The sequence below is a fragment of the Lutra lutra genome, chromosome 7 (assembly GCF_902655055.1).
Source record: "Lutra lutra chromosome 7, mLutLut1.2, whole genome shotgun sequence".
Classification (NCBI taxonomy): domain Eukaryota; kingdom Metazoa; phylum Chordata; class Mammalia; order Carnivora; family Mustelidae; genus Lutra; species Lutra lutra.
Genome location: NC_062284.1, coordinates 120,603,286 through 120,747,464, shown reverse-complemented (window position 1 = coordinate 120,747,464; position 144,179 = coordinate 120,603,286). Strand labels below are relative to the sequence as shown.

Genomic DNA, 144,179 nt, shown 5'->3' with positions numbered 1-144,179 from the left:
GGAAAGGAATAAATGAAACAAGACGGGATCAGGAGGGAGACAAACCATAAGAGACTCTTAATCTCACAAAACAAACTGAGGGTTGCCAGGGGGAGGGGGTTGGGAGAGGGTGGTGGGGATATGGACATTGGGGAAGGTATGTGCTATGGTGAGTGCTATGAAGTGTGTAAACCTGGTGATTCACAGACCTGTAACCCTGGGGCTAATAATACATTATATGTTAATTTAAAAAAAAATTTTTTTAAAGAAGATGTGGTATGTATATATACAATGGAGTACTATGCAGCCATCAAAAAAGCTTGCCATTTGCAATGATGTGGATGAAACTAGAGAGTATTATGCTTAGCGAAATAACTCAATCAAAGAAAGGCAATTATCATATTATCTCTCTGACACGAGGAATTTGAGAGGCATGGCAGGAGGTCATGTGGGAAAGAGAAGGGGAAAAAAATCAAACAGGATGGTACCGGGAAGGGAGACAAACCATAAGAGACTCTTAATCTCGGGAAACAAAATGAGGGTTGCTGGGGGTGTGGGAGGGTAGGGATAGGGTGACTGGGTTATGGACACTGGGGAGGGTATGTGCTATGGTGAGTGCTGTGAATTGTGTAAGACTGAGGATTCACAGACCTGTACCCCCAAAGCAAATAATACATTATATATTAATAAAATTTTAAAAAAGAAAAGTATCATATGAGACATCCTTATACAAGGAAATTATTTGTCTAAAATTATAATTTACCTGGGGGGCCTGGATGACTCAGTCAATTAAATGTTTGCCTTTGGCTCAGGTCATGATCCCAGGGTTCTGGGATGGAGCCCCACATCTGGCTCCCTACTCAGCAGAGAGTCTGCATCTCCCTCTCCCTCCACCCCTCCCCCTGCTTGTGCTCTCCCTCACTCTCAAATACATAAATAAAGTCCTTTTTTAAAATAAAATAAAATAAAAATTTTAAAAAAAGAAATGGGTGGAAGACATGAACAGATACTTCTCCAAAGAAGACATACAGGAGGCCAACAGATACATGAAAAAATCCTCAACATCACTTATCATCAGGGAAATGCAAATCAAAACCACAATGAAATACTACCTGACACTTTTCAGAAGGACAAACATGAACAACACAGGAAACAACAGGTGTTGGCAGGGATGCGGAGAAAGGGGAACCCTCTCCCACTGTTGGTTGGAATGCAAATTTGTGTACCCACTCTGGAAAACAGTATGGATGTTCCTCAAAAAGTTAAAAATAGAATTACCCTATGACCCAGAAATTGCACTACTAGGTATTTATACAAAAATAGTGATTCAAATGGGCACATGCACCTCAATGTTCATAACAGTAATGTCCACAGTAGCCAAACTATGAAAAGAGCCCAGATGTCAATCAACAGATAAATGTATAAAGAAAATGTGGTATGTATATACAATGGAATATTACTTGGCCATCAAAGAGAATGAAATCCTGCCATTTGCAATGACATGGATGGTGCTAGAATGCATTATGCTAAACAAAATAAGTCAGTCACAGAAGGACAAATACCATAAGATTTCACTCATATGTGGAATTTAAGAAACAAACCAGATGTTGGGGGGTGGGAGGTTGGGGGCACCAGGTGGTGGGTATTGTAGAGGGCACGGATTGCATGGAGCACTGGGTGTGATGCAAAAATAATGAATACTGTTATGCTGAAAAAAATAAAAAAACTTAAAAAAAAAAAAAAAGAAAAAGAAACAAACCAGATGAACATAGGGGAAGGGAAGGAAAAATAAAATAAGTTAAAGACAGAGAGAGAGGCAAACCATAAGAGACTCTAAACTACAGGGAACAAACAGCGTTGCTGGAGGGGAGGTGGGTGGGTGGAGGGGTCAATTGGCAATTAAGGAGGGCACTTGATTTAATGAGCACTGGCTATTATATGCAACTGATGAATCACTAAATTCTACCCCTGAAACTAATACTACACTGTATGTAGTAGTATTTAAATTAAATACTTTAAATTTAAATTAAAATTCAAGTATAACTTGAATTTAAATAAAGTCTTAAAAGAAAAATAAATACATAAATAATAAAAATTTTAAAAATAAAAATAAAGCAATAACAAAGAGATAGTCAAGGAATTGGGAACTTGTTTTTGTTTCATTTTTTTTTAATTTAAATTCAATTAGCCAACATATAGTGCATCATCAGTTTCAGATGTAGTGTTCAATAATCCATAAGTTATGTATAACACCCAGTGCTCATCACATTATGCTGAGCAAGATAAGTCAATCAGAGAAAGACAAGTGTCATATGTTTTCACTCATAGGTGGTTTATAAGAAACAGCAAAGAGGATCATAGCAGAAGGGAGGGACAATTGGGTGATGGAAATTTGGAATTTCTGTGGAAAGTTTTGGATGGCTATTGGAAGTATGAACAGGAGAATGACATAACTAGGTATTATGTTTGAGGAAATTCTCTTCAGGTGCAGCATGGAAGATGGCTCTGAGAACACGACCTGATTGGAAGTAGGGAGGGATCCAGACAAAAATAAGTAACTAGGACCAAGACAGTCACTCTCTCTAGGAATAGAGAGAGTGGGATGCATTTGAGAGGCATTTTAAGTGATGATATGTTGGTTGGCTATGGGATGGGCCAGCAAAAGCATCTATGACTTAGACTTCTGGTTGGGTGAATGCATTTCGGGGCCTTTCATGGAGATGGAAACCAAAGAAACCAATGGGAACCACCATGTCACCCGCTAAGGACACCTTCAGATCCCATGTCTCATGTTTCATGTAAGTGGTAACTAAAGCCTTGAGTACAGATGAAGTTACCAGGGAAAGCATATGGAGTAAGAGGAGCAATGGACCCAAAAGCACTCTGAGAAACATTTAGGGTCTCAGCACTCTTGAAAGAGACCCAGAAGGAATAATCACAGATACATGAGGAAAACCAAGATTTCATAAGAGAAGAGAAGTCCAAGTGTAAAGCAAATGATACATTCAGGGCCTATTCTCAAGAGAAGTCACAAAAATCAAGGAAAGAATGTGTCCATTGGATTCCCAGTTGTGGGAGTCTTGCTGAACTTGGAGAGAAGAGTTTTAGCAGAATGTCAGGGGTAGACATGGAAAGGGTATGAACTGAGGAGTGAATGTAAGGTGAGGAAATGTAAATGATTATTGAGGTTCCTATTTCCTGAGGCTTGGCTGGGCATGTAAGGAGACAAGGTCTCATTGGCTGAGAGTTACCTGACTTAAAAGAATGCTAAGCCTCTCAAATAGGTAAAACTGAATAGCAATCTGTTGGAAGGAAGAAGGAAAAAAGGAAAGAAGGAAGGGAGAGAGGGAGTTGAGGAAGAGAGGGAAGGAGTGGGGAAGGGAGGAAGGGAGGAAGGAAGGAAGGAGGGGAGGAAGGAATTTTACCAAGATGTAATTCCTGGTAGAATTTTGTTTCTGTAGATACATTTGAATCTTTCAAACTAACAGAAAATTTAAAGTAGAAAACTTATCTCATTATTCTTCTAATCTTAGTTTTCAAATTATGTGAAAGTCATCCTGTTCCAATGTACTCAAATATTTTCAACATGGGTGCCTACAAACCTTTACTACTTAAGCTTCATTCAGATCTTCTAACCCTTGCTTTGGTTTTTGTGTTTCCAACAGAGCATCTATAAAGCACCCACAAAGTAGGAGGCAGAATTCAAGCCAGAGAAAGGACGGTGCCCCTTCTCTGTCTCTCATCACTCCAATCAAGAAATAACTTCTAAGCCTATTTAATGAATTTCTCTAAAGCCCACCCCTCCTGATCCCTGAGTTGTCAGGCTGTGGTATAAATTGTCCTGCCTGACAACTCAATCACAGATTCCTTTGACAGGTAAATGCAGAGGCTCCATTCTTTACTTAAAGTTCTCTCCATCCAGAGCAATTTAAATTCAATAAATGGCCACTCCTTAAAGTTCAGAGAATAGTTTTTGTTGTGTCATGTTGTGATTTCCGCTGGTTTGTGTGTTATGGGAGTGCTAGAACAGAGTTCACCCACAGGATTGTGTCTGAGTAATTTTTTTTCATGAATACGATAGGGGTTTGGGGTAGAAATTTTAACGGGAAAAGCAGAAAAATACAGTATTAACAACCCCATTTAGAGTCATGATTGATTTCACTGATTTGGATTTTCTGCCCTTTTCTGGAAAGAAAAAATTATAAATATCATTGAAAACGTTTATCACCTGAGATGCATCATTTGGAAAAGAAAACAGGAGAACATATTTTTAAACCATAAATTTCTACCATGTTCACCCCTCACATAAATAAGCAGCCCCAGCCTTTGCAAGAAATATTAAAGTTCATTTAAATTGCAAATCTGACCTTATTAAAATAGCTTTCTCAAAGAGCCATAAACAAATAGACTGCGTTAGTAATACTGCCAAACAACGGAATACATCCTCATCCAGTTCTGTAATTAAAGTGGAAAAATAGAATTTTCACAGTTCTGAATGACTCAGAGATGGAAGAAGAAACATGTGATGACAATCTTGAGGTGGGGAGAAGGCATCTATCTGGAGGGTCCCTTCAAAAACATCTCTGCACAATTGTTCTGAAAGTCAATATAAGCTCTTATGAGCAGCTTGGAAACATTATTATATTGTCGCTAAACTAATGTGCTTTTGAATACTTTTCTCCACAGCTACCACATTCCCTTTTAACGCTGGAGGCACAACTATTAAGATTTACTATGTTTGGGGTAAGAATAAAAATGAACAATTAAGAATGAGCTTGTAACTGCAAAAGGCAAGGAAGAGCCAATAAATTTCAGAATTAAAAGCCAAACAGGCTGGGCTGGTTACCAGGTTTATGGAAAATCCATACCTGAAGGTATATTTAAATTAGTGGATTGTCAGCAAGCAAATGGTTTCCTTTTACTTAGAAAAATAATCCAAGGTGATAGGCCACACAAATCAGATGGAGTTGAAGAACTTGACTTGGTTCTAGCTGGGTTTAGCAACTGTGAATTTATGGTTAAGGAAGGGCGTCCGTGAGGTCCAAAGCAAAGTAATGAGAGTAATGAGTTTTAAAGAATTAAAAAAAAATAAAATGAAGGTTCAGGACAGATCACAAACAGAGCTCTTCATTGACTTAAAATGAGATGGTCACCCAAAATACACTAGCTTCTTAAATTTTGTTAATTTTTAATTTTGTTTATTTTTTGTTAAAATTAATTAATTGTTAATTTATTAACAAATTAATTGTTAGTTTTCTTTACTTTTTTGTTAATTTTGTTCTATCTAGATGTGGGGTTTTTTAAAGATTTATTTATTTGACAGACAGAGATCACAAGTAGGCAGAGAGGCAGGCAGAAAGAGGGGAGGAAGCAGGCTCCCCGCTGAGCAGAGAACCTGATGTGGGGCTTGATCCCAGGACCCTGGAATCATGACCTGAGCCAAAGGCAGAGGCTTTAACCCACTGAGCCACCCTGGATTCCCTAGATGTGTTTTTTTTTTTAATTTATTCATTGATTCACTCAACAAATGTTTCTGGAATACCTACTCTGCACTAGACACAGAACTCAGTGCTGAGGATGTAATATGAACAAAATAAACACAATTCCTGACATAGCTAAGTTTACGACTTAATTTCATATAATCTGTTTAAGAAGGTGGGATAAGTTTCACCTCATTTTATAAATATTTCTAACAAAAATAATTCAAATAAGCTTTGATGCCTAAGTGGTTTGCTTTTTGTTTTGCCTTTAAGAGGTGATGAGTGTGTGAGTGTACGAATGTGTGTGTGCATGTGTGTGTGTGTGAGAGAGAGAGAGAGACAGAGAGAGAGAGAGAGAATTTCACTTGTGGATATTCTCTAAGATTTTAATAATTTCAAGCGCCTTTCACTGAGAGCACTGTGTACCTCAGACAAGCTGACATACATCCCTTCATCTCATTTGTGCATGAGCCCTTGGTAAATAGACCTGTCCCCTAAAACTTGCCACTCACCAGCTTCCTATGTTGTCCCAGAATAAAGAGAAAACTAACTTGTGTATGAAGCCAAAATAGCAGCATCAGGCTCAAACTTTACAGCATGGCATCCTGAGTGGTCTCAGCCTCTCCGAGCCTCAATTTCCTTTTGTGAAGTGAGGAAATAATTTCGACTTCCTCTTCCTGTTCAGAAGATAATGTGAGATCACACAGAATAAAGGCAGTGTGAGTGCTGGTGTCCAGATGCAATAGCTGTGTCTACCACTTCTACAAACTACTACAGTTACAGTTGGGGCTCTGTGATAACAGAGAGATTCTCAAGAGAAAAACAGACAAGTGTTTTGACATGTGTTTTGCACATGTAACACATGAGAAGACTCAGAGATAAGTAACTCAAAGAAGTGGCTTAGAACTCAGGCTTGTATAGCAGTTCCAACAAAAGAACAATACATTTATAGAGAAATGAGGAAAATGATTTGAGACTTCCGAAGTTAGTAAACTATGGGAAGGTAAGTAGAATGGAAACTGATGGTAGTTAAAAGCTAGTGACATAGATGCCTCTGGTGCCATATCCAGGCTGATATGGAGCTAAAATTGTCTCTTATGATTACCTTTTGTCCTCCTTGGAAAAGAAAGAAGAAGAGACACCCTTGAAATGTTGTGTCCTGCTTTCAGGTGAATAGGGGGGAGGTGGGGAGCTTTCCTTGTAGCTGCTTCTTCTCAACTGCCTTCAGCTCAAAATGATCCTATGCCAAAGTGACATATTTTGGGGTGACATGTTCTATGTCCTCTAAGGACAATGGCTCTCTGCAGGCCAACCAACTGTTTGTACTTGGCTGCTAAAAGTATCCTCAAATTAGACTGAGGTTGCAACCGGGCCACTGGCAGAATGAATACTAAGCGTATGTGTCTGACACTGACACACCCAAAGATAAATCAACACTGAAATTCCCCAGGATTTTCAGAGCATCTGCCTCCACTCGCATGGAGTTGAGGTTTTATTCTTTGAACCCACTTTGTTTAATCATTAAATGCTAATTGAACCCCTTCCTTGAATCGTGGTAGGGACTTAGATTTCACAGGTGCCACGGGGACCCACTGAAGAGTTAATATGCACTCATACGTACCCAGCACAGTATGCATTCAATTATTTTTGTTCCCATATAATAAAAGATCTGAATACAACAGTCTGCTAAAACAGAAATGGAAAAAAATAAAAGAGAGAGAAAGAAAGAAAGAGAGGCAAACCACCAGACTAATGGAGTTACTGAACTTAAGCATTTCATTTTGTTCTATATAAGCAATTCAGAGTTAGGAACGTGTTTTAGTTCTTGTCATTTTTTTCTCTCTGTAACACCAGGAGAGAAAGTTTCAAATGACTAATGACTAAAATGGCCCCAGATTTCTCATTCAGAAAGGACCATTTTCTATGTTTGAAATGTAATGAGAAAAATATCCATCAATGCTAAGCGCTTGAGTGTGGCTATTCCCAACTAATAAATCACAAACCTTGGTCAATCTGTTGATCCCAAAGCCTGACCCGAGAGATTGCCATGCTCCTCCTTTTTTCTGCTCTGAACCCACTTCTCCAGAATCCCATGCCTCACATGGGATTGCCACTGTCGGGGAGGTAGGAATGTGAGCAGCCTCCATGCCCCATGCCCTCTGCCCCCCTCCATATGTGATTCATGTTGCTGCTATGACATCAAGTTACTACCAAATTATAACCACTATCCTGATTCCGCTGTCATTTATATCACTTACAACACCATCCTCTCAACCCAAACCAGTGATGTCAAGACTCAAAGACATGGAAAGGTCATTCACTATTAGAGAAGGTCGGGGAAGCCACTGGAACAGAATCCCAAGTGATCTGGGTATTAGCATTCAAGTTAAGAGCCATTGTCTCCACCTCCACTGTGGCCTGCCCAAAGGCTGTGGAAGAGTACAGTGGGGTGGGAAAGAGTGTGGGGAGGAAAACAAACCCCCCTTGGGCATCAGTAACCCCAGAGAAATAGCCCATTGTCTCCACTCAGCCAGTGCATGTGCCCTTCCTCCTATGAATTCCAGCTCAGGAAATAAAATCAAGAGACTGGAACTCAGAGACAACAAGAGGCAAAATTGATTAAAGCTTCGATTTTCCATGTAATACAGCTTGAAGATAGCAAGCTGTATGACTCCTTGAGGGGATAACAAAGAATGTGATGCATTTCTCTGAAGGCTTAGGAAAAGGATCCCCCAGCATTGTATGTGGTTTTATTTCCTGGAAATCAGAAGAAAGCACTCTTCCCCTCCACACTGGTACTTTTCTATGACTTAAGCAACACCCTAGAAATCCCCACCAGGCGATAGCTACAGGTCTGGCCTGAAAGTCAGCTGAGTCAGCAGGTATTTATCACCTACTCTATACATCACCAAGTGTCTCGCAAGGTTGAATTTACAGAATAAACTCAAACATTCTTCTCCCCAGAGGAGTTCAGTCAGGATGGAGAAGCAGTATCTCTGTACACAAAATGAGAGACCAAAAGAGATGAGCACAGAATCTGGTACAATGTATACATACGATAGAAATAAAGATGGCCGGGACAAAAGGAAGGCAATAGGAAAGGCAACATGAGATGGAAAGTTCTGGACAAGTTTAGAAGAATGCATAGTTCTGCTGGTGGTGTTCCAGGCACCTTTTGGGGGCTTGCAAACTCCATACCGTAGAGTCGTGTCCTACCCACCATCAAGTGGAACTAGATTCAGATTTCCAGATTCCAGAAGCCTGCTATCTGCGTTTCTGGAAGCTGTCCAAGACCACAAAACTCCTACCTACTCAAAAATCTCAGGGTGAGCAGAAATGGGTACACCCCAGCTAATGGAGAATGTGCATACTGGCACGACTTAACGGGGATTGGCGGGGGCGGGAGGGAATCATTTGGCAGGAAGTTTTCAAAGCTTCACAAATATGCCTTCTTTGGCTCCAATAATTCTATGTGGAAAAATTTATGCTAAGGGAAAAAAAGGCTGTGCATAAAGATTTTTTAACTGTGTCCATTTTTATACATATCATAAAAAGTTTGAAGCGACCTAAACAACCAAGAACAGCAAATCAGTTAAGGAAATTATACTACATTAGTATGATAAGGTACTGTTCAGCTATTAAAACTGAACCAGATAAGTATGCATTGGCAAGAAAAGATGTTCAGGACATGCAAAGCATACTACAAAATTGTATGTATGAGGGCACCTGGGTGGCTCAGTGGGTTAAGCCGCTGCCTTCGGCTCAGGTCATGATCTCAGGGTCCTGGGATCGAGCCCCGTGTCGGGCTCTCTGCTCAGCAGGGAGCCTGCTTCCTCCTCTCTCTCTGCCTGCCTCTCTGCCTACTTGTGATCTCTCTCTCTGTCAAATAAATAAATAAATAAATAAAAAATAAATTAAAAATTGTATGTATGATATGACTCTGATTTTGTAAAGAAAATAAAGTGCATATAACATACACACAAACACACACACACACACACACACACACACCAGCTTATTATGCATCCTTGTGTGTATGTCTATAATTACAGACAAAATACCAGGATGATTATCTCTGGATGGTGGGATTCAGGGGTGCATTTTATTCCCTTTTCAATTATCTGCATTTCATAGTTTTTATATGACACACATGAATGGCTTTGGATATTGGGGAAAAAAGCTTACCTTTTTTATTTTTAAAAAATGTTAAAAAGCAAACTCTCAGGGGAAATTAATCCATGAAACAAGATGAAGAGCCACAATGTTGGTCCGCCAGAGAGTCTATGGGGGCCACGGGTTGATGTATGACTGTAATTCAACTCCAGGCAAAAGTGTGGCAGGAAAAAGAAATGCATGCTGATTCTCAGCCAGTCGGCTTGGCCATTTTATCCAAGACACCCCCAAGGTGGGCAGGAAAATAAAAGCCCAACAGACTGGAGGGACTTCAAGTGATTCCATGTGACTCAGATAAAGATGAGAAGGGACACATGCAGCGGGTTCCTGTCAGGCATGAAGGCATCAAGGTAAAGCTTTTGTTCCTTGGCCTTTGCAAGCTCAAACTATACCACTTCATCTCTGCATGAACAAATAGGGAGATGATCATGGGGAGGCTCCCTGGAACCCAGCCCAAGCCTTCTCAGCAGGATGAGGCATGTGACACTGTTACCAACTTAATAACACAATTACACAATTACACATTACACAACACTGTTACACAACTTAATAACAGTTTTTAGGCAAATGACAGAAAGCTCACTGAAGCCACATTACCCACTGCATAGGGAAAAAAATAAATAAGGCAGAGTTTATTAACTGGCAGAGAAAATGATTATAGGGTAAATAAAAGTGACTCCAGGAAACAGAGATAAGGACATATTAAGGAAGAAAGAAAGACGTTCAGCCAAAGAGGGTCTGTGGAATGAGGTAGGGAAGGGACAGGCCACTCCAAGGAAGCAGGGAAGCCAGGCTGGCTCAAAACACAAAGAGAGAATTCATTCGTGGTTTTCTTAACACAATGGTGGGCAAGATGGGAAACAACATGGGACTCCCTCATGCACACATTGTCCTGAAATGCAGAAGTCAGGGTCCTGGAGTGGCACAGAAAGGGCACATGAAGGGATGGACGCCTTTTTGAGGGTGGAAGAGAGCACGAAGCAGACTGCTCAGAGAAACCCAAGAGCTTCTCCGAGCAATTTCTCACATACCTCCTGCTGTGCAACCAGGGAAGCTAACCCACAGCCCCCTGGAGAAATAAACCCCACAGAGCTCATCTGTCTGTCTGTGACTGTGGGAGCCGGGTAGTGGCTTCTTACGTCGACACTCACCCATCCCTTCTCCAGTTCTGGAAGAGATTCCCTGGAGACGGGCTGTGTCTAGAAGTCAACCAGAGACACTGGCTCCACTCTGCTAAGTGCTTACTGCTTTGGACATGTGGTTGTGCCAACTTGTGCTCCACATGACACATCCCCATGCAAAGCCCTTTACCTGAGATTTTGTCGGTGAAAGACGTAATGATCATACCCAAGCTGCCTTTCCCACAACATCTATCTCCTTCACTTGGGAGACAGCTTACACTCTATACTTTTACTGTTGTACGAGTTATGAAAAATTCCCCCAATAACCTCACAAACAGGTCTTTCACAACGCTGAGCCTTCAGAGTGATGCTCCCTGTGTAAACTGCTAGTTTTCACCTTGCTAACTTGCAGACTAAACTCCAGGGGCATCCCCTCTCAGGAGGCTTCCTTGCCAGCCCCTCCTTACTTCCGATAAGCCCCCATGGTGACCCGCCATCACATCCTTCCACGACCGGACTGATAGTTCTCTGAAGATGTGGCCCGAGTCTTTTTCCATGTTCATTTCCGGTCACCAAGCCCTGAGGATGGCATTTTGATGAGGCTCAAAAATGCTTGCTAAGTGAGTGAGAAATCGAGCATGCAAATGGCTTCCTCTCCAAGCCATCCCTCCCTCCTGTTGTTCATGTTTTGGGAAGAAGAACACGGATTCAGGAAGAGAATAGCTAAGATACATTCTTGCACGGGCAGTCTTCTACCCTTCCCAAGTTGCCAGCTAGAGTTCATGTCAACATCCTTGCTGTCTACTCGTGCATTCAGTATATGGATGAAGGGCTTATCAGGGACAAGACCCATCCTTTGCAGGGTGCAGCCTACTTGCCTTGCCCTCTTGAAGTCTTTACTTCTAAATTCACAGCTCATAGTACTCATAAAAGTATAAGTATTGGCTCCTATTTATTTAATTTCCACTACTCTCTTCACGTCAAGCCCCCTTGGCTGCCCCTAGGGCTGGCCTTACCAGCCATCATGATAATTTTGGCCTCCTGGTTTCCAGTGGATAAGCTCTGCTCCCTCACCTTTATTATGCTGGGGTTCCTTCCTAAATGAAGCTTCTACATAAATTATGTTCCCCGACCCTTGTGGCATTAGCATTCCCTACTCCAGATGAGAAATGAAGGTACGTAAGGGTTACAAAACTCACCACAAGACACGTGGTCTGTGGACATCTGAGATGGGATCAGAACCTGTGTCTTCCTGGAATGCCAGCATGCTACTCCCACTCTGTGGACCCTCCCTCTCTTCACCCTTAGCTCTCTTAACTCTTTTTGTGTATATATGTGGTTTCTTTAAAGAATTTTTTTTTTAACTAGAAAACCAGTACAAGTAGCTGTCACAAAACACGATAGTTGGTAAAAGTCAGGCCCATGGCCTAGATAATAATGGTTCTGTATCTTGAAGTTGGAGAAATCATTTTGAGCAAGAGATGGAACAGTTCTCTCTATAAACTCGTTTATGAACTCAGCACTTAGAGCTACACTGTCAGGAGGAGAGAGATGGGTCACAAATTGCTTCAGAAGGAAACCGATCAATGTAGGGTCCCTGGCAAAGGTGTTTTGATTTGTTGCCTCTTGACAAAAAAAGAAATGTCCCAATGAGGAGTTGTTCCCAGATATTAAGAGACCTCCTTTGGCAAAACCCACATAACTAAAGAGCAGACAGAACCCCTTTGAGCAAGCTGCTATCACACAAATACGTCAGAGGACAATGTGGCGTTTAGTCACCTCCTGGGGTGACCATAGCCCTGTCAGCTTACAATTACATTTCACTCTGCTGCTTTATATTAATTAGAGGAGCAAGTGAGGTGACCTACCTGTTACTAAAGCAAGATTCCAACCAAAGGCACGTTCAGCCATGTGCATAAACAAGGCCCTGCCCATAAATCCTATTGGGTTTGGCTCCTCCCAGATTGGCTCCTCCCCTATTGGATTTGGCTCCTCCCATCTAAAATGGGATTAGATATGCAAGATACTTACTGGAGAAAGTGCCAGGAAGGGAAAACGGAAAAGGACCAAGTAGAACTGGAAGAGCCATTAGACCAGAGTGCAGGTCTGACCTGTCTGGTCAGGGAAGAAGGCAGGTGTGGTTGAGCTGTCCTCATCTGTCATGCAGTCTGGCCAAAGTTCCTGCAGGCTGTCCTAGAGTCCTGAAGCCAAGGTGGCCCATCAGAGGAGTCTTACTTCTTGCAGAAATGGGACTGCATCCGTGTGGTCACAGCGTTTAGCCATCGGCTGGAACAGCTCAGGGAAAGCCCATGGACATGACCACTGAGGGATCCCATGGAGCCTGTGGGCCCCTGTGAGCCAGACTTTGTCCAGGACATTATTCCGTACCTGCCCCCTTAGGCCTTCACTCTAACAGAGAGCTATGATGAGGCTTTTGGTCTCTCAGTCGCAGGGTCAACTCAGATCCGATGTCTAAGTGTCCTCAAAATGTCCCCGTTCCCCAGTGTGCAGTCTGCTCTCAGTGAAGAAAGCTCTTATCACAGGAAATATTGAAGAGCCTCAGGCTGAATGTCAGTCAGTTACTGGGGAAAAAAAAAAGAATCTGTCTCTCATTTTCTTTTTACAAGGCCACCAATCATTTCTGATTAGGATTCCACCCTTTCCCTCATTTAACGATGATTACCTCCTAAGAGTCCTAACTTCAAATACAGTCACACTGGGAGCTAGGACTTCAATAGATGAGTTTAGAGGGAATACAATTCAGTCCAAAGCAGGCCGCCTTGTGCCACTGACTATCGGTGCCCCAGAATCCAGTCAGAATGAGATCCTGTTTGCTACCAGGTCATAAGTGACACAGTCCCAGAACCCCATCTTACCACCTGTTTCCTGGGACATTGCTGGCATCACCTACATCAGTTTGGGTTTTCCAACAAGTGGAAGACAAGACCAGATTAGATATGCAAGAGATTTATTGGGGGGAATTCCTGTGAGGATAACAGGTGGTCCAGAGGAGGTGGGGAAAGCAATGTGCACGTGGGCCTGTGAGGGAGAGAGGGAAGGAGGGGGTTTCAGATGAAGATCTCAGACTGCAATGCAGTTCTAGAAAGTTTCAGCCAAGCTGAAGGGCAGTTCTCGAATGATAAGCTAAAGCAGCTTTCTGCTGAGGAATCATTGCTGGAGCAGCCCATGGAAAATGAAGCTTGGCATGAGGTCAGGGAAGAATGCAGAGCTAAAGTCATCAGTCAGTGACCTCCTCCCCAGCAGGGACTCTGAGTAGTATATGGGCATGGTGACCAAACCTACCTACTCCAGAGGTTTACTAGAAAACATACAAAGTATCTGGAGTCTACCAGGAAACCAGGAGACGATCAACTGAAAACAAAATGTACTTTGCCTTTTGTTAGAGGAATTGCTGAAAACTTCTATCCCCTTGTGGCAGACAGAATTCTATGACCCCCGTGGTCCTTGTCCTGTGGATTTCGTGAGATCCTTCCTATGACTCTATGACATTAAATGGCAAAAAGAATTCTTACAGCGGAGCCTTGGTGTCTCATTTGGTTAAGCGTCTGCCTTCAGCTCAGGTCGTGATCCTAGGGTCCTGGTTCGAGCCCCACATCGGGCTCCTTGCTCAGCAGGGAGTCTGCTTCTCCCTCTGCCTCTCCCCCTGCTTGTGTGTGCTCTCTCTGTGTGTCAAATAAATAAAATCTTTAAAAAAAATAGAATTCTTGCAGATGTAATTAAGATACTAACGAGTTGCCTTTGGTTAATCAAAAAGTAGATGATCTGAGTGGGCCTAACTTAAGCATTAACTGGTGGTAGCCAGAGAGTTTTCTCAGCTGGCATCCGGGGGAGTGATTCACAGAGTGAAGGGGATTCAACTTGAGGGGTCTCACGGCCAGCTGGGAGAGGTAGGAGGGCATGTGAGTTCCAACAAGGAACCACAAGTGACCCTCATGACAAGGCTACCCCGCTGGTTGCCAGCAAAGGGACCCTCGGTGCCGCATCTGAAGGACCAGAATTCTACCAGTGACCTCAAAGCCTGAGGGAAGGAGACCCAGGAGCCAGGCTTTCCCACCGAGAGAGCTTCCTGGAAGGCAAGAGTAGCCGAAGACCTGTGGACAGTGGTCCCATGGGCTTTGTTTTATTGTTCATGTTATTTGTGCTACTTCGCTTGTTACTACCATGTCTCCAGCCCTCCAGAGGAGGTCAGAAGGGAGAGAAGGAGGAGCCGAGAGCTACAGAGGAAAGCACACAGGACAAAAAGAGACATGGTCACACTTCAGCAAAGGGGGCTGTCGAAGCAAACCACTTACAAGCTTGAGGAAGAGAGTTAGGAAACCCAGCATCCTAAATGGACTCCTCAGAGACCCCTGAGCAATGATGCACAAGAGAGGTCTTGAAGGGGTCACACAGGCATAAGGAAGCCCGGTCTCATTACTTGCCTGCACACCTATTCTGAAAACCCTCAGCTCCAGTGTCCTCGTTTGCAAACCTATCAGAGGAGGGGAGGCATCCATTTCTTCTCACACCGCCCTCTAGCTCAGCAGCACGGCAGAGACCCACGTGGCTATCCTGCTTTCCAGTCCTACCTGCTCACCTCCTAAACCCAGCACTTTACCTAGGATCTGCCCATCGGTAGGCACTCAATAAATATTAGCAGAATTAATAAATAAACACTGTGACAATTAAATTGGATGTGTGAAAGTCAATGTAAATTTAGATGTATGTTGAAGTCTCTAGCCCCAGACCCAGTGCATTCAAAAGGCTCAATACATGTTAGTTCATTTTACCCTTCTCTTTCATCTACCAAAGAAGCCAGATCAAATTGCCCCCCTCCTTGCTAGCCGTTGCAATTTCACAAGCTTGTCATGCTAAGCACCAAAATGCCACCTGCTGAAGTTTCATAAACCCCAGGGAAAAGAATAGAGTCAAAAGCAGTTTCCTTGATAAATTACCCTGGGTGTTTCTTTCACAAGCTGTTTGCACATGACATAATCATGCATAGAAACAGACTCGAATTCTCCACTACCATTCTCAGATACAATGACTTATTTTCTAGAGAAAATTGAAGGGGGAAAATGTGTCTTCCTTTTCTGCAATTCCTCCTGGAAAGCAGACATTCTCCTTTCTGGGTTGTTGTTTCATATTTTTAATGAAAAAGATTTTGAACACAATGATCAAAAAGCTGTAACTCACATGTCTAGTCTGAGAAGTGGAGCTGAAAGAATGAGTGTAGCCCCTGAAAGAGATTCCAGAATCACTCCCATCCTTTATGTGAATTCTCAGAACCTATAGGTCATGACAAACTTCTTCAAACTCCCCCTTTCCTGTCCCTTCCACTTCCTTCTCCAATTGCAGTTGCTCCCACACCTGCATAGCTGAGACTGGGGATACCTGGGCTTTTCTTGTTTTAAAGGCCACAAGTGGAGGCCTGTCTTCCCACTGACCAGCTGTGAGATTTTGGCAAAGCTAAGTAACTTCTCCAAGCCTCAGATGCCTCATCTGCAAAATGGGCATGCCATGCCTATCTCATGAACCATTGTAATGAATGGTTGTATTAATGAGATATGCATGTAACACATGTGTTACCTTGCACTCACTAACTAGGGGTTTATGGCTTTGCAAATTATATTAATGATGTAATTAGAAGCAGTCTCCGGTCATCTAATAAGAAGCAATCATCGATTGAGAGTTTACTATATTCTAAGCACTGTTGGAAGGGTTCTCCCCATGTTTTCCTGTTATCCTTGCAATTGTTATGAAAGAAGTTTTCTAATCCCCATTTTTCCCAGGAGGAAAGTTGCCCAAGTTTACGCCACTGGTGTCTGGCAGAGTTGGGATTTGAACCAGGCTGTCTGGTTCTGGAACTCGGCCTCTCAACCACTAGCCCGGACTGCTCCCCTTTGAAATACCACTGTGGCTTTATAGTCCTGAGAACTGAGCAGAGATGCTAACGACCAACCGGGGAAGAATGTTCTTTTTTTTTTTTTTAATCTTTATTTATTTTTTTAATTTCTTTTCAGTGTTCCCAAATTCATTGTTTATGCACCACACCCAGTACTCCATGCAATATGTACCCTCCACAATACCCACCACCAACCTTCTCACCCAACCTTCCACCCTCCTCCCCTCCAAAACCCTCAGTTAATTCCTCCGAGTCCACAGTCTCTCATGGTTCGTCTCCCCCTCCATTTCCCCCAACTCCCTTCTCCTCTCCATCTTCCCATGTCCTCCGTGTTATTCCTTGTGCTCCACAAATAAGCAAAACCATATGATAATTGACTCTCTCTGCTTGACTTATTTCACTCAGCATAATCTCCTCCAGTCCCGTCCATGTTGCTACAAAAGTTGGGTATTCATCCTTTCTGATGGAGGCATAATACTCCATAGTGCATATGGACCACATCTTCCTTATCCATTCGTCCGTTGAAGGGCATCTTGGTTCTTTCCACAGTTTGGTGACCGTGGCCATTGCTGCTATGAACATTGGGGTACAGATGGCCCTTCTTTTCACTACATCTGTATCTTTGGGGTAAATACCCAGTAGTGCAATTGTAAGGTCATAGGGTAGCTCTATTTTTAATTTCTTGAAGGAATCTCCTCACTATTTTCCATTCTAACAGTAAGAATGGATTCTCTTTACTATTTATTTTTAGATATCATTTGTATTTTAAATTTTTGTTAGCTGTTTGTAATGAATCTTTCAATGAACTAATCAGGAATCTTGAAGCCTTTAGAAGCTTCTTTGTATCAATTAAATTAGGTCACCCATTCAGTTTAATTTGGGAACCCTTACTTTCTTTTCTTTTTAATCATGTTATGTTCGTCATCACACAGTACATCATTATTTTTTGAGGTGGTGTTCCATGATTCATTGGAATCATGCAATCCATGCAGATTCTCTTTTTTAAAATCTTTACAGTCTTTTGCTCTGGATTTCCAGGAAGGCTAACTCTTCTCCTTGGATAATATAGCCACACTTCCATACATTTTCCATTAAATATTTATTTTACATAAACAGAAAAGAGATATAAATTATTTTATACATTATAACATAATACAACTATGAAAAATCTAAACACTAAGTCCTAGAAAAAAAAGAAAGAAAAATACCCCAAAAGATTGATAATAATCATCTTTTAAAAGTGATTCCCACCTTACTTTCCATCTTTCTGTATCTGCCAAATTGTCTATACTTTCTAATGCCTCACCTCTACAAAGGAAAAAATACCATTTCATGAAATGAAAATTACACATTCCGTCAGATGATTGCACAGAAACCAGGATTCCTCTGATTATCAACTACCCATCCGAGGCCTATTGTGTTTATATAAATACTCCAAAGTTTCCTTAAACACGTAAAAAATTAACATCTTCTATTTAAATTCAACAACCTCTACTCCTCCACTTCCCACATATGCTAGTTTAAGCCTGACATTTAGAAACTGCCTCAAACCATTTCTGTGAGTGGAATCCTGCCACAAAATACAAGTTTATTTTCTCTCTGGTTTCGTGCCATTGGATTGCTTTGCCCTCTCTCGTTCAGGTGTTCTCCAAAATTCTTGCATATGTTTACTAACCATGACCATTGTGCTAAATACTATACAAGCATCAGACAGAAAATAGAGACAAATAAACTTTATTAAATGTCATTCTTCATCACTAAAAGCCAGCCAACTCACTACACATACATTTTCCAAAATGTGTCAAGCGGGGTGCTGAGCGCTTTCTCAGACAGTTAATATTCTGAGAAGCCTCTTGTATTAGTCAGGATTCTCCTGACAACAAACAAGATCTATATCTAAATCTACAGACATATGTATATTCGGGGGACGGCTGGTGGGATTGAGATCTATGAGATCTATGACATGGAGGTGCATGTCTGAAATCTACAGGGTAGGTCAGCAAGCTAAAAACCCAGGGAAATGTTGCAGCTCAGTTCAAAGGCCAACTACTGGCAGAATTCTTTCTTACTCAGGGGAGACCTGAGGTCTCCTAAGGTCTGCAACTGATTGGGTGAGACCCACTACATCATGAAAGATAATCTGCTTCACTCAAAGTCTATAAATTTACATGTTAATCTCATAAAAAAAAAATACCTTTATAGAAGCATCTGGAATAATGTTTGACCAGCTATCTAGGCACCCATGGCCCAGCCAAGTTGACTCATAAAATCAACCATCAGGAACCTGTGATACTAAGATGAAGAAACCAGCTTCAAAGCATCTACAACTTTCCTTACTAAACACCATAGAGTTGGCGTTGGTTAATAATTTCAAAACTTCTGTGTAATCTGTTTTTATGTCTAGGAATCAAAATTCTTCAATATAATTTAAATATATGAAAAGGAAGCTGTCAACACTGAAATACAGAAGAATCTCATTAATTGACTCTGCCCAGGAAAAAGTCCTGAACTACTGGATATTGAAAGAAATGCAAGCTTATTAAGTACAACAATATATTTTAGTCAAAAGTGGGATCACTTTAGGGGCACCTGGGTGGCTCAGTGGGTTAGTGTCTTCCTTCGGCTCAGGAAATGATCTCAGGTCCTGGGATCAAGCCCTACATCCGGCTCTCTGCTCAGCAGGGGGTCTGCTTCTCCCTCTCCCACTGCTCCTCCCCCAACTTGTGCTCTCTCTCAAATAAATAAATAAAACTTTTTTTAAAAAATGGGATCTCTACAAATTATCAAGTCAATTTCCTTCTGGATTTCTTTTAATAATCAGCTGTAAATGATGAGGAAACAGCACATCAATTATTGATATGGAAATAGATGTCAAGTGGACTTGCAAAATTGTGTTCTTGGGGGAGGTCAAGCCTGTGCAGTGTAGCCTGGTTTTCAATATTAATGAATGTAACCTTTCAAACATATATCTGACTTGGAAAACACCTTACATCGGTAAGGCCCAAATTATTAAGGTTCTTCTAATTCTAACAATTTCACCAGGCGTCTGGACTTTCTTTTCTAAGACACATAACTTTCCATTAGTGCAATGCCAGAGAAAAAGCCAGAAAAGGTCCCTTGTCTTCCATAGTGAGGGATGCTCCTTTTAGTGTGGTCAATAGAATTCTTGAGGGGAGGAATATTTCAGAAGGACGTATAAGCAAATGTCTAGCACAGGAATAAATGCCTGCTGGCTAAGAGACCAAGTCCTCGTGGAGGAGGGCACACTGAGCAACAGTGTGCAGGTGGATTCAAGTGCAAAACAGTTTCGTGACAGACAAGAGAAAGACAGAACAAATGAGGCGGTTTATCAAAGGGGAAGGGAAGGGTGATTCTAACAATAAAACGAGATTGATGGAGTCTCCTTTCAAAAGTGTTCTCTCCAAAATTCTCAAGTTCTTCTAGAAACATGACTTTGTCCAGATGTAGTTTCAGGTCCCTCCTTTTTATTGTCAGAGAGAAAGTCATCAAAAAAAAAGAAAAATTCTTTGAAATCTTTGAACGCGTTTGACACGGAGGACGCGCCCAGCCTTAACTTTCGGCAACACGGTGCTTCGTGCTTTTCCTGGATGACCAATCATCATTCTGCTCAAGACTCAGTTTTTTTAAAAGGCTTCAAATAGGTAACATATAACAGAATTACTACAGTTAGCCACACTTCTCAATTTCAGTTTATCCCATTCTTCATCCTTTTTGCCTTCAGCTGAACTGATGAATGATTGACCTTGCCTGTTCTCCATAATGCGTTGGCAAGGAGACTGGGATTCCATTTCCTACTGGGGCAGCGGGGGTAGGGGGAACTGCTGGGCAAAAGGGGGTGTGGTGGGAAGCCCTCTGCAAAGATTCTGCCTCTGGATGGACCTCAGAACTGACCAGCTTTGACTCTATTGCCCAGATGTTTATTTTTGTGCAGAAAGGCCCCCAAATTTTAGGAGCCAGGATTTCCTGGACATTCCCCTGGGATGATGGGCCCAAAATGAGTGGGGAGAAGGGGAGAACCGTAAGGCAGGAAAACCTGGGTTCAAACTCTTGCTTTGACACCGAGCAGCTTAGGTTGCCTGGTCTCATCAGCCGTCAAGTGGGATAAGACCACATGCTTTGAAGGCTTAGCTAGAGGCAACATAAGCATCAACAGCTGGGAGCACGGGACATACATCAAAAATGATGTTGGCTTCTCTGTATTAAGAAAAACAAAACTGGGGCAGTAGAATTCAGGTAGTTTGAGAGAACAGCTGGAGGGAGAGACTGCAAAAAGAAAATAAATAATTTATTCCCCTAACAATGCCGATTTTTCTAAGAAGTTTGTCACATTCACTTCTGGATTTCATAAAGAGAACGACAGAGAGCCAAACGGGCTGCCTGGGACTTCTGCTCAGTCCTTGAAGGCCAGGCTGCCTCAGAAAGGCGGGGCCCCTCAGGGTCTTCCTACACAAGCTGCAGAGACAAAGATGCACCTGTCTGTCTAGGTAGGGGCCAGACGGGTCTTAGAAAGCCCTTCCAATACCAACTGCTGATGTCAATGACCTTCCTACTTTTCTTCCACAGTGCCCACCTCCCTGCTCACCTTCCTTCACCCACCAGACAGTTGCTAAAAATCCTGGCAGCTTACTTCCATGCAACGTTAAAAGGTTTCTACCAAAAGACATAGGAACATCAAAGGCATCCAAACTTGGGCCTTTACTGATTGTGGGGACACGACTGACAACCTCCTTTTGATTTCAGAGCTAAAAGAATCATCCAGCCAAGCAAACCCCCAAGAGAGAAGTGCCTCGCACACTCCAGTGTTGGGCTGTTGACCGTGCAGAGGGGTGGGGTGGGGGGGGGTGCTGAAATCCATTTGATGTATTTATGGTCCCTACTCTATGTGATACCTTCAAAGAATGTGATGACCAAATGCCACAAAGCTTCCTCAGAAATGCACTGCGGGCCCAATAAATACAGACATAACTTGACATTTCTTTGACATTTATTGGCTTCTCAGAGGCTCACAGTATATGGAAGACAGGCCACTTGAATGTTAAACAGTATCCTACTCACGTGGTTTGCGTTGCCGTTTACAACGCCTTTCTCGAGGCCCTCCCTCTCCCGTCCAAGTTCCAGAAAAGAAATGGGGATTGAAGAACTACAGACAGGGATGTTGGCAGCTGCTGGATGGTCAACGGAGACAGACATCCATCCACCGCTTCCCCCAAGAAGTGGAGAGCAGTGCTGCAGAACGTGCTCCCTTCCCCAGGGGTCTGACCTCCCGTCTGGTAAGAAAGAGGCCGTTACTCTAAAGGGTTAATGGTATCCAGTTCATTGGGGGTGAACTTCACAAAGGGCATTAACCAGAACATAAAGGCTCTCCTTTGATATAGGTGATGATTGTGCTATGAATGACTAACATCACTTCAGGGCTCACGATCAAGTCGAGGGTTTCCATTGGAACCACCTGCACCAAGAGTGAACATAATATCCCCAAGGGGAAGCACCAGGCAGAGGCACCAACATGCTCCCTTCTGACATCTTGCACCAATATGCTACGACCCATCAAGGAAGCCGTATCTCATCTTCAAATGGCTGAGCTTTCTACTGCAACTCTTAAAAAATGCTATTTGTAATTGTAACCAGATTGACCCCCCAACACACTACAGAATTTGGTAATAAAGGTAATGTTCTTCTATAAAACAATGGTTTCATAAAATGATCAGAGCCTGGCCCAGTGTCCTAAACACTTACCTACCCCCTTAAGTTTGGGATTAGATTAAAGTGCCATGGGGACATAACTGATGTAATGTTTCAAAAATCATAAATGCAGGGGGAGGGATTTTAAAGCTGAATAATGGAGAGGATGGAATAATGCAGTAAAAGCTGGCTCAAATACTGAGTCTGTGATACTTGATTTATTGTTTTAATATAACGCCGTAAAGCCCATGCATGAATATACAGCAGTATTTTATTTATCTGACCGTCGTGATCCTAACAATGGGTGTTTAACAACAGCTTTCCTGGAGCTGGTGACCCACACAGATGACACTGGTTTCGGGACATCCCCCAAGTAAGGTAACAGAACAGGAGGGAGAGGTTGACAGGCTGTGTTTCAGGGGTACGTGAGAGCCCCACTGAAAGGCAATTCCTCACCTCTCCCGCATGGCTCTACAGTTTTAAGAACTGCCTCCAGCCCTGAAAAGCTCAGCACTGGACACAAGATGAAGACTCTCATGGAGAGTCACAGCCCCCAGGACTGGCCCTGAACTTTCAGGTACTGAAGCTGGCAGTGGGGAACACACACCAGCAGAGAAAGAAGGTTGTGGGGAGGTGGGAAGAAAGCAGCAACCCCTGTTTCTCATCTGCCTGAAGACTCAGCTCTGCCCTCTTGGAATGTGCCAGACAAAATACCATGCGCCGTGGGACCAAAGTCTCACTTTATTCTGATGGAATTTTCAAGTCCTAAACTGAGAGATGGAAAATTCAGCTTGATGGATTGGCCAACATCCTTCTTTCTTTAAAAAGAAAAAAATCAAATCCCACCATCTCTGCGCTATTTCCAACAGTTCCTTGTCAGACAGCCCATGGTGGGGCCCTTTACTGCTCCCCCAGCAGCATGGCACAGTGGCTAAGAGAAGCTCTGGGTTCAAACCCTGCTTGACTCCCAGCTAGTTTTGTGGCCTCATAACGACCAGTGGAAACTGGTCAAGCCTTAACTTCTCCACCTTTTCAATGGAGATAAAAAGATTACCACCTCAGAGAAGGTTCAACAAAATACCATCTATAACCAGTAATGATGGAATGAGAGTGGTTCAAAGGTTAAAATCAAAACTCAATACTCCCTTTTATGTCTTCAGTGGGGGACATTGTTTCTTAGCATTTGGTGGAAGACCTTCTGAGGCATGGCCCACAACATGTGCACCTGAGATCTTAAAGTGTCTTCAAATCACGTCTCAAATATGGTCTCATTTCAGAAATTGGAAGGTCCAGTTCTAGACAATAACCACATTTGACTTGTCTTCAAAACTTCTGCTCTCGGGGCGCCTGGGTGGCTCAGTGGGTTAGGCCGCTGCCTTCGGCTCAGGTCATGATCTCGGGGTCTTGGGATCGAGTTCCGCGTCCGGCTCTCTGCTCAGCAGGGAGCCTGCTTCCCTCTCTCTCTCTCTCTCTCTGCCTGCCTCTCTATTTGTGATTTCTCTCTGTCAAGTAAGTAAACTCTTTAAAAAAAAAAAAAAAAAAACTTCTGCTCTCCCCAAGCTAGTGCCCACCCCAGGAAGAACTCAGTCCCTCCGCATGGTTCTTTTGGGCTGTCTCCTTTTAAATGATCCTAGACCCAACATTATAAACGACCTAGACTATGACCAGTTAGCACCTCTGGCCTAACATTCATACACCTTTGACCTACTTCCTTCTTCCTCACCACTTCTCTCCTTCATCCTGCCCATGCTCCCACATCAGACCCAAGCTCAACGTGCCCCCCAAATGCCAACCAGACAATCCCTTCTCCAAGTAGTCTCACTGAAATCCCTCACAGCGGGGAGAGTGGGAGAGGGAGGGGTCTGACACAAGCTACCTTCAAAGAAATCCTCCTCAGGGCACCTGGGTGGCTCAGTCAGTTAAGCGGACAACTCTTGATTTTGGTTTGGGTCATGATCTCAGGGTCCTGGGATTGAGCCCAGTGGCAAGCTCTGTGTTCAGCAGGGAGTCTGCTCAAGGATTCTCTCTCACCCTCTCCCTCTGCCCCTCCCACCACTCTCACTCTCTCTCTCTCAAACAAATAAAAATCTTTTTAAAAAAGGGAAGAAGGTAGGAAGAAGGGAGGGAGAGGAGAGGAGGGATGGCGGGAGGAGGAAATCCACCTCACAAACCCACACCCTTTACCTTTTATACCCTACAGGGGGAGTTTTACACCATCTAATGCCTGTGCCCTTGAACATCTGTGTATGGTCTGGCATCTCACCTTAGAATTTCACATCTATAGTGAACTGGTGTTTCTGTTGACATACCCTGTTTCCCTCCTATCCCATGTGTACAGAGTGGTCAGCACTTGCTTGGCATACAGTAAGTACTTAATAAATGTGTCTCTCCAGAGTAATAATGTGAGTCATAAACTACGGCACTTGGCACAATAACATCAAGTCTGAAACACAGATCAGGGCATATCTCCATTTGGCTAAAATCCTCAGCGGCTTCCCACTGCACTTAGAACAAACCTCCATCACTGCCCTCCCCCACCAGCCCCTGCCCATCACCCACATATCACCTCCACGCACATACTTCTCTGCACATTTCCTCCAACCACACTGGAAATCTTCAGCTGCCGTTTCCCCAACACCCAAGCTCTTCTCTGTCTCAGGGCCTTTGCCCTCCTGCTGCCACAGCCTGAATACTCCTGCCGGATCTCTGCTCTGATCCCAGCCGAAGACGCCCACCTGACCAGCCACCTGGAGTAGGTTTCTCCATCCCACCCCAATCCCAGGTACAAATGAGCCCATTCTTAGGAAACCTTTCCTTCATGGCAATTTCCACAATCTGAAATCATCTTCTTAATGTTTCCATGTGCTAATATTATGGACTGAATGTTAGTGTGGTCCTAAAATGGGTAAAGCCCTCACCCCCAGTGTGGTGGAACTTGGAGGTGAGACCTTTGGGAGGGAATTAGGTTTAGTTGAGGTCATGACGGTGAGCCCTATGATGGGATCACTGCCCTTAATCAGAAGAGGAAGAGAGACCAGGGGCCTCATGCTCTCTGCCATGGGAGGACACAGTGAGGAGATGGTCATCTGCAGGTCGGAGGAAGGCTCCCACCAGGAACCAGCCATGCTGGCCCCCTGTGCTCAGACCTCCAGCCTCCAGACTATGAGAAATAAATTGTTGGTTAAGCCACCTCTTACGGTATTCTGACATAGTGGTCCATGCCGGGACAGTTTATTTTCTCTCCTCTCCCTCAGACAGTGAGGGACTCCTTACGATTTCCATCTAAAGAAAAATCATCTTCCTCTTCCGAAATGCATGGTGTTCTCCTAAGACTACTACCTATGATAAGGGAACAATTATAACTATTAACATGTATAAAGGAGTGGGAGGCAAATTGTCTTATGGGTATTAGCGCACTTAATAAACATTATAAGGTAGGTACTTATTATGCTCATTTTCTACTGAGGAAAGGAAGGCACAGAAACGTTCAGTAACCACTGTCAGGGTTACACAGCTAATGAGGGGTGGATTCAGAATTTGAACGTGGACTATCTGGCCCAGAACTTGGATTGTTGCCCATCTTGCAGTCCGCCATCTTGTTCTTCCATCACCTCTGTGCGCAGAGTGGAGGTCTGCCAAAGCAGGGATGGGCACCCTCTCCCCTCCCCACTCCACCCACTCTCTGTCTTTCCAAATCCACAGCACGCCTACAGCTTTAAGACTGAATTTTTACACAAATGCACAGAATAGTCATAAATTTATAGATTTAAAACTCTACGTTTTTACCATTCAAATTCTTTTTGGCTTAATCATAATTTTATGATGCTTCTCTGAAATCTTTCTATCAACATCTGCTTGGCACCAGCTAGACTGCTAGATGATGAAACATGTTAACTATTTATGTGTGGTGTCACCACATTCCTGTTGTGTACCCATGGGATGGGGTGACTTCAAGATCAAGTCAGTCAGAACTTCTCTCTTTCTCTCTCTCTGCTTGTTGTTGTTGTTGTTGTTGTTGTTGTTGTTGTTTTGTTCTGTTTATTTTATTTTTTGGTTTGTTTCTGAGACAAAGCAGAACAGAACTACAGGAGTGTGCTCCAAAACATTTTTTTTTCTGGGCTCAATGAAAACAGTAATGTGACCATCTGGTGAGGATTCTTGGAGAGAGGCAGTGTTTAAAGTGTTTAAAGTTCAGGTTCTGTAGGCAGACATGCTCTGGACACTCGCTTGAGATTCTGAGCAAGTTATATCTCTTGGTGCCTCAGTTCCCTAAACATGAGGACTAAGGACACATTTATCATAGAATATTCTGACTATTAAATGAGTTAGTATGCACAAAAGTGTTTAGAACAGTGCTGACATAAATGTGAAGAGCCTGTCAGTTTGGGGCAAGTAAGGCAAAAAAGGGATGTGTCAGAAGGGGGCAGCCCCCCCCCCCCAAAAAAGTAGGAGAGGAGCTCAACCAGCCTGTGGATTAGGGCAAGTTTCATGAAACATAACCCCAAGACAATGCATTTACAGACAAAAGGGATGCTAAGGTGAGATGAAACATTATGGCACAGGGCAGAGAATAAAAGAGAAATGCTTTCATTTTAGCCTGACACAGTCTTCCCTATTGTCTCCCATTTACAACCACAGGTTCTAAGTCCCCACAGGTCCCACCTAAAGCAGCTTCCAGCCCGCACAAGAATCACCTTCTGCCATGTCACCAAGGTAGCCACATCCTAATCCTCAGAACCTATGAGCATTACTTCAAATGGCTAAAAGGACTTTGCAAGGGTGAATAAGTTAAGGATTTTGAGAGGGGGATATTACCTTGGGCTATCCATAAATAATGAGTAAGTCCATCACAGGAAAAATATTGATAATAGTTACCAGTGTTTGAAAACATAACACCATTGTCTTCATCCATTTGGGCAGCTATAACAAATGCCACAGACTGGGTCACTTAAAAAAAAAAAAAAAGAAAAAAAAAAGAAATTTCTTTCTCATAGATCTGGAGGCATGAAGATCCAAGTGCCAACATGGCTGCCTGCTGCTGAGTTCAGAGCTGGCTCCTTCTCCTACATCCTCACGGGGTAGAAGGGGACAAGGTTCTCTCTAGAGCCTCGTTTAGAAGGCACTAATACCATTCACAAGGGCTTTACCTTCTCCATGTAAGCACCTTCCAAAGACCTCACTGACTAATAACCATCCCCTTTGGGAACAAAGATTTCAACAGACGGATTTTGAGGAGACACTTTCAGAGCAACCATTGAGCTTTTCTCTGTATATTTTCATTATATTCAACCTTTACCATAATTTCCTTTCTACAGGTGAGCAAACAAATCTGAAGTGGTTATTTATCCAAAGTGATAAAGTTAATGAAGTAGCCAAATGGGAACTCAAACCCAGGTCGAGTCCCTAAATAATTACATTGAATTGAACAAATAAAAATATATAAAATTTAAGTTTTCTCTCAATTTTCTTATACTTATGAGGTCTATTAACGTGTCTGTCGGCATAACCTACCAGAGATCCACACAAAAGAACTAGAAAAACATAATATTATTAACGGCAAAACTCAGAATCATCAGTGCCTAAGATGGAATCAATGCTTTAAAAACACTAGGGACTTGGACTTGTAATGTTACTTTGTTTAATAGAATGTACCATTTAGTTATATTCAGTGTTTCTAAGCATTGTAAACTGGAAACAAATAATGAGCTCCCTCTGAAACTTGCCATTTGTCTATACGTGCCTGCTATTGTCAGGGGCCAGGATGTTAATTCTCAAGACTACACTAGGATGCCAGTGATTTTTTTATTCTTCCCATTTTACACATGGGGAAACTGAGATGGGAGAGGTTAAGTCACTGGTCCGAATTCACTCATGATATGAGTGGCAAGGCCACAGCTGGAATCAACAGACAGCCATCTGATTCCAAAATCCATACTCTTTTCTGAAACCTCCCGAGAGGAAAGAAAACTAGCAAATTCTATCTACTTGCCCCTCCCACAAAAGATGTCCTCTAGAAGAACATTCCCACCCTCAGTCCCTTAGAGGGACTGAGAGGTAACAGATCATCTAGCTCTGAGGAGAGACGAGGAGAAGCAGCGAGATGAGGCAAGACAGAACAGCTAAGTCTGTGGCCTTGTGGGGTTCCACAAAGAACACAGTGACTTCTAGGTATGAGGGGCCCTAAGCTAGCACATTATTCATTTTGAGGAGCCTGAGTCTGTTTGCCTGTGGCTCAATCCATTTCCCTGGATCTTACCTCTGGGGTCACTGACAACAAACCCCCTTCCTTTCCTACCAATGGACCTGAAGTGCCTCCCTAAGTTTTGTTCCTGAGCTAACCATCTCTGCTTCTTCAGATGCCCTTGACAGAATTACAAAGGATTGATAGTAGAAGGTTTCTGCATCAGAATCTGTCACCATCAGAGGTGACTTCCTACCTGGATGCTTCCTAGACTTTAGTCATGTCAATTCATATCATGTCAGCAAGATGGACACTGCAGGACGGGGAAGAAGAGGCTGGTCAGGGATTTCGTGTTTGTTTTTGTTTTCCTTTAGTTACTGATCAGGAGAGTGTTGTAATATTCAGTTCTTCCAGTTGCTGCTTCCAGCTCCTGGCCACGGGAGTGGTGAGTTGAATGAAGGGCAGCCGGGGCCCCGAGCTGGCACTGGTCATCGGAACACAGGGGGTGACATGGAGCAGTGGCCTGCACCTGACCACCTACCCTGTGAGCATAACCCGAAAACTGCCTCACTGGAGTGGGGGAGGGTCCCCTCTATTTCCTCCCCTGGGCAAGAACGTTCCTACCTCCTCTAAAGCATGAAGAAGTGGTCCCTCTCCATCTCCAGAGACGTGAGCAAGCATAATTTCTGGGCAAGGAGCTTCTTGTCATGTGCCATAATACCCCCTGGAAAAGGGCAATGAGCACATGCAAAGTGCCCACACTCAGGCTTATTTGTTCTTGAAAAAAAGGAAAAAGTTATTCCTTTCAGGGTGAGCCTCAGTGGGGTCTTTGGGCTCCTGAAAAGAATTTGACCCACGATCTCCTGTAGCAGTTTCCATTTGTAACTTTCTGGTTCTCATCAGGATAACTCCATTTAAGGTGGCTTCATTCACACAGTGGTAAAATAGAGGTATTGTAGAAAATAAATGACTTACGGTACATTCTTCTCTAAGAAAGATGACAAGGCATTAAGACCTTGCCACAAAAGCCAACCAAAATATCCTAAAAGATATCGTGCTAAAAGAAAAGAACACAGACTTGGGGCACCTGGGTGGCTCAGTGGGTTAAAGCCCCTGCCTTCGGCTTAGGTCATGATCCCAGGGTCCTGGGATCGAGCCCCACGTCGGGCTCTCTGCTCAGCAGGGAGCCTGCTTCCTCCTCTCTCTCCGCCTACCTCTCTGCCTACTTGTGATCTCTGTCTGTCAAATAAATAAATAAAACCTTTTAAAAAAAAAAAGAAAGAAAAGAAAAGAACATAGACTTGATCTGGATTCCATTTAAACACACATGGGCCCAGGATGAAGGACACCATGTTGCAAGCCAGATGCAAGGCCCCTGACAAGAGATCTCCGACTTTAGGCCAGTATCCTTTGGGTTCCAGGGTCCCAATGGACTTTGGTTCTGCTGCCACTTCTGACCAGGATGTGGGCGCTCTGTGGTGAGGTGGGACAAATAGAATCAGGAAACCAGGGTTGAAGGTCTGCCTCTGCTTACTTTCCATCTGGGATTTTACACCCACCCTTGACCCTTCTGAGCTTTGATCACTTCATCTGTGGAAACATTATCTCTTCTCACACTATGACTTACCCAGCAGAGTTATTGTGAGAAGTAACGACAGAAGCGCTACATTGCCCAAGTGTAACTGGTGGGATACAATCCAGGAGCAGGTCCCGTGCTCTCTCTTACTGGCTCTCCCGGTTCATTCCATATGACTGGCTTTTTCTGGACCCTCTATCATATTTAGGTGAAGTGTCAGGATCCCTCAGACATTTTAAAGTACAGTAGGTCCTTCAGCAACACAGGGGTTAGGGATGCTGACTTCCACCCAATCAAAAAAACACATATAACTTTTGACTCCCAGAAACTTAACTACTAATGGCCTACCATCTGCTGGAAGCCTTACTGATAACATAAACACTCGATTAACAGATATTTTGTATGTTATATATAGTACATATCCTGTATTTTTACAATAAAGTAAGCTAAAGAAAAAAATGTGATTAAGAAAATCATAAGGCAAATATACTTACTATACCGTAAAAAATCCCTGTATAAGTGGACTCACAGGTTCAAACCTGTGTCGTTGAAGGGTCAACTGTAATCAAAGCAGTCTTGGTTGGGTAATTCATACCTTTGGGTCCAAAGGAATAAATAAAACTTTCCACTTTTATGTTCGCACTCACAACCTCTCTGTGTTCACAGCTGGCTGAGCCGGCTGGCCGCCTGCCTGGGAAAAGAGGATGTTTGACTTCTCCTTCCCCACATTGTGCCTTCATCCATTCTCCTCAGATGTGTTAGTCATGGTTTCTGACCCTTTCTGGATCCAAGTGTAAGGGAAGGAGAGAAGAAAAGGTGTCTCATCTTGGGATGACATGAAGCCCTCAGCTTCTCTCCAGGGCCTCTTTCCTGAGTCTCACCCCATAGGTGAGCATTTCTCTCCTGTAACTCTATTGACTTGGGCAAATGTTTCCCTTCCAGCAACACTTAGAGATTCAGACCTCTGCTTCCTCGGCGGGGAGGGGGAAATGGACTGCACCTTCTGGCAGCCATCTTGGTCAGGATCTAAGAGAGCCCCACCGCTCACAAGCAAGCCCTCACCTGCTTCATAAGACACCCTTCCTTTGCCTAGAGAAATGCACAGAGTGCAGCGGGCTCCAAGGAAGCACAATTGCTCCTTCACTCCTTTCTGTCAGCAACTAGCCAGTCAGTCTCTCATGGTCTGAGTTCTAGAGTCACACACCAGTCATTGATATCCACCAAACTGCCTGAGACATATTACAGTCTCTGGGTGAATTCCTTGTAGCTCCTTTCTCTGGACTTGAGGAGAATCACCCCACCCTTCTCCCTATGGCAGTGACTCACCCCACCAACAACTCTTTGCACCATACCCCTTCTCATCTCCCCACCTGTACATCCAGCCTCTTCCAGGCTGGTGGTCAGGAGGGAGTCAGAACCTAGGTCTTGTTCCCCTCGATGTGTAAGTCTTGCTTGTGGTTTTGTGTCTCACTTTGGACCATAGCCTCTATTAACTGGAATGCCCACCTACAATTGGGACTGGTAGAGCTTGGTGTTAATACCTTATTACAACAAGAGTTACAATGGTAGGCAATGCTGATCGTCACTGAAATGCACCGAGCGTTTCACAGGCATGTTCCTATTGACTCCTCACCGTCCCCTATGAGGGAACTGCGGTGTTTGTTTCACCTGACGGATGACAATAGCTGAGGTCCAGAGAGGGTCTGTGACTTGCCTAGGATTGCAGAGGGGTGATGGTGAGAATGAAAAGCGGGTCGGTCTGATGCTGACGCCAGGGCTCCAACCTCTGTTCTCACACTGGAACGCCAGTGGAGCCATCAAATCAGCCATTTATTTGATAGTCTACGTGAAAGCCTTTTGTAAAACTATAAAGCATTCCTCAATTATTTATATTGTTATTGTAGTTATAAAAAAACAATAATTTTTATTATTCCATTCTATTGGTATGGCTTTAGGCTGCTTATATAAGATACATTAAACACTCCAGGATGATTTAAATGGGGACTGGGGATTGGGAGGTGATGGAATAAGTGTTGCAGTGGCCATTAAAATGTCTTAGACACTAAGGTGCCTAAAAATGGAATATTTAACTGCATTAAGATCACCAAATTAAATTGGCTGTCTTCCCGAGCATGATCTATAGCAATTGCCACTTGACTGAAAAGTGAACCAACAGAATGAAATGTAGGCAACACCAATGACGTTCAAGCCCCCCTCTACGCGACACACGTAGCTTTACTGATTGCTCTGAACACAGAACACCTATGCTTCGCATTCACACAAACATCAGAAATATTTGCACAAGTTTCCCAAATCAAGAGGATTTAAGAAGATAGTTTTCCATTAAAACATGACACGCAGGGGCACCTGGGTGTCTCAGTCGGTTGGGCATCTGCCTTTGGCTCAAGTCATCATCTCAGGGTCCTGGGATTGAGGCCCGCATCAGACTACCTGCTCAGCAGAGGGCCCGCTTCTCCTTCTACCCCACCCCCACTTGTGCATACTCTCTCGCTCTAATAGATAAATAAAATCTTTAAAAATTAAAATAAAAAATAAAATGTGACATGCATACTATATCTGCAGCTAGCTGGTAATGAGTTGCTGCTGTTGGCAGGGGCAGGGGGTGGACACTGGCCTGAGCTATTCCTGAGAATGACTTCCTTCAACCTTCTCAACAACCTATGTAAAACCATGAGGATTCTCAAATTACGGGAGGGAGCTTAGGACCAGCACCATGGGAGGCAGAATGATCCCCTAAGAATAATTCTTGCCCTGGGGAGAGGATACTAGATGATGCAGGTGTTAATTGCAAGGCTCCTTAGAATCACAATAGGATGGAAGGACAGAAGAGAGAGGCAGAAGGTCAAGGTCAAATTCAAAGACAGATTTGAAGATAGCATGTTCCAGTCTTCGAAGGTGGAAGAAGGGGCCCTGAGCTAAGGCATACGAGCAGCTCCTAGAGGCTGGAAAAGGCAGAAAATGGGTTCTCCCCTGGCACCTCCACTAGGCACGCAGGACTGCTGACACCTCAATTTCAGCTCAGTACACCACTCATTTGGACGTCAGATCTCTAGACCTCGAAAAGAGTAAATACGTATTGTTCTAAGCCATTTAATATAGTTTGTCTTAGCCACAAGAGAGCACTAGTACAGTCACTTGCATTAATCAACCAATTTCTTCAAGCCTGGATTTGGACTCTGGTGTGCCTGTCTCCAAATTCCATCCCTGGGCTTTCTCACTGTTATGGGATAAAAGGCGTCCCCACCACCACCCTCAGAAAAATAATAATAATAATAATAACAAAAATAATATGAAAGCCCTAATCCCCAGTATCTGTAAATGTGACCTGAATTGGAAATAAGGCCTTTACCCATGATCAAGATGAGATCATTGGGGGGCCCTCATCAGTACCACTTGTGTCCTTATAAAGGGTGAAATTTGGTCACAGACAAGCGCAGTGAGAAGACAGTGATGTGAAGTCACAGGGAGAAGATGGTCGCCTACAAGCCAAGAAATGTCTGAGGCCTCCAGAAGCTGGGAGTGGAAAATCCTCAGGCCTTGGAAGGGAGCACGGCCCTGCCAAAACCTTGATTTCGAACCCCTGGCCCCCAGAACTACAGGACAATAAAAGTGGATTGCTCCAAGCCACCTGGTTTCTGGAACTTCGTCTTGGAAGCCCTAGGAAATCAGTGCGCCCAGGGCGGGAAGCAGCCTCATGGTACCTGAGTGTGGTCTTACACATGCTCACCACATCTAACGCTGGGGAGCCTACTGATCACAATGATGAACAGTGAAAAACAGTACCACCTGACACTGGTGTGAGTTTTTATCTTCTAGAACACTTAGCCCGAGTTCTGACTTACTGGAACTCAAGGCGATCATGTAATTGAAGCCAGGACTTCTCCAGGGCGGCTCCATGGGGGCAGCACCTTCCAGACACTGACCTTCAAGAGTCTGGGTGCAAATCCGGCCGCTGTCACAGACTCCGGAAATGTCCCACCACCCACGTGCCTCCGTTTTCTTCTCTGTGTATTAGAATCATCATCGTTCCAGGCTCGGAAGTTTTCGCGAGAGTTAAATTACTCAACACACGTGATGTTCTTCACCCAGCCCTAATAAGCGCCCCCAAAACCCCACCTCACAGACAGGAAAACCGAAGCTCAGAGAATTTAAGTGATTTACTCAAGGACATACGGCTTCTAAGTCACAAAACCAGGACGAAAATCCAAGTCTCCTAAATACCAGGGCAGAACTATTTGTACTATAATATGCTGCCTCTTTTTATTTTCATTATTCTTCGGGTTTAAATCAATCTGAACTTTTTTGTCCTTTGAGCAATTCTAATTTTAATTCTGCTTTCCATGCCCACCCCAGTCAGTCAATAAAGATTATAGTTTCCCCCAACCACTAATTCTCCTTGTCTAAATGCTTTTATGAGACCCTTTATTCCAAGGAGTAAGTCACCTTATGGCCCAGCAGCAAAGCCGTTTTCTCAAGATAACGCTTTCACTGGATAAAACACCCAAGACATAAAAGGGTGGAAGTCACAGCACCCCCCACCACCTGCCACCAAGCCACTCGACCCCCCAATCTGCTGTGTTCTCTTCCTGGGTCCGCTTTGCTAAGTGAGGCGGACCCTGATAATTTATGAGCTCTTTCGGTGTTTGTAAATAAATTCAGTGTCCCACAGATTTAAAAGCTGCCTTGGGACCTCCCTTCTACCTTATTATATTTTCTGCATTTATCCAACCATTTCAGAAACTGGTTCTCCTTAAAATTATGAGATGCAGAATGAAAAACCCATCAGGATTTAACGACCACATTTCAGCATCTTACCGCTTAAAGGAACTTGGCTTTTTCAGCGTTTTTGCAATCTTGCAGACTGGAAGCAGATCAAAAAGGTAGAGCGAGAGTTTGATTTTTTTTTTTTTTTAACTGTCACAAACCATCCATCAAAGTGAAACTATTGATAGGGAGCAGGGAGAAGGAATGAAAAGTCATGAGGGAGGAGGATGGGACAATATTAAAAAGGACAATCTCTCAGTCTAATAAAATACAATTAACTGAATTTCATCAAGGCTTCTATAAAAAATACACAAAGAATCAATATTAGGCATAAAACCCAAAAGTGGGTTGTTATCTCTAAACCAGAGAAAACGTTTCATTAGGCTGAAGGATTTTATACTCCCATTGGGAAAATTGCTTTTCCCTGGTACCCCTCCTTCGCTTACTTACAGAAACCCAATTGAAAAGTCAATCATCAAAATCACTTAGCAAATGTCAAAAGGTGTTGCCACTTTCTAAATATATTTGTTCCTTTATGGGAAATGCAGGCCCCAGAAACCCTGGCACCTTGACCCACCCCGACCCACACTTTTCCAGCATTTTGCTGTTCTGCCATTTTCACAGTTTTCTTTTTCTGTTTGTCTGCTTGTTTTTGTTGTTGTTGGAAACAGAAAGCCCATTTTATAAGGTTATGGGCAACAGCTTTTCCTTTTAACAGGTCAGTGTTCTTTAATGGTCGTGCACTGTGAGACCTCCTGTTGCCTGGGTTATAAATGAGCGTCACTCCCAGGCCCGGCTCACTGCAAGCCTTTTCCAGGCTAATCAGACGACGTACAGTCATTTCACCTCTCCTCTTAGGAAGAGCCTTTTGGTTACTTTACACTCCGCCCAGTAACAAAGCTGGTTCTGCGTAGGGTCCCGCGACCACAGATCAGATCTCCCACCATTTACTAAAGCACAGGTGGAGCAGATACACGAAGACCCCAGGAGCAGAATTTGAAGATCAGGTGCACGGACACGCACACACAGTCAAACTTGGAACTTAGAAAATCATCCAAAGATCTCAAGCCATAAATTACTGAACCAGAAACAGCATGATCTAAGACCGTCAGGCTTGGGTACCAAGGGCCCAGCTTCTAGTAAACAGTAGCCATAGTATATTGGTAACTTACTGGGTACCCCCAACGTGCACCCAACATGTTTTACCGTTCTGCTTCTGAATTCTCTCCTCACTGGCTCGCTTTGGCAGCTGGGGCAGAGGGCTGTATTCTGCGGGCCCAGGGCTGTTAAACTCCTATGTGATATATCTGAACGCTCTCTGTCAACCATCGAGTGCTTTAAAAAGCCGCCCACAGTGACTAGTTCTGTTTGTGGACCAGTCTGTGTGTGTACTCACTTATTTAGCTAACGAAATGAACCAGACCGGCTGCATATTTCTAACCTACTTTGTCTAGGCCGTGTGGATGTGTCCTAAAGATGACAGATGGTGACAATAGGGGGACAGCTGCAGCCCGGCCCTGGTCCCCAACGAGCACGTCTGGCATCGGTCTCCTAATAATCCTTAAATTTGTAAAGCTGCCTCTGATATTCTCAGATCCAAATCCTTTTCCAGATCACCCAGCTATTTCCGAAAGAACTTTCCATGATCCACAGAATAAGGGCCTCAATCTTAAAAAGACTTGTAAAAGAAAGAAAGAAAGAAAGTTAATTTACTAACTAGTACTAAAGTAGGTACCTTAGATACGTTGTCGTGGTATCTTCCAGCAGCACATAACCTCCATGAAAGCCTCGCTTGACATCACCAACAGCTCACACATGGCCTGGCTCTCAGTAAAAACATAAGGCCTTAACATATTGCATCCACAAAATATCAGAGATCAAGCTGTAGTTGATATGAAATCCTGGGAGAAAAAGAAGAATCAGGCTCTATCATACGACTGAGGGAAACTCACGACAGAGCCATAAAGAGCAGGATCACAGCTGTGTGTCTCACGCTACAGACGAAAGCCATTTAGTAAATAAACATTCGTTGCCCTTTGAAGAATGTAGTTTTAGCCAAGCCAAAGTTGGGATTCAATGAGCAAAGGTGGTGATAGCCAAAGGACGATTAGCCATAACATAAAAACTGCTTAAATAACACATGAAATACTTCATGATCGTAAGAATTATGCCAAGAACTCCAATATACTTTGCACAATAATAGGAAGAATTATATATTAAATATACTATGATTTAGAATATTTTAACAGCATATTCCTATCCATAAAACCATCAGAGTTCCAACCTCTGTGTAGTATAAAAAGATCCTTTTTTTAACGTCAAATTGTGATCCTTTACCATGGTCCTGCTGCCATCTAGTGGACAGACCTTAGAATGGAGATTCTTCTGTTGCCCGGATAAGTCAAGGGAAGGATACCCAGGTCCTGAGGTTCATGTCAGACATGCATTTTTCTTTAGGGGACCAATTTTTGGACTTCCTCCATAGATTTTCCTGTGTATTCATTTGTATCGTCTTACATTATCCCTTTCCCGTGTCTTCGTAGAAAGATATTTTCAAATGCGTCAGTCATACTCAGAGGGCCGGAATAGAACTTGCTTATCTGCTTTGGTTTACAAATGAGAAGCTTCCCACAAGAGGAAGTGTGTCCCCCTGGAAAGAAGCACCATCAGTCTGACAACAGCCTCCCATGGTGTGTCCTTGAGAAACTAGACTCAAACTAGTGACAACTTCCCTGTTTTGTTTTGTTTTGTTTTTATTAATTTTTAAATTTTTTTTTCTTTTTGTTATTGTCTCCAGACATTCATGAACACTGTTGTGTGACCAATAGGCTACTATTTGGAAAGAGACATTTCATTTCAGTCCCTTCTCATGCATTGCAGCACTACTGGGGTCACACCAAGGAGGGCAGAGGAAGTGGAAGGGAAAGCAGAGACAGGGCTCCTTTCTCAGCCTCAGGGCTTGAATGAGTCATTCCACATGCCTGAGTCTGTTTCTCCCCCTGGCAAATGAGCAGTGGCATTAGAGGATGAGAGAAAGTACCTCTTCCCTCAGGGGTCCTGGGTGGCTCAGTCCGTTAGGTGTCTGCCTTTGACTCCATTCGTGGTCCCTGGGGCCCTAAGATGGAGCCCTGCATTGGGCTGTCAGCTCAGCCAGAGTCTGCTTTTCCCTCTGCCCCTCCATCCTCCACCTCCACTGCCCCTTCACCTCCACTCCATGCTCTCTCTCTCGTTCACTCTCTCTGTCTCAAATAAATAAAATTTAAAAAATAAAATAAAATAAAGTACTTCTTCTCTCAAAGGCTTGTTCAGGTTGTTGAGTCCATGGTCAAAGGAACAAGACTGATACAAAGCGAAGGTCAAGCAAAGCTTTATTTAGCTCCAAGCATCAAGAATCAAACCGACCGTCAAACCAACTGTCAAACCAACCGGTCAGAGCCATCTCTTGCAAAGAGGCGACCCCTCCCTGCCTCACAGACTAACTTTTATAGAGCAAAGGCCATGTGGTTGGGCCTGGCCACACGCAGGTGGCTGATGAGATTGAAACACAGAGAGAAAGCTGCACAGTCATGCTAGGTCACACACGGGTGGCCAATTGAATTACAATTTACTCCATAGTAGCTATTTGAACTAGCCTATCACCTTGGTCAGAATTGGCACCCAAAAGGCCCCCAAAAGGTGGGGCCCACACTCCTTGGTAGCTAGGGAGAGTATGCGCTCCCCACTGATTGGATATCTCCACCTGGCCTGACCCACCCTTGTATTTGGGCTTTGTTACCTGGGACTGGTTTCCTGGGCTTGCTTTTAAGTAAGTCCCCTGGGGGCCGGGGGTGGGGGCGGGGGGGGGGAGGTCAGTTTAAGTTTTACTGCATAAACAATAAAACGACTGTTTAATCCAAGATGGAATCCTCTGGCTAAATAGGCCCTTACAAGATCTATCTTTATATGTGAGTTTAACCACCCTAGGAGCAGAGCCAAGACTTTGCCTAGACTGCAAACATAGAAGAAAATGGCAGGTTTCTCTGGATTCACCCTCCTGAGTGGCTGTCAGGCCCTCACTGGCATCTAGAAAGTCTTGGAGAGAAGCGTTGCTTTTATCCACTCAGTGGATAGAATTGACATATGCGATTCACACTTGTTTCTGGGCCCTCCATTCACTAGGCTCATGGGTCTTCACTTTGGGTGCCCATTGGAACCATCTGGGGAGATTTTGTGATACTGATGCCTGGGTTCTCTACAGATTTAATTGGCATGAGGTGCTCCTGGGGCCACAGGATGACCTTACAGCTCTCCAGGTGACTGTCATTTGTAATAAAGCTTGGGAACCACTGCTCCAGAGAAAACAAAACACAGAGCCCTTTGATATGCATCTTTTCAAGAAAGGGCAGGAGACTTATACCTATATCCAGCCACCCCATGCCTTGTCATCCATCACCTTAAAAACTACAGCCCACTCTGGCTTCCTTTAAACCCTCCTACTCACACTGCTGAATGCCACACCCTGCTAGTTGGCTCCTGATGTATATGCACGCATTGCCATAACTCTCTTCACCAAAGGAGGATAAAATAAAAGTTAAGGGAATACTCAATTCTCTTTGCCTAAGGCTTTTTAAGTGCCATAGACATTTTAAAGAGAAAGGGTAATTTAGAGATGATCTATTCTAATTCCTTGATTTAGCAGGCAAATGTGCAGACCAGGGGAGATCATGAGCCAGGCATTGGTTACACGCCCTTGGAACAGGCAGACTCCTCGCTCCTGCTGCTATGTAGGCTTTACCATTAATGCTTCACTACAGATCAATATGGTGGTCATTTTACAATTATGTTGAGATTTCATAAGATTAAGTCACATAGGTCACTTCTGACATGAACTTGAACCTGGACCACCCCAGCTCCCACACCAGGCAAAATCCCGGTCCCAGAGCTCCAAGTATCCAGGTCAGACCTGAAGCCTCAGGGCTATCCCTCCACCACACCTCAACTGCCCTCCATTGTCCACCTGCTGGACCTGAATTCTTAACTCTACACAGCAGTTCATCCTCCCAGTCTTGTTAGAAACCTACATTAGAAAAACCTTGACTTTTCTCGTCCCCAAATCCTTACAGCATCTTATTTCCCAGCCAGAGTGAAATTTCATAATCTGACAACAGGGCAAAATTTGGAAATTGGGATAAACTGGGAAAATCTACATGGTGTTGTTTATCTCTAGTGGCTTAATACACACAAATGTTTTGTGTGTGTGTTTGTTATGTTCATTGAGGAGACTGTGTAAACTTTACAACAAAATACAAAAAAAGAAAATAAGAGTCCCCCTATTTGGACCTCTGAGAAATAATCACCATTTTCACTTTGATATTTTTATGCATTTATTTATAGTTGCTTTTTATAAATTTTTTATTGTCTTTGCAAAACTGGAAACATAATGTGTAAATTCTACTTTATATACTGTCTCCAAAAACTTAATGTTATATCATGAGCAGTGTCCCCTGTCACTAAACATCTTTCTGCAAGCGTGTTTTTTTTAAGGCTTTGACCCCATTGTACAAGTATACATAACTTCTTTACCGATGCTTCTATCACTGGACATGTAAGTCAATTCTCATTTTTCACTATTATAAAGAATGCTGTAACAAATATCCTTACACACATATCTTTGTACCTAAAGCTATATTTTAAACATATACAAACATACATAATGTTTATAAATACATAAAACACAATATGTTGTTTTACACATTACCTATTATATACAAAACAGCATTTATAATAAATATTTATATATGTATTTGCCAATATAATAGGTTAAAAAAAGGCTGTTTTATTTAATTAAACTACCCATTTTCATAAAACCTCCTATGAACTACAGCAATGCAAGTATCACATAGTCATCATCGAAACAATTGATTTGGTCATTGAAAATGGCGCCTAAGATGGGCTCCTGACCACAAACCACCACAAAGTGCAGGGTCCAGAATCCTCCCCCGGTAGAAATGCTTCACAGGCACACACAGCGTTGTTATGTTCTTAGAATCTCCACACTCAGGGCGCCTGGGCGGCTCAGTGGGTTAAAGCCTTTGCCTTCAGGTCAGGTCATGATCCTAGGACCCGGGCTCTCGGCTCAGTGGGGAGCCTGCTTCCCCCTCTCTGTCTCTGCCTGCCTCTCTGCCTACTAGTGATCTCTCTCTGTCAAATAAATAAATAGAATCTTAAAAAAAAAAAAATGCTCCACACTCAAGGGAAACACTCCTGAGAATACCATCAGCCCACACTGAGCCAGTGGCAGCCATTTTCTCTCTGTTTGCTCTGTAGTACCCCAATTTACCCAGCAGGAAAGACAAGCTTTTTGTTTTAGCTGTAGAGCAGAACTGGTCCTTCACTGGTCTAACAGGAGTCCCAGAGAAACACATGTTAGAAACCTACATTAGAAAAACCTTGACTTTTCTCATCCTTCACTGGTCTAACAGGAGTCCCAGAGAAACACCCGGGAGGGTTCAGCTGCTCTCAGCTCAAGGAAGTCCTGCCAAGCAGGGCATGCCAACGAGCTGCCAGCTGTGGCCTTGGGCAACTTATACCTCACCTCCCTAGGCCTCAGTTTCCCCATCTGTTGAACTGGGATATTAACTGATCTTATAGGGTCCATAGTACTTTTTAAGATTAAATGAGTTCATGGAAAACAGCAATAGCAGAGTATAATTCTGGTACCAATATCAATGTGTGTGGGGGGGGGGGTGTTCCCTCTACCCCCAGGCAATTCTCAGACCCCAGCTGGGTGTCCTACAAATCAGTTCTGACACTTGCTACCTGAGATGGCGTCAGATCCCACAAGGGCTCAGTCCCACAAGGCTGTTCTCCATTTTAGATGCCAATTGGAAGGTTGTCACTTGTGCTGACCACCTGACTATAGAACAGCGTTCCCATGACCCCTTCCTCAGGTTCAATTAACTTGCTAGAGCAGCTCACAGAACTCAGGAAACCAGTTCACTCACAAGATTATCTGTCTATTGCAAAAGCTTTACAGGATGTGTATCAGCAGCCAGATGTAAAGATGGGCAAGGCACAGGGTGAAAAGACTCGGAGTTTCCAGGCTCTCCTGGGGCACATCTTCCCCCTATTTCCATGTGTCCATCAACCCAGAAGCTCTCCCAATCCTACCCTGTTGGGATTATAGGGAGGCTTTATTACATATGCATGGCAGATTAGATCTTTGACCATTGACAATCTATCCAGCCTCCAGCCTCTCTCCCATTCCTGAAGTCCAGGGGTGTGGGACTGAAAGTTCCAATCCTTGGTTCTTCTGGTAACCAACCACTTTCTTGGGTGACTGAGGGGCTTTCCAAAAGTTGTCTCATTAACATAGCAAAAGAGACCTTGATCACTCTCATTCCTTCAAAAATTCCAAGGTTTTAGGAGCTCTGTGCCAGAAACGAACCAAACACCAAATATATATTTCTTATTATAAATCACATCAACGCAGAAATAGCCTTCAACACACTGACCCCCTCTTCTGCCTGCTAGAAGGAACTCCTGACCTTGCCTCATCCTTCCCTTGGCTGCCGAACTGAGCCAACCAATCCTTCTGGATTAGCCTCAAGGTCCCCTCTACCTCTCTCCATACAGACCCAGCCAGCATTCGACTGCAGCCAGCTGGGCCATGTTTTCTCCTGAGAACCCCACCCACTTGACCCCCACCGCTGCTGGTTCTCTGGTTCTCCAGAACCATGGGAACCAATCATCCGTCCCAACACACCTCAGCTATGTAGCCCCTCCCCAAGCAAAAGGGCTCACCTCTTCCCAGTCTCCACATCTAGAATCCGTTGGCTCCTTTTACAAAACATACTGATCTACCAAAGTGATTTTAAAAAGGGACTGTGAAATTAGGGTCCACAAACTCAACTGAATGCTATCTGGCCACCAAAGATTACAATTACAGAGAACATAAAAAAATAGATACAGTACCTTTTATGAAAATGCAGACTGTGGAATAGGGCTATGAACACTGATTATAATAACGTTAAAATGTGCCTATACACAGCCAAGGGGATCCAAAAAATAGGAAAAGCCATGTTTTGTTAAAATATGAGGTCAATGAATAAATTACTTCATTTTTTAAGTTTTCATTGTTGTAATGTATTCTTTTCCATTGTTATAATGTGTTCTTACAACAATAAAATTCAGTCTAACAGGCAGGAAGCTCAAAATTTAATTAAAATCTCCATTTTTTTTTTAATTTTTTTTATTTTTTCAGCATAACAGTATTCATTATTTTTGCACCACACCCAGTGCTCCATGCAATCTGTGCCCTCTACAATACCCACCACCTGGTGCCCCCAACCTCCCACCCCCCACCCCTTCAAAATTCTCAGATCGTTTTTCAGAGTCCATAGTCTCTCATGGTTCACCTCCCCTTCCAATTTCCCTCAACTCCCTTCTCCTAAAATCTCCATTTTAAATGGTTAAAATTAATAGAACTTTGGACTCCAAAACTAATAGCATTGAGTTAGATACTATAAATTTATAATAAAAATAACAATCATTTAGGAAGTACTGAGTATATGCATTCTGGAGCTAAGTTCTTTGTATGTATTATCTTATTTAACCTGAACAACAATACTCAGAGGATTAATTAACCTAGTTTGTTTACACCCAAGGAACCTGCAGCCCCGAATAGGGAAATGGTTGCCCAGGAACAGAGAACTAACAGGAGACAGAGGTGAGGGAGGTCTGTTTGGCCTCCAAACTCTGTGGGAGGATTTCCACTTAGGCTCTGTGATTCATTCCTGACAGAGCCGAATACGTAAGGGGTCTTAGTAACATCAAGTTTGGTAAAGTCTCGTTTAGCAGGGCAAGCACGCCCAGATCCTTCATTTGGGTAATTTATATTAGTGAAAAATTCTTAAAAGCAGATTACACTTTTCACTTTGCCTGCCTCTGAAATACATTTAATAGGTAAACTGTGATACTTATTAAAATGGATTTTCACAGCATCTTAAACAGCTGTGACAGCTTCGTGGTGAATTTAAAATTTGCACTTTTTTTTTTTCCTACTCTGAAAATACGATTTCTATGATTCCTCACTAATACATTTCTTATCTGATTAGTGTTTGATGACTCCAGCTCAGCGGCTGACACATAGTAAGGATGCTGTCCACCAGGGAACACGAGGGAAGGGCTTAGGGCCAACCCACACCAAAGACAGTACTTTGTAATATGACCGATCAATTCACATCTGCAAAGCCATTTAAGGCTTCCGGAAAACACTTAGCCATTCAGAAACGTGCATGAAAATATCATTCATCTTATGCAGCCAGTGTCCTAGAAATGCTATGCAAACCACGCAGCCTTCACTGAATTATTCCTTTAACCCCCTGAATAAAAATCCTGTTGGAAGGGCCCTCTATCCCAGGCCACTGAAAAAAATTATACCCTCACCTTTGAGGGTATAATTTCTGCTGAAAAGCGACAGAAGCGCCTTGGATGAAGGAGATAGAAAGCTATCAATAGACTATCACCAGCTAGACCCCAGGACCTGATCTTTATTGCTCACCGGCTTATACCCACTGACCTATTGTCCCACATTTTTTCCTAAGCTCTTCTTTTCCTCTTATCTTTTAACTCAGGCAAAAGACCCATGGGGCATATCACCCCAGGCTGGAAACCCGAAATACCTTTCAAACAATAATGACTGTCCTACCCAGATAAAGAGTTCTCATTGGCCTAGACCACCCAGCCCAGCTTGAACATAACTGCCAACACACGCCTACGCAGGTAGACCCTGGAGTGACCAACGGTGACCCTTATCTCATTATAATACCAAAATCCTGCCCAAGCAGGAGCACAAACCTCATTTACATAACATACAACGTATGTATAGGCATGTTTCCGTAAGACTCATGCGTACCCTTATGCCCGCCTCTACACACCATGACAATATTTCCCTACCTAAATATTCATCCTAACCCTAAACAAAAGGAATCCACTCATGGAATATTCCTCATCATCTCTTTTTGCTACAAATAAAGTTTCTTTTGTTGGACAGCTCACCTGGTGTGGTTTCTACCTGTGACTCATGGAGGAGCGAACTCACCTTGATTCTCTTATAGGATGACAAGTAAAGGGAAGAATTTGGTAGAAGCACAATCCAGATTTTCTGCTCTGTTGAGAGTAGAGGGCGGTGATGGTGAGACTTTGAATCTAATGGCCTCAGGCTTTGCTCTTTTAGCAAGAGTTCATGGAACCCCCCAGAACATATCTGGAGCATACCCCCACACCACCATGCTCCCTATCGTCTAGACTAGGGTGGCCTGGCTCCCATTTCATTTCAACCATCCAGAAGTTTCCTGGCTGTTCATGCCTTTCTACCACCTCTGACTTAGGGTCCTGCTTCTGCTGAATTCACTAATCTCTGGATTCTCTCCTCACCCAACCCTGTTCTGCAACGGCAGCCACCGTCCCTGGAGCTTCAGGTCCTTCTACCTACACAAATGCCCTGTCTCTGTCTTTCCCTCTCACATATGCACACACAAGCTCTCATACATACTACACACACAAGCACCCCACTAAGAAAAGACATGCACTTGTGTGCACAACACACTTGACTAAGGATTTCAGCAAACTGAGAGGTCGGCATGACAAAAGTGCAGTCCCTTCCACGTGAGTGTTTGCCATCTCTGTGCAGAAAATTCCTTGAGCTTCTTACCAACAGCAGGACTGGGATCATCAATCTTGTCTGTCCACCTGACTGGGCCAGATGTTCGGATTTCTAGTTACACATTACAAAGTCTGTGAGGGGGCTTTGAATCAGTGGACTGAGTGCAGGGATTGGCCTCCCCATCGGGAGGGCCTCAGTTCAACAAAGAGTGGAAGAAGGTTGAATTAATTCAGCTTGACTGTTTGAGCTGAGATTTTGGTCTTCCCCTGCATTTGGTGCTCCTGGTTTTTAACTTTCAGACTTAGAATCTGTACCATCAGCTCTCTGGCTCTCAGACCTTTGAACTCTATCAATATCTGTTTTCCTGGGTCTCCAGCCAGCAGACAGCAGATCATGGGGCCACTCACCTCCATAATTAGATGAGCCTGTTCCTTGTAATAAATCTCTTCGTGGAGGTACATAGGTAGGTAAGTCAATAGATAGGTAGATAGATAAATAAAGAGAGAGAGAGAGATGCATACACATACATTTATGTATATGTCCATATCCTCTTGGTTCTGAGTCTCTGGAGAACCCTGATGATACAAGAAAGGCGTTCACACTCCACAGGCCTCTGGCCCCCTCTCCCACTGCTTCCTCTCTTCTCCTTCTCCCCACATCTTAATATCATGTGCAAAGCACTTTCAAAATTCCTTTCGTTGTCTGGACTCCTCAAAGCCCTCAGGGCTCCCCTTCCACCCCCAAATGACTTGTCAAGATCCTTTCTTAAAGGAACTCCCTTCCTGGGAGTGTTTCTGGTAGCAGATGTTAAAATAGTACACTCTTCTACCACCTACGTATGTACTTCTGTCTCCTCTGCCTCCTTTTTTCGTGACTTGCTGCCTGGTAGCTAGGACAATATTCAAACATGGTATTCTGGATTTGATAAAGTCTGATAACAAAAAGAACCATTAAATAACTTAAAAATACCCCATTGTTACGGATATCCCACTAATCAGAAGGACCTTCCTGACCAGAGGGAAGACCTGTATATTTCTTGGCTTGGGATCCTAACCAGGCAGAGGCCCCATCAGTTCCGTGGCTCTCAGCTCTATTCAGGGACAGCTGGTCATCCATCAACCACAAGAGTTGAAGCCTAGAAGACAGATGTTCAATAATCCAACAAGATGGTTGGGGGGAGGCGCCAAGTGCCTGATTCCATGTCAAAACAGAGGCTCGCCCAAGACTCTGCTTAGCAGGAACTAAAGAAAGCCGTGCCAAGCAGAAGGGATTTCAAGATAATTCAGTAGGAGTGGGCATGGAGAGGACAGCTGGAGTGTTGCTTTCAAACCTCCGACCATCATGCCAAACACCCAAATTGAACAGAGTAGAAAAAAATAGAACAAAGGCATGAGCAGATGAGAACCCAGAGTGTCAGGTGTCATCTTTGCCATGACAAAAAAAAGGGGGGGGGGGAGAGGGAGGAAGGGACCAATTTCTTGGATCCATGACTTTACACGTGGGGCCAGTTCTAAGTCAAAGACACTCAAGAAGCCCACCCTCCTTTCCCACCAGTTCTGCCCTGGACTTTCCCCTTCCACCAGCCTTTTCAGGCCCGCAGGACATTCTTTCACCACCCTGCCCATCCTCTTTCTCCCCTGTATTTGCCCTGAAACCCACGCCCTGGCCCACACATGAAAGAGGATTCTTGGGGCTTTTGCCTTCATGGGAAAAGCAGAGCACTGTCCACACCCCTCTGGGGTAGCTGCATTTTCACCCTGTTGAGAGGATAACACTACCTTGGCATGAAGGTTCCATCCTACCCTAGGACAGGAGGTGCGGGGGGCAGTATGATGTGCCTATATTTTGGTCAAAATTTTTTTCCTCTTCATTCCCGAAATCACTCTCTGCCTCTGCTGGCTTCTTTTTTCAGTACAAAGAGAGCAGCTTAGCCAAGGATTATGGGCAATTTGGGAGGTGCAATTTGCCTGCCAAGTTGCCAAGTCACTAAGAAAATGCAACTTGTCTGGCAATAAAGGGACCAGGAAAGAGTGATGGTCTAGGAGTTCTCCCCCAGCTGCAGCAGGGATCCACTGAGGGAGATGCAAGGCATGGTAGGGAATAGCTCTCCTGCTGAACCCCAGCATCTAATCAAGGGCAGCTCTCAGCCCATACCCCTGCGGCCCCACCAGTAGCATCCCACTGGCCCATCACACTCTCCACCTGAGCCCACTCTCCCTGCCTCTCTCCAGCCATGCTGCCCACTCCTGTTGTCTCCTGGGCTGCTCTCTCCTCCCCCTGAGCTCCAAGCACAAACAAGCTAGGGCTCAATCTGTGTACCTGTCTTTTACATCAATTCTCATGCTCTCACTGACCCCGCAAGGACCATTCACATGCTGGTGACTCTCAAATTTGTAATCCCAGGTCCTTCCCCTCATCTCAGACATGTATATCCAACAACCTACCCAAGTTCACTTGGGTGTCAGATAGGTACGTCAAATAAAACATGTCCCAAACAGGATTCTCTGTCTTCTGCCCTAAATTTGTCCCTCCTTCTCTCTTATTCAGCTCAGTCAATCAATGGAAAGGCCATTCTTCCAACTACTCAGACTAAAGTCTTAGCCTTGTCCTTGACATTCTTTTTTCTCAGACCTTCTACATCTGTCTAGAATGCAACCAACTCTGATCCCCTCATCACTCCTGTCCTGGTACCAACTGCCTTCCATTTGAGTCTGGACCGTTGCATTAACCTCCAGCCAGTCCTCATGTTTCTATCCTTTCCTCAATGTGCTTCACCGGAGCTGGGAGTCAGATCAGACCATTTCTCTGCTCAAATCTTCCAAGGATTTCCAATCTCACTCAGCATAAATTCCTACATGATCTGTCCCCTGCTGTTCACCGAATGTCTTATCTTTATTTTTGGCACTTAGTCATACCTGCCATAGTATATATCTGTTTTATTGCTTAGAATAGGAGTCAGCAAACTATGACACCCAGGCCAACCACCTGTTTTGTAAATAAAGTTCTTTCAGCGAAAGCCATGTCTATTCACTTATTATCTTGTCTACAACCGCCTTAGTGCTAAAAGGGCTCACATACCCTGCGAAATTTACTATCTGACCATTTACAGAAAAAATATGCTGATCCCTGATCTAAGAACATACAACCCACAGGAGCAGGGATTTTGTAAATGTTCCATCAATATTTGGTAGATAAATAATAAGCAAATAGAAGGGCATGGTAGTGCCCAGAGTTCCAACAAAGGATCAGAATGTGATATCCAAATGAGTGTCATCTTGCAAAAATAATAATAATAATAATAATCGTAATAATAAGGTCATGGGTGGAGACCTCACTGAAAAGAAATCAAAAATTTTTGGACGCTGCAAATGGTTTCTGCCTCCTCTTCGGAGGAGTTTTGAGTTTACTTTCAAGAAAGATGATGTTTTGGTTTAGAAAAAATGGATTAGCGGGTTCCCACCTATTGCCCCTGAGAGAGATGTTTGTACACTGGGGTAAAGCAAACGATGTTCAGGACTGCTGTATTTAATAAGGCAAATAAGGTGTGTCTTTCAGCAGGGATATTAGATGAGAGGAAGGCAAACAACCAAATGATTCCTTTTCTCTTTAGATGCCAAAGAAGCTTGTCCTTAACCCTGAGGAGGGGAGATGCCTGGGTCCTTCCCAGTGCAGCCCCGGGAGCTGCCCCTGCTGTGCGGAGACTGGCGGGGAGGTAGGCAGGGAAGGCTCCCTGAGAGGAACAATCTGAGGGCAGGTCTGGGCCAGACAGTTTGTGCGCACCAACACCAGTGGTGGCTTTACGTTAGTCTCTGCGGTTGCTGGATCTCTCATGTGCTCCTGGGAATTAGAAGAAGAGCTTGGCCCAAACATGGAAAAGCAAAGGGGAGAGGGCAGTCCATGCTCTCCTGAAGCCAGAATGGGGATGCTGGAGAGGGACACCAACCCAGGGAGCTGTGCCCACTGGAAAGGGTCACCAGGAACTGGGACAGTCATCACGGGAGAATGCTGGGGCCAGTTGTCCTGAGCACCGGCGATCGACAGCCCCTCAGAAAACTCCCAGAATTCCACTGGGGAGGGACTCCCATGGTCAAGACAGTGCAGAACATGACAATGTGGATACTTCCAAAGGAATCGTGATCTTGTGCTGGATCACAGCCTAGGAAGACCGGGACATTCAGCTAACAATAAAATCAGCAATTTAAAGAACATTATTTTAATGACCACCAATGAGTGTTCATGTACTCATTCATTTGGTAAATATTGATTGAGTGCCTGCCAGGTGCCCATCATTGGGCTGGTAATGGAGACAGAATGCTGAGCATAACTGATGTAGCTGCATTCTCAGAATCCCAGGGACAAGTGGAAGAGGCAGACAACCAGAAATTAAACAAACATGCACTTGCTATCAACCCCACAAAGGAGAAGCACGGGGAGGGAAACAGAGAGGAAGAGAGAAAGAAAATAAAAGGAGGGAGGGAGGAAGAATGAGTTTTCCAACTTCCCATACTCCCAAAATCATCCAATCCGTTATGATTTGCTGGCCTAAGAGACATGTGTCATTCACAGCTGGTTGGTGGGGTGACTTGAGCTTACATTCCTAAGAATATCCTTCCTTTGGTCAGGAAATGGACCCCACTCATTGCAAGCCCTCAGGCCTGTCCCACACACTCGCTCTACCACACACCCCCAGCATGGAGACACCTGTCTCTCCCCAACTGCATGCACCAGGCCAGGGGACTTCTGGTCCCTTGGACCAGAACTTGGTCTTTCTAAAAACGGAAAGGTGACCCAACCCCCCAGCAGCCTCACGGTGGTACAGTAAACACCGGCTGTTTATAAGGACACCCGAAGGAACCGAACCATTCCCTGGCGGTGTCACTCACGGGTGGTGTAAACTCAGGATATACTCCTTCTGGTCAGTAACTGCCCTGCCCAAAGGATCTGCTCTGCAGCCTCCTTCTGCTAAAGAGAAGAGGATTTTAGTAATATCTCAGCCCAGTTCCCTCCCTTTTTGATCACTTGCAATGATTAGAACAGCAGAGCTCCAGTGCTCGAAGACACGCTCTCCATTTTGACACGTCCAACTCCGACAGGCTCCCTCCAGCCTCTTGCCATCCGCCTCCTTCAGCTGTGGGGTCAGGGCAGGAAGCTGGCCAGGAGCCCCAGGTGACCACTGGCTGCCTGGGACCCTGTGCCAGCTCCTTTCTCTTGGTGGCCTCTGCTCCTCGGTGTGACCTTGTTGGACATCCGTCCCCTTCACCGGATAAGGCTTCAGAATGGACTCTCAGGAGCGCGTTCATGGAGTCTCATGAGGGACAGCGGTCCTTACGGTCCCTGCCCATGGAGAAGTCCTGCTGGGCATATCCTGCACCCACCTCCCTCAACACCCGCAGAGGAGACTGCAGGGGCCCCTCTCCCAGAAGGCAACTCTTTAGCAGGGAGACACAGGAGGCAGCCAGCCACCCATCCTGGGCACACTCTAGATCCACGGGGTGTGTGTCTGTCCCTCCCACGCCCACAGGGGATGTACGGGCGGCGTCACTGGGCTGTGCAGGGGCCCTGTCTCCACACTCCAACAGCCCTGGGGCTTGGACGGACCAGACCCAGGGACCACCAGCAACCACACTGGGGGGAAGAGGGATGGTGCAGACTCTCCCTGGCTGTGGGAGTCTCCCATCCCTTATTTTGAAGAGGAGAGGAAAAGGAGACCTCTCTTTATCAAGTCTCTCTCTATACACACACACACACACACACACACACACACACACACACGCACACGAACACACCAAAAGGCTAATAATACCTGTGTCCCTAATACCTGTGTCCCTCGCCCCAGCCCTCCTCCAGCAGGATTGGGCCAGTTCTGCAGCTGGTGTCTCTCAGGAAGTCCTGCAGAGAGGGGCCGGGCCGCATCTGCTGGCAGTTCTCTGAGCTCAGGACATGGGGTCTTAGCATCTCTGGGTCTCAGCTGTGGGGCTTTGCAGACAATTCTAGGGAAAGATGATCCGGGGCACACCTGACCCCAACCTGTTACATCAGTTTAACTGCTCAAGACCAAACTGGGTGAGAGCATGAGAATTCAACACTGTCTCACTGAAAGGATGGGTGAGGCCCAAGGGAGGGCCCTCGTCTCACCCAGCTGGAGCTCTCAGGACTCCAGGACACCTCGCTGGTAGAAAAGGACAAATCGTCTGCCAGCCGCTGAACCACATGCTCACTAACAAGGAGCAGAGCAGGAGTCGGGTGCTGTCTTCAGCTGCATTAGAAGGGGCACCCAGTGCGTGGGGCTTGGTCTCCCTGTCCTTAGCACCAGCCACGCTGTGAGTTCATCCCAGACAAGGACGAGCACTTGGGAACCAGAGATGGTCTCTGGGGCTGTCGGTCTAATGGAGGAGACATATCTGAAAGCAAACCTGCTCCCTGTGGGGCAAGGAGCCGCAGCAGAGAGAGGCAACTCCCCCAGAGAACGGGGAAACCTTCTCAAAGGTAGAACATGGGTCCTAGGTTTTGAAGCAAAGCTAGATAAAAAGGAACATGTTAGGGGCGACAAGGAAAAACCACATCAGCTTTTCAAATACAATGGTGAAGGGATGTGTGGCTGCTTTATCGTCACACCCCTAAAACTGACGAGCTTCTGAAGTACCCTCCCAGAAAAAATAAACACCAGTTTCCAGAGCAGTCCATGACAGTGACCTCAATCTACCTGAAAAGAGTTTTGAAGTGGGACAAGAAGTAGACTTTCGGGGAGTTCATTCTGACCTAGAATTAGAATCAAGAGGCAGAAGTTCAAAAGAGGCATGTCTGGGGCTCAAAACAACTCATTTCTGGTGATTATAACTCTCCTGCAATAAAGACATCTCTCTAGACACGTAGGGAGACCTGCCAGCAGAGGGGCCAGGTTGAAGCTGGGCCATCATGGGTCAGCTGCAGAAGCTGCAGAAGCGGGGGTGTCCTTCCCCCAGACTCCAAAGCACCTTCCAAATAACGCGAACATTTGCTAATTCTATCTTAAAGAGAGTCCCATCCATTCAGATCCTCATTTCAAACATGTTTATTAAACAATAATCTCCAGAGTCCATAGGTCATCAGAACAGGCAAAGTCTGCCAAAGAGGACCGCTAGTAAGAAGAGCTCACGGGCTGGATCATTCACCAGTTGTCTGAGCCTACGTCGGAGGACTAGACTTTTTGTCCTGGGCCTTTATTGATGGAGGAAAGAAGGTTTCTGCTAAAAAAAAATATATAAAAATTATAAGCTTCTTATTTTTATGACCCTAATGATAAAGAAAGGTGCTTTCTTCCCTCCAAAGTACTGTTTCAACTTTCCATTGTGGTTGCCATGGTGATGGGAGTCTCCTGCTAGGATGCCCCAGCTCCCTGCTGTGGTCCAGTATGTCTCCAAGCATGTGATACCCCCATCTTCTCTTGGGGACCCTGGCACCCTGTCTGCCAGGAGTGGGCTTGTTGTGTCTTATTTTAGGCAAGATAATAAAAGGAGGGAATTTAGACCCTGGCCCTCTGGGTTTTTTAAATAAGTTTTTGAAACTGCTCTGTGGTACATTAGAAACATGCCTACACACACACACACACACACACACACACACACACACACACACACAAATAAGACCGTGCACATAAAGTCAAATCACTGAGATCTCATTCAAAGAGGACTTCTGTTAGTATCTTTAACACGCTGGAAAATTCTGTGGTTGCTTCTCTCCTTTATGTGTGTGTGCTCATGCGTAGGCTGCTTTTTATATAAAATAGATCATAATGTACTTGATCTTTCCAAACCTTAATTTATCACTTAAAATGCCATGCCATGGTCATTGATCTTGAGCAACAAACATAACATCGAATATTCACTGAGAGCAGAAAAGGAGCCATCGTATTAACTCATTTAATTCTCATAAAACCCCAGCCACCAAGGTTATTATGTGTTATGCCTGCTTGGCTGTTATTAGCTGTTTCACAAATGGCAAACTGCGCTCCAGGATCGCACAGCTAGTTACTGCAAAGCGTCGGGGTTCGGACCCATGCACTCTAGCTTCAAAGCCTGTAGACTTACTTGGCACATGATACTGTCCCTGAGCAAGGCCCCTCTTTCTCAAAGGTGGTGCGTATTTCATGGTGAAACTGTACCATCATTTACATCCTTACTCCCTGTCTGCTGGGCATTTAGATTTGCAGTGTTTTGCAATTAGGAGCACATCTTGAAAGCAACACTCTGATGCTTGGATATGTCTCTTGCTAACTTCATGAGATCATCGTCTCTTTCCTTGGCTGACATATATATTTTTTAAGATTTTAATTATTTATCTGACAGAGAAAGAGAGAGAGTACAACCAGGGGGAGCTGCAGGCAGAGGGAAAAGGAGAAGCAGACTCCCGCTGAGCAGGGAGACCCTCGTGGGACTCCATCCCAGGACCCCGGAATCAGACCTGAGCTGAAGGGAGATGCTTAACCAACTAAGCCACCCAGGCGCTCCCCGGCTGATACTTCTTGAAGTGAGTTTGCTAAGTCAGGAGGCTGACTCCGCCCTTTATAAAGGTTGTCTGATTTTTCTGGTGGCATGAGGCCTCTTCCCACATCAAGAAAAGAAAAACAATCTTTTCTTTCATTCAGTACAATTACTACTTCCTCCTTACAATGTGTATTGGGGGCGGGGGAGAGGCCCTAGAAATAAGACAATGGCCATAATCAAACAGTCCCATAGATTTTTAAAAGTCTTTCATAAACACTTGAATGTGCACTTTATTCCATGCCAATGGGCGGAAAGCTTTCTCTGGAAAGGACAGACAGTAAGTATTTTGGGCTCTCCTGGCCCTAAGGTCTCTGTGGCAACTGGTCAGCTCTGCCCTTGAACCATGAAAGCAACTGTAGATAAGATGTATGGGCATGGGCATGGCATAGCCTCAGTGCCCCGGCCTCCTGTCCCATATCCTCCATTCATCCATTCCCGGGCCATTACTGTGCTCACTGTCTTAGTACAATTTAAACTCCTTTTTCATTATACTTCTTTATAGACTGGCTTTTTTCTTGCTATCCTTGAGTACCTATGCCTCCAGAGTGTTCTAGAGCAAAGAAAATAGAAGTAAAGCTTCTGAATTATCTTTAGGAAGCAAGAGCAACATTGGTATAAAAGAATGGGTTGGGATGGTACTTAAAAACAGCCACTCCACTTTAGAATTGCTTTCTCGAGTTAAGAAAAGAATATTGGAATTATAACTGGAGTATAGCTTTATTCACTAATGATAAAGGGAATGCCATCTTTACAAAATTACCTTCCAATCTCCATGTAGGCAAGTCTCCTGTTGTCAAGAACTATGGCACAGATTTGAATCTCAGCTCTGTCACGTCCAGGCAGGGTGACTTTGGGCAAGTTACTTCTCTGTACTTCTATATTCTCATCAGGATAATGGAAAGAATAGTATCTTTCCTGCAGGGTTTTGGGAGGATGGGATGACTTCCCTGGAACACATAGGAAACGCTGCTCACTTGGTGCTCTAAACTTCCTGTTACATCTGTTGAATCAGACTGGTTGTTGCTGTGGGCATCCTATGCACTGCTAACTTCAGAAACTGGTTCTGAACTATTTTACCACTAAGCGTGGAAATAACTCATGGAAATTTCCCTAATATGACCTATTACCACTTTACTGTTTTGTGTATCTGGAACATTATGAACTTACATCAAATGCCCTCGCCACTTCTACTGAAATCAACATACTTTTCCTGTCCCTTACCCGTCAAAAGTGAGAGTTACAGTAGCAGATTTCCACTACTGATCCATCTTTGATCTTTGGGGTTTAAGTGAACCTCACTCGGCCATGGTCCTCTCCTCTTCTGCCTTGCTGGATTCTATGTGCTTAAACTTTAGCTGGAATTTTCTTATCAATGTTCTTGGGGAAGGTTGGATTCTTGGCTGTTTTTAAGTACCATCCCATCCCATTCTTTTATACCAATGTTGTTCTTGCTTCCTAAAGATAATTCAGAAGCTTTACTTCTGTTTTCTTTGCCCTAGAACACTCTTAAATGAGCCTAAGAACCAACAGATCCTCAAGAATTTAAAATTATCAACTGGAAACTGTTTGTACCTGACATTTCGTGGCAAATAGCTCAATTTCCATCACGATCATTGGTCATTCTCCAGTTTTCAGTTCCTCTTGAGTCCGTTTTATGAAAGTCTTTTCTTAGAAAAGCATTCATTGGGCCTAATTTTTCCATTTGTTAGGAGATAAACTGCCCTCAGAGTTACTGGTTAGAGAAAAACTATAAAACTCTCCTAGTTCACACTTGTTTGGGTTTTATTTTTTTTTTCCTCCCTGAGGTTCATTCATTCATTTCTAATTAAAAAGGAAAACAGTCTCTTATTACATACACCTCACTCCGGGCTTTTTGTAGAAGGCGCCATGCCCGCCCTCCCTCAACCCCAGTCAAACACACTCTTTTGACCGTCTTGGAAACACCATCCAGTATAACCAGCAGCCTGCATGCTAGAAGAGTCAGAACACAGGAAGGGGGACAAGGCAAAGAAGACAATGGTTGCCAGGGCAGGAGCCTTGGGAGGCCACAGGAAGGACTCAGCCTGGACCACACACAGTGAGTGCACACTTCTAAGTACCAGTGTCGGACTCCTCCCCCAAATCTTTGGGATGGAACCTGGGCATCAGTAGCTTCCGTCTTTTCAGATGATTCCACTGTGCCCCCACGGATGAGAACTAGGCTCCAGAAACATGGAAGGAGAGAGACACAAAACCTTTGAAGGCGCGCAGCCACGTGACCTCTAACCCACATCCACCCCTCGAAGACCCAATCCCTGGACCAAGTCAGTCCCATGGGTCTGCGTCAAGGATTCTCTGTTCCAGACACAACAGCTTAAGTCTCTCCAGACGGGTCTGAGAAACAGGATCCTGTATTCACCCAACACAGGTTTTTGGCATTAAAAATGCCTCAAGCCAAACAGAAAGGAAAACAAACAAACAAACAAACAAAAAAACTCATACACAAAAACAGAAAAATTCTGTCCCCATATTGAGGTGGAGAAGCAAAGCCTAAGACATAGATACCTCAGAGAGATGGCTCCTGGAGCTCCCGGCTCTCCTCCCGCGCAGATGTACCACGGCCTTTGAAAGAGTGTCCCGGACATGAATCCTCGGAGTAAGATCTCTGAGCCTTTCATCTCTGCTCTAGATGTGATTACACCACAGGATGGCATTTTCAAATGGAATGTATGGCTCAGGAGAAAGTCTCTTGACATCTCCAACACGACAGAAGCTTACTGGATAACCATCCTCCACTCCACCTCACCGTTCCCCAGAAATATACCCAATTATCTTTGGCTGTCCCATTGGTTGGCCTTTTCCTGTTTTATTCTGTTATTTTTTAAGTAAGGTTAAAATAACTTATCTTTGGTGCTGGATAACATGTCAACTAAGCGGGCTTTCAAATTCCTCGTAGTTAATCTGACAGTTTGATACATCTCCGTCATAATCAGTGGCAACCCCAAAATCTCCAGCTTCCCTAGTAATTCAGCCTGGAGTCAGACGGACCAGCCAGGGCCCTGCCGCTACTATGTTTGTATCCTAGGGCACATTTTCAAGTTTTAGTTTCAGGTATTGCCTACCTCATGGGATTGCAACGGGGATGCAAGGAGATACCCGGTGCAAAACGCTTAACGCAGTGTCTGCCGCTGCATAAACACGACCTCTAGCCACGCGGCTGCTGTTGATTTCTTGTATTATATTCTGCATCGAGGACTACGCGAGGCACTGCGGATACGGCAGTGCGTGAAATCAAAACTGATCCCCGCTTCTATGGGGCTTACAAACTAATTCTCAGTAGATGCCAGCTGTTATTTCAAGATGCTGAGAATGGGAATGATCCTTGCACTGAAGAAAAATGAATAGTGTGAGTGGTAGAGCGCGCGCCTGCAGCCTTTTCCCGGGGTTTGTGATTCCCAAAGGGCGGGTATGTGTAGTCAGGTTCGCTGCAAAGAAACCAGGCAGCACCGAAGGGCCAGAAGACTTTCTGACTTCAATTAAACTTGCAATGACGGGGATCGGGGTGCAGAGACACAGCCTGAGATGTCCCACTGCCTCCTCCAGGAAGCCTTCCCAGGGCAGTGTTGCTTCAGGCAGGTCAAACTCACCTCCCTGGGCTCTGCTGTCTTCCTCTGCAAAAGGACAAAGCTGTGGCAGGTTATGTCTCTGCCGGCCAGTGCTTTTTCCCATAGAAACAAATGTGGGGGTTGGGGGAAGTCCCTCCTAAAATGATGAATCTGGTCCACCGGCTTTAAGATAGTAGCCCTGAAAATAACTAGGCAAAATAAAATGTTCTTCCACAGACTGAGCTTTTAAACTCTCTCTCTCTCTCTTTTTTTTTTTTTTTAATTTTTTGAAAGAGAGAGAAAGAGCAGGCGTAGGGGCAGGGGAAGATGGAGAGAGAATCCCAAGCAGACTCCCCACTGAGCCCAGAGCCCACCTCAAGCCCAACTCACTCCAACATGGGGCTCCATCTCGCAACCCTGAGATCACGACCTGAGCAGAACTGAGAGTCTGGAGCTTAACAGGCTGAGCCACCCAGGCTCCACCAGATAACCTTAATAAAAGTAGGCCCCTGTGGCAAAGGCTGTTTCTTACCTGACTGGACATTCATGTTCCCTTTTATTCTTAGTAACTAAACCCCAATTTCATTTGAAGTCTCAAGGTGCCCAGCAAGAAGACCTGCTTCCTAGTCTGTCTTGTGACTCCAGTTAGAATTTTACTGAATTCCGATCAATAGCATGTAAACTGGTCTTTCCAGCACATCTTCTGAAAAGGAAAGTGTCAGGTGCTTTTTTTCCTCTCCTGAACAGCAATAAGCAAAAGGAATAGGTGGGAGTAAAATACTACTGAAACATGCAAAAGAGGAATTTTCAAAAGTCGATTTTTCAACAAACTTTTTACTTAAATATCACCATAATCCAGCAAGCAAGCTATATGCATTCTTTTTAGAGGATTGAGTTAATGGCTCTTACATCCTTTACACCTGCCAGAGGGAAAAATGTCATCACAGTTAGACTAATTGTAAGTTTTCAATTCAACATTCATTCACAAATGTTCATGATTATTGAAGGTTTCTCATATTCTCTTCAATCCTCTATGAAAAACAGACCAAAATCCTCATGTTCTAAATGATATTTTTATTAGAAAATGTAATGCTGTATTCCAAATAGAAAATTTTATCTACTTTCATTTAAGAATTCCAAGATGAACTTCCAAAATAAGACCATCTGTATTAGTAAGGGCTCTCCAGAGATGCAGAACCAGTAGGCGATATGCATATAGAGAGATTTATTTTAAGGAATTGGCTCACACCATGATAGAGGTTTGGCAAGTCCAAAATCTGCCAAGTAGGCTGGCAGGATAGAGACCCAGGAAAGAGTTGCATTTTGAGTCCAAAGGCAGTCTGCTAGCAGAATTCCCTCTTCCAATGAGGTTGGTCATTTTTAAAATTGAAACCTTCAACTGATTGGATATGGCCCACCCACATTATGGAGAGTGATCCTCTTTGCTCCGTTTACTGACTTAAATGTCTATCTCATTTACAAAAATAATTTCATGAAACATTTAGAATAGTATTTGACCAAATATCTGAGTACACGGCCCATCCAAGTTGACACATAAAATTAATTTTCATAGCATCTTAGGTAGTTTTATTTGCAAAAATAATAAGTCTATATAAATCTGTCACAGTGGGTGTGTGGAAAGAGACCTCTGGAGGCTCTATGACCTGGACAGACAGGAGGAGTCCATACCGAAGAAACTGACTTTCAACTCATCTAGTTCTGCAGTAGTAAATTCTCAGATTGTTCTGAGATTGTTACCAGATATACCCAGGGAGTAGCCACGCACATAGCTAGCAAACAATTGGGAAGAGACAGGTGCATAGAGACATCCTGAATCTTCCCATTTGCAAACAACCTGACCAATTGCCATCCCTGTCAGAAGCCGGTGAGAAATCTTGTGAGCCTTCAGGATAGAAATTATACAACCCCACCTGGCAGGATGGCCCCAAGTGCCCCACGCTGAGCCACCCGTACACAGCTAAGATTTAGTGACATTTGCCTCATTGAAGGAACTTGTATCCTCTGCCTGTGTCTAGTGGGGTCTTCCAATTGTGAGGCAGACAGCCTGTTTGTTATCAAACAGATCAGTAAATCCACGGCGGCAACATCGCAGCTCCCAAAGTCCATGACGATTCCCAAAGCACATGGTGCCACCTTGCACATAAAATCTTTAATGCGGGCTTAAAAACACTTCCCACGTTGTGTTAAATACATACCACACAATTCAAAAACATTAATCAGTGCAATCTGTTAAACAGATGCAGAGAGCAATAAACTGCCTTTTCAGTATAATCTTCAAACCACTTATTTCTATAATGTTTTCCACCCCCAGGAATGTGAAAGCTATAAATACCTTGTCAGAGCAAAATCATTTCAAATTCCTTGTCCAACAACCCCCTACAGTCTGTCAAAGTGTCTGCATTTTTTCCTGGTTCAGTAACAATTATCAGTTCTCCGGAGCATCCGGTTCTCCTTTATTGGTGAAGGAGGGGGCAGTGGAGGAGAGAAGGTGGTGGAGGAGGAAAGAAAGAGGGGGAAAAGAATAAGGGAGAGAAGAAGGAGAACACATTTTAGAACTGTTTCAAATCAGTCACGGGCTTGAATTAAGCAAAAAGGCTATTTTTAGAATAATATGATCGAATTGTAATACTTCTGACATACAAAGAAAAGCAAGCTTTCTTTCAAGTAAAGGTAAAATATTAACTCCCCATGTCCTCCATGCTATTTGAAGGGGAGGTGAACAATGAGAGACTGTGGACTCTGAAAAACAATCTGAAGGGTTTGAAGAGGTGGGGGGGTGGGAGGTTGGGGGAACCAGGTGGTGGGTATTAGAGAGGGCACGGATTGAATGGAGCACTGGGTGTGGTACAAAAACAATGAATACTGTTATGCTGAAAATAAATTTTAAAAAATGATTATAAAAAAAAAAAAGAAGTGCTTTGTAAAGTTGACTCGGTTAGTATGTAGATGTATGTACTCTGATTTAAAAATCAACTGAACATTGTCAGTTTTATACAAACCCTCCAGATATAATTCATGTTGTGTGTTGGGTGGGGTGTTAATTACAAAAATAAAATAAAATAAAGTAAAATAAAACCAAAAAAAAAGTAAAATATTACAAGAGAAAAATCAAGTGTTAGGAAGAATCTACGTATAAGCACAAACCAGGACCCTGTGGTTTCTAAATCACGCCTCTTGATTATCTCGTTTGGACACCGTGACAGCTTAAGCATATTATGAACAGTTCTGCGAGAGTGATAAAGATGGTCCTTTTCATGCAGATCACATACCTTTAGAATGGAACCTGCAATACGGCTTATCTGTATTAGTCTAAAATGAGGTAAAATGCCGTTTGCGCCATGATTTCACTTGATGAAGCCATTTTGCCAGAATGAAAACGTACAAAATGTACAGGGCATTGTATGATCATCTTCAAGTCTGGGAAACAATGAGTGGCGAACATTAAGGATTTAGAGGGGAAAAAGTTCTCTCTTCAGGTAAGCAAGATTAGAATGAAATGAAGAAATGCAGCTTTACAAGTTACAGAATTAGAGAGTAAGGACTAGAAGGTGTCTCGGTGACCAGCCTGAGATCTTTGTTTTGCACACAGCAGCTTCCTACTGGAGGGCTTAAGTGATTAAGCCCAAGTTAAATTAATGGCAGAGCTGGCATTGAACTCAAACCTTAGGACTCAAATTCCATACTCTCACCATGGCACTCTACACACTTTGAGGTGTGTGCTATGTTCTGAATGTTTGTGTCCAGATTCTGGGTTGAAATCCTAGTGCTCGTTGGGATGGGATGGGGATGGATATGGGGCCATTGGAGGGGCTTCGGTTATGAGGGTTGAGTCTGCATGACTAGAACAAGTGCTCTTGGAGGAGTCAGACATCTCCCTAGCTCCCTCCACTGTGTGAGGACACAGTGAGAAGTTTCTGTTGTTGATGAGTTAGGCGGTCTGTGGTAGTTCATTACAACAGCCTAAAAGGACCAAGACAGTGTTCGGAGTTGTCAAGACAAATTGCCAAGACAGTCTGGCAATTTACAAAGCACTTTCACCTAGAGGCTCTGCTGGATCCGCTTCGGTAGGTACAATTCATGGTTACCTGTCACCACATATAAATCCAGTGTTTCAGATCAACCTGAGCAGAAGTCAGGTCCCTGCTGAGCCCCGAAACATTAAATGTAGAGGCATGAGATACATTCTCTATACCCAAAGAGCTACACGCTACTTCAGAAGAGTAAGATTCCATGTGAAACATCATCAAAGTCATAATGGCATAGGGCTCAAACGTGTTAGCATTAAAGGATTTTGGAAAAGGTCCACGAAGACAAAATATTAAACTGGATGGGTTGAGAGCTCCATCTCAAGCCATGATAGAATAACAATGGGAACTGTTTCAGGTTGACAGCAGGCAACCCAGGGCTGTGAGCCCTCAAAGAAGGGAAACAAAAGAGGTGATCCCTGAGACCCCCAATTTCTGTCTGGAGGCATTTACCCCAGTACACAGGGGTAAATACAGAGCTGTGAAGATAAAATCTGAGACTGAGGAGGCTGACACATGCAATGCAGAGCACCTGAGAGAAGGGAGCTCTGCAGAAAAGGAGGTCCGGACATGTGCAGAGGGCTCCCTTCATGTCTGGCTCTAGACTAAGCTATGTATTCACAGCGTGAAACTCTGTGAGCTAGGCAAAGGATCCACAAAGAACAGTTACCAGGGTCCCATTAGCTGTACAACGATCAGGATTCTCACAGGGCTTGGGGATGGTCAAGATCGGAACAAATCCAGTGGAGAATGCTCATTCCACTCGGAGAGAATTCCTCGCCTTGGGAATAAGGCCATACATTCCCTGGAGGAAAGGCTACAAGGCTACTGTCCCTGCCCTAGCAAAGCTCTAAAGTATTTTTATTTATTTTTTTGAGAAAGAGAGAAAACAAGTGGCAGGGGGTGGGGGTAGGGGTTGCAGAGAGAAAAGCAGGCTTCCCACTGAGCAGGGGAGCCTGATCTGGGACCCCAGGATCATGACCTGAGCTAAAGGCAGACACCCAACTGACTGAGCCACCCAGGCAGCCTCTAGCAAAGCTCTCAAAGCCCCGGAAGAGTCCAGCTGTCAAAGCTGAAGAAGAAAGAGAAAACACAAAATTTTATCTGGAGACTTCAATGCTCCTCTCTTGGTAATTGAGAGAACAAGTAGACAGAAAATCAGTAAACACATAGAACTCTTACACAACATAATCAGCCAACATGACTTAATTAATATTTGTAAAACATTACAGCCAATCAGTGCAGAATGTGTACTCTTTTGAAGGGTACACTGACTAAGATAGATTGGGTCATAAAACAAGCCTAGATACATTTAAAATAATTGAAATCCTAGAGAGCATACTCTCTGACCGCAACAGAAGTATCAATTAAAAAAAAAAAAAAAAAAAAAGCTTTTTTAAAAGTTAGGAGCAATCGAAGATGGCGGAGAAGTAGCAGGCTGAGACTACTTCGGGTAGCGGGAGATCAGCTAAATAGCTTATCTAAAGATTGCAAACACCTACAAATCCAACGGGAGATTGAAGAGAAGAACAGCAATTCCAGAAACAGAAAATCAACCACTTTCTGCAAGGTAGGTCTGGCGGAGAAGTGAATCCAAAGCGACGGGAAGATAGACCGCGGCGGGAGGGGCCGGCTCCCGGCGAGCGGCGGAGCAACGGAGCAAAATCAGGACTTTTAAAAGTCTGTTCCGCTGAGGGACATCGCTCCAGAGGCTTAACTGGGGTGAAGCCCAGGCGGGGACAGCGCGGCCTCAGGTCCCGCAGGGTCGCAGAAGGATCGGGGGTGTCTGAGTGTCGCAGAGCTTACCGGTATTAGAACGGGGAAGCCGGCTGCAGAGACAGAGCCGAGGAGTGACTCTCAGCTTGGGGTTGCCTTGGACCGGTCGCAGGCTCGGTCAGCTCGGAGCGCGGCCGGAGGCCAGGGTGACGGGAGTCATTGGGCGCTGTTCTCTGGGGGCGCACTGAGGAGTGGGGCCCCGGGCTATCGGCTCCTCAGGCCGGAGACCGGAGGCCGCCATCTTCATTCCCGTCCTCCGGACTCTACAGAAAGCGCTCAGGGAACAAAAGCTCCCGAAAGCAAACCCAAGCGGATTACTCAGCGCGGCCCCGGGTAAGGGCGGTGCAACTCCGCCTGGGGCAAAGACGCTTGAGAATCACTACAACAGGCCCCTCCCCCAGAAGATCAACGGGAAACCCAGCCAGGACCAAGTTCACCTACCAAGGAGTACAGTTTCAATACCAAGGAGAGCGGCAGAATTCCAGAGGAGAAGAAAGCAAAGCACAGAATTCATGGCTTTCTCCCCATGATTTTTTAGCCTTCCAGTTAATTTAATTTTTTTTTCTTTTTCAATTTTTTTTTCTTTTTCTCTTCTTCTGCTAAATTTTTTTTTAACTTTTACCGTTTTCTTTTTTAACGTTTTTTTAAATAGTTTATCTAATATATATATATTTTTTCCTCTTTTTATATTTTTTCTTTATCAGCTTTTATTTTTTAAATAGTTTCTTTTTTTTTTTTTTTCTTTTTTCTTTTTGAACCCATTTTTATCCCCTTTCTCCCCCCTCACGATTTGGGATCTCTTCTGATTTGGCTAAAGCATATTTTCCTGGGGTTGTTGCCACCCTTTTAGTATTTTACTTGCTCCTTCATAAACTCTTACCTGGACAAAATGACAAGGCGGAAAAATTCACAACAAAAAAAAGAACAAGAGGCAGTACCAAAGGCTAGGGACCTAATCAATACAGACATTGGTAATATGTCAGATATAGAGTTCAGAATGACGATTCTCAAGGTTCTAGCCGGGCTTGAAAAAGGCATGGAAGATATTAAAGCAACCCTCTCGGGAGATATAAAAGCCCTTTCTGGAGAAATAAAAGAACTAAAATCTAACCAAGTTGAAATACAAAAAGCTATTAATGAGGTGCAATAAAAAATGGAGGCTCTCACTGCTAGGATAAATGAGGCAGAAGAAAGAATTAGCGATATAGAAGACCAAATGACAGAGAATAAAGAAGCTGAGCAAAAGAGGGACAAACAGCTACTGGACCACGAGGGGAGAATTCGAGAGATAAGTGACACCATAAGACGAAACAACATTAGAATAATTGGGATTCCAGAAGAAGAGGAAACAGAGAGGGGAGCAGAAAGTATATTGGAGAGAATTATTGGAGAGAATTTCCCCAATATGGCAAAGGGAACAAGCATCAAAATTCAAGAGGTTCAGAGAACCCCCCTCAAAATCAATAAGAATAGGTCCACACCCCGTCACCTAATAGTAAAATTTACAAGTCTTAGTGACAAAGAAAAGATCCTGAAAGCAGCCCGGGAAAAGAAGTCTGTAACGTACAATGGTAAAAATATTAGATTGGCAGCAGACTTATCCACAGAGACCTGGCAGGCCAGAAAGAGCTGGCATGATATATTCAGAGTACTAAATGAGAAAAACATGCAGCCAAGAATACTATATCCAGCTAGGCTATCATTGAAAATAGAAGGAGAGATTAAAAGCTTCCAGGACAAACAAAAACTGAAAGAATTTGCAAATACCAAACCAGCTCTACAGGAAATATTGAAAGGGGTCCTCTAAGCAAAGAGAGACCCTAAAAGTAGTAGATCAGAAAGAAACAGAGACAATATACAATAAGAGTCACCTTACTGGCAATACAATGGCACTAAATTCATATATCTCAATACTTACCCTGAATGTTAATGGGCTAAATGCCCCAATCAAAAGACACAGGGTATCAGAATGGATAAAAAAACAAAACCCATCTATATGTTGCCTACAAGAAACTCATCTTAAACCCGAAGACACCTCCAGATTTAAAGTGAGGGGGTGGAAAAGAATTTACCATGCTAATGGACATCAGAAGAAAGCAGGAGTGGCAATCCTTATATCAGATCAATTAGATTTTAAGCCAAAGACTATAATAAGAGATGAGGAAGGACACTATATCATACTCAAAGGAACTGTCCAACAAGAAGATCTAACAATTTTAAATATCGATGCCCCTAACGTGGGAGCAGCCAACTATATAAACCAATTAATAACAAAATCAAAGAAACACATCTACAAGAATACAATAATAGTAGGGGATTTTAACACTCCCCTCACTGAAATGGACAGATCATCCAAGCAAAAGATCAACAAGGAAATCAAGGCCTTAAATGACACACTGGACCAGATGGACATCACAGATATATTCAGAACATTTCATCCCAAAACAACAGAATACACATTCTTCTCTAGTGCACATGGAACATTCTCCAGAATAGATCACATTCTTGGTCCTAAATCAAGTCTCAACCGGTATCAAAAGATTGGGATCATTCCCTGCATATTTTCAGACCACAATGCTCTAAAGCTAGAACTCAATAACAAGAGGAAATTTGGAAAGAACCCAAATACATGGAGACTAAACAGCATCCTTCTAAAGAATGAATGGGTCAACCAGGAAATTAAAGAAGAATTGAAAAAATTTATGGAAACAAATGATAATGAAAACACAACAGTTCAGAATCTGTGGGACACAACAAAGGCAGTCCTGAGAGGAAAATATATAGCGGTACAAGCCTTTCTCAAGAAACAAGAAAGGTCTCAGGTACACAACCTAACCCTACACCTAAAGGAGCTGGAGAAAGAACAAGAAAGAAACCCTAAACCCAGCAGGAGAAGAGAAATCAAAAGATTAGAGCAGAAATCAATGAAATAGAAACCAAAAAAACAATAGAACAAATCAACGAAACTAGGAGCTGGTTCTTTGAAAGAATTAATAAGATTGATAAACCCCTGGCCAGACTTATCAAAAAGAAAAGAGAAAGGACTCAAATAAATAAAATCATGAATGAAAGAGGAGAGATCACAACGAACACCAAAGAAATACAGACAATTATAAGAACATACTATGAGCAACTCTACGCCAACAAATTTGACAATCTGGAAGAAATGGATGCATTCCTAGAGACATATAAACTACCACAACTGAACCAGGAAGAAATAGAAAGCCTGAACAGACCCATAACCAGTAAGGAGATTGAAACAGTCATCAAAAATCTCCAAACAAACAAAAGCCCAGGGCCAGATGGCTTCCTGGGGGAATTCTACCAAACATTTAAAGAAGAACTAATTCCTATTCTCCTGAAACTGTTCCAAAAAATAGAAATAGAAGGAAAACTTCCACACTCATTTTATGAGGCCAGCATCACCTTGATCCCAAAACCAGACAAGGATCCCAACAAAAAAGAGAACTACAGACCAATATCCTTGATGAACACAGATGCAAAAATTCTCGCCAAAATACTAGCCAATAGGATTCAACAGTACATTAAAAGGATTATTCACCATGACCAAGTGGGATTTATTCCAGGGCTGCAGGGCTGGTTCAACATCTGCAAATCAATCAATGTGATACAACACATTAATAAAAGAAAGAACAAGAACCATATGATACTCTCCATAGATGCTGAAAAAGCATTTGACAAAGTACAGCATCCCTTCCTGATCAAAACTCTTCAAAGTGTAGGGATAGACGGTACATACCTCAATATTATCAAAGCCATCTATGAAAAACCCACCGCAAATATCATTCTCAGTGGAGAAAAACTGAAAGCTTTTCCGCTAAGGTCAGGAACACGGCAGGGATGTCCGTTATCACCACTGCTATTCAACATAGTACTAGAAGTCCTAGCCTCAGCAATCAGACAACAAAAGGAAATTAAAGGCATCCAAATTGGCAAAGAAGAAGTCAAACTATCACTCTTTGCAGATGATATGATACTATATGTGGAAAACCCAAAAGACTCCACTCCAAAACTGCTAGAACTTGTACAGGAATTCAGTAAAGTGTCAGGATATAAAATCAATGCACAGAAATCAGTTGCATTTCTCTACACCAACAACAAGACAGAAGAAAGAGAAATTAAGGAGTCCATCCCATTTACAATTGCACCCAAAACTATAAGATACCTAGGAATAAACCTAACCAAAGAGACTAAGAATCTATACTCAGAAAACTATAAAGTACTCATGAAAGAAATTGAGGAAGACACAAAGAAATGGAAAAATGTTCCATGCTCCTGGATTGGAAGAATAAATATTGTTAAAATGTCTATGCTACCTAAAGCAATCTACACATTTAATGCAATTCCTATCAAAGTAACATCCATTTTTTTCAAAGAAATGGAACAAATAATCCTAAAATTTATATGGAACCAGAAAAGACCTCGAATAGCCAAAGGAATATTGAAAAAGAAAGCCAAAGTTGGTGGCATCACAATTCCGGACTTCAAGCTCTATTACAAAGCTGTCATCATCAAGACAGCATGGTACTGGCACAAAAACAGACACATAGATCAATGGAACAGAATAGAGAGCCCAGAAATGGACCCTCAACTCTATGGTCAACTCATCTTCGACAAAGCAGGAAAGAATGTCCAATGGAACAAAGACAGCCTCTTCAATAAATGGTGTTGGGAAAATTGGACAGCCACATGCAGAAAAATGAAATTGGATCATTTCCTTACACCACACACGAAAATAGACTCAAAATGGATGAAGGATCTCAATGTGAGAAAGGAATCCATCAAAATCCTTGAGGAGAACACAGGCAGCAACCTCTTCAACCTCAGCTGCAGCAACATCTTCCTAGGAACATCGCCAAAGGCAAGGGAAGCAAGGGCAAAAATGAACTATTGGGATTTTATCAAGATCAAAAGCTTTTGCACAGCAAAGGAAACAGTGAACAAAACCAAAAGACAACTGACAGAATGGGAGAAGATATTTGCAAATGACATATCAGATAAAGGGCTAGTGTCCAAAATCTATAAAGAACTTAGCAAACTCAACACCCAAAGAACAAAGAATCCAATCAAGAAATGGGCAGAGGACATGAACAGACATTTCTGCAAAGAAGACATCCAGATGGCCAACAGACACATGAAAAAGTGCTCCATATCACTCGGCATCAGGGAAATACAAATCAAAACCACCATGAGATATCACCTCACACCAGTCAGAATGGCTAAAATTAACAAGTCAGGAAATGACAGATGCTGGCGAGGATGCGGAGAAAGGGGAACCCTCCTACACTGTTGGTGGGAATGCAAGCTGGTGCAACCACTCTGGAAAACAGCATGGAGGTTCCTCAAAATGTTGAAAATAGAACTACCCTATGACCCTGCAATTGCACTGCTGGGTATTTACCCTAAAGATACAAACGTAGTGATCCGAAGGGGCACGTGCACCCGAATGTTTATAGCAGCAATGTCTACAATAGCCAAACTATGGAAAGAACCTAGATGTCCATCTACAGACGAATGGATAAAGAAGATGTGGTATATATACACAATGGAATACTATGCAGCCATCAAAAGAAATGAAATCTTGCCATTTGCGACGACGTGGATGGAACTAGAGGGTATCATGCTTAGCGAAATAAGTCAATCGGAGAAAGACAACTATCATATGATCTCCCTGATATGAGGGAGAGGAGATGCAAATGGGGGGTTGAGGGGGTAGGAGAAGAGTAAATGAAACAAGATGGGATTGGGAGGGAGACAAACCATAAATGACTCTTAATTCACAAAACAAACTGAGGGTTGATGGGGGGAGGGGGTTGGGAGAGGGGGGTGGGTTTATGGATATTGGGGAGGGTATGTGCTATGGTGAGTGCTGTGAAGTGTGTAAACCTGGCGATTCGCAGACCTGTACCCCTGGGGATAAAAATATATGTTTATAAAGCTGTGTAAAAAAAAAAAAAAAAAAAGAAAGGATGAATACCCAAGTTTTGTAGCAACATGGACGGGACTGGAAGAGATGATGCTGAGTGAAATAAGTCAAGCAGAGAGAGTCAATTATCATATGGTTTCACTTATTTGTGGAGCATAACCAATAGCATGGAGGACAAGGGGAGATGGAGAGGAGAAGGGAGTTGAGGGAAATTGGAAGGGGAGGTGAACCATGAGAGACTATGGACTCTGAAAAACGATCTGAGAATTTTGAAGGGGTGGGGGGTGGGAGGTTGGGGGCACCAGGTGGTGGGTATGGTAGAGGGCACGGATTGCATGGAGCACTGGGTGTGGTGCAAAAATAATGAATACTGTTATGCTGAAAAAATAAAAAATTAATTAAAAAAAAAAAAGAGAACAGCAAAAAAAAAAAAAAGTTAGGAGCAATCAAGTTGCCATTGTTTGAGATATGGTATCCAGAAAAGGAGGAGGAACAGAAGGAGAAGGAGGGACAAAGACCAACACACATTCTGAAAAGAAGTAAAAAAACAGATTCAATGTAGTAAAATCTCATGACAGTTTTAGAGGAGAGTTGGACATAGTATTTAATCCCTTGGATTAAATTAAACCAAATAAGAACAAGCTGTTACTGAGCACTTAAAGAAAATGTTCAATTTTTGTTATCCTTTACTCTTTCCATAGAAGACAAATGCATTAAAAATAGCTCTTTTTTTCTTTTTTCTTTCCTTTTTTTTTTTTTAAAGGAGGCAACTTTAAAAAAAAAAAAAAAACCTGGGAAATCCTTAAGTATTTGGAAATTAAACACTTCTAATTAGCACAAAAGTCAAAAAATAAAAATAAAAAGGATATTAGAGAACATTTTCAAATGAATAAAAATGAGACATGTAACATATCAAAATATGTGAGATGCTACTTGGTGTTCTACACATTTCACAGTGTTAAATGTCTGTATTAAAAAAAAAAAATCACAACCCAATCATCTAAGCTTACATCTTAAGCTAGAAAATGAGCAAATTAAACCCAAAGTCAGTAGAAGAAAATAGAGGTACAAGCAGTAATGGATGAAACCAAAAAAACGAAGAAACAATAGGGGAAAAAATATAAGAAACCAAAAGCAGGTTCTCTGAAAGATAAATAAAACTGACAAAACTCTTACTAATAAAGATCAAAAGAAACAAAGAAAGCACAAGTTGGCCGTATTAGGGACATCTTACAGATAATAACAAGGAAATATTACAAACCAGTTTATGCCCATAAATTAGAGAATTTATGTGAAGTGGACAAATTCCTTGTAAGACACAAACAGCCAAAATTAACACAAAAAATGTAGAAATTGGAATAGTGCTGCTTCTGTTAGGGTTCCCCGGGCCCCAGGCCCGTTTTGACCTGCTCTGTGATATTGGAGCTGGGATCTGCAAACCTCTTTCTTTTGCCAGGCAGCATAGAGAGATTGCAGGGGCGCTGCAGGGAGAAGTGCTTACCATCCTTGTGCCAGGGTGCTCTTCCTCCCTGCTCCAGTGGTGTGTGGCCACTGGAGGCATTTGGTACACTCAATGATGCACCCCTCCCAGGAAGGCTGGGACAAGCAGCGGTATTTACAGGTCAACCAAGAAAAGCAACTGTATTTCAATGTATATGCAATAATTGAAAAAGGAAATAAAAAAAATATCATTTACAACAGCATCAAAAAACCATAAAATATTTAATGATAAATTTAAAATACATGCAAAACTTGGTCTCTACAGAAAACTACAGAAATGGCTAAAAGTATGGAAAGCCTAAACGTGTGGAAGGTGGAACATGTTCATGGATTGAAGGGTCGATAAAAGTAAGAAATCCATTCTCTCCAAATTGAACTGTAATTTTATTGTAACCCTAAATAATAATTCCCCAACCTCTTTGCAGAAATATATAAGGCGAGTCTATAATTTATATGCAAACTTTACATTTACCTATATTAGCAAAAAAAATTCTGAAGAACAAGTTGAGAGGATTTAAACTGAGTTTGACATTGACGATAAAGCTACAGAAATACAGTGTGGTATTTGCCTAAGGACAGACATATAAGTCAACAGAACAGAATACAGTGTTTACTTCTGGATGTATACATAGATAGTCAATTGATTTTTCACAAAGGATAGTCTCTTCAACAAATGATACTCAAAAAAAACTTGACTATCCATAAAGGGAAAGAAATGAAACTCAAATCTCACCTCCCAGCATATACAAAAAGTAATGCAAAACAGTTCACAGACCTGAATTTAAAAGCTAAAAATATAACACCTCTGGAAGAAAACAAAGAATAAGATCTTTGTGAATTTAGGATAGACAAAGATTTCTTAGGACACCAAAAAAACACCTACCCTAAAAGGAAAAAAAAAAAATTATAAACTGTACTTCCAAGTTAAAATTTTATATTCTTGAAAAGATATGGGCTAGGAGAAAACTATTTATAAAATATCTGATTTAAAATTTCATCTGGGTAAACCCAGGGGTCTCAGTCATTTAAGCCTCCAACTCCTGGTTTCGGTTCAGGTCATGGTCTCAGGGTCATGACATTGAACTCGGCATCAGGCTCCATGCTTAGCAGGGAGTATGCTTGGAATTCCCTACCTCTTCCTCCACCTCCCCTACTCATGCATTTTTTTTTCAAATAAATAAAACCTTTTAAAAAATTGCATCTGAAATATATAAAGAGCTCTTACAACTCAATGAGAGAAAACCCTATTTTTTAGCAAAAGATCTGAACAGACATTTCACAAAAGAAAATATATGAATGACTAAGTCCATGAAAAGATGCTCAACATCTCATGCACCTACTACACACCCACGCTCCTAAAATTAGAAAGAGTAACAACATGAAGCATTGAGGAGAATGTGGAGCAACCAGAACTCTCCAACACTGTTGATGGGAGTGTAAAATCATACAAGCATTTTGGAGAACAGTTTGACAGTTTCTTATAAAGCTATACATATATTTCCCTAAAGATACAGCAGTTTCACTCTGGTATTGATTAAGAAATGAAAATAGGGCACTTGGGTGGTGCAGTTGGTTAAGTGTCCAACTCAGGTTATATCTCGAGGTCATGAGATTGAGCTCCGAGGCAGGGTCTGTGCTCAGCGGGGAGTCTGCTTCATACTCTTTCTCTCAATCTCCCTCTGCTCCTCTGCCTGCTCTCTCTCTCTAAAATAAATACTTAAAAAAAAAAAAAAGGAAATGGTAACATATGTCCACATAAAGACTTGTACACAAATGTTTATAACAGGTTTATTTGTAATTCCAAAAAGTGAGGGAGGAGAATGACAAATTGTGGTTTAACCATACAATGGAATATTCTTTGAAATAAGGAGCAAACCATTGATATACATAGCAACATGGACAAATCTCAGAAGCATTATGCTGAATGAAAGAAACCATTCACAAAAAAGTACATAGTGTATATCACTTCTATAATGTTTTGGAACAAGGAAAACTTATCGGTATCAACAGAAATCTGATCGACAGTTGCCTGAGATGGGGGCAGGTGAGAGGATATTACTGCATAGGTGTACACGAGAACTTTCTAGGGTAATGGAAATATTCCATATTGGCTGGGGTGTTGGTTTTGGGGTGTATCCACTTGTCTAGGCTCACTGAGCTGTATACTTAAAATGGGGACACTTTATTGTATGTAAATTATACCACAATAAAGTTAACTTAAAAAAATATGTAGACCTGAAGTAGAAATCACTTAGAGTTGGTTTTAATTAAAACTTTTTCTCTATAATCTGATATATTCTAATATTTAGCTTCTTGTCTTTAACAGAAATATGAAACTTCATGTCAGTTTAGCCTATGTTAAACCATTACAAATTCTAAAATCATAGGATTAGTCCAATGAAGTTTTGAACTTTCACTTTAGAGAATTCTAGAATTTACTTTATTGACATGAACAATGGAGGTGTTTCTAGGAGGTTCATTAATGTTTAGATATAAATTATACTGCATGAGAAATTTGCTCCCCACACTTAAATATAAACACATTTGTACTTTCGTGAAATAAATGCATCTAATCTAATCACACAAATATTAGAGGATGATCCAATTCTATGAACTGGCAGAAGCTCAGTGTTCCCCTTCTTCCATGCACAGAGAGAAGTCATGAGCTGTGTTAGTCCGTGACGCGCGGCACACAAGAAGACAGGCTGCGAAAGGCACTATGAAATGACACACCAGAGAACTGCTACAGCTTCATCTGTAGACTCGCGAACAGCACTGGCCACGTGGGATTTTTGTCCTCCTTCCAGCCACTTGGGAAAATGTTCACAGAGAGCTTTACGGGTTACAAGACTAAAGGTTGGATTTAAAAGAATTAAAAACTGCGGACAGCCCAATTAATCTGCTCACATTGATTACTGCAGGACTAGCTTTAGAGGTAGTTTATTAGTGAGGCATTTTTCAAATGATCCACTCATCGTATCTATAATTCAAAAGCATCATCGTAAAAAGGAAAAGAAAAAAATACTCTTTAGAGTGTTAAGATTAACATGTTGAAGTAGTTTCCAAAAAGCAGCGCTTCCAGTGTTCTTCAGTTCCCTGTGGTGGGGTGTGACCTCTGGACGAGGCCATCTGCTCACTCAGACACACGGTCCGTCTCTGTGATGATCAAGTTACTGCCATCCACGCCATCCCTTGCTCATTCAATGAAGACAGCCACCTCAGCATCAATGCCAAGGCTTTGAGGTGTGAACCACCCAAACCATTCCTCACAACGGGACCGCTGCACGGCTTGAATTTTAGGGGACATAACAGGTCATGTTCAAGATTCATCCGTTTCCCCTGGGCACTAGTTCTAAAAATATCTTCCAGAAGATCAAGTAAACATGTATTTCTCTCCCCATTTACTCTCCACTATTGTTAGCCTCCAAGAGGCTCAATATTGATCCATCAAAAGAACTGGCTCTCGACCAAAACCAAAAACAAAAGAAAGAAAATCCAAAGAGTGGTTCTATGGTGCTCCATGAATATCAGCTTGAGGCTTCCACATGAAAGTTGTCAAACTGTGCAAATTCAAAGGAGTGAGTTCCAATGGCAGCCCAGCCGTTCTCTGGGAAATTCACAGGGATGTTCGTCCAGACATACTGGCCATTCAGCATGCCAGAGGAGAACCGGCCCTGGAGGAAAAACAAATGCACCCCTTGAAGACATATGCAAACGATTCTCTGAGGTCTGTTTCATAATGTGTACAGCCAATCTAGTCAGTGGAGCTAACATCCTTCTCACTTCACACCATGGCAAAACATAATTCCACAGTCTGAGCAAAAGTTGGAAACACAGGAAAAATTCTCTCAGAGGAAATTCTTATCTACGTATGTAAGAGTTTCCAAGGCACGAGGAAGACCTCAGGATTTCCTTGTACCTCACCAAGATGCTGTAAAACCTACAGAAACGTAAAACTTTCCATAGCATCATAAAATTTTGAACAAAAGCCCACTAAAATAAACAAATATTTGTAATTTACCAGTACTTGCATGCACACACGTTGTCCAACAGGCACCAGCTCTTTCGACACAGCTACTGAGCCAAACCATCCATCTAGTTAAGTCCTTTTGACTCCATGTACAGAATACCACTTCAAAGTCACATGAAGAGCCCACCCTTAGGTTAGAAAAATAGTAACCATCAGTTAAACTGATGATTGCAGTCAGGGAGATCAGGGGGTAAGAAGGGACATATCCATAGAAATGACTCACTGGTCCCTGACAGAGAAAGATAAAATAATTTCCTCAGACAGCTGCCATTCCTACAGAGCCAAGTGCCCGGCAGACAGCGGATAGTAAACATTAGCTCTTATTATTATTACAGCACATTTATGAGCATATAGTCACAGAATATCAATTGCAGCTAAACATGTAAAAGTAGCTAATTTCAAAGGGCGAAGAGCTAAATAAAGATCCAAAGCACTAGACCGAGGACCAAAATAAGATCTGTTTTTACGTCACAGAATTACAATGCGCTGGGCCTTCATTTTGTTCTTTCATCTTATGGAGAAAGATACGGAGACATGAGACTCTAAGTCAAAATCACAGGTTCACCAGCAGAGCTGGAACCCGAATCTTAGTTGTCCAACTCCACGTTCAGGAAACCCACATTCCTGCTGCCACACACGTGCACAGCTCTCCGCAGCCCTCAAAGTGGCCACCAGGGACTACTAACCCGGAGCCAACCCATGGTCATACAGCCCAGGTGCCCTGTACCCCCTCCCGCCCGCCGCTGGCCTCCAGGCTGCTCCTCACACCAGCCCAGTCATGAGCGGCCTCCTCTGCCCAGAACACTCTTCCCACCAGGCATGCCTCAACTCAAAGAGCACCAACTCTAAGAGTCCTTCCCTAGTCTCTAGACCTGGAGAATCCTAACAGGGGAGCCACCTTATCTCATTGTCCCGTTTTGTTTTTGTTTTTTTTTTTTTTTTCTTCACAAATTAACTGACTGATTGATTTGTTTGATTTTCTTACTGTTTTAGAGCAAGAGGCAGCCATTCTGGCCCACAGGCCAGCCACCTATTATCAATAAAACATTATTGGAATCACAGTCACATGCATTCCTTTACCTACTGTCCGTGGCTGCTTTCTCACAATACAAGCAAAGTTGAGCAAAGCTGCACAGACCAGATGGCTCACAAAGCCTAAAATATTTACTATCTGGCCCTTTACAGAAAGACTTTGCCAACGCGTGTCCTAGAAGAATACAGGCTCTAGAGAGCAGGAACCTTGTGTGTCTTATTCACTGCTGCATCCCTAGCACCTAGGAAAGTACACATAAAAGGTGCCTAATAGACATGTATTAAAGGAAAGGAGAAAAAACATCTAACCCTAAGACAACCTACAGAAGCTATCCTCCTTTTACAGATACGGAAACAGAAGCTCAAAAAGGTGAATAACTTGCAGGGAGTCAGCAGGTGTCAGCAAGGAAGTCTGCACACAGATCTGCCTGGTCCAAACATGCCTGCTGCTAACAACACTCACTTAAGGGCCGCCTGGGTGGCTCCGTGGGTTAAGCATCTGCCTTCGGCTCAGGTCGTGATCTCAGGGTCCTGGGATCGAGCCCCACATCGGGCTCCCTGCTCAGTGTAATCTGCTTCTCCATGTCCCTCTGCCTCTCCCCTCTGCTCATTCTCTCTCTCTCTCTCAAATAAGTAATAAAAATAAATAAATAAATAAATAAATAAAGGATGCTCACTTCATTCCCTAAGGGAGGAGGGACAGAAATGAAGATGTGTGCTGTTTTATACAAGGTGGTCAGGAAAGAACCTGAAGGGAACAAGGGAGTAAACTATGTAATCCAAGATTTTGGAAAGTCAACACACTTTAAAGTGTGACACTGGATAATAAAAGACAAACCAATATAAAGAACAAAGTTCAGAAATAACCTATCCACATGTGATGATTTGTTACATCAAAAAGGCGGCCTTTAAATCATAGGCATAAGGACAGTCTATGTAATGAATGAGGATGGCCATGCATTTGTTATGAAAATAAATTAGATTGGGCTCATCCCCTTTATGATTACAAGTAAATTCCAGATGTATTAAAGCCTTCAACATGGCGGGGGGAGGTGCCTGGGTGGCTCAGTCAGTTAAGCATCCGACTCTTGATTTCAGCTCAGGTCATGATCTCGGCTGGGATCAAGCTCCATGTGGGGCTCCTTGCTCAGCAGGAGTCTGCTTGGGAGTCTCTCTTTCCCTCTGCCTCTGCCCCTTCCCCCCTGAAATAAAGAAAATGTTAAAAAAAAAAAAAAAGACTTCAACATAAAAAAATCCTAAACTTTGTTTATTTTATAAAAAAAAAATGTTCCTCACCTCGAGAAAGGTCGAGGTCTTCTTAAATAAAACATAAAATCCATGAAAAAAAGTGAAATATTTGGCAGAATCAAAATTTAAACCTTCTATTCATGAAACATACCATGGGGCAAAAAATACACACAACAGGACAGAAGAAAATTATCTGTAACATACATAACAGACAACAGGTCATCACTCAGAATATATAATAAATTCATATGAATACATCAGAAAAAGAAAACACAGTAAGAAAATGAGGAAAGAATGCAAACGGGGAACTTCAGAGAAGAGAGAAAAATACAAATAGCCAATACACATAATAAGGGGTAAAGTTCCCTAATTATCATGGAAATATATATCATATCAATTAGCTTGAAAAATAATCCTTAAAAATAGGTAATATCAAATATTATTATAACTGCTATAAAACTAGATACAGCTTGGCTAGCAATAGGGCAATACCTGTCAAAATTCAAAACACAATTACATTTCTAAATGTCTGCCTAATCAAACAGCAGTACACACGGCCCCGGAGGCAGCTAGCAGACCTGCCCCTCCACATGCACATCAAGCCAGCCCAGACGCCTCCGTTCCACGAGAGGGAAGAACTAGGAACAAAGCTGTGCCCATTGAGGGTGGCAGAGTTCAACACACAATGCTGTTCCCAAACCAGGTGCTCAAAACGTATTGTTACCACCTGAAAAACGTGTAGTCATTTTGGGTGGTTGGCTAAGAGACACGAACAACCTGAAAATAGTATCTGATTTCCATAATTTAGCTGCTGTTCTAACCTAAACCAACTTAGGGCAGAACCCTATTGCCAGAGAGCAGCCCTGTGTGACACAGAAGTTTCCACACAGTGTCCCTTAGACGCACGTCCAGCAATAACTCATGATCACCCAGGGATGTGGACAAATATGTTTAGATGCCGTGATCCTACAATTAATCTGGTATCTTCTTTGACAAGGGTCTTCATGGAAACCAACTTCTAAAAAATTGTACTTATCGCTGAAAACCAAATTATTCTCAACTACCAAAAATAAATTTATAGGCTCCAATTTATAATCTTGGTTCAGCCAACTTGGAAAAAAAATTGATTATTGACTATCTACCAATTATCCCTGAGTTTAAAAAACAGAACCAAAATTCTAAAAAACTGTAGAGCGATAAATTCAACAGCTGGTGGTTCTCCTGCGGGCTTACCCTGATACACACTATCACCCTAGGGTCTGCTGGTTTGTTGGCATCCTGGCAAATTCTCTGCCTGTTTCCATTACTACATTTATCACAGTTTTCCCCTCTTACCTGATAAAAGAAAATGCCAGAAAGGCACAAGAAAAGAATATTTTACCTCCAGGCATGCTGGTCAGCATTACTTACGTTAATAATTAGCGTGAGTGTATACCATTTTTTTGCTGTAACGTCAACATGTCCTAAAGCATATATGATCCATCCAGCTGCAACACAGAAAGATTATCCTGATATATTTTTAAAATCAAAAGCACAGAATCACAGAGCTCAGTTAGGGTACTTAGGCAGCATTTATATGTAACAAAGTAAGCCTTAATAAAGATCTACATTTCCAGATCTACCACTGATTTAAAACAAAACATCCTTCCTTCAGGCATGCAATCCACAAGCATGTCCTGGGATCCTCCTCTGGGCCACATATTCTATGTGAGTTCACAGGAGAACCAGTGAACTAAACTCACAAATCAACCACAGTATAATGTGTCAGCTTCTACAGTTCAGGCACAGATTTATACTCAACCGGACTGGATAAAAATAAGGAGCAGTGGTCAAAGGTCACCACAAGATTTGCAGCTGGCCTAACTGGTTACGTGAGAATAGCATGAACTAAGAATTAGAAAACAATGAGTTAATTTGGGGATAGGTTATCCTTGAATGCCTGAGAGAAACCAGAATAAGATGTTGAGTGGGCAGCTTAAAACACAAGAACAGTGGGGAATAAAGACCTGGATGTAAATTGCTGGTTCCAGCTCTGCTACGAGCTCATTTTGAGACTTCGGGCAAATCAATTAACCTCTCTGGTTTGGACTGGACAGTCAGCAAGGAATGCTCCAGATGGGTCATGCTATGATTCTGCAGTCCTACTCTACTGTCCTTATAACCCACTCTTTCTTTTTTACTTGTGGAGCCCTTTCCACCTTAGGAAGAGGCAAAGAGTGGCATAGGAGAGGTTTTTCACAAATGCAGGGGAAGTCAAGAGGCAAGCAATCAGGAAGACACAGCACCAATACGGTCTTTTTCAACAGAGTGGGTGTACCAACACCAAAGTGAATTAGAATTCAACACGGACATATTTTAAGCACCTATCCTGGATAAAATACTATTCTACATAAGACAAGGGCTGTTCAAGATGAATGTAAAAAAGTCAAGCTGTTTTCAAATTATTCAATAATTTGGGAAACAGGATTTCTCCATTTTAAGCAGACCAACCCCTTCTCCTTGTATTTCTGTAAGCACACCAGCACACTCTTGTAGTCTTGCTTTTTATTTATGGGGTTTCCCAGTCATTCTCTCCCTACTACATCCACCTCACCCCAGTCTATGCGAATCCTACCCTGACAGCCTCACTCAGCTCTACCTGAAAAAGCTCGGCACTGTTTTCTTTTACACTGCTGCCTCTCTAATTAACTCTCCAATTTTGAATCATTTGGTTTTTGCTTCCATGTGCTGAATCTCTTCCCAGTTAGACGCCCAAGGCCCTTGAGGTAAAGCTCTCTCATTACACAGAAAGTGACAAGCTCACCGTGGCGTATGTCATAGTGAGTCATGTGCTACAGAAGAAGTCACTTACCTAGATCACCTGTAACTCTGTAGGTTCCATTTGCAAAAATCCAGAAGAAAACTCCTCTGGCGCCTCTAATCAAGATACCACCTTTGTTTACTCTTCCGGCAATGAACACGCCTCCCTTCTCAGGAGTCTCTATGTAAACATCACACATTACAGTCAGATTGGACCTGCAGAATGAAACCGTTAGTTAGCGCTCTTAATTATGCCTCTCCGAATGCTGCACAAACGTGTCCCTTCACAGCCACATGCTGCCAGACTTCTAATTGAGGTGAGTATGTGATTTGCTTAGTCTGTGTGTGTAGCAGAGATGGGCTTCAAGAATCTTGATTCCTGAAAAAAAAAATCTCATTGATGACAGTTTTAAGTTTTATGTGGCTGAAGTTAAGTCATTTCATTGCCTCTTTTAATGTAACTGGAAAAATAGTACTTATTGTTTTTAAGTCTCTTAACACATCTCTTATCTCTCTATAATAAAACAACTTCTCATCCTAAGAATGTAACATTAGAAGAAGGCTACCTCGAATCCAGGAGGAAATATTGGGAAACAGCACATAATAAATAGGAAGAGCCTGAATCTGAAAGGGTCTCGGAAGTCAGGCCCAGACGTGTAGATCTGCCTGGGCTGCTGGCGAGAGTCACTGCATATTCCTGAGCAGAGGGCTGCACGACGAAAGCAGGGCTAAGAAGGATGAAAACAGTCCCTTCTCGAAGAGCGTCACTGCCCTTTCCTCATTCTTTCTCGTTCAAACTATGTCACTCTCTCCCTCCCTGCCTGCTTCCCTCTCTTCCCACCTCCTTACCCACTGCAGCGGTAAAGATGATCACTGCTATTTAAATACTGCAAAATATTCAAAGTTATGAAGATGTTTGGTTACTCTCTGGATGGTGCTCTATCCCATTTCTACGACAGTTGAAGAGCCTTGGTTTTTCTAGAGTCCCTGCCAGATGGAAGTCTGGGTTCGGGGAGAGCCACTCTTCTGTAGCACTCACAAGCAAGGAGGAGAACAGTTGTTGCAGAAAGTTAAAGGTTTTCTATGGTGGCTGGCTTCCAAACTGGCAATCAAAATAATGGGACCATCCCTTAGACAAGTAAACCCAGCTACCTGTTTCATAATAAGACCACGGGTAGCAAATGAAAAAAATCACACACCTCACTAGCACGTTCAGAAAATTGAGATACAGTGTCTACTACAGAGATGTGGGATAAATGGCATTTTTGTTGTATAAAAAGACAGGCCTTGCAGGGTTATCCTAAGTTAGGCAAGCATTCTTCATTGTACCCCAATAACTCTGGGTTCTAGAAACCAGGTAACTAAAAATTTCTCAAGACTTACAGCAGAGCTTGGAACTAGAATTGGGATTTCTAATAGGGAGTAAGGCAATAGAGAAGGGATAAGGACTTTCGACAGCATGCCACAGATAAGTCAAGGCTCTTCTCAGATTTATCATCCCTGCCTAGTCCAATTTCCAAGTAATAGATACGGCTGGTTGGTGACTTGGCATTAACAGCTACTATCACAAAACCTGGAATGTGTGAATTTTGTTTCACAGAATTATACTAGTTAAAAGAAAAGGTAGAAAAGAAACACCTAAAACAGGTATAAATCAGTACATTAGAATCCCACAAATGACTTTAATAATGAAGGTGAAGTTTTGGTTTGGTCATTACGTTTGAAGTGTAGAATAAATATAAATTGTGACTTTAACAAATGCCTAAAGAGAAGAGTTGAACTCACCCACCAGGTAAAAGCTGATTTGCTTTTCACTATTGCCATCTACCGTAAGCCGGTGAACAGATTTTCCACAAAGGCTAAAACAGTGTAAGTCTACAATGATCCAGCAGGTGGCAACACCAGATCAACAAATCAACTCCCCAGCAAAACCAAAAATACACAAAATCACTAAATCTGTTTATAAATATTAAATTACAAGTGGATCCAAAAGTCCTTAGTTTTTACATTAAAAGCAATCTATTCCTGCAACAATCACTATTAAACTGGCAAATATGAGGGAAGGACACTGAGGCGGCATAACCACATGCTGGCTTATGGCCTTGATATTCAACAATTACCACACACCCATTAGGTTCTTGTACAAGGAAGACCACTGAACAGTCTTTGCTTCAGAATGTACCTGACAACATTACAAGGTTATTTCGGCTAGATCTACATTAAGGACACCAATTTTATATACCATTTGTAATCTCCTATAATACTGATGGTGTTGTACGCATCAGCAGCCCAAGTAATGGGCCGCTGATTGAGAACTTGGCGTAGTGTGAAGCGATGCTCCCCAGGGTCTTCGATGTTCGTAAAGTATTCAAAGACGCCAGTCTGATCAGCGAAATTTGGAGCTTCACTAAAAAATGGGTAATCTGTTCAGAACACAATTAAATTCTCTGGTTAGTATAAAATCTTTATAGAATCTCTCTTCTCTGATATTTTATGGCACATTTTTTAAACACTTTTGAGAAGTCCTAAATAAGTAAATGATACTTATAACAAGCGGAAGTTTAGGGGTTAAGTTAATAAAGTACATCATCATTATTATTCAATACCAATACGATCAGTTTGATAGACAGACTTTACATATTTAATCCATGCAACTGCATAAGAGGAAACATCATAAGTTTTAGAGAAAGGCAGACCCAAGATTTAAATTCTTGCTCAGTCTGTCCCGCTGGCTAACTTGTTTAACTGCCCTGTGTCTCAAGCAACCCCCTCTCTACGTGGGCATGCGGATAAGAGAATTAAATGAAAGAAAGCACGTCAAGCGTGTACATAAAGCAGCACCTAGCAAGGGCTCAATAAGAGCTAGTTTTGTTATTTCTAGTGTCTGCCAAACAAGGTTCTAAGTCTCTGGTCACAGTCATCAGCTGGCAGAAGATTAGGAAAGGCTCACTATGTCAACCATAGAATTTAAATATTACAAATTTTCTTTTCTATTTCTAAAATGGAGCAGAAGCAGTTGGGCCTCAGCCATCTTTCAATCTTTTTTTTTTTTTTGGTTTAATTAAATTACACTCTTACAATGACAAAGGCTAGAGAAGAGCAAATTTAGTCATAATCTTACAGCTAATTTCACACTTCATACTTTTCTAAATGTTTTCCTATTCATCATTTGAGAAATGAAACACATAAAGGAGCGCTACAGACTGACTTATAGTTTTTTAGTTTATTTTGCAGTCAATAAAGCATTACATTTTAGATTTGAAGGTTTAGAATTGCTTTTCGGTTTTCAGGTCATAGAATAAGTAATTCTGGTGTTGGGGGAACTTCTCTCTTATTCATGAGGCCGTATCCCACCCAGACTCCTTTACTGAAGACAAGAGGAGTTACTTTGGCCACGACACAAGTGAGCAACAGACTACAAAGACATTTCTGGTGGCCTATTCACGCATTCATCTAAGAGGCCACTTCAGAGAACTGGCAGGAAACGAAGCACAGAGCCTCCGAGGGTCCCTGTTGTCTCTGTTCTGCAAATAACTGAGAGGACTCCAATACACAGTCCAAGGGGCCTCGTACTGCAATTAACCCACATATCTCTTCCTGGGAAAGGCTGCTGAGACCTACGGCCGTGACTGTGACCAGGAGGGGGTAGCAGGAAGTCTCCAACCAGCAATGCTGCAAAGAGCAGCCCTACAGACAGGAAGTTCAAGATGCTCTCTCAATGGCAGTCCCCTTCCCTGCTTCTCTCCTACAGCTATGGATTTTAGGAGCAAAGAAGAGAGCGACCTGACCCTGTCTGTGAGATCCAGAAGCTGTACATCTCCTGGTCACCAAGTTCTGTCACTTACTGAGTGATCTAGGACTATACCCACAATGACTGTGCCTTCCAACTTTTCAAGCAGTTTTCTTAACGTTACCTAAAATCAAAAGCTTTTCTAATAGCTTTAGGACAGATCTTCCTAGAAAACCAGGAGGGTGTAAGCATAAAATTCCCAGGTAGATAATAAGGTGAAGCACCCACGGGGAGCCAAACTGCCCTCAGCTTTCAGTCCACTAGCCCTGCGGAAAGTGAAGGACCTTGACCTCCACACTCATTGAGGAAACCAGGAATGGCTTTCATGAGATGTGAGTAACAGGGCATTGGCAGGGTCACAAACCTTAAGCTTCCCCAAAACCAAATTAGGATTATAGCTTTCATTCTCACAATGACCTCTCCATTTTTTTCTGGCATTGAAAAATACAGGGCTTGCAAGCTGAGTCACCTTGAGGTAACACAGAAACAAGGTCTCAGTTACTGCAAGGACACTGAGAGCTACATTTTACAGGAATTCTATCACACAGCCGTCTGACAGGTAGAAATCTACCCACTAGTGCTAAAAAGAGAAACCACGTTAAGTTTTAGTAAAAACAAACAAACAAAACTTACCAACATCGAAATCATCTTTATAAATCCGTGGGAAGGGCCTGGACTTTGGAGGCAGTGGGTAGCTGCCCTTGGTCCCCGTGGTGAGAGTGGTGAGCGTGAAGAGCTCGTCCTCCTGCAGCTCCAGGGTGAAAGTGCCGCCACTGTCGAGAAGCTGGAAAATGAAAATGCGGAGGTCAAGGCCAGGTGCTTTTGGCTCATCTCATTTGGGCAAAATCAACTTTTTGAAAAGTCAACTTAAAGAAAAGCCAGACTCACTTCTGCTAAAACTTCATAACCACTCAGGAAGGCCACATCCAAAATCAAGGCCTTGGGATATTTTTCTTTAAGTTATTTAGAAGAGCTTATAAAATTATACTTTGTAGATAGGATTTTAAAAGAATTTCTCTCGAAAGCGACATTAAAGATGTGGAGGAAAAAAAAAAAACAAAACAAAAGAATTTCCCTCCATGGAGGAAGAAAGACTAGATGACACCAAAATTTCTATTTGTCTATTCTTTGCTATTACACTGTAAGCTCCTCAGAACCCGTGTATATTCAATACACATAAATAAGAGATCTGCTTATTTACTTTTTAGGACTTTACTAAGGGAGAAAAATCCAAAAAAAAAAAAAAAAAAAGAAACAACCTTCACTGATGACTCAGCTGTTAATCACAGAAAACCTTTAATTATTAAGAAAAAAAGGTCCTACTTTTGACATGTTCAATATACATTTCAATTAGCAAGTTAGGTTTATGTCACATTTATGCTTTTGGCAGCTTAATCTTTTTAAGCCACTTCGTCACAAAATGAGGGGGTTTGAAAATACACACCTCCTAGGGTTGCTGCAGGATTTAACAACAAACTGTTTACAAACCGCTTCACTCAGTGCATCACCTTCCCCAGAGAAACACTCCCTACATGGAGGTGTTCTGTGCTGCATGTGGACCTCTGAAGACACCAGAATGCTTTGCATAATTAACGTAGGCATTACATGTATGCCCATTTCAGGAAATATGAGGTTTTTTTTTTCTCTACTTGACTTCAAAGGGCTTATACCATATCTTTGCTTTAATAATAACTTATTGGTCAGATCCATGAAATACCTAACACCACATTCTGGCTCAGGTAATAACCCAAATGATATTATTTTTCCTGCGGGGAAAATTGATTTTAATATGCTATATCTAGCAATTTGTTGTGCAAAAAGCAAACTGCTCTTTTTTTAGAATTTAATGCAGAAATGGTGTTCAATCATTGATAGTGACTAGTTGATTCAGAAAACATTAATAATTTCCAGGAAAAGTAGATTTGTGTCAATTAGGTGAAGTAATGTGTTCACTTGGACCAATTCACATTCTTTGAAATGATTCCTGAGGAACTACCATGTGCTAATAAGTATGATGGTAGGGACCCAGAATAAAAAGCTAAATAAAGCAGGGCCCCAGTCCTCAAGGGGCCCAGTGTAGTGGCGAAAGTGCTTAACTAGGTAAGCACCTGCTCCTATGGTGCTATGCTGGTGGCTGTGAGCTAGGACTGGTGGGGAAAGCCTTAGCGGAAGCAGCACCTGAGCTGAGTCTTGAAGGACAACAAAGACATGAGGAGAAGGCATTCTAGGAGGAGGAAGAAGCAAGTACAATGCCACAGAGGAGAGTGAAGTGGCACGCCACGCTCTGAAAAGGGCAAGAAGTTTGGTCTGTGAGTACAGGCCATGTTAGTAGAACAGGCATCAAGAAAGGAAAGCCATCTTTTATCTCATGAGGTGGTCACAAGAGTCATGTGCTATGCTGAGGGATCTGAACTCACAGGAAAAATCACTGCGAGACTTTGAGCAATGGAGTGACAAAACTCGGATCTGCATTTTAGACACATCATTGTGGTAGCAGTGTGATGGGTGGCCAGACAGGATCAGACTGGAGGCTGGAAAAACAGGAAAGAGTTTCCAAAATCCAAGAGAGAGATAATAGGAACAGAAATAAGCAGTAGCAGTGGGAATGGAGAATGAGGACTGTGCAAGAAGAACATATCAGTGATAGAATGCTCTGGATTTGACCGATGGTGGTATACAAAGATAGGGTGGATGGGAAAGATGGTCTCAGATAAGACTCAATTTTCTGACTTGGGCAGCCAAGGGATGGTGGTACCATTCACCACAACAAACTAAATGCTAAGACCAAACACACCTATATTCCATTATGCCTTGGGGAGGACTTCTATTTAAAAAACAAAAACAAAAACAGCTGGGGACACCTTTAGCTCTATTATACTTCAGTTATAAAATCAATTATAAAATTAAAATGTCTTAATTCATTAATTAAATATCTGTCATCTTTTACTAGTTGCAAAGCTCAAAATACAGGAATTTATTTTATAAACTACCCATAGAGAATCCAGTTGTTTAAAAAGAAATCTCGTAGATGGTCTTCCAAGCTTTGTATACCACACCTGTAGCTCTGGTATTTCACTCTGAGGAGAAAACACACACAAAAAGGCATGGTTGAGTGGTTCATCATATCTTCTGAGGCTTTCCAAAATTAATACCAGCAAGAATGAGCCCCTGATAATGTGCAGTCTATTCCTATTTGCCAAAGACCCACCTCAAATCTTAAATAGTTAATGTTCTGAAAGTAGGAAGATATTGTTCAAGCAAATACTTTATTTCTTATAAATACCACAGACTTTTGGCAAATGTTTAAATAAAAAGATTTTAGTGCCTTTGCTTCAAAATACTTACTATTATCCCTCTGCAAAACACTTTTTAGGAATTTTCTAGTATTAAAAACAATTTTTATGCAATTAGTAGTCAGAAAAAGCACAGTATTTTCTGTGTTCAAAATTAACAACAGGTAGAAACAGCAAGAATCTGGTTCTTTTATGTTGTTGGGTTTTTTGTACAGAGTACTAAAAAGATCAATGCTTGAAAGTTCCTTAGACTACTGATGCTTCTACCAACAAGAACAATTTTGTTACAAACTGACTTTTGTTAAGTGTTCTTCAAAGTGACAGAGAGTTTTAGTCACACGGAGTTTTGCCTCTTAGGTTTCTGTACTGTTTGACTAAGACCATTCAGCAGATAGAAGACACCAGAGCCTGTATCCATTCATATGCAAACACTTAACAGCTCCTAACAGAAGACTTCACTTATAAACTGCTAGCCTGTGATAAAATATATAACTTCTCAAATCAAAACCAAAATAAAAGTCCCACATACTTACAAAGGACCCTTTAAGAACAAAGGTAGCAAACTGATGTGACACATTGAAGTAAGGCAGAAACGGCCGTATACACTTAGAATGTTTATGGCTCTAGGAGAAAAAAAAAAATCACGTAAGTTATCCAAATGATATACAAGCCACCTTAGGAAAAGAAAATTAAACATTCATTGCCCTAAGATTAACAGAAATGGCACATATTAGGTGATAAATATGAGTTTATTTCAAATTTCTAAAGACTTTTTTTCTAATATAACCTACACTGGAAGTCTACTGTGGATGCCTAGTCAAAGTAAAGCTCGATGGCATTTCGACTGAATTAAACTGAATTCATGTTTAAACTACAGAGTTATTTTGTGGCACACAGATTAATTTTTACATTATAATTCTTTTCCAAGTAACATACATCAAATAAAACACAAATACTTGTATGTTTTCACTGAAAAGGCATCTCATCTAAATAGAATCTTCCTATACAACTAAAGTCAGTACGTACATATAACAAATAGTTCTCACACTGACATCATTTTTTACTAAACAGTCACTACTACAGATTGGGATCAAAAGAATTACGAGACATAATCCCTACTTCAGGGAATTCAACGATCCCAGAGCACTTAAGCAAAAGGTTCTGGGTCAGGCTTCATGGACAGTAAAAAAATTATAATTGTAGTTAGAGATTCTGACACCTCATCTTCAGTAAATGATGTACAACTAGAGAGAAAATCGAAAGGAGAGAGGTAATTTGCACAATGCTATCATATAGCTTGCCTGGATTGATATCTATAGATCACCTCACCCAGCAACAGAGATGCACAAGCAACATTCACCAAGGAACACTATATTCTTAGCCATAAAAGAACTTTTAATACATACCAAAAGATTCAAATCACACAATGTATGTCCTCTGTCCACAAGAAAAATTAAATGAGAGATAAATAATAGAAAAACCTCTAGAAAAACTCCAAAATGTTTAGAAACTAAATAACAAATTTCTAAATAATCCATGTCTCAAAGAATAAGTAGAAATAAAAAGGGAAATGAAGAATTTTGAGTTTATCAAAATAAAAATACAATGTACGATTTGTGGGATGCCACAAAAGCAGTATTTAGAAGCAAATTAATAGCACTGAACACTAATAAGAGAAGAAGGATGTGAGACTTCAGCTTCCACCTGGAGATCCTAGGACAAGAAAAGCAAATTTAAAAACCAAAGTAAGCAGAAGGAAAACATTAAAGATCAAAGGAGAAATCAATTAAATGAAACCCAGAAAAATGAGAGAATAATCAAGAAACCACAAGCTGATTCTTTGAGTCAATAAAATTGAGTAATTTCTAGCTGGACTAGTCAGGAAATCAAGACAGAAAGAAAGAAAACACAAATTGCCTTTGTCAACAGTAAGAAAGGTGACATCAGTAGAAATTCTATAGATATATGCAGAATAATAGGGACTAACACCAATAACTTTATGTCCAAAAATTGAACGAAACTGAAAAAATTCGTGAAAGACACAAAAACCAGGGGCACCCAGGTGGTTCAGTCAGTTATGCATCGAATTCTTGATTTCAGCTCAGATCATGATCTCAGGGTTGTGAGACTGAGCCCCATATCAGGCTCCACACTCTCCCTCTGTCCAATTCCTACCTCCCTCCCACTCTTAAAGAAAGAAAGAAAGAAAGAAAGAAAGAAAGAAAGAAAGAAAGAAAGATACAAAAGCCCAAAGCTTACTGAAAAAGATACAGATAACCCAAATAGCCCTAATGGCTGTACTGGGAAATTAAGGTCAACCCTGAAGCTTTGCTTAAACATGAAGTAAAGCTACTACAAAGTTGTACACTGCCCGCTTAAGCACTGACATATACCCCATGCACACAGAGCCTACCAGCCAAGGCCAGGAGACTTGCTAGCTCCAAACATAAGGAAACCTCTGTACGGTCATGTAATGACCACTAAGGTAACTAAGCAGAGGCTTCGGGGCCACATATAATAAAGCTGACAAAGTATAGAATTTGTTCAAGAAAGTCACTAAGCAAATAAAAAGCAACAACAATAAAGAATAACAACCACAAATGCTAGACAGGGGAGAAATCTGACCTCCAGAGTTGCCACAATATATTATGTAATATGTCTAATATTCAACAAATAATTATGAGATTTGAAAACAAAACAAACATACAACAACAACAAACAGGAAAGTGGCCCATACACAGAATAAAATCAGTCAACAGAAACTATGTCTGACAAAGCCCAGGCATTGCTTGCCACATATTAGACTTACTAGACAAAGACATTAAACTGGGTATTTAAAAACGTTCAAAGGAAACCACATCTAAAAAACTGAAGTAGAGTTGTACTTCCAGAATAACAGTTTAGGAGCTCCATGAAGCTGTATCCCTTAAAACTGGTGAAAAATATTTTTTAAAATGGAAATGATCCGGAGCTCCTTGGTGGCTCAGTCAGTTAAGCAACCAACTCTTGATTTTGGTTCAGGTCACAATCTCAGGGTCCTGAGAGCAAGTTCCACATTGAGCTCCATGCTCAACACAGAGTCTGCCTGAGATTCTTTATCCCTATTCCTACCACTCGGTTCCTCCCCCAACATCTTCTCTCTCTGTCTCAAATAAATAAACATAATCTTTGAAAGAAAATGGAAATGATCCTATGGGCATGCAACAAATAAACATTTATTCAAGAAAATCTACAAAAACTCAGTAAAAAGAATAAGAACCTGTGACATTTAAACCACGATCTACCCAAGCGGAAGAAAACTGCATGCTGAGTAGGTGCAGCCAAAAACAGAGGGCTCCCTCCTCCCAATTCGCAGCTGAAGGCTACAGTAGCTTACTGGGAGAAGCAGGAGGTCAGCGTTTCTCACCACCACCACCACCACCCCCCCCCCCCCCCGTCAGATATTTGAGGTCAAGGTTAAGTAGCAGCAAGTATGGCTAGGAGGCTGAGGGCTCCCTTCCTCTGCCCAGCTCCCATTCATTGGTTCACCTTGGAATACTGAGATTAATGGGGTCCCAAACCTCCATCTATCAACCCTGTGCTCCTAAATCAGAGGTGTTATTAAGAGAGAAACAAGAGATCTTCAGTAAGATTAAAAGTGGATTCTTCATCAGAAATAACAAAAAGTAACACATTCAAAATGCTCCAAAAAAAAAAAAAAAAAACCCACTGTCAATCAAGAATCCTATATCCAGCAAAATTCTTCAAAAATTTAAGGCAAAATGTACTTCCACATTAAAAAAAACTGAGAGAATGTGTTGATACCAGACACAACTGTTATAAAATATCAAAATGAGAATTTCAAGCTGAAAGTAAATGATCACACACAGTAATTCAAATCCACAAACAAAAGTATAGGCAAATATAATTAGTAATTATAAAAGATAATAAAAATGCCTATTCCTTCTTTCTTCCCATAACTGATTTTAAAAGCAACTACATAAAATAATATGTAAATAATCATATTGTTGGCCTTATAAAATATAGAGATGTGATACAACTGCCAATAATAGCATAAAGTAGCCAGGTGAGGAAAAAACTGTATTAGAATAAGGAAATGTTACCAAATAATAACTCAAATCCACAGGAATAAATAAAAACAACCAAAAATAGTAAGTAAAAATAACATAAATATTATAAATACATAATTTCTCTCCTTTATTCTCTCAGATTTTTTAGAAGACTTAAAATTATATATTAAGTTGTAATTATAACAGGTCTTGTTAGGCTTATAACAGATAGAGGTTTAACATATATAGTAACAACAAAAAGTGGGAGAGAGAATAGAGCTATATAGGAATAATGTTTCTCTTTTTCTTTTTTTTAAAGATTTTATTTATTTATTTGACAGAAAGCATAAGCAGGGGGAGCAGCAGTCAGAGGGAGAGGAAGAAGCAGGCTCTCTGTCAAGCAGGAAGCCCACTGCAGGGCTCAATTCCAGGACCCTGGACTCATGACCCAAGTTGAAGGCAGATGCTTAACCGACTGAGCCACCCAGGTAACCCAGAAATAATGTTTTTATATCTCACTAGAATTCGGTTAATATGAATCTGGAGTAGATTCAATTAAGTCAAGATATACAACCCTAGAACCACCATACAGTAAATAACTCACTAAAATACAGTGGAAAAAATTAAAGGAATTAAAATGTTATATCAGAGAATAGTCACTTAATGCAGAAGACAGTACAGAAAGAATAGATGAAGAACAAAATGAGACATACAGAAAAAAAGTTGACAGATATAAATCCAACTATATCGATATTAACATTAAATATGAATGGAATAAACAACTCAATCAACTAATTACATAACAACTAATTACATTTTTAAAAGCAAGATCCAACTATATGCTGTCAAAAGAAGACATATTTTAGATTCAAAGATACAAACAGATGAAAAGTAAAAGGAGGGTAAAACATATATTAACAGAAACCACAAGAATAACTAAAGTAACAATAAACAGACTTTAAAGCAAACAAAAAATTGTTACTAAGGTAGAGACATTTTATAATTATATAAAGATAAATCCATCAGAAAAATATAAGAATTATAAACACATATGCACCTAATAAGAAAGACTCTAAATACATAAAACAGAATAAGAGAAAAGAGGCCAGATGATTCAACAATAGTAGTTAAAGACTTCAATTAGTTGCTATCAACAACAGAAAGAACAAGGAAACAGAAGACTTGAATGCTATAAACCAACAAGATCTCACAAATAGCTACAAAATAGAATAACAATAACAGAACATACCTTCTTCTCAAGTACATATGTAATACTCTCCAGGATAGATCATATACAAGGAAATAAAATACAACTCCATAAATTTAAAAGGATTAAAATCAAAGCATATTCTCCAATCTTAATAGAATGAAATTAAAAATCAATAAAAAAATTTACAAAAGCTCATAAAAATGTACCAAATAATTCCCTTCTAAATAAGCAATGGGTCAAAGAAGAAATCACGAAAGAAATTAGAAAATAAAATGAACAATAATGAAAATATAACAGAATATAACAGATTGTAACAGTCATTAAGCATCTGCCTTTGGCTCAGGCCATGATGGTCCTGGGACTGAGCCCCATATCAGGCTCGCTGCTTAGTAGGAAGCCTGCTTTCCTACTAAACTTACAGAAGTTAAAATGTAATATGTAAGAGAATACTATACACAAACATATGCAAACAAATTAGGTAACACAGATAAAAGAGACAAGTCCCCTGAAAAATACAAACTACCAAAACTGACTCAAAAAGTAACATAAAATCTGAATATACCTATAAGAAGAGGTTGAGTCCATAAACCAAAACTTTCTTGTAGAAAAATCACAAAATCAGATAGCTTCATTGATTAATTCTACCACACATATAAAGAATTAATACCAATCCTTCACAAATTATCTTAAACATAAGAGGAAGGAACATTTCCCAACTCAGTTTATGAGGTCAGTATTGGGTGAAATACATCAATCAGAGGAAGACAATTATCATATGGTTTCACTCATATGTGGAATATAAGTAATAGTGCAGAGGACAATACGGGAAGGGAGGGAAAACTGAATGGGAAGAAATCAGAGAGGAAGACAAACCATGAGAGACTCTTGATTATAGGGAACAAACTGAGGGTTGCTGAAGGGGAGGTGGGAAGGGGGATGGCATAAATGGGTGATGGGCATTTAGGAGGGCACATGATGTGATGAGCACTGGTTATTATACGCAACTAATAATCATTGAACATAATATCAAAACTAATGATATACTATATATTGGCTAACTGAATTTAAGTAAAAAAATAAAATAAAATATAAAAAACAAAGATGTTACAAGAAAAGAAAACTATGCACCAGTATTTCTTACGAATCTGGACACAAAAATCCTCAACAAAATACTAGCAAATCAAATCCAGCAACAAATAAGAAGGATTATACATGATGATGAAATGGAATTTATCCCAGAAATGCAAAGCTAGCTTAGCAGACAAAAATCAGTCAATGTAATACACCATATCAATAAAATAAAAAACAAAATCACATGATCATCTCAATAGATCCAGAAAGTATTGGATAAAATCCAGTACCCTTTCATAATAAAAGCACTCCACAAACTAGGAATAGAAGGGAAGTTCTTCAGTCTTATAAAAACTATTTACCAAAAAACCACAGCTAACATTACACTTAAGATTGAAATTGTTTCCCCTGAGATCAGGTACAGGATAAGAATGTACATTCTCACCATTTCTATTCCATATTTACTAAAGCACAATTAACCAAGGAAAAAAAGGAAAGGTATCTAAATTGAAAAAAAGAAGCAAAACTATCTCTATTTGCAGATGACATAATCTTGTATATAGAAAATCCTCTAAGAATCAACAAAAAACTACTAGAACTAAGAAATAAGTACAGAAAGCTTGTGGGATACAAGATCAATATGTAAAAATTAATTGTATTTCTATATATTAGCAATGAAAAATCTGAAAATGCTATTAAAAACACAATTCATTTAGAGTTATGCCAAAATAATACTCAGAAATAGTAACTGTAACAAAAAGAAGGGCAAGACTTATACCCTGCAAGCTATAAATATCTTTAAAAGAAGCAAAAGTATGGGTGCCTAGGTGGCTCAGTGGGTTAAAGCCTCTGCCTGTGGCTCAGGTCATGATCTCAGGGCCCTGGGATCGAGCCCCGCATCGGGCTCTCTGCTCGGCAGGGAGCCTGCTTCCCCTTCTCTCTCTCTGCCTGCCTCTCTGCATGTGATCTCTGTCAAATAAATAAATAAAATCTGTAAAAAAAAAAAAAGGCAAAAATGTAAATATATGAAAAGGCATCCATCTTCACGCACTATAAGATTTACTATTGTTATAATGGCAATACTACCCAAATGATCTACAGATTAAACATAATCTCTATCAAAACCCAAACTGGCCTCACTGCAGAAATTGACAAACCAATCCTAAAATATCTATGGAAATGCAAGGGACCCCTACTAGCCACACAGTATTGAAAAAAAAAAAAAAAAGTTGGAGAATCCATGCTTCCTAACTTCAAAATAAAGAGCTATAGTAATTAAGGCACCATAATGCTCCCATAAGGATAGATACAGAGGTCAATGCAATAGAATTGAGAGTCCAGGAAAAACTAAAAATAAAAAACCTCATATTTATTGCCAACTGATTTTCAACAAGGAAGCCAAGACAATTCAATAAGGAATGAACAGTCAACAAATGGTGCAGGAACAATGAGATGATACCCACCTGAAAATGATAAAGTTGGACACATATCTAACCCTCTATTAAAAAAATTAAATGGATCAAAGACCTAAATGTGAGAGCTAAAACTATAAAACTCTTAGAAGAAAGCATAGGTATAAATTTCATGACCTTGGATTAAGCAATAATTTCTTAAATATGACACAAAAATATACAAAAAAAGAAAAATATATATATTTGATTTCATCAAAATTTAAAACTTTTATACTTGAAATGACATCATTAAAAAGGGAAAAACAACTAATATAATATTGTATGTCAACTATACTGTAATTTTTTAAAATAAAGTTTAAATTTTAAAAAGGAAGTGAAAAACCACCTACAGAATGGGAGAAAATGCCTGCAAGTCATACATCTGATAAGGGACTTTTACCTAGAATATGTGAAGAACTCTTACATTTCAATAAGAAAAAAAAATAAAACTCTTACATTTCAATTTCAAACATCCCAATTTAAAAATGGGCAAAGGGTCTGTCTATATGAGCATTTCTCCAAAGAAGAAATAAAGATGGCCAATACACACATGAAAGGATGCCCAACATCATTAGTCACTAGTAAAATATAAATCAAAACTAAAACTAAAATAAGATACCACTTCACGTCTCCAGAATGGCTATAACAAAGAGACAGGCAATAACAATTGATGACCAACAATCGTTGGTCAGGAAGATGAAAAATTATTTCTATTTGCCAATCATTTACAAAGAAAATGCAATGGAATCCACAAAAAAGTTACTATAACTATAGGTGAGTTCAGTGATGTTGCAGAAAACAAGATCTTCATACAAAAATATACTGTATTACTATATACTAGTTACTACTTGAATGCAAAATTTAAAAACTACTATTTACAATAAAATTGAAAATGTGAAATACTTAGCCAAAATTTGATAAATGATATGAAATACCTGTACATTGAAAACTATAAAATACTATTCAGAGAAATTAAAGAAAACCTAAATAAACTTGAGGTTATGTCTTGCTAAAGGGCTGCAAGGCTTGATATTGTTCAAATATTAATTCTCCTTTAATTAATCTATAGATGTAATGCAATCCCAGTCAAATCTGAGCAGGCTTTTTTTTTTTTTGGTTGAAACTGACAAGCTGATTCTAAAATTCACATGGGAGGGGGCACCTGAGTGGCTCAGTGGGTTAAAGCCTCTGCCTTCAGCTCAGGTCATGATCCCAGGGTCCTGGGATGGAGCCCCGCATCGGGCTCTCTGCTCAGCGGGGAGCCTGTTTCCCTTCCTCTCTCTCTGCCTGCCTCTCTGCCTACTTGTGATCTCCGTCTGTCAAATAAATAAATAAAAATCTTTTAAAAATGAAAAAATTAAAAAAAAATTCACATGGAAGTACAAGTGACCTAGTAGAGCCAAAACAACTTTGAAAAAGAACAAATCTGAAGAGCAAACACTACCTATTTCTAGGAACTGTTTTATACACACACACACACACACACAGAGTAATCATAGTAATGGTGTAAAGATACATAAATAGGTCAAAGAAATAGAACAGAGTCCAGAAATAATCCTATGTATACTAACTGACTTTCTACAAAAGTGCAAAGGCAATGCGATAGGAAATATAGACTTTCCAGCAAATGGTGCTACCATTTGCAATATATACCCATATGCAACAGATACCCATATGCAAAAACTTCTTGGATACCACAGCAAAAGCACGTTCCATGAAAGTACAAATGAATAAACCGGACTTCATAAAAATTAAAAACTCCTGCTCCTTCACAGACACTGTTAACAAAATGAAAAGAAAAGCTACAGACCGGGAAATTATCTTTACAAACCATGTATCTGTGATGGACTTGGACCCAGAATATGTAACACATAAAGAACTCTCAAAATCCAACGATAAGAAAAAGTCAACAAAAAATAGGCAAAGGACTTAAACACACACTTCACCAAAGAAGACACATGAAGCCCAAGCACATGGAAAGTTCAACATCATCAGTCATTAGGGAAAGGCAAGCTAAAGCCAAAATAAAGTGCTATATCATATACACTGCGAGCTGAAATTTTTATAACTGATCACAGCAAGTGTTCACAATGATAAAGAAAAACTAGAACTCCAATTATGCTGCTGATGGAGATGTAAAACAGGATAACCGTTTTGGAGAAGAGTTTGGCAGCTTCCTAAAAAGCTAAACAGAAGCATATTATTTATTATCCAGCCAATCCATTCCTATGTCTTTACCTAAAAGAAAAGACATAGATTCCCATAGAAAGCCTGTGCACAAAGGTTCATAGCTTTCTGTGTAGTAGCCAGAAAGTAGAAACAAGCCAAACATCTACCCACAAGTGCATAGATAAAAAAATCTATGGTGTGGGGCGCCTGAGTGGCTCAGTGGGTTAAGCCACTGCCTTCGGCTCAGGTCATGATCTCAGGGTCCTGGGATCGAGCCCCACATCGGGCTCTCTGCTCAGCCGGGAGCCTGCTTTCCCCTCTCTCTCTGCCTGCCTCTCTGCCTACTTGTGATCTCTCTCTCTGTCACATAAAAAAATTAAATTAAATTAAAAAAAAAATCTACGGTGTGTCCTTACAATGGAATACTACTTAGCAATAGTAGATTGTTAATAGCAATAGATACAGGTGTATCACAATGTGGATGAATCTTAAAATAATTACCCTGAGTGAAAGCAGCAAGACAAAAAACTACATACTGAACTGGTTCCACGGAGACAAAACTCTAGAAAATGTGAACTAATCTATAGTGACAAAAAGTAATGATCAGGGAAGTCATAGGGTATGAGGAGAAGCGGGACAGAGGGAATATTTAACAAGGGACATGAGTACTCTTTGGGGGACTTATCTAGATTGTGACGATGGTTTGTTGAGCATTTACCTATTGTAAGTCATAAAATTGTGCACGTTAATTATGTGTTTGAAGGGAACCAGAATATGCCACCAAAAAATAGGCCACTTTGGTATAAATATTATTTAAAGTTGAAGGTATTTGAGATTCAAAAGATACCGGGACAAAGTCTTCTCTGAGCTTCCCTCAGCTTACTCAGAGCGGCAACTTCTGGGAAGTAAGACTGCCACAAATGGATCTACTCTGTAGGATGGATTTACTCCCAGAAAGGAGAAATGCGAATAAAACCTACCCCCAAATCCCTTCTACATAGGGTTTTTTACAGCCCTGAAGGAGAGGGAAAGACTGCTCTCCAGTATAGACATACAGTGTCACAATCATTCTTGCCTGTTCTCCTGAAAACCCATTTATCTTCCCAAAAAGTCATTTATTTTCCATTAAGTGCCCTTTCTCCCCTTCTCCCTTACTTACTCCTCTGGTATATAAAACCCAAATTCTAACCACCCCTCAGGGTTACTCATCACTAAGCATCTCCCATGTGTATGCACGTTGCTTGCACAAATAAACTTTTCTCCTGTGAATCTGGCATTTTTTTGACAGTTTAATATGTGGGGCCTCAGTTTCTGAACCTAAGAGGGTATAGGAAGTAGCTTCTTCCTCCCCTACATGTTATTTGTCATATGTCAATTACACTTTGGTAGAGCTGGGGCTTTTTAAAAAGGAAGTGCTTCATTATGTTTTCTTTTTTTTTTTTTTTAAGATTCTATTTATTTATTTGACAGAGAGAGATCACAAGTCGGCAGAGAGGCAGGCAGAGAGAGAGGGAGAAGCAGGCTCCCCGCTGAGCGGAGGGCCCGATATGGGGCTCGATCCCAGGACCCTGGGACCATGACCAGAGCCGAAGGCAGAGGCTTTAACCAACTGAGCCACCCAAGTGCCCCTTCATTATGTTTTCTACTGTTTTTCTAAGAGAGTCAGTTAATTCCATAAAAACAACAAAGAATTACCATAGTTTCAACGATGATGGTGAGGTTACCTAGACCATCAGTCAGGGCCACGTAGCTTCCTCCTTTCTCTAAGTGACCAACTGTCTTCAGGTAATACCAACCTGGTTGAGTAAACTGAGTGGTATGAGCTATAGAAAAGCAGAGAAAGACCCAATAAAATAGTGATGGAAGAGTTTCTTTAAAAAATAAAGCTGTCTACTGGCTTGAATCTGATTGAGTCTAACAAGCTTTTTTTTTATTTTAGAAGAAAATACATGCCAATGTCATGTTTCAACTTTTGAATAATTAATCCAGTTAAATGGTACAATTGTAGTAAGAATAACTATAGTTAGAATTACCGCTAAACATAAATGAACTACACCATTAATTCAAGAGTATTGTCTTTTTTTTCCCAAGAATAAAATAATCTCTTCTGAACTATTGTGCCTCTCTATTTAACTCATCCTAATATAACTACAAAAAATAAGACTAAAAATAGTTAATATTGCACTTCAAAAACTAAGCTTTATGATTTCAAACAAGTTTTATTTGCAGAATATATATTTACTGGGTACTTCCAAAGCTGGCTCTGAAAATGTACTGAGCAATATTTCATGTCCCCTTCCTACCCCCAAAACACAGTGACAATATTAGCAGAGTATATTAGTTCACCTAGATAATGTGGGACAAACAATTACAAATTTAAGGGGTTAAGCAATGAGGACATACACACAAGCATATTTTTTAAAATGTAATTTAGAGTTTAGAATAATGTTACGATTTCATGACTAATACCATCACTACAAATCCTTCTGAGGAAAATATATCAAATAAAAAATAAAATCCCCAAAATAAAGGTTTAAAAGAAAACAACTTCACTCCAAACTCAGATTTTTCCTATGAAAGCATCCTGCCTTTGAAGAAATGGATTTTTTTAAAGACTGCAGTTATGATGTTAAAACAAAATGGTCATAAATGCTTTAATTTTTTTACTAAAAAAATTATAGAAAGAACTTGAATATTATCCAACAACAGGATTTTTATTCTGTTTAAATTATATTCATTTTTAGCATGGTTATATCATTCATGAAAAAGTGGTAATTGTCAACCACTGTCTGCATGATCTCAACGTCCCTTGTGACTAATAACTGATACTGCGACAAAAATTTTGTTGCTACAGCCCCGCTGATTGTCTTTAAACTATTTTGAAACTTACGTAAGTGTAGATAACGGATGGATGTGTAAAGTGTCTCCATCTGGCAAGGACTTAATTGATTTCCTCCCCTCCCTGCTATGGGAAACCCAACCTGTCTCCATTTGCAATTTATCTCAAATTCTTTTACTCTAAATAACTTTGTACTGTTTTTGACTTCTCCTTTGAATTGATTGATTCATCTGCCTGGTTCCTACATAGCATGAGAAAAGTCTTTAACATGTGTTCATTTTTATGTGCATGTGAGTCATGATTTTATATTTTTCTTAAATTATCTATAACAATACTCATCAGTATAAAGCCACAATATCTCACAGAACCTTTACATCTACTTACTCCTTTAGTAATTCATTTATTTTGTTAGCACACTATTCTCATCAACATAACTATATTAATACAAAGCAACAAAATGTCTCCAAGACTAATTTTAAGACTTTTAGATACATCTGAGTTGCAATAAATCTTTATAAATACATCATTTCATTAGAAATTATCATAATTTATAATTATACATTTATCAACTATTTAATGTATTTGTCTCCATCACCAGATGAAAAGCCTTTTCCCTCCTCTCTTTCCCCTTTCTTCCTCTTTTCTAAGAGCCTGGTCTTAGGATAGCCAAGACTGGAATACAAAAAGTAATTATCCAAAAGGCTCTTAGAGAACACTATGGCAAATCTTACTTACAACAGAGACAAAACTTAGAACTTACACATCACACACACACACACATAATTAGTGTAATCCCTTTTGTTTTCTGCTTTTTCTCCTTAGAGAGAAATCTGAGGCATGAGAGATGGAATCTGAACCATACCTGATACCCAGAGAGGAGACTCTACTACATAGTGCCCACTCCACGGCTCCTGAGCGGTCATCAACCCACATCGTCCGTAAGGCAACTGTTCGTAGTAACTAGCCACCAAATTCCAAGCAATTGTGCTAAAAGGTTTATTTGATAAAAGAGAAAGGCCAAAACAGTTTGTGATCAAAAGGTAAATGTCAAGAAAACTGTAGTAAAAAAAAAAAAAACCTTATTAGAATTTATATAAATATATGAGAAGGAGCAAAAATGACCACCCAAAACAAGAAAATATAAGTCACCTAAGTTCATTCACATTTTGAAAACTTCAGCGCTGGATCCATCTAGGTATTTTTAATGGTGAATTGCATAATTTAAAAACGCAAATGTATATGGGATATATAATTTTTGCTGAACAGTGGTGTAGCCAGAAGATGAATATGCTCTACAAGTACCAGACATGTCATAGATTTGAGTCAAATACAAATAAAGGCTTTATCCATACCTGCTTTCCCTTTGACAGTCAGCCTTCTTAATGCCCCAGTTTCATGACATAATTTTATGAACTTGACTCTGAGCTGCTGCAAAGTCTTACAATTGAGAACTCTTAGAGTCAGACTGCCTGGGTTCAAATCATGGTTCCACCACTAACCTCTCTGGACCTCAGTTTCATCGTCTGTAAAATGAGGATAATAACCATATCCAGCTCACGTGATCACTGTGAGGAGTCACTGTATTAATGCCTAAAGTGTCTAGAACAAAGTCTGAGGTCTAATACTGCAATGATTCTGTCTCATCTACAAGATGGGTCAGCTTGCTGGTCTGCATTTTGGCCCCCTCTTTAGGAATTCTATAGCTGGTACTGAACCCTGAAATAGTGACTCCGTAGTTTTCAGGAAAATCCAAGGGGAAAAGGGAAGCTCTGGCTCCTGGTACTGCTGGGTTTCTCACAGCTCAAAAACTAACTAAATAAATAAAATTTAAAAAATAACAAAATGAAACAACAACAAAAAAACCATTAACAACAATAAGAAACCCAGAGCTTACCCTCAGAATTTCCCTTTTTTCTTACCAAGTCCTCACCCATCATAAAATGACTTTTTTAGGAAATCAAAGCCTTCTAATTCTGTCAACACAAAGTAGAAATAATAGCTCCAATTTTCAAAAATCCTTACTACCAGCAAAAACTAAGAGTTCTCATGATTTTACCCCTGGATTACAAGATGCATAGTATCTTCTCTGACTAGTGATACATAAACCAAAAACTACCTGACTAGCATTTTATTATATACACAAAAGTCTTTAAAATCTATATACCTCCGACCCAGATATTTATTCTCTAAGAATATACCCTAAGGAAATAATTATAGATGTGTACAAAGATACCTGTATACAATTGATCATTTCAATGTGTATAAAGCTGTCAACTTAAAATAGAAACAACTTCCGTTTCTGGAAGAGAAGACCATTCAGGTATAAGACATTTTCTACATCAGTGCTTCCCAAACTTGTGGGGCATCAGAATTGGCTGGGGCACTGATGACACCAGCAGAGTCTCCAAAGCCTTCTGGGGAGATTATGAGTCAGCACACCTAGGCACCCACCAAGGCATCTTTGGCATCAGGTGCTTCTCGAGACAAGGCAAGTTTGGGAAACCATGTTCTGTGTAACAGAATATACAGGCAAGTTTGGGAAACCATGTTCTGTGTAACAGAATATACATAAGCATTAAAAATGACAAAATAGAAGTATACTCAAATATGGAAATAAAGGTCATAATGCCTTTTTAAATGAGCAGCTTAATACTAAACATACAGTATGGTCTTAATTCTATATTAAAATTTCATACATATAAATATAAATGGGAGGACATACACCAACATTTTTAAGGATGGTTACCTCTAGATGGCAAAAATATGGGTGATTTTTGTTTCCTTCTTTGTACTTATATGCAGTTACTAAATTCTCTGTCATGAACATGCATTACTCTTAAGACCAAATTAAGTTATTAGAACCAAACTCTTCGTGATAAGCATCTTTTCTTTTAAAAAGGGAAGAAAAAGAACAAAGGCTGTAAAAAGAACATATCAGCTCACATTAACATCAGAAAAATATGTACTGGCTTACTTTTGTTCTATTTATTATTGTTTTAGAAAGCAAATTTGAATCTAATTACAGTTAATGCTTCTTACAGCCTTTAAGAAATGTTACCTTGAGAAATAAAAAGAGCTGTACTCTGGGGAGCCAGGGTGGCTCAGTGGGTTAAGCATCAGACTCTTGATTTTGACTCAGGTCATGATTTCAGGGTTCTGACAGCAAGCTCTATGATCTCAGGGTTGTGAGCATGGAGCCTGCTTAAAATTCTCTCTTTACCCTCTCTCTCTGCACCTCCCTGCCCCATAAGCATGCATGTGCGATGCTTCCTCTCTCCCCTCCACCAAAAAAAAACATTGTGTTCTCTCTTAAGAGACAGTTATACAAATTAAGCGATTCTATGAGGAATCAGTCAGGCAGATTGGGAAGTGGACAGTCCATAAGACCACTTGCCTCATCTTTTCAAAAGGTCACAGTCATAAAAAATAGGGAAGGAAAGAGGGGCACCTGGGTGGCTCAGTCAGTTAAGCGTCTGCCTTTGGCTCAGGTCAAGATCCCAGGGACCTGGGATTGAGCACCATGTCAGTCAGGCTCCCTGCTCAGTGTGGAGGGAGTCTGCTTCTCCGTCTTCCTATGTGCACTGCCCCCACTCATGCACTCTCACTCCCTCTCAAATAAGTAAATTCTTAAAAATAAAATTAGGGGAGGAAGGAAACCATTCTAGATTAAAAGAGATTGTAGGGCATGACATCTAAATGCAATGCAAGCTTGATTGGCTCTTAGTTTTTTTTTAAAAAGGCTATAGATGATACCTTGAGGAATAATTAAGAAAATTTTAACATACACTAAGTAGCAGATATTTTTTTAAAGTGCTCTTATGCTCTTATGTATCAAAATGATATAGTGATCATGTAGGAGAATATCCTTTATGTTTTGGGACCACATGCTAAAATCTTTAGGGGCAAAGTGTTATGACATCTGTAATTTATAATTATTCATTAAAAGATATACATAACATCAAAAATCATAGAACTGCATAAATTTTACTATAAATTGTATCTCAATAAGCCTGACTTTATTCAATACAGACAATATTCAAATATAAAAAAACAGACAACCTTAGGTATAGATAGAGGTACAGATAAAGCTAATAAACCAAAATATTTATAATCGTTGAATCTAGGTTGTGAGAATATGGGAGCCTATTGTACTTTTTTCTACTTATTGTGTTTTTTTAAATTTTTCATAATAAAAACCTTTAAAAGTTTTCAATAACTTACGCAGTCATGTAGCCATTGATATAATTCTGATTCAATATACGGCCCAAGCAGCCTGCACCCACATCATTATTTAAGGTGCTAAAATCTTCAGAAGACCAAAGCTTCTTCTTAGTCAACTTCGCATCCTTTACTGTGTGGGTCCCAGGATAATGAGCTCTAGAAAAGAAAGCATGGAAATGGGAAAAGGCAGAACATGCCACTTATATCTATTTGTTGAATGAATAAAAACACGTCCTCACCACTGTTTTCTATTTTAAAACAATAGGCAGCTAGTGGGTAGAGGTCACACCAACTAGAAGCTTCTGCTTCCCATTCTTTTGTCTCCGGATGCCCTTAAAATGTCATAAGCCTATACTAACACACAGAATAGGAAGGAAGATCACCAGTGGATGAGAGATTTCTGTTTCTAGAAATCATAAAATGGATGGAATCCCGCTGACAGACAGAGACAGCAGAGGTGGTCACAGCCTAGAACACTCCAAGAGATGAATCAGATGGAGAGAGTATTCAGACTTCCCAGGGGAAGTAGAGAGCTCAGAACAGAAGAAAGGAGTATGAAGGAAACCAAAAATAAGACTAATGAGACTATTGTATACCTACCCCTGAGTAGAGAGAGAGAAAAACAGCTTGGTATTTTCCCAGGCAAAAACAGGAAGTCAAAAGCAACCAAAGCCCAGAGAGTTATTTCTTGAATAAAAAGAAGACACTAGGGGTGCCTGGGTGGCTCAGTGGGTTAAAGCCTCTGCCTTCGGCTCAGGTCATGATCTCAGGGTCCTGGGATCGAGCCCCACATCAGGCTCTCTGCTCAGCAAGGAGCCTGCTTCCCTCTCTCTCTCTGCCTGCCTCTCTGCCTACTTGTGATCTCTCTCTCTCTCTGTCAAATAAATCTTAAAAAAAAAAAAGAAGAAGAAAAAGAAGACACTACCTTGGGTAAGCTACAAACTATCACCCCAAAGCAGTGGCGGTTCTTAACCCTGGTGATTCTGCTGGTGGAGACGGGAGGGCCAAGCACGATTTGCTACTCCCATCCTACAGTACACAGGGCAGGTCCTCACAACAAGAACTACCCAGGGAAAATATCAAAAGTACAGAGGATGAGAAACCCTCCCTTATTCCAACATTTAAGAAAAGTCAGTCAAAGTATAAATGTGTATTTATTATTCTGAGTAAAAACTGCCTTAATGATGATTTTGGAAGTTACTGATTACTGAATAAAAACAATTAAGAAATTTCAAATAGAAATAGAAATAGAAAACGATGGCCAGTTGACAGAAGAACAAGAGCACATCAGCTAAGTGACTTTAGGCACATGAGTGTATACTTTCTAGGACAACAATTATTTACAGAAAATTTAATAATACGAGCAGAATAATGGGGACAGGATTAAATCGTAATTCTAAACTTTGTAGTTTGGTGTCACAGTATTCATTACATTAAAGAAATGAAGACCTGTTTTGGTTTGTAGTTATTTAATTCCATTTAGGTCATGAATCTTGCAAGAAAAATTCCCATTTGGGAATTCATTCTACCTCATGAAGATGAATTAGGGCACAGTATCAATTTGGCATTTCAGGATTTCACGAGGAAGAAAAGAACATGAAACAAACAAGAGAGGACATAAGAAGGATTCGAGAAAAATTAGGTAACAGCAAGATGTTGCCACATCAGCGAACTCCACTGAAAACAGGCATCTGACCCAGCAGTGTCAATACACAATACCTACAGAGAACTCAAGGGTAGCTAGTACCTAACAGGGTTAAGAAATTATTATTCTGAGACTGCAATGCCCAACACGTGAAGTCTGTTACCAATCTTCGTAACGATTTTAACAAATTTTTACATTTTAGTTTCATAAGAATGAAGCTGAAGTATCTCAGAACCAAATATCCTAGAACTTCATTCTATGATCATGATATTCAGCCACATACTAGTATTAAGATTCATCCCAATGTTACTCAGCCAAATGTATGCTTGGTCTATCTCTGGTCAAATATACTTGCAGAAAAAAGTAAAAGCTGGGGGGACCTGGGCAGCACAGTCAGTTAAGCGTCAACTCTTGGTTTCAGCCCAGGTTATGATCTCTATCTCAGGGTTGTGGGATTGAGCCCCACAAAGGGCTCTGCATTGAGTTCAGAGATGGCTTGAGACTCTCTCCCTCTCCCTCTGCCCTGCCTTGCGGTGCTCGCTCTCACTCTCTCTCTAAAACAAATTAATAAATCTTAAAAAGAAAAAGAAAAAAAAAGGAAATAAAGTGAAAGCCTGGAAAGTAATATGCTATTGTGTTACTAATGATCTCCAGATTTTAGGATTCTGAGTAAGTTCTATCTTTACAAGGTTTCTACCTTTTCCAAATTTTCTATAGTCATGAATTATTTTTATAATCTAAAAAAGTATCTCTCTTAAAGTTCCAGATAACTAAGAGATCCAAGTACAATACTGTTGACAGTTTAAACCAACAGAAATATGAGGTGATCAACACGTGTATAATTTTAAATTTTGTAGCAGCTGCATTTAAACAAAGCGAAAGGGAAATTTTCCTGATATATTTTGTTTAACCCAACGTATCCAAAATATTATCATTCAACATGTAGTCAACATAAAAAACTAATAACATTTAACATTTTTAAAATATCAAATCTTTAAAAGCCAGTGTCTACTTTACAATTATAATACACCTAAATTCCGACTAGCCACGTTTCAAGTGCCCCTTAGCTAACTGTGGCTAGTGGCTACCGAATTAGACCATACAGGTCTAAACTCTTCACGGTTTCAGAAATACGTAGCCAACAATCCAATCGGGAATGGTAGAGCCTCATGGGCAGGATAAGCTGCCTGACCAAAGACCACATTGATGAAGACAGGCATACTCAGGGTTAGGGAGAGACAACAGTTAGGCAATAAGGAGAATCGGGCCCAGAAGGAGCAGACCCCAGAAGGCACTACGACTACAAAACAGGAGCTTCCGCAGTTAGGCCAAGTACAACATGAAGATGGAAGGAGATCTACACTTCCTAGGGAGCGGGCAGCCAGAGAATGAAGAACTCCTGAACAAAATCTTATTATTCCACAATAACCTAAATTTGGAAATGATCCAAATGACCACTAACAAAGAACAGATGGATAAATTGTGACTTATTCCTACAACTAAATGCAAAACAGGAATTAAAAGGAATCATGTCTATACCTGGCAATAAGAGTTAATCTCAAGAATACAATGTTGACCAAAATAATAGATACTCAATGATGCCATTTTCTTTTAAGATTTTATTTATTTATTTGAAAGAGAATGAGTGAGAGAGAGCACAAGGCAGCAGGGAGAGGGAGAAGCCGACTCCCCACTGAGCAGGGAGCCTGATGCAGGGCTCCATCCCAGAACCCTGGGATCATGACCTGAGTTGAAGGCAGATGCTCAACTGACTGAGCCACCCAGGTGTCCCTCCATGATGCCATGTAAATAAAGTTTTTTTTTATTTCAAATCAATTAGCCAGGGGTGCCTGTGTGGCTGTCGTTAAGCACCGGCCTTTGCTCGGGTCTGGGATAGAGCCCCATACTGAGCTCCCTGCCCAGCGGGAAGCCCACTTTTCCCTCTCACACTCTCCCTGCTTGTGTTCCCTCTCTCTTGACACTCTCTCTGTCAAATATATACATAAAATCTTTTTTAAAATTTTAAATTAAAAAATAAAATCAATTAGCTAAACAGACACATGAAAAACCGTTCATCATCATTAGCCATCAGAGAAATTCAAATCAAAACCATATTGAGATATCACCTTAGACCAGCAGAATGGCAAAAATTGACAAGACAAGAAACAACAAATGTTGGAGAGGTTGTGGAGAAAGGGGAACCCTCTTACACTGCTGGTGGGGATGCAAGCTGGCACAGTTTTTCCACTTTGTAAAACAGTGTGGGGGTTCCTCAAAAAGTTAAAAATAGAGCTACTCTATGACCCAGCAATTGCACCACTAGGTATTTATCCCAAAGATACAGATGCAGTGAAAAGAAGGGCCACATGCACCCCAACATTCATAGCAGCAATGTCCACAAAAGCCAAAGTGTGGAAGGAGCCAAGATGTCTTTCAACATATGAATGGATAAAGATGTGGTCCATATATACTATGGAATATTACTCAGCCATCAGAAAGGATGAATACCTAACTTTTGCATCAACATGGTCGAGATTGGAGGAAAATATGCTAAGTGAAATAAGGCAAGCAGAGAAAGTTAATTATCATATGGTTTCACTTCTTTGTGGAACATAGGAATAGCACGAAGGACATTAGGAGAAGGAAGGGAAAAATGAAGGGGGGGAAATCAGAGGGAAAGACGAACCATGAGAGGCTATGGACTCTAAGAAACAAACTGAGGGTTTTAGAGGGGAGAGTGGGGGGAAGAGTTACACCAGTGATAGGTATTAAGGAGGACACGTATTGCGTGGAGCACTGGGTGTACAGAAAAACAATGAATCATGGAACACTATGTCAAAAACTAATGACGTACTGTATGGTGACTAACATAACATAATAAAAAAAATAAAAATAAAATCAATTAGCCAACATATAGTACATCATTACTTTTAGATGTAGAGCTCAGTAGTTCATCAGTTGCATATAACACCCAGTTCTCATCACATCACATGCCCTCTAAATAAAGTTTTAAACAGGGAAAATTAGTCTACAGTGTTAGGGATAACATTAGTAGCTGCCTTTGGGACCAGAGGAGAGGCCAATGATTAGAAAGCTTTCCAAGGGAAGAGTTGCTCAGATACTGATAATTTTCTATTTCTTGACCTGGGTGGTGGTGATGCAGTTATGTTCATTTTGTGACAATTCAGTATGCCATATTCTTATTTTTTATATAAGAATTATATATTATATATATAATATATATATATATTTATATATAATATTTTTATATATTTTTAATATACTTTTATGTATGTTGGTATGTGTATATATGTATGTTATCCTTTGTTAAGGAGATGATTGTTAAACAACAGAGGTATAGGAAACTAAAAGAGAGAATTCTAGAATTATTATAAAAAACACATTTTAGAAATGAAGAAAGGAAAAAGAAACACAAGATAGAATAGACCTTGTGGAAAACACAATAAGGAAAATAGAGGATAGCAAGGATAAAACTTTAGAGAATCAAACAGAAATAAAGAGATAACAATGGTTTGAGAGAAACAGAGAATAAAGGTAATATGCAAACAAGATCCAAAATGCATTACTGGGTATTCTAAAAGGAAAACCAAAGCAATGGAGCAGGATAATTACTTAAATTAAGATTTAAGTAAATCTTGGGGCGCCTGGGTGGCTCAGTGGGTTAAAGCCTCTGCCTTCAGCTCAGGTCACTATCCCAGGGTCCTGGGATCGAGCCCTGCATCGGGCTCTCTGCTCAGCAGGGAGCCTGCTTTCCCCTCTCTCTCTGCCTGCCTCTCTGCCTAGTTGTGATCTCTATCTGTCAAATAAATAAAATTTAAAAATATATATTTAAGTAAATTTTATTGAAATAAGAAAACACAAATACAGTGAAAAGGCATATAATATATACTGGAAATGTTAAAGAGTATATAACTACTAGATTTAAAAGTTAAGGAAAAATATACTTTGAATATACAGGAATTGTGCCCAAGTCATTTATAAGGAAGAAAAAAATAAGTTTCATCAAGGATAACACACTTGAGAATGGCAGAACCATAAGATCAAAGGGCACCTTATAGAACAGAGATGCTCAATCTTCCTATATACTGTTTTGTACTTTTACTCAAGAAATAAGCAACTATCTTGCTTAAACCACATTCTGTTTTGGTCTATGATAACAATTTAAAACAATTTAAATACCCTAACACATGGAAGCTAGAGATGTAGATGTCTGACATAGTTCATTGATCCAAGAAGCCAGGACCTAGTTTCAATTATCCCCCCATGGAAATAGAACTAATTCCTTTTACTGGAATATAAGATAAGCATACCTACAAAACTATATTTGCTATTCTTGGAGACAGTTTCATTAACTAATATGAGGCTTTTTCTATTATTTCCACTCTGCAAAGATAAGGAATTCCAGGAGCAAAATAGAATGTTCACACAAAAAATAGGAAATACTGTTTAGAGGCCTCAGACTACAAAGAATGTAATGGCATAAAGAAAAAGAGTATATTTTACTTTCATACAGTCATTCCAAGTTGAGAATCAAGGTTGGTGGAAGCAGCACTTCTATCTTCTTCTTGGTCAAATGGCTGCCTCAGATTCTAGCCAGTTGGAAGGAAAAGGGGTAGAAGAGAGTGTACCCAATATCCTACAGTATAAACCCTCAGGTGTTACTTATCAATTGTGCTCTCATTTCATCACCAGAAACTTAATCCTATTGTCCTATCTTTTTTTTTTTAATATTTTATTTACTTATTTGAGATAGAGACAGTGAGAGAGAGCATGAGTGAGGAGAAGGTCAGAGGGAGAAGCAGACTCCCCGTGGGGCTGGGAGCCCGATGCGGAACTCGATCCCAGGACTCCAGGATCATGACCTGAGCCGAAGGCAGTCGCGTAACCAACTGAGCCACCCAGACGCCCCCCTATTGTCCTATCTTTACTGTGAAGAATGCTGAGAGTCTTGCCTTGGGCCCAGGAAGAACAGGATAGGTTTTGGTAGACCACCAGCAGCTGCTTCTGCATTAGGGTAAGTGAGAGGTCCAAAAGAGGGGGGAAACAACAACCAGAAAAGAAAGAAAGAAAAGAATCTAGCATCATTGGGGCACCTGGGTGGCTCAGTGGGTTAAGCCGCTGCCTTCGGCTCAGGTCATGATCCCAGGTCCTGGGTTCGAGCCCCGCATCGGGCTTTCTGCTCAGCGGGGAGCCTGCTTCCTCCTCTCTCTCTGCCTGGCTCTCTGCCTACTTGTGATTTCTCTCTGTCAAATAAATAAATAAAATCTTTAAAAAAAAAAAAAAGAATCTAGCATCAGAATTCTCAACAGCAACATTTTATGTGAGTAACCAACAGCATAAATTTTATGGCATTCAAGGATTAAGAAAATGTGAGTCAGTGAGTTTATATCTAGCCAAACTGTCCTTCAAGTATAAAGGCCAAAACGATGAGTTAATAAACATGTAAGAGATCAAGAAATATTGTTTCCATTAGCACTTCCTGAAAAATATGACAAATAGTAAGCTTCTGACACCCAAGAATCTAAGGAAAAAACTTCAGCAAAAGACCTGAAGGTGAACACTGCTTATGCTTAATGGTAGAACTAGACTAAAAGAAAGAGTAATTTAGTACATAAATATTACATGTTCTTTTTTTTTTTTTTTAATTTCTCTTAGAGAGAGAGAGAGAATACATGAGCCAAGGGAGGCGCAGAGAAGCAGACTCCCCACTGAGCAGGGAGCCTGACATGGGTCTCCAACCCAGAGCCCTGAGATCGCAACCTGAGCTGAAGGCGACGCTTAACTGACTGAGCCACCAGGTGCCCAAATGTTACATGTTCTGATAATGTGTAACTAATATAGCAGATGCAAAATAGGAGGAGGAGGAAAGAAAATGAAATGTAAACGAAGTCTGCCAACTGGCTGGGAGTTGAAGGCTACAGCTTGCAGCTGACAATCAAGACAGTAAAGCTTAAGGTCATGTAAGAATACAAAGATTAAGAAATTCTGGTAATTAAAATTCCATTGTAGGAGTGAGAAGGCAAGAAAGAGGAAGTTATGAAATAAGTTTCACACTGCTTATAGTAAACCAACACATAATAACTACATAGAAAAGGAACTAAGAGTATTAGTATGAGCATTTTCTCAACTGCTGCACTATTGATATTTTGGCGGGATAATTCTTTGTTGTGGGGAATTTATCCTGTGCTTGGGAGGATACTTAGAAACATCTCTGACCTCCACCCATCATGCCAGTACAATCACAAATATTTCCAGGCATTACCAAATGTTCCCTGGGAGGCACGTTATCCCCAGCTGAGAACCACTGGTATAAAGGTATCAGTATAAATGCAATCCATAGAATCAAAAAATCAAACCTTGCTAAGTAACAAAAAAGATACTTCCTTCAAAAAGAGCAAAGAAGGGGTGCCTGGGTGGCTCAGTGGGTTAAGGCCTCTGCCTTCGGCTCAGGTCATGATCTCAGTGTACTGGGATCGAATCCCCGCATTGGGCTCTCTGCTCTGCCAGGAGTCTGCTTCCTCCTCTCTCTTTCTCTGCCTGACTCTCTCCCTACTTGTGATCTCTGTCCATCAAATAAATAAATAAAATCTTAAAAAAAAAAAAAAAGCAAAGAAAACAAATCACATAGCACGATTTTGTTTTAGTATATACATAGTGTAAATAATTAAATAATAAGACAATATAGAGTATATCATTATATCATTAATTATATATGGTTTCAATAATATCTTTAAGTACAAATGAGTTTAAACCAAGCATTAAAATCAGAAGATTTTTAAAGCAGCAAAAAAAGCAAAATCTAAATCTATGCTTTATGCAAGCCACACACATAAAAAGAAATAACATCAAGAGGTGAAGGATGAAAGTATGGGCGAAGATAGTTCAGGCAAATATGAATGAAAAGAAAGCAGAGGTCTCTCTCTTAGTCATAGGCAAAGCAAAATTCATACCAAGAAACATAATGAGGCAAAGAATGACATTTTCTTTCCTTTTCGGGTTTTTTTCTTTGGTCACCTCTACACCCCATGTAGGGCTCAAACTCACGACCCCAAAATCAAAAGTCACATGTTCTTCCTCCTGAGCCAGCAAGGTACCCCAAAGAACGTCATTTTCTAATGTCAACAGTTCAAAGATAAGATGATAAGGTAAGACATTAATACCTGTAACATAACACAGAGCAACTTTCAAAAGCATAAACTGCATGAAACTGAAACCCACAAGTGAGAGGAAACTAACACTGGGTAACCCTGGATAGTTGAAGTGAACAAAATAATTAGGATACAGAATACCTACATAATGCAATCACTAAGGTAGATAATACACACTCAACCTTTATATCCTGATTAAAAAAATATATATCCTAATATAATAAGACAAAAAGAAGCTTCTGGGAAAGTTTTTGAAAAAAAATTTTTAAATACATTTGGCATTAAATGACCACAGTACAATGAAATGAGAAAATAAAATAGAGCTAAAGCTGTCCCCAAAGGAATATTTGCTTCGTCAGATGTCCATATCAATAAAGATAAAATGAATTAAACAACTAACTTTTTCATGAAGACACAGCAAATCCCATAGCTTCATTCAAATATTTTTTACTAGACAAATATATTCAAAAATCAATACAACTTTGTTTTCCCCTCAAGACTTGAGCTGCTTATGAAAGTTTTAACAATAAAGGCAAAAAACTATATTCTAATTTCAATGTATGAAATGTTTAAATACATCTTCCTTTTCTTGCCATAAATAAATAAATAAATAAATAATCCTAAATCTAACCTAATAATGCTTCTGTCAATTTCCAGTAAGAAACAGAACAGATGGGCAGGTTAAACTAAATTGCAAGGATGAAACTATTAAATCCCAGACTGTGAGACACTTTACAGGACAAACAATCCAGTTTCTTTAACAAATGAAAGGGAATAAAAAGATGGGCAGCAGGGCACCTGGGTGGTTCAGTCGGTTAAGGTTAAGCGTTTGCCTTCAGCTCAGGTCATGATCCCAGGATCCTGGGATTGAGCCCTACACTGGGCTCTCTGCTCAGCAGGGAGCCTGCTTCTCCCTCTCCCTGCCGCTCCCCCTCCCCTGCTTGTACTTTCTTTGTCAAATAAATAAATAAAATCTTAAAAAAAAAAAAAAAGATGGGGCAGGAACCGAGAAAATCAGAAGAGACTTAAACATCAACCAATCACAATGTATGAAACTAAATTGAATCCAGATTCAATTAAAGCTATAAAATAACAGGAACAAATACTTGATAATATCAAGAAACTGTTACATTTTTGGATGTAATATTGGTATCGTTTATGGTAAAAAAAAAAAAAAAGGAAATCTTTAAAGATGCATGGTAAAATTTTTACGAAAGAAATAACGTAATGTGTGGGATTTGCTTCAGAATAATGCGGGAGGAAGAAGAGAAACTGTAAGCAGAAAGAGCTCGGCACCCCCAGAAACAGAAAGACAAGCTTTCTTGACATGAGAAATGTCATCTTGGGCCCCAGCCATCTTGCCATCTATGCCTGACTGGCACTACTTGCCCAAAGCACATTTCTTGCAGAACTTCCTGATATATGTTGAAATTGCAGAGCAACAGATCCCAGTAGATAACAATTTCAAGGAAACCATAAAATGCAAGCACAAACAGCCACTATCAGGCCAGGAGATAACCTAATCATATCAGGAACAATAAATCAGTAGTAAATCTTCCAGTGCTGGTTTAAAAATAAAGACTGACCTGACGCACATTCTTGAGCTATCTTTGCAGGATCTGGACCGTTTTGAGTGCTCAGATACCAGGAACTGATGATGCTGACTCTCATGATTTGGGCTCTGTCACTTTAAGATGAATTCTGCCCCTACTACATGCTGAATGCCCCACTGAATAAGCCCCATCACCTAAAACTTCCTCAGTTTTGTTGTTCAAGGAGACCCCGCTTTGGAAACATTCCTGGTGTTCTCGTTTACTTGTTGCAAGTAAAACCCTTCTTTTTTTGTCCTTTGGCTTGGTGTGTCTTTTGGCTCCACACACATCAAAAGATGCAAACCTAGTTTCAGATAACAGAATGGACAGGATATGGATGGAGAACTAGCAATGGGGTCACAGTTATGGAGGCTGAGTTACAGGAACCAGGAGATTCATTATATTATTCTGCCTACATCATATACATTCAAAATACTTCATTAAAAAAAATAGGGACATGTAGATCAAGCAGTCTTCATAGTGAATGAAGAGTGCATTCCATACATATGTGTATTCTATTTTTCAAATGTTTATATACATCATCACAACAGACAAAATTCAAATTCACTTAAAAAAAATACTGGTAGGTGAGGGGTAGAAGAAGAGGAAATTGGAGGAAGATGGTCAAAAGGCACAAAATTCCAGTTATAAGATAAATCAGTACTAGGGATGTGCTACACAGCATGAGGCCTATAATGAACAATGCTGTGGGACAAATAGTAAAGTTGTTAAGAAAGTAGGTCCTGGGAGCTCTCATTATAAAGAGAAATCATCTTTCCTTTTCTTTTGACTGTATCTATATGAGATGATGGATGTTAACTAAACCTATCATGGTAATTATCTCACATATATGTAAATCAAATCATTATGCCCTATACCTTAAAGTTATACAGTGATGTATGTCAATTATTTCTCAAAAAAACTGGAAAAAAATTTAAAAAGACAGAAAAAAATTACTAGAACTCAGGAAGGCCAAGGCCCAAAGGACTGACTGGCAAAACTAAAGAGCAGGATCAAAGCCAGCCTGCTAAGGAAACATGACAAGAGCCATGGCCGGTAATCAGCCGTGCCATTTACATGAAGTGTTCATTCATGGAAGAATGCCCAACACAGGAAGTCTGTCTTTTGTAATTTCTAAAATTTAAATACTACTCTGTCCCTTAATTGAAACAAAGCCATGTTTCATTACTCCAAACGTTAACACATTTCTTAAAAAGTACCAATATATTCCATTGTCATAGAAAGATCTCAATCTATAGGTGACCATCGAATAATGTGCATGACCCCCCCCAACTATGTGCATCTGAAAATCCAGATATGATCTTGGACTCCCCAAAAACGTAATTACTAATAGCTTGTTGACCAGAAGACCAATAACATTAATAGTTGATTAACACATATTTTATATGTTCTATGTGTTACATACTGTATCCTTACAGTAAAGGAAGCTAGAGAAAAGAAAATGTTATTAAGAAAATCACAAGGAAGAGAAAATACATTTATAGCAATGTAAAAATTCCACACATCAGTGGACTGGCTCAGTTCATACCTGTGCTGTTCAAGGGCCAACCATGAATACATTTCAAAGGGAAAGGAATGAAACACCAGTCATGGGTGTTTTCGTTAAGTAAATACAAGAAAGCTCCCTCTGAAAACGTAATCAAGCGGGAAGGAAAAGCAGAAACAAAGGTACAGTCAAGTATTGAAAGCAAGCAATCAGAAACTGGTAAGCTTTCAAAGCAAAACCTTCCTTACCCTATAACATCAATCACCTCCAGGAGCTCAGAGTCGAGCAACATAGAAGCAGAAATGGGTTCCCAGAGATTGTCACTCGCTATGATTTTCACTCGATCAAGACCTTGATAGTTCAGCATTCTTCTTAACACCTTTCGGAGAGAGAAAGAGAACGCAGGAAAGTTTACAAATGAGTTTTCAGCTGTTGAATTACAACCACAATAGCTGAAGTAACTTGGAAAATCAGCATCCTGGATAATAGTATCAATATTATTTCTCAATAGAAACGTGCCTCCTATGGAAAATATAAAGCATTATCATTAAGATAACCTACTTCATGGGAATATAAAAAGAAAAAAAAAAAAACAAGAGGTAAAAATGCTTTAGAGGAATTCTCCCTCTGACTTTAATGGAATCAACAACAGACATAATAGCAAAAAAAAAAAACAAAAAAAAAAAAAAAAAAAAACACCACCATATATATGCAGATCACTAGTTTAAAAGAAAAAGGAAACCAGATTCTACTGTTTCCAATGCTTCCTTCAAATGAACTAGAGAAGCACATGTATAATCACGAGGAAAAACACAGGCTGTGAAACGTCAAACCTGGGTAGATAAAAAAGTTCCCCACCTTCACTATTGGGACCCTGTCGTGAAGCCGCCCCCAACTGCGGGGTCACACAGAACACACGCAGGAACGTGGCTTCCACCCTGGGCTCTTGATGCTCTCATTAGCCCTGCGCTCACAGAAGTCACGACTTTGCAGGAACAACCCTGTGCTTCCATCTTATCCCAGCTCCACTGCCCCACCTCCCACAGCCCCACAATGCCCCTCCACCGCATCTCACTTCACTGATAATGCCTGCAGCCTGGAGGTGACCCTGACTTACACGGACCTGGCTGCAAGCCACCCCATCAAACTCCACAGCTCCAGATTAAAGCATGCCGGTCCCCTGGTGATCACCGAAGCCACGCGAGCCTCAGAGTTCCCGTGTGTCTACTCTTTCACCCTAGCTCTTCCCCCAAATCCCTTTACTCTCAATCATCATTTCTTGGTGGCATCCTGCCCCTGCCCTAGCAACCAGGGGAGTTCCTATGCATCCCACCTTGAAGATTCCAACCACACGGCACCTTCTCTAACAGCATTCCCTAATCCGCCTAGGCAGAAGTGTCAATGTCCACTCTGTACCTTCTGACAACCCTGCATGGGCATTGTTCTACTAGAGAAATTATGGCTGAATTTTCATTGCCCATCCAGGACTATAGCCCTCAAATGTGAACTCCTTTTGGGAAGCAACAGTATTTTGTGTCCTTGTCTTGTAAGCATGTGCAGAGTGACAGACACCCCCCAGTGTTGAGTCAATGCTTGCTGATGGAATAAATGAATAAATAAATTGAAAGAAATTTAGTGGATATTACCTGCTTAAACACACAACACACTTAAAGAAAGAAATTTTTTTTTAAACCCAAACAAAATATAACCACAAAACCATGTTTTTTTGGAGCAAACACAAGACAAAAAGAACTGGAAAGCAAACCAGAGACTGCCTCCACCTGAAAAGTTAAAGTGGCATTAGTTTCCCAGTGACAGAGGAATTATTATTCTCAGTTTTTCCTTTCCTGAAAAACAGCAATAATAGTAATTACCTAATAAAGAAGTTAGTAAGAATGAAATGGAGATAAATAACTAGGAAAAGCAACCCTAAAAAAGACACTTGGCAAATGTTACCGATTTGCTACCTATTTGCTAATCACAGAGAGAAACATATGGAACATTCCAATGTAACAAGCATTCCAAAGAAAATAACCAGGAGACTATATACGAGAAATTTTGATGTAAGATGTGGAACTGTATAAAATTTCTGGCCAGAAGAGACTTCCTTCCCAAGAGATGAACTCTTGACCTGGGCCAGAAGTGGCAAGAGTGTTACAGGCAATTGCTCATAACATTCCAACAGAAAAACTGGCATTCAGAACATATGAGGACAACAAAGTTAATTAATACATTCCAGCGACAGTTTTGTTTGTGAAAGCACCAATAAAATAATCGATGAGAGAGTTACCAGAAATGGCTCAACCAGTCAGCCCCAATTAGCAGTGTTTTCTTTATCTACATCATGGAATTACCTCTTCTTTCTTTGTCATAAAAACCTCTTGCCCACCCCACCAGGGCAGGACACTCTTTTGGTTTTCCAGAATCTGTGCTCCCTAAGTTTCAATTCTAACACCCCAAATAAAGGTCTTTGTTCTTTTTCAGGTTTGCCTCCTTTTCTCAGTTGACAATGAAAAAAAAGCTACATTTCTTTAAGTCCTAAAATAGTCTACCATGATGCATTGTTTTTATAATGATTATCATAATTCCACAAATAATAAATTTTAAAATAGGAAAATTAAACACAAGTCTTCAGACAAAGGAAATTTGGGGTTCACAAGGAATTATCTATGCTTTAATCAGGAATTTAAATATGATTAAGCTTTTGCTTGAATTTTATATCACAACTAGCAAAACAAATATCTATGCTGTAAAAAACAGTGTTTCTACTAATTTCCATGGAACCATAGAGAATTATTTACCAATAACTTTAAGATAAAAAAATTTTATAGTTGTACAGACCTTGATATAATTGATGTCAAATGACCTCTCATTCCAGATCTGCAAAACAGAAAGTCAAACAGTCTGAATTGAAAGTTAAAGGTCAGAAAGTTAAAATTAAAATATTATCTTTTAAAACCTTGAATATTTGGTGCGTATTTTTAGTAGTCACTTATTCTGGTGATTTCTTTTGTTTTTTTTATCTTTATTTCTTTGAGAGAGAGAGAGAGGGCAAGCAGAGGAAGAGGGAAGGGAGAGAAATCCTCAGGCAGACTCCCTGCTAAGCATGGAGCCTGACATGGGGCTCAATCCCAGGGCCCTGAGATCATGTGAGCTGAAATCAAGAGCTGGAGGCTTAACTGACTGAGTCGTCCACGCACCCCATTCCAAGGATTTCTAAAACGGGAATACCCATTCAATCATTCAACTAACATTGCCAGTGTAATGTGTGCAGGGACTCTTATTAGGCACTGGAGACCTAGCAGACACAGGGAATGTTGTAATAATTCTTACAAGATCTTACCAGCACACCTAAACCCAGGTATTAATAAGTACACTGTAGAAGTGATTTTTTTTTTAGCCCATATGATGTGCTACATCACAAAGGCAAATTCTTAACGAGGATAGATAAAAGGAAGATGCACAGCTCTCGTTGGTTTAGAATCAGGGGGAATGAAGTTTTAGAACTGAAAAAGAATTTCCATGACATTCGTTTTGGGGCTAAAAAAACTGTTAATAACAGAAATGGCCTTGAATCTAGGCACTATATATAACTCATTTAACTCTTGCGATACAGTGAAGTACTTCTTATGAAAGAAGCTCCTCACCACAGCCTATGAGTCTAAAAGAGATGTGAATTACCCGTTCTTTACCAGAAACATTTTCTAAGTGTAACTTCACCATAAAAATAAAATGTTATTTAGATCTAAACCTACATTTAGTTTCACTACAGGTTAAAAATACCCGGACAGGGCGCCTGGGTGGCTCAGTGGGTTAAGCCGCTGCCTTCAGCTCAGGTCATGATCTCGGGGTCCTGGGATCGAGCCCCGCATCGGGCTCTCTGCTCAGCAGAGAGCCTGCTTCCTCCTCTCTCTCTGCCTGCCTCTCTGCCTGCCTGTGATCTCTCTCTGTCAAATAAATAAATAAAATATTAAAAAAAAAAAATACCCGGACATTTGAAAGTTCTCAAACTAATTTTCAATTATAATTTGGAGAAAGATAACAAAAAAAAACAAGTATATTCTTGCTTCTGGCTCCCTACAGCCCTTAGCCCATCCTCATGTTCTCTCTCCTCCTGTGATATTACAGTTTATCTGTCCCAGTTTCTACCTCTCACTAACCTCCTTAAGGGTTTACTCATCTTAGTATCCCTAGAACATAACAGTCACAGTGCCTGAAACATAGCAGGAGCTCAATAATTGCTTGCCAATTGCATGAATGCTTTTAAAATCAGTTTTAACAGATGATGTATTAATATGCAAACAAGTATGGAGACCACTGTGTGTATATGTGAGGCTCTGTGAGGTACCATGCCTCCAGTCTGCCAACAGACCAGTTGGAAAGATGTTATTTCTACATTTTTTCAATCATTAAAAGGTGTTAAATAACAGTTTAAGATAAGGGTAGGCAGATTTTAGCCAGCCTGCCAAATCCAGTCCACCCACCATTTGTATTTTTTACAACCTGAGAGCTAAAAGTGGTTTTTACAGTTTTAAATGGTTACATTTTAAATGGCTGTATAATTACCTACATAATAGCCTTAATACTGCCTTTTGACCCACAAAACATAAAATATTTACTCTTTGACACACTAAGAAAAAGTTTGCCACCCCCTGGTTTAGGACAATAAAAGATTCAGCAAAATGAGATTAATCATTAAACTGTATGGTGAATATAGTATTTTTGTATGACTAGAGAAACTAGGGAAAGCGTTTTAAGAAGGAGAACGTGAGCTGGGGTGATACCAAAATCAAAATTAAAAATAAAAAAGAAAGGTAGTTGAGAGAAGGTATTATATACTTAGTAGTTTTCAAAAGGGGTCAAAATTTAGATGGGCAAAGAGGAGAAATAAAAGGTCACATGTAGTTAATTCATTATCAGATGCCAATAAAATAAATTAGTCTCATGACACAAAATGATCAGTCAACAAAATGCCACAGAATCAAATTACTTTAAAAAATTACAAATAAATGTTCAAAAGTTAATCAAGTTTTAAATACATTACTAACCCCAATGTAATCAATATCTAAATCATGATAATGCTTGGCACCCACAATCCAGGTCATGACATAGTAGGCAGTCAGCTGAAGATTTACATAAGGCCAGTTGTAATGTTTTCCCAGCCATCCAGGGAACGACCACGGCAACCCTGCAGACAGGAAAAGGTAAAGGTAGAGTGGGCATACCCGTGCTGGCCCCACTAGAAACAAAGCAAAAGAAACCTAGAAGAACACAGGTTAAGCAAAAAGCCAATACAGATTTTTTTTTTTAATACAGATCTTCTTAAAGATTATACACTGTGCACAAATTCTCAAAATCCCTTCCAGTTTATGAACTCAGCAACTCTTTACTGATCCCTAGAATTGCTTCCATAACTCCAAATGCTCTTTCAAGAAAAATAAAAACACTTTCTCAAAGATACTTACCAGTAGAAAGAAATGTAACATACAATTTAATTTAACATGCCCACCGCCTACTATAGGGATATTTAATATTCCATTTCTTACCTCTGAAGTCAAATCAGAGGTTAGGCTTATGCCTAACCATTCCTACAGGTTAAGTATAATACAAATTCCTCATTCATTCGTACAACTTCTAAAAACTTAAGCCTCCTTAAAATACTAATTAGTCAGATAATCAAATTTAGCAAAACTAGTTTGTCATCGTATCAGTATAAATGCCAATGACTCAATAGGAAAGTATGCCTTTGTGGTATGATTTAGACGAAATAACCCACATTCTTCCAACACCTTAATTATTATTTTTAAGAAAATGAGAACAGTCAAGAAGCACTAATTACAATTCTAAACCCTGTTACTAACATATCAAAATAAGCTCAACAGTTAAGTTCCTCAACTGTTTATATCACCAATTTAGTACACCACTGAAAAAAACCAAAATGAACAAAAGAACAAAATGCTTATTTTTCTAAACTCAGGAGGAATGCCTCAGTGTATGTATATTCCATAAGAAATGTGACACTAAAATACTGGAACACTTTAGAACAATGAAATGCCAAATACATTCAAAAGGCCCAGCATGTGTAAGTCTTTGTTAGAACATGGTTCAGCATGCCAGATTTTCTACATTTAAATGAGAAATGACCTTGAAAGCAGCCCAATGGTGCTGAAGTCAATAATGCTTCTTTTTTTTTTTTTTAACTGCTCCAAACATTTCTGGAATTTCTTACAAAAGACCATTTTGAAAGAACACACCAACTTCTCATTTTTTTAATTTAGAAAAACTTATGCTTGTCCTTTAATTCAGTCGTTGAAAATGATTTTTAAAATAATCTGAAATTGGGGCGCCTGGGTGGCTCAGTGGGTTAAAGCCTCTGCCTTCCGCTCGGGTCATGATCCCGGGGTGCTGGGATCGAGCCCCGCATCGGGCTCTCTGCTCGGCGGGGAGCCTGCTTCCTCCTCTCTCTGACTGCCTTTCTGCCTACTTGTGGTCTCTGTCTGTCGGATAAATAGGTAAGATCTTTGAAAAAAAAAAAGAGTTTTAAAAAATAATAATAATAAAATAAAATAAAATAATCTGAAATTAAACCCTAAAAAATTGATCTCACTGGTCTGACACAGACTGGATATGGAAGCCTGTTTCAAAAAATCAAACTCATTTCAAATGATGACTGTATGCCATCACTGGGTATGTTTACAACATCTTACAGGTCTGTGCATTAATATATGAGAACTGTAAAATAAATACAGTAGTCCTATTTGAGAAATCCAATGATCCTGCTACTAGAACTTAAGCTCCACAAGGGCGGGAATTAGGGGCTGGATTGCTTGGTACCCCCAATGCCTAGAACAGTGACTATCACGTTGCTGAGGTTCAAAACAAACTTTTATGTGTACCTCTTCTAGAAATGGGGTCTACTACTGTATGTAATGCATAATTTTACAAATAGTTGGTATATACTACTGTAGCTAATATATAATTGTCTAGATAGTATTGCCCTTTTACAAATTTTAATAAGAAACTTTGTTGAGGATAAGAGTTTAGCATCGCAAAAACAACCAGAATGGAATTAGGTTCTATATCTGATCTTGCCATTTACTAATTACCTGACCTTAAGTCAGTGGCATAACCTAAGCCCACACCGCTTCTGTAGATGGGAAGAGTAATGCCTCACTGAAGAGGTATTACACATATAGAGCAGACACAGTATCTAAGGGCAAAGAAAGGATCAAGTCTGACTCATGTTTTGCTGCTAGTACGATAATGGTAGTATTGGCAACATTATTAGTACTTCAGTATTAACAGTGACTCCACACAGAGAATTCAGAAGCTGAAAGTTAAACAGACTGCAAAAGCATGGCAAACTTCACTTGTTACCCATGAGTATAATATCAGGGTTCCGCTTCTTAGCTTCCTTCATTAACCACCACTCATATCCTCGGAAATAATTCTCATCTAACGCGTAGTGCATGTGAGAGGGTTCAGTACCATCTGCAGGGGAGAGAGCAAAAGAGAAAGGAAAGCACCCATTAATGGTTTCATAGGGTCCCTCTCCCCTATACATACACACATTTCAGAGAAGACATATTCTGGTTCCAATCCTGACATGGGGCAAGCAAGAATGATCTTAGATAACTGAGGATGGATGATCAAAGCATCTTATTTCACATTTTTTCATTACTCTAAGTATCATAAAAGTCTTGAAAAACAAAGCCACAACTTTCTATTATATAAGCAGCTTTGAGAGAAGTGTTGTCAATTCACGTAATTGAAAAGTCCTAGGACTACATTCTCCCAGGCTTTGGTCTGGTCTTTCCGGGGTTTTCAAATCCCCATGTTTGACACTGAGTTAGATCAGCTCAACTTCTGGCTTCTCAGTCCTTGACATGAATCTCCAGGCTCCTAAGCCCCATTCTCACACCCCAGGACTTGAGCCTATAGCTTGCCGTGTGACACCAAGACAACAGAGCTTTGACAGAAAAAAGAGTAGACATCTGTATTTCCCCTCTGTAAGAAAATTCTACCTCACCTCTGTGGTGTGACAAGGTCGGTAGCTAATATGAGTCCTCATAATGTCACATTTCACAAACATCTGCCCATGTTAGGAAGGGTCTCACAAGGAGAAAGGCCTTGCCCTCTTCTTCTCAGAGATAAACATCAGATTCACAAGAACTACCCACTTCTGTATCTCTACCTCTAATTTCACTTCAGCAAATGTAGAAGGCCAGCCATTACCCATTCTGCATGAAAGGAGTGGACAAGGAAATACACGTCCTCTTATGGTAGCTTGAAGAAGTTTGTGTTACAGAGGTTTCTTTTGTTTTTTCTTTTTTTTTTTCTTTCACTATTAATTAAACACTAATACCACCACACAGCCATATCTCTTTAACAAAAATTATTCCCAAGTCACCAATAGGAACACGTGTATACAGACGATACTGTAAAGTTCACTCTAATGGAATCTGGCCTGTAAATAATAAGCTACATTATCACGAAGAGAATTTTCTTCTTCCTGTACATTAATTGACTACATGGACTACACAAAGCCAATCAAAAGGGTGACAATGAAGATTAAAAATTTAATGGTTAAAAAATAATTTTGTTTTTGGGCGCCTAGGTGGCTCAATGGGTTAAGCCTCTGCTTTCAGATTAGGTCATGATCCCAGGGGGTCCTAGGATTGAGCCCTGCATCAGGCTCTCTGCCCAGCAGGGAGCCTGCTTCCCCCTCTCTCTCTGCCTGCCTCTTGCCTACTTGTGATCTCTGTCTGTCAAATAAATAAATTTTTAAAATCTTTAAAAAAAAATAATTTTGTTTTTAAAAGAGAAAAAAGCTGTATCTCTGAAATACTGATGACTTATATGTTTGCCACATTATTTTATTTAAAGCTAATAACATAATAACATTCTACATGTCTTCCACATTAAGAGTTTTCTTTTTTGAACTTCTCAATAAAAACTTATAATTGTCTCTATGCTCTATCTAGTGATATAGTTTTTTTTAAAAAACTGTGGGTTTGTTTACTACCGATTAATCCACTAAATAAGCAATCTAAAGTCCAAATGCTATTTTTTATGAGAAAAAATGAGTATTATGATGTATTTCAATAGGATAAAAAAGGAACAATAAGAAACAATCTGTAAGCAATAACTGACATCAATAATGTTGGTATCATTTATATTCTAATTCACAGTTCCTAAGTTTAAGTATAGATTAAAATGTTGAAGGAAATCAATCCCATTTCCCAAATCTCCTACCTGTTGTCTGCCCATCACCACCTATTTCGACTTTTAGAATATGCAAAGAGGCACCGAAGTTTGGCTGGGGAAAGAAGTATTAATACTGTGATTCACTGCAAGAAGGACAAAGCACATTAAGACAATTACTGATGCGAAAACCCATTTCAAATAAATAGCAACTTATTCCAAAAGTAATTTGCTGGTTTTTTGGTTTTTTTTTTAAAGCTAGAATTGTGAAGGCGATCAATTCTACCATTAAAATTCACCATAGTTTCAAAAATACCACAGATGCCATTAAATAATTATTTTCTCATTACCTTAAAGAGATAATCCAATATTTGAGAACGATAGGGCTCTGGATAATTTACTAGAAGTCGGGAGGTTGCCTAAAAAAAAATTTTCAAAAGTATGAATAAAACAAATCCAATCAGGAACATATTTCATAGTGCTGATGCATGCCATCCCCGGCAGGCCCATGTTTGGACAGTTCTTGGGGAAAGTTGAGTAGTGGAAAGTCATTTCCCAGGGCCTCCATCAGCCTCCCTGTATTCTATTCTCCACACTACTTGCCACATTAATCTTCCCAAAACACAAACCCAACCATGAAAATATTCTGTTTAAACCTGCCAAGACCTCCCCTCTGCCCATAGGAAAGCACCCATTAATGGTTTCATAGGGTCCCTCTCCCCTATACATACACACATTTCAGAGAAGACATATTCTGGTTCCTTTCAGGAGAGCTGGTTTCCTTTCTCCTTCAGGAGAGCTGGTTTCCTTTCCTTGAGCTTTCAGGATAAAGCTCAAATTGGTCAGTTTTATACCCAAATATCTTAACTATTTGACTGTGACACTTCAGCTGGTATCACTCTTATGCTTTCTATCTAGACTTATCAAATTACTTTTTCTCTTTCTTCTGTCTGGAATGAATTCCACATCCCCATTTGGCTACCTCCAATGCATCCTTTTCAGGGAAGGTCCCCTTCTGCTCCCTCCTACTAGTTTGATGTACGTAGTAGTAATCTGATGTAGTCCTGTGGACTCCTCTGGCCTCGGGTCTACATTTCTACTCTAACTGGTCTAACCCTGCACCCTCATCATCGTACTTCTGTCTCACCTCTGAGTTCCTCGAGGACAGGACTGTGTCTTACTCAAGTTCATATCTCCATTTATTCTCTTATTCAGTAAACATTTAATATCTTTTATGGTATTGTTGGTTGTGCTGGCACAGGCAACATCATACAGGAGGCTCTGAGTCAAGAGCTTGCACCCTGGTTACAAGCTATGTGACCAAAGGCACTCTGTTGTAAAGTAGGCTATCTTACTCCCTAGAACTCCTTCAGCTGTTCTAAGGTGAAAATAAGATGTATGTAAAGGACATAGCCCAGCAGCTGGCACACAGTTAGCACTCAATAAATGGCAAGCACTGTACAAAGAGTTTTTAAAAACACACTCTTCTCAGAGCTTACAGACTGGTGGAGGCTTACGTATTGAAATAGGCACTCTTTAAGTGAATGAACACTGTATATGCCCGATAACCCAGCCCTGATCAAAGGGAAAACAATGCTTCCAACCCTAAATTATGTCATTAGAACAGTGTGTTTGGCTGTTTGGGGGTTATTTTGCCTCTATGCAATCCTATCCGTAACACAGAAAATGCCAACTTTAAGCAAACACACATCATTACGCTATCGTCATTCTCAATGCAAAAGCATTAGTCAATGGCAAGAGCCAGTTCAGAGTACAATAGCCAAATGTTGAAATGCACAATCAAAGAATAACAAAGTACCAGTCACACTCCCTGAAAAAGGCCTGAGGCTGTTTCCAATCATCTCGGGAAGAAGCCTTCTCACAAGAGATGACACACAGTAAGCTCTCAATAAATGGCAGACATTTTATACCCAAATAAGTTTTTCACATAACTTCCTCCTTCCCAATCCATGAAACAGGATGATATTAACCAGAATAATCATGTGCCAGATGCCATCCTAAGCACTTTACATCTGTCCTCACGATGCACCCACCAGGTTTCAAAGTCTCCTCAAAAAAGAAACTGAGACACTGGGAGGTTAAGTAACCTGCCCATGGCAGTACAGTAAATGGCAGGGCCCAGAATGGATCCCTGACAATCTGCTCTTAAACCCACGTTCTTAACTACTGCCCCGCACTGCCTTCCCCACCGGACTGGGAGAGCAAGTGAGAACATTCCAAACACTACTGCTGAGGCAGATAGAGACCCCGGGGCCCTAGCCCCTTCCTGTCCACTGCTCTCCATTGCTCCAGCTGAAGCAGAAGAAAAGACCAATGGCCGTCCTGTTTGGTTAAGAAAAGAAAGAAACAAGTCCCCCGGGATGATTTAGCACTCTCCTGAGATGCCTCTGTATAGATTATGAAGAAGGCCAATGGGCCCTGAGACCACGAAAACATCCCGTTACCATTCCCCATCACCCGTAACCATAAAAACTCACCCCTAAACCTGTCAAGTGCTCAGCCTTTGGGAAAGGATCCCGCTGAGCCCGCCAGCGATAATAAAGCTGAGTTCTCCCTGATTTCTGTGTGCCGCTTGAGTTTCCTCGGTCGCTTCCGATTTGCCGCAACCCTGCCACAAACTTTGCTACGTACAGGGACTCCACACAGAAATCTAAAGTAGTGTTGCAACCATTTTCCTTCAATCAGTATCTATTAAACTTCTTAGATGAGAAATGCACTATACACCAGGACACTATCAAATAGATAAGAGTATCCTACTCTGAGTTATGCAACATTCTTCTCATTTTAATAATCTTAAACTGAGTTAATAAGTATAAAATAATGAAGGCTTCCGTTTTTCCACAAGTTCAAATACTGGATTTAATGCCACAAGTAAAGACATGAGAGCAGATGGGTCATCATTTAATGAAATACTGGCTATTGTAGGTTTAAACCACAAAAATCAAAAGAAGGACTGTAGTAAAAAACACACATTGACCACAAAAATCAAAAGAAGAATGACTGTAGTAAAAAACACACACATTGACCCGTTAGTCTACATTATCCTGAAATACGCTCCAGCACCTGGGAGTAAGGTTGCAACATGAGGAAACAAAAACATAAAAATCAAGAAGAGTAAGTTGGGTTAAGGCAAAGGTTTGTCTCTCCCCATTCCAACACCTCCCACATCCCCACCCCCACACACAAAGCAGGTCAGATCAGCTAAAAACCAGGTCATTCATTCTAGTGTAAGCCACAAAGCTTGGCTTTTTTCTTTTCGTATTGCAAATGTTTAACTTAAGCTTCAATGGTCAAGGCATCCACTTTTCAACAATAATTGTGTTTTATGGTATGTGTACTTAAAACATTACCCAGAGGTTTTTGGTAACTTGAAACCTTAGTGATTTACAAAGTTCAATGATGTAAATTCATTAAATATATAGCACATTGCTCAATATGAAATACTGCAACACTAATTACTGAACACAAGTTTATCTACTTTTGGTTTCTTGTAATAGAGAAGCTAAAGATATCTGGATCCCTTAGTAAACATGTCCTGTGCTATAGTGAAAAATTACTATTTTTTTTTTCTAAAAAGAGGCATATGCCTCTAGAAATTGTGAAATGTATTCATAAATTTTTCAGTATACAGAAAGCTAGTAAACAGCTGACAACCGCTTACTCACTGGTTTCACTAGAAATTAAGGTTTCTAAGAGCTAAAAATTCTAACAATAATGTAATTAAAAGTGCAATAAATAAGAGAACTCTAGACAAGGAAAGTAGATGTATTTTAGTTAAGGTATGAGGCATGGAGATGCATTTTTGTTAAGGCAATTGAAAGTAATTTTGTCCTAAAGTATACAAACTAAATGGATGTAGCAAGTAGGAGAAAGAAAGAAAAAAAAGAGAAGTGAGAATTTTATCTTGTGTAGACAAGCTGGCTAAAAATGAAATAATTTATTATAAAGATTTTCTAATAAGCTTTAATAAGTAGTGTACTTCTGAAAACTAGCTTAATTTTTCTTTCACCTGCTAAAAGGACAGTTTTCTTGGACTATTGGTTAGTTCTTGATAAGACTGTGCAAGATCTTTCTTTACCTTTTAAGTAATCTGCCTAGGAAATAAAGATCCTGTATTTTATCAAAATAACTTCCTGTGTTTCAAGTTGTCTTTTTTTTTTTTTAAAGATTTTATTTATTTATTTGACAGAGAGAGATCACAAGCAGACGGAGAGGCAGGCAGAGAGAGAGAGAGAGGGAAGCAGGCTTCTTGCTGAGCAGAGAGCCCGATGTGGGACTCGATCCCAGGACCCTGAGATCATGACCTGAGCCGAAGGCAGCGGCTTAACCCACTGAGCCACCCAGGTGCCCCTCAAGTTGTCTTTATCATGTCTTTGATTACTTAAGAAAACAAGTCTCTACTTAAAGAGCTAAAGTTCTTTTTTTTTTTTTAATAAACTATGTAGCTTTCTGTATTTGCCTATAAAGTCTTTAATTGTAACTTTGGTTAAAGTTTAAATGGATTACTAATATTGCACAGCAGTCTATGATCCACTGTAATCAAGTGTTTTAAAACCTTTTGATTATTTCTCACAAATTTCCCAGAATCAAATTCTAAATGAAGTCTTTTTAAACCTTGAACTAGTTTTGAGATTTTTTCCCAAGGATCCTGGAACATCTCAAATGATTTGTTCTTTTTCCTTATAAAAAGAGAGATGTTGAACTACATGGAAAGCATTGTCAAAAAGTAATGAGAAACCTTCTTTACGTTAAATTTATATGGAATATGTGATTGATTTAAGTGTTCCAGAAATCATGAAATTCCTAGACATCTGCTATGTCCTGGTATGATTCTCTCACTTATAATTCTAGTTATCATCTTAGAATGTTATATGTCACAGAAATAACCAAAGTTCTTTGCCAAATGCATTGTAATGAACGCCCATCAGGTGTTTAACATGGCTATTTTTAAGCCTTTAAGTGTTCCTGCAGCCTTACCAAGCAATTAAGTAGGCCACTTGGGAAGCCCAAAAACATCAGGATATTTGGGGGTATTGAAAGGAGAGGAATTCACCCAAATCTACAGGTATTTTAGGCGAAGTCTAAAGGCAAGTCCTTGGCTTGATTGCCCAGTCCTAAGTCCAAGCTGAGATTCCTTGTGAAAAAAAAAAAAAAAAATCCAGGAAAGCACACTTAAAAAGGCCTATTTGATTGCTACTTACATGAGATGACCAAAGATGTTTAAATATTTCACAATATTACCCAAATTTGTGAACACATTCCTGAGCCCCAGGACCACTGACCTGCATGGCAGGAAAATTAAAGCTTGTAACAATGGCTACAGACTGGATTTCAGACTACTATCTGTATAATTATTAAGAAGTGCTATATAATCCTACTTAGATGTGTACTTTCTGGGTTACAACATGCTCTACCCCTGGCTTTTAACCTATCAGCTATCCAGGGTCACCTGAGGAATGCCTCAGCATCAAGGTAGACTGTAGTGTAAATCCAGACAGTTTTTTTCTTTTCTGTAGTGTAAATCCACAGTTTTTTTCTTTTCTGTAAGGCAAGTGCCTGAGGGCATCCTCCTCAAAGAGGCATCTACTTCAAATATGGCCTTTTCAAAGAAACACATTGTCAGCCACACACCTGGATAAGGAGACGGGCTGCCCAGAGGGGCGACCCTAGCCTTCTTTGTTTTAAAGATTTTTTTTTTTTTAAAGATTTTATTTAATTATTTGACAGAGAGATCACAGGCAGGCAGAGAGGCAGGCAGAGAGAGAGGAGGAAGCAGGCTCCCTGCTGAGCAGAGAGCCCGATGTGGGGCTCGATCCCAGGACTCTGAGATCATGACCTGAGCCGAAGGCAGCGGCTTAACCCACTGAGCCACCCAGGCGCCCCTGTTTTAAAGATCTTGATTGATTTCCATAACTGACCATTTAGGCAGCTTGGTTAGTCTCTTACTGCACTTTAAATTCCCCCTCTTAACTTTTAAATCCAAACAATGAGTGAGCCTGAATAAAACAGGACCCCAGGGGCTCCCACACCCACTCTCTCATGCTTTCCCCCCACCCCAACCCACACCCTTGCTCTATGGCCCCAGGTGTGCTATGTGCTTGCCAGGATCTGTGAATAATAAGCCTTTTTTTTTTTTTCCCAACGTTTCCTGATGGTTATTACTGAGGACATCTTACAATCATAATAAGAACCATAAGGGCCAGTCTAGCCACAACACTGGCTATCAGTAGGCGGAGATCAGCACAAAACATCCATTCAGCAAGCAAGCAGTCCAGCTAGTTCTGAAATGCATCTGAATATACAAGCTCCATCTGACTCAACCCAACCAACCACCCATTCAAGAGTTAGGCCTTAACATCAAATAAAATTAGCTCTAGTTGTGATTTGGGGTACAATGGAAGGGGATAAAACAAAGACAGGAAGAAAGTTACAGAGAGCATATGATAGAAGCAAGTAAATTTTTTTAGAACCACGAAGAATCATGCTACTAAAGCAAGCTCCCAGGCCTAGAGGTCACCTGTCAATATGACCAGGAAACTAAGACAATTACCAGCTATGCCCATACAATTTTACACAAGGCTGGAATGGCGCTCCTGTCTGCCAACACGTAAATGTTATGGAATATCAGGGTAACAGGAACTCATTCATCCCAACTGTCACAGCCAAGAAAGGACTAACACACGCCAATTAAATGCAATTGGTATTCTGGATGGGATCCTGGAACAGAAAATAGGCATTAGGTAAGTACTAAAGAAATAGGAAGTGTGGATTTTCATATGCTATCAATACTGGTTGTGACAAATGTACCATACCAAAGTTTGGATGCTGGTAACAGAATAATGGCTGCAGGGTGTTTGAAACTGTCTTGTCTTGGAAAGTTTTCTGTAAATTTATACTATTCTAAAATCAAGCTTACTTAAAAGAAAAAGGTCTCTCACTACTTAGTATGAGAATCAACTTATGTGTTAAAATGCAGATTCTCAGGCCCCCACCCACAACTATAGTCAGAATGGGGAGTACATTCTAACAAGCATGCCGGGTGATTCTTATATACCATAAAGGTGGCGAGCCACCTTGGCTGTTGACCCAATGTTTTCCCCTTTCTGCACACAAAAACTGCCACCAATGACACACAGAGGCACTGACCTTTCCGGTGGGCAACCCACCCCACTTTGGACCTTGAGGACTCCCCAAAAAACAAAGCCTCCCAACTGTAAACAATCCTAGACTACCAGTTGATGTAGCATAGACTGCCATTAAAAACAAAACACGGGGGGGGGGGGGGTGTCCCAGATTGGCCTCTAACCTTCCTAAAGAGGCCCTGAGGCACCTGTCGCACCTCCAAACAAAAACGTATTGTGCACTGGCCCCGCTGAAGTTAGCCAACCGCACCCTGCACTAGTGGTCCAGGGCTTCCGACTCCCCGACTCGCAGTGGGGCATCCTTTTGGGAAGAGATGCTCCCCGGCTCCCTGGCCATTTCTGGAAAGACTCTCAGGAATACCCTCTCTGCGGCAAAGAGAGCCCAGGCTCCATCGCCCGGGGTGAGAGTACGAACCCCAGACTTGTCCCTGCCTACACTTGTCACTTACTCGGTGGACCTCCGCATCTTCCTCTATTAAAACTAAGCGCCTCTATAGGTTCATCTAAAACGAACAAGCGCCGCTTCCAACACTGTAGGCGCCCGGATCTCTGGCCGAGGGGCACCGACCAACAGTGGGGCCGCGACTGGAGTGCGTCGAAACGCCCGGCTGCGCCGCGGGGGCTTCTGGGGCGCCCCCCTGGGAACGCCCGCGCATCCCACCGCCCGCCGGTCACCCCACCGCCCGCCGCTCACCCCGCCGCCGCTGACCGCGCCGATGCCATCGAACTCCCGGCCCAGCCCGTCGGAGTCGTCCAGCACGTACGCGCCGCCGGGCACCAGCAGCGCGCACAGCAGTAGGGGTAGCGCTGCGAGGCCCGCCGAACCCGCAGCGGCCGTCATGGCTTTCACTCGGCGTTGCCGGGAAGCCTGGAGCAACCGTTCAGCCATTGTGTGGGTCACATGACTCCGGCGCCCTGGGAGGCGGGTCCGGCCGCCGCCATGATGGAGAAGGGCAGGAGATCGCTGACGCCAAAGCCGCCATCTTGCGTGCGGGCACAGGTCGCCGACGGGGCCAGAGTAGTGTTGTGGTACTCCGGAGCTGGAGCCCTTTCTGGTCCTGACCTTGTGGGGATAGGGCCTTCAAGTGTACTCAGATCTCTGCTTCTCTTCCGGCTTCATCTACTGGAGTGCGTTATCGCAGGGGAGGTGGTTGTCCAAGGCCGCCTAGGGAACTGGATTTCCCTTATCATCTTAGGGCGACACCCAGCCTACATCCCTTAAGGAGGTCCCAGTTCAGGTGTGGCCCTGGTTGAGTCACTTAGCTTTCTGAGCCTAAGTTTCTTTTTGTGTCAGGTAAAACAAGAGCAGCCACAAGGGGACATGTGATTGAATGAAATACAGGGTAACAGGCCCTCAGTAAATCTGAGCTGAATGCATTACACACTAGGCAAACGTTAGCGGACAAATTTCTCGATTCTGGTAACCACTGCGTTTATTTAGCTTTCAGCTTCATCAACTACCCTGCATTGCCAGTTGACATGGTTTCAGGAAGATAACCCTAAACTGGTAGGGAAATTTTGTCATGAGATTTTGCCACATTCAGCGCCAGTCTGAGATTTCTGATCTTGTATCAGAGCAAACTGAAGAGACTGAGTGGCTGCAGAGAAAGCATTTCTGATCCCAAAATCTCCCATTGTAGACCCATGTGTCTGCAGAGAACTTCAGTATCTGGACAAGCCCTGGAGACCCCAAAATGGCAAAGAGGAGACTCAAAGGCTATAGGACACAGGAGACCTTATCTTCAGGGTTCTATTTGGAGTCAGATTGTTTTGCCCCTTAACTACAAACCTAAATTTAAGTTTCAGGACAACAATTATAAGGCCTATGCAGTCCCAAAAATGAAGTTGTCAGGCCTTTCGGCTATCCCTGCATTCTTTTTTTTTTTTTTTAAGATTTTATTTATTTGATGGTGACACAGTAAGGAAGGGAATACAAGTAGGGGAAGTGGGAGAGGGAGAAACAGGCTCCCCACTGAGCAGGGAGCCCAATGGGGGGCTCGATCCCAGGACCCTGGGATCATGACCTGAGCCAAAGTCAGACACTTAACGACTGAGCCACCCAGGCACCCCTATCCCTGCATTCTTAATGGACAATAGCTATGCGTGCTTTTTCTCTGAAATTACTCTAGATCTATTTGGTTTACCAAGACCAGTCCCAGCTTATGTCTATTGTTCTGGTATAATTCTTAATAGTGCCCCTTTTGCCCTCAAAAGTGCTCTGGTTTGGATGATAAGTTACATAGCTCCCTACATACGGGCCACTTTTTCTTCCGTTTTTTCTTTTCCCAGTACAGCACGTGTCTGGACTCTACCTTCTCTACCACTATCATTCTATGATACAAGTCAGGATCTATGCAGGTTCCATAGATATGATGAAGTTCTAGAACATAGGTGAGGTTTGGTGGGGTGAGGTCTGGAGCCGATGACCAAGAAAGAATTCTTGAGACATCTTTGGTGTAAAATGGTGGTTTATTAAAGCACGGGGACAGGACCCGTGGGCAGAAAGAGCTGCTGCCCCAGGGATGTGAGGAGTGGTCTATTTATATACTTGTAAGTTGGGGAGGTGATTAGGGATGGCGTAAGTCTCTAAGGAATCTTGGAAGCAAGGTTTCTAGGACCTTGAGGGGCTAGCTATTGTCTGGGGAAAAGGTTATTCATTATCAGTAATAAAACCTTCTCGTGAGACCCTTTAGATGTGTATCAGTGGACCATATGCTTGGGAATGAGTGTCGACACTATCTTGGAAGTTTAGAGATAAAGTTTCCAAAAGGAATTGTTAAAGTAGACTTCCAGGATCCTGGTTGGGGATAGAGGGTTGGTCAGGCTAGGATTGTCCTTTGCTCTTAGCAAAGCCTTAAGGTGGGGGTCACTCTGCCTGTTTGAAGGGCTTGTCAGTAGATAAGAAAATTTAATGATTTTCTTCTGCCTCTTTTTCCCACATCAGATATACCTTCCCTGAACTCACTCTGATCCATCCCTTCTAATACAATATTTTAAACCAGAATTTGAGCACCATAGGATGCAAGCAAGCCACAGATGATAAATCAAATGAATGCTAAACTCCCTACCAATTCTGAGACTTTGTATCTGTGATGTATATATAACATATGCATAATAATGCAACTAGAGGGGAAGTACCAGGGTGAAAATAGAAGAAAATACCATACACATGAAATGAGAAGTTAAAACCAGTACCCAGTATACATCATCCTGTAACACACCATTGCACCTGTATTTGAAAGGCACACGACAAATATTTGTATACTTTGTGATCTCTATAGAAGAGGAAACACAGAATATTTAACAGAAAAAAGTGTTCTCAGGGTGCCTGGGTGGCTCAGTCATTATGCGTCTGCCTTTGGCTGGAGTCATAATCCCAGAGTCGGATGGAGCCTGCATCAGCTCCCTGCTTGGTGGGGGGCCTGCTTCTCCCCCTCCTGCTCCCCAAACTTGTGTTCCTGCTCTTGCTGTCTCTCTTTCTCTGTCAAATAAATACGTAAAATCTTTAAAAATTAAGAAAAAATTAAAAACAAAGTGTTCTCATTCCTAGGATATATCACTAGTTCTTACTTCTTCGTATACCAAAGTAATTCCTTAACACAGAAAATATCTCTTACTTAAAATATCTAACCTATATTTGGGAAACCATTAGAAAAGAAAGTGTCTAATAAAAAGACAATTAAATATAAGAAAGAAAGAGAAATCCATGGACAGCTGGAGACAGGAGTCAGATTTGCTCAAGAAGTGACATAAAAGAAAATAGCAGTTATCGGACAAGTAATCATGTGTTCAGCTTCCCGTGGTCCTGTGGTTTGGGGCTTGAGATAAACAAGAGAAGGAGTGCCTCTCAGTTCTCAAATTTCAGATGCCTTTTGAAAGTAAAGACTGCCTTTGTCTTAAAGGAACTGCACTTCAGCTATAGCAAATTTCTCATTTTTCCAAAGTGAAAAATGTGATTAAAATCAGATGGTCTCTTGAGAAAGATGAGAGATCTTGTCTTTTAAGGAAAAGTTACTGATAAAGTCTGATAGTAGTCTGTTGTCTCTAGAAAACGGCTCTACTTTTAGACATCTAAATCCAGCCCTCAAATTCAAGAGCAGAGGCCAAGACTTTTTCCTCTTTGTACTTCCTAAGTGCAGGGTCCAAACTGCAGTAGGTTCTCAATACATATTAGCGGAATTCAACTCTAAAAAAAAAAAATATATTGCTGTGAAAATGGTGCCTCAAATTACTGGGGTAAGTATGGAGCTTTTAAAACATACAGAGACATCTGGATAACTATTTGGAAAAAGATCAAATTTTAGATCTATGCTTCACGCCACACATAAACTGCAAATGGATAGAGCTCTAAATGTAAAATATGAAAACTTTCATTTTCTAATACAAAACATGGGTAAATTCCGGTATGACTTGAGGGTCTAAATCCGGTATGATTTAATATCTCAATACGAAAAAATAAAAGTTTGATTTTTTAAAAAATCACTGAATATGGGGCACCTGGGTGGCTCAGTCGGTTAAGCATCTGCCTCTGGCTCAGGTCATGGACTCAGGGTGCTAGGATCTATGAAGACCCTGCGAGGTCAGGCTCCCTGCTCAGTGGGGATTCTCCTTCTCCCTCTCCCTCTGCCCCCGCCCCCCTTGTGCACTGGAGCACACACACGCACTCTCTCTCAAATACAATAAAATCTTTAAAAAATGTTTAAAAATAATAAGTCATAGAATAATCATATAAGGGGATGAGGAAAAAGGTTTGTCTACAAAAGAAAGTGGAAACATTTCTTAAAGTAGAATCTCCTGGGGCATAAAAGAGTATAAAGTATATTCTCTTCATGAACTATCCTGTAACATCTGCTGTTTATCTTACTTTTTTTGAGTTTGGTGTACATTGTTAGATTACAGTTATTAATAGTGTCATTCTATTCAATGACTTCTAAAATATGTGTCGGAATTCTCTAAATTCAGGACTTTATATAAAGACAGTAACAATAGGTCAGAGGACAGAGCCCACATAATGGAATAAATTATATATTGCTTACTAAACATTTTCTTAAGTAGAACTCAGATAAAAATGACTATAGCACAGAACAATGTGGTATAGTAGTTAGAATCAGCCCTGCAGTCCCAGCCTGCTTTACTGCTCTCCTCAAAACTAAGACAATTCTGGGGGGTAAGAATATTTCTGTCTTTACACTAATCAAAAACTTTTTTCCCTTTTTGTTCTCTACAGTCATTCAAACCCGGTATGTCTGATTCCCCAGGGTGCAAGTCTTGGTGAGAGGCAGATTCCACTCCTTCAGGAGGGAAGGAGAGAGATCTTCCCTCTTCCATCCCCCAGCCGCAAGTGCTCTGGCAGCCATCAGACTCCCTCAGCCAGTTCCTTGAACCTGTGACTTTGATCACGTAGGAGTAACTAGACAGATGTTTGACATCCAAGAAAGCACCCTGGAGCCATGTCAGAGTCCAGAAGAAGTGCAGGCACAGAAGGGTCCATCAGAGGAGCCCCAAGTGCCTGGAACAGCAGGGTCAGAAGTGCCATCCTAACCTACGGCTCAGGCAGGGTGACCTGGAGTGTCTTTCTGGTTCTCTGACTCTGGCCTGTTTCACAAGCCTAGTTGGGCAGCTTCAGCAACAATTCTGTGCCCTATCCTGATTTTTTTTTCCCTATCCTAATTTCTTTCTTTTTTTTTTTTTTTAAAGATTTACTTATTTATTTGAGAGGCAGAGCAAGAATGGGAGAGAGAGGGACCATGAGAGGGGTGTGGTCAGAGGGAGAAGCAGGCTCCCTGCCGAACAGGGAGCCCAATATAGAACTAGATCCCCAGATTCCAGGATCATGACCTGAGCTGAAGGCAGTTGCTCAACCAACTGAGCCACCCAGGTGACACCTATCCAAATTTCTAAGTCATTCATTTTCTGCCCAAGTTAGCCACAGGTGGTGCTATTGTCCTTAGCAAAGAACAGTGACCAGTGTGCCAGATGGCGATCCAGAGAGGAGGCAATCATCCAAAAGAATTCTCAAAGTCAACACTCAAAAAAAGAGATAACCATGTCAAAAAATGGGCAGAAGACATGGACAGACACTTCTCCAAAGAAGACATCTAAGTGGCTAACAGACACATGAAAAAATGTTTATCATCATTAGCCATCAGGGAGATTCAAATCAAAACCACATTGAGATACCACCTTGCACCAGTTAGAATGACCAAAATCAACAAGACAGTAAACAATAAGTGTTGGAGGGGATGTGGAGAAAGGGGAACCCTCTAATACTGTTGGTGGGAATGCAAGTTGATGTAGCAACTTTGGAAAACAGTGTGGAGATTCCTTAAGAAATTAAAAATAGAGCTACCCTATGACCCTGCAATTGCACTACTGGATATTTACCCCAAAGATACAGATGTAGTAAAAAGAAGGGTCATCTGTACCCCAGTGTTCATAGCAGCAATGTCCACAATAGCCAAAGTCTGGAAGGAGCCAAGATGCCCTTCAACAGACAAATGGATAAAGAAGATATGGTCCATATACACAATGGAATATTACTCAGCCATCAGAAAGGATGAATACCCAAATTTTGTATCAACATGGACAGGGCTGGAGGAGATTATGCTGAGTGAAATAAGTCAAGCAGAGAGAGTCAATTATCATATGGTTTCACTTGCTTATGAAGCATAGGGAATAACACAGAGGATGTTGGGAGAAGAAGAGGAGAAGGGGGTTGGGGGAATTCGGAGGGGGAGACAAAGCGTGAGAGACTGGACTCTGAGAAACAAACTGAGGGTTTTGGAGGGGAGGAGGGTGGGTGGTTCGGTGAGCCTGGTAATGGGTATTGTGGAGGGCACGTATTGCATGGAGCATTGGGTGTACTGCATAAACAATGAATCTTGGAACACTGAAAATTTAAAAAAAAAAAAAAAAAAAAAAAAGCGCAGCTTCTGTGCCTGCATTCTCCACCTCAACCCCGCACTCTACCTCCACTCCCTGGCTTTAAAACACGCTTTACCACCTCTTGTTCTTCCCTTGGTCATTGTGACTGTGTGGATTTGCTCAAATAAGAGCACTCCAGGAAGCTGTGCTCTCCTCCTATGTTTTACCCTTGATGTGTCTGTTCTTTGGATTGTCAGCACTTTTTTCTGCATTGCTGCCAGGGAAAGAATTTTAGAGTTTACCTAATCCCAAATCCTAAGCATGAAGAAAATGACAGGGCAAGAGGTTTCTACCACTCAAAAGACTTTTTTTTAAATATCTAGTGTAATGCTGTCCAACAAATACAAGGCAAAGCACATATGTAATTTGAAATTTTCTAGTACACATTTTTTTAAAAAGCAGATGAGATCAATTTTAATGGTCTATTTTATTGAATCCCAAATACCCATGTATGACCAAATATGTAATCCATATAAAATATATTAATACAATATTTTGTGTTCTTTTTTTCATACTAAGTCTTCAAAAACCTCGAGTGTATTTGCCATATACAGCACATCAGTTTGTACTAGCTACATTTCAAGTGCACAATAACCATGTGTGGTCAGCAGCTCCTGTATTGGACACACTAGATCTCGTGGATGTTTGGTCCCTTGGCTAGGCACACTCAGTAAGTATCTATCTCTGTGGCTAAAGATGAGGCTGAAAAATACCCATTCTTTGCTAGAGCTGCCATAACAAAATACAACAAAACAGTGGTTTAAACAACAGAAATTTACTTTCTCACAGTTCTCAAGTTCAAGATCAAGGTGACCAGAGATTTGGTTTCTTCTGAGACTTCCGTCCTTGAGTTGCAGGTGCCTGCATCTCTCTGTGTCCTCACATGATGTTTCCTCTGTGCTTACAAGTCAATAGTGTCTCTTTGTGGGTCCAAATCTCTTCTTAAAAGGACACCAGTCGGATTGGACGAGTGCCCATGCTAACAGTCTCCTGGTAACTTAATCGCCTCTTTAAGGGCCCTGTCTGCAAATATGTCATATTCTGAGGCACTGGGTGTTGGGGCTTCAATACGCAGATTTGAGGGGGACACAATTCAGCCTGTATAGTCTCTAACCATGCATAAGTATCACCCCATTGTTCAACAATTACACACTATTGAGTATATAGTTGATCTCTGATCAATAAACTTAACAACAAAAGTTATCAGGAGAATTTAGAACTCTCTTCAGAAAACTTAAATGTATAGTTTTGTGTCCGGGGGGAAATCTGTTGCATAAACAACATACCACTGTATGTTTTGGGAATTCACAACTGTGCACACATAAGTCACATAAGACTGGAAGGAGGAAAAAATGGTTCCCCGTTTCTTCTTCTAGACGGTGTGAAAGGTAATCACTTGCTCTTCCCAGGACACACCTGACAGGTGCTCTTTTGTATGACTTACCTCATGTTGTTGTGGTTTGGAAATATCCTTTCTTCCATATCTAAATGTCTAAAGTCTTCTCATTTTTAAAGATACATCTGAATGCTACCTTCTTCTTACGTTTCCCTTGATTTATCTGTTTGAAGCAACCTTCCCTCCCTCTAATCTGTCACGTGTCTTCTTTACATGACTCTAAAGTTGGACAAAGGTTATGATTATATGGACAAAGTTTATGTATGATTCATTATAATTTCTGTTGGAGCAACACCGTGTTACGCTATGGCACAGACAGTGATTGTTCATGATAGACACCTCATTAGTCTTGGTAAAGGTTTGCTGGTTTGAAGGTTCAAAATAATACCAATACCTCTTTAACCTGCTACCAAAACTCCACCCTGGGGGGTTCAGCCCGTGTGTTTCAGATGTTGTTAAAATGCATTAGCCGCAGAATCTTTCAAGACATCGCATTTGGGTAGCAGGAGGAAGGAATAAAACAAGCAGGCCCAGGGCATCTGAGAGAGGCAGGGAAGGAGTAGAAAACAGAAAAGAACTACGAGGTTTTTAACCAATTTTATCACTGTACGCAGAGTGGACCCTGGTCAGAACAAAGACCCTATGAAAAAATGAACTATTGGAAATGACTCTGGTCTAATCCTACTGGGTTGACCTTGGCTTGGGCTTCTGGCTCTGTTTTCTATTGTAGTTCTGGGGGCCAGGATTAGAGTTTAGCCCAACCTCAGGGCATGTTCCCTACTTGTTGCTTACTCCCCAGGAACTAGGCTAGATCCTTCTTTCTCTGCTTGCCCCCTTAAATCCTGCTCTCAATGGTTTGAATGTCTGGGAGTCACAACTGTCCACCTCATCTCTGTCCCACTTAATGCAGTTGGGGTATTGTGATATAGTAAGAAATATATATTTGACCCCCAGTTCTTGACAAAGAGTTTCTAAAACCCTCAACACTTCATGAGAGCTCAAGGTGATAGAAGCATCTTTGGTTACAATATTTGGCCTTAGTCCCTGGTTCTGAGAGCTTAAAGAACCACTGGACCCTGCAGAGTGATGAGTATCCCTTTTTGTCCTAATGAGATGACTGGTGCCTATGGCCCCCAGGGAGATTCAGGATGAGGGGTGATCACTAGAAAGATCAAGACATCCCTAGAGGATTAGAACTTTTAGTCCAACTTCCTGACCTCTTGGAAGGGGAGTGGGGATGGAGTTAGTTACCAATTGGCCAATGATTTATGTAATCATTATACCTATGTAATGAAATCTCTATTTAAAAAAAAAAAACATAAACTATGGGGTTTGGAGAACTTCTGGGCTAGTAAATACAATCACATACCAGGAAAATAGAGTGCCCCAATTCCACAGGACAAAAGCTCCTGAGTTTAGGACACTTCTAGACTTCCCCTATGTACCTTTTCATCTGGCCATTCATCCGCACCCATTGAAAATACTCTTGTATAATCTTTTCTATAAATATTCCCCATAAGAAACCAATAGATGTGAGTAAAATGCTTTCCTGAGTTTGGGGAGCCATTCCAGGCAATTATCAAATCTGAGAAAGGGGTCGTAGGAACCTCCATACATTACTGGTTGGTCAAAAGTAGTGGAGGCCCAGGACTTTTGACTGACATCCAAAGTGGGAGTAGTCTTGTGGGACTGAACCCTTAGCTTGTGGGATCTAATTCTAGCTCCAGGTAATTAGTAACAAAATCGAATTATACTGTAGGACATGTAGCTGGTGTCTGGAGTGTTGGACAATTGTTTGCTGCTGTAAAGGGAAATCCCACATATTTTGTATCAGAAGTGTTCAATGCGGGTAGAAACAGACCATAGTAGTAGCCAGTCCTCCCATACACCAGCCTGCAGCAAACATAAACCCATCATTTGTATTCATGCCAATTTGCAAGAACTACCTGCAGCATTCATTCCGTCTTCCTGCTCTCTGATCTTGCTCCCTAAATTTTAGATCCCTGGCTCCATACTCCAGCTGTCAATACTGTTTTTTGGCCTTCCACCTCACTTAGAGGTCACTTCAGCGGCCCTGGATCCCCATTTTGCTTAGTTGATTTTGGCACCAATAGTTTGCAAAAATGGAAGCCCCACAGAAGTCTTAAACACTCGTATGGAAGAGTTGGATTGCTACATAGGATTCCTGTGGACTCCTACTACCCCTTACTGCCCCCCTCCCCAACATCAGGAAAGGAGATTTTGGACAACAATATGCTTTCCCATTCCCATCTCAGACTTTATTGCCTAATACTATGGACTGAATTGTTGCTCCTAAAATTCATATGTCAAAGCCCTAGCCTGTGGTAACTGTACTTAGAGATAGGGTCTATAAGGTCATATGTGATCATAAGAGTAGGGCCCTGTTACAATAAGATTAGTGTCCTAGTAAGAAGAGACATCAGAGTGCTCACACTAGCACACTTTCATGCACACAAGCCACCCCCTCTTCTATTTCCCACCCCACCAGGTAAAGACAGAGCAAGGAGGCAGCTGTCTACAAGACAGAAAAAGAGCCCCTACCAGAAACTGAAGAGTAGACACCTTGCTCTTGGACTCTCAGCCTCCTGAGCTATGAGAAAATCTGTTTAAGCCTCCTAATCTATGGTACTTTGTCACAGAAGCCTGAGCTGACTAAAACATCTACCACCTATACCTCTTGCATGTTCAAACCATGGAATCAAAATTTCTTTTTTCTCAACATATGATACTTTTTTAAAAAATCAACAATAAGGGGGCACCTGGGTGGCTCAGTGGGTTAAAGCCTCTGCCTTCAGCTCAGGTCATGATCCCAGGGTCCTGGGATCGAGCCCCATATCGGGCTCTCTGCTTAGTGGGGAGCCTGCTTCCCTTTCCCTATCTCTGCGTACTTGTGATCTCTGTCTGTCAAATAAATAAATAAATAAATAAAAATCTTTAAAATCAGCAATAACTAACCATGATTATTAGAAACTTCAGTTTCAAATGACTTAAAACATGCCATAAATCTGGAGAGTTAACAGAGTTTTTAGACTATAAAAAGAAAGTTTTTTGAATATTGACACTTGCCTGAATTAATCCTGATTTCATAATTTCCTCCTACATCAGACTACTGGCACCCATTTTCCATGTCACAACATTCAGATGGACTCAACAATATATATACTGAATCAGTTACTTGTTGCTTTGTAACAGATGGCCTGAAAAATCAGCTTAAAACAAAAAATATTTAGTGTCTCTCAGGTTCTTTGAGTCAGGAATTCAGGAGCACCTTAGCTGGGTGGTTCTAGCTCAGGATTTGTCATAGGGTCACAGTAATGATGTGAGAAGGAACTGTGATCATCTGAAGGTTTGACAATCCACTTCCAAGATGGCACACTCAGAGGCTCACCATGTGGACCTTTTCTCATGGCACGGCAGATGGCTTCCCTCAGAC

General features: G+C 41.1%; 1 protein-coding gene across 2 annotated transcripts; it reads right to left on the bottom strand.

Annotated features, from left to right (window-relative positions):
- Positions 1 to 72,686: 72,686 nt before the first annotated feature.
- Positions 72,687 to 133,458, bottom strand: GALC (galactosylceramidase). 2 transcript variants are annotated; one of them, XM_047737633.1, is made up of 17 exons: positions 133,100 to 133,458; positions 125,593 to 125,661; positions 125,294 to 125,357; positions 123,416 to 123,529; positions 121,087 to 121,226; positions 118,880 to 118,918; positions 116,287 to 116,417; positions 104,126 to 104,281; positions 100,767 to 100,960; positions 98,761 to 98,888; positions 87,649 to 87,738; positions 86,813 to 86,899; positions 84,456 to 84,606; positions 82,275 to 82,455; positions 80,085 to 80,248; positions 78,644 to 78,720; positions 72,687 to 74,597 (listed from the first exon to the last, which is right to left on the bottom strand). In XM_047737633.1, the coding sequence occupies exons 1-17, from the start codon at positions 133,292 to 133,294 to the stop codon at positions 74,451 to 74,453; spliced, it is 2,127 nt and encodes a 708-aa protein (XP_047593589.1). In that variant the 5' UTR covers positions 133,295 to 133,458; the 3' UTR covers positions 72,687 to 74,450. The 2 variants fall into 2 exon arrangements, with proteins under 2 accessions (XP_047593589.1, XP_047593590.1); XM_047737634.1 differs by having other exon boundaries at positions 100,767 to 100,891; positions 133,100 to 133,454.
- Between the last annotated feature and the right edge of the window lie 10,721 nt (positions 133,459 to 144,179).

Excerpts from the sequence above, each read along its gene's own strand:
- GALC (XM_047737633.1), bottom strand. The coding sequence starts at position 133,294 with ATGGCTGAACGGTTGCTCCAGGCTTCCCGGCAACGCCGAGTGAAAGCC. Across the intron at positions 125,662-133,099 it reads GCGCGGTCAGCGGCGGCGGG|GCAACCTCCCGACTTCTAGT; the intron begins GTGAGCGGCGGG and ends ATTTTTTTTTAG. Across the intron at positions 84,607-86,812 it reads AACAACTGGATTCTCTATGG|CTTCTCGACAGTGGCGGCAC; the intron begins GTAGTTTATAAA and ends TTCATTTTCCAG.